Source organism: Hyaena hyaena, unplaced genomic scaffold, assembly GCF_003009895.1.
Source record: "Hyaena hyaena isolate Hyena2069 unplaced genomic scaffold, ASM300989v1 scaffold_299, whole genome shotgun sequence".
Taxonomy (NCBI): domain Eukaryota; kingdom Metazoa; phylum Chordata; class Mammalia; order Carnivora; family Hyaenidae; genus Hyaena; species Hyaena hyaena.
This window is the reverse complement of record NW_024080930.1, coordinates 1724035-1868213: the sequence shown is the minus strand read 5'-3', so window position 1 is coordinate 1868213 and position 144179 is coordinate 1724035. Positions and strand designations below refer to the sequence as shown.

Sequence of the window (144179 nt, the reverse complement as noted above, 5' to 3'; positions counted from 1 at the left end):
TTTCTGTTATCATCAAACTGCATTTTACTTATGCATGAGAAATTCAATGCTTAGGGAGTTGTAGTTACCACTTTTCCAAGGGCCCATAATTAAAAAGTTGCTGGTCCTGGATTCAAAGTCTGGCTTCTGTTACCCCATCCAGAACTCTTACTAATATGTTACTCTCCCTACAAAGTATGAAGTGGCAGGATCTGTTTTGCCTACCAAATATCTATTTTCTCCCTGTTCCTTATTGTAACAGAAACTCAAATTTTAGCTGAGCATGTTGCTCTGCTGTTGCTTTTCTGCTTCACTTGCAGTTAAGTATGAGGATGTGACTAGAAAGTATATAAAACATGCAATAGGTAATATGAAAACAGTATTTCATAGAGCTTCTTCCTCCCTACTCTACCCTTGCTTGATGAAATATAAGTATAATGCCTGGAATTTTAGCAGCCATCTTGGCCTATCAGATGACCTTGAGGATGGATACCAAAGCTGGAGATGGAACAGCATATCCTAATGTTCCCTAAGTACATTATGGAGATGCCATGCCAATTCTCATCAGATCAAGAAATAAACTTTCATCTCCTTGAAACGAGATGAATTTAGTTCTAGCTCTTAGACATATGCATCATGCTATCTTTATAGGGAATTAAATTTGATTCCTCCTGCCGAACAGACTTTTTTTAAACTATATTTTTTAATATAAGTAAGCTTTACACCCAATGTAGGGCCCAAACTCATGACTGAAGATCAAGAGCTGTATGCTCCACCCACTGAATCAGCCAGGTGCACCCCCTTCCACATACTCTCTTGTGTCACTTCTCTAATCTCCTTTCTTTAAAATTTTCCTTTAATTCTAACATGCCTCTAAAGCCTTCCCTCACCACCATTTTGTCTATATAAAATAAGAATTCCAAATAAGTTACCATATATTTATAATTATCTTTTTTTTTTTTTTTTAAGTTTTTCATTATAGAAAATTTCAGGGGCCCCAGAGTGGCTCAGTTGGCGAGTGTCCGACTTCGGCTCAGGTCATGATCTTGCAGCCCAAGGGTTCTGCATTGGCTCTGTGCTGATAGCTGAGTCTAGAGCCTGCTTCAGATTCTGTGTCTCCCTTTCTCTTCGCTTCCCTACCCCTGCTCACACTCTGTCTGTCTGTCTGTCTCTCTCACTCTCTCTCTCAAAAAAGATAAACATTTAAAAAAATTAAAAAGGGGTGCTCGGGTGGCTCAGTCAGTTAAATGTCCAGTTCGTGGTTTTGGCTCAGGTCACGATCTCACGGTTTGTGGGTCTGAGCCCTGCATCGGGCACTGCACTGACAGTGTGGAGCTTGCTTGGGATTCTCTCTTGCTTTCCCTCTCTCTCTGCTCCTCCACCACTCTCTCTCTCAAAATAAATAAATAAAAATTTTAAATGAAAAAGAAAAGAAAATTTCAAACATATACAAACATGGAATAATATAATGAACAATATTTTTACAAAAGTCATTTCCTTATTAGTCATAAGGGTTGATTGGCTTCATAGGCTGAGTTATCTATATAGATAGTGGTGATGGTTGCATAAACTTGTGAATATACTAAAAAAATCACCAAATTATACACTTTATTTTTAAAAAAATTTTTAATGTTTATTTGTTTTTGAGAGAGAGACAGAGACAGAGAGAATGTGAGCAGGGGAGGAGCAGAGAGAGAGAGGGAGACACAGAATCCAATCTGAGCTGTCAGCACATAGCCTGTCATGGGGTTCAGCCTCACGAACCACAAGATCATGACCTGAGCCAAAGTCAGACACTTAACTGACTGAGCCACCCAGACACCCCCCAAATTGTACACTTTAAAATGTTTATAGCATGTGAGTTGTATTTCGTTTAAAAAAAAAAAAAAACTATACATAAATAATTCTGTATGAGTATAGGCATTTTTATAAGATAAAATCCCAGAAGTGGAATTGGTGGGTCAATAGTCAGATGCATTTTAATTTTTAATTTTCATAGATTTTCCTGAAATTTTCTTCTCCTGTTGTACTAGTTTGCACTCCCATTAACATATATTAAGAGAGTTTGTTTCCCCATAGACTTACAACAGACTGTGTTGTCAAACTTTTAGAGTTTTATCAAACTGATAGGTTTAAAAGTGATATCTTGGTGTAGTTTTCATTTGTTGCCCTCCTATCATAAGTGAAGTTGATTGGTTGTATTTGTTTGTTGCCAAATTCCTAGAAAACAAATTTAATTCTATGGAAATGCTTGCTTGTACTGCCATGTTTTGCTATGTAGAATCTAATTCTTACTGCAGCAAAGAGTTTGCTCTGTTTCTAACCCTCTCAATCAACCCCAATTTCAGTTCTACCCTACAGTTAAGTATGTAATTATTCAAATTAGCAATGATTCTCTCTGGCAACAAATTGAACCTCTACAGAAAATGAACAAACTACCATAAAAGGAAAATAGAAGCTGCATTTTTAGCCTGTGAATCTGAGCTTTTGAAAACCAAACAAAAGGCTGCACTCTCTCCAAATTACTGATTACATAGTAATCTCTGAATCCTGACATCTGAAGTTTTTTTCCCCAGGGTTAAACCAATGACTTATACCTCTTTTCTTCTAGCTAGAAAAATAGACCATACAAATACTGTTCATTCCTTCAAAACATTTACATACATAGTTCCTTCCATAACTGAAGATTAATTCTTCTGTGTAATAACTTGGATCACAAATTGTGCTCATTTGGGGGGTAGAAAACAAATTCTGATGAAAATTCTCATGTTGAGAATAATGGCAAGGCTGCCTTCCAATAACATCTAGCTATATCAGTCTTCAGTAGTGATACTTTAGACTCTATAGTATTAAAACAAAAGTTTTTGGTTCCATGCAAATTTTAGAATTGTTCTAGCTCTGCAAAGAATGCTGGTGGTATTTTGATAGGGATTGCATTGAATGTGCAGATTGCTTTGGGTAGTATTGACATTTTAACAATACTTGTTCTGAACAATCCATGAGCATAGAATGTTTGTCCACTTCTTTGTGGAAGAAAGCCACATCTTCACTTTCTTTCATAAGCCTTCCATAATTCTCAGCATACAGATCTTTTACATCTTTGGTTAGGTTTTATTCCTAGGTAGACCCCAAATAGCTACCCCAAAGTAATGTTGAAAAACAAAACGAAATCTGGAGGCATCACAGTCCTGGACTTCAAGCTGTAATACAAAGCTGTAATCATCAAGACAGTATGGTACTGGCACAAAAACAGACACTAAATCAATGGAACAGAAGAGAGAACCCAGAAACGGACTCACAAATGAAGCAGGAAGAATATTCAATGGAAAAAAGACAGTCTTTTCAGTAAATGGTATCGAGAAAACTGAACAACAACATGCAGAAGAATGAAATTGGACCGGTTTCTTATACCATACACACAAATAAACTCAGAATGGATGAAAGACCTAAATGTAAGACAGGAAACCATCAAAATCCTAGAGGAGAAACATGCAGCAACCTCTTTGACCTCAGCCATAGCATCTTCTTATGAGGCATGTCTCTGGAGACAAGGGAAACAAAAGCAGAAATGAACTTTTGAGACCTCATCAAGATATAAAAACTTCTGCAAGGTAAAGGAAATAGTCAACAAAACTAAAAGACAACTGATGGAATGGGAAAAGATATTTGCAAATGACATATCCAATAAAGGGTTAGTATCCAAAATACTTAAAGAACTGACACAACTCAACACAAAAAACAAAATCCAATTGAAAAAATGGGCAGAAGACATGAATGGACATTTTTTCAAAGAAGACATCCAGATGGCTAATAGATACATGAAAAGATGTTCAACATCAGATCATCAGGGAAATGCAAATCAGAACTATTAGATATTGCTTCACATCTGTCAGAATTACTAAAATAAAAAACACCAGAAACAATAAGTGTTTGTGAAGGTGTGGAGAAAAAGAAATCCTCTTGCATTGCTGGTGAGAATGCAAAATGGTGCAGCCACTCTGGAGAGCATGGTGGAGTTTCCTCAAAAAGTTAAGAATAAAACTACACTGTGATCTAGTAATTGCACTTCTAGATATTTCTTCAAAGAATACAAAAACACTAATTCAAAGGGATATACACACCCCAATGTTTACTGCAGCATTATTTACAATAACCAAATTAATGAAGCAAACTAAGTGTCCGTGGACAGATGAATAGATAAAGAAGATGTGGTATATATGCAGTGGAACTTTGCCATTTGCAACAATATAGATGGATTTAGAGAGTATAATGCTAAGCTAAATAAGCCAGTCAGAGAAAGACAAATACTATATAATTTCACTCAAATGTGGAATTTAAGAAACTAAACAAATGAACAAGAGGGATGGAGGGAAAAGAGAGAAACCAAAAAACAGACTCTTAACTATGGAAAGCCAACTGATGATTACTGAAGGGGAGGTGGGTGAAGAGATGGGTGAAATAGGTGCAGGGGATTAAGAGTACACTTATCTTAAGGAGCACAGAGTAATATATGATAATATTGAATCACTATGTTGTACACCTGAAACAAATATAATGCTGTATGCTAATTATACTGGAATTAAAATAGAAAGTTAGCAATTATTATATACCAGGCAGTGTTGTAAGAGCTTTAAATAAGTTAATTAACTGAATTCTCAAAATAACCGTGGGAGGTAGGTACTATTAGTATATTAATTTACAGAAAACAGAACCTGAATAACCGTGAGATTAAGTAATTTGCCAAAAATAATTTCTAATATTTAGGTGCTGCACCGTCAGATACGGTAGGCACAGGGCACTGTGATTATTTTAACTAAAAGTAGTTAAAATTAAGTAAAATTCGGTTTGACTTTTGCATTAGCTTTATTACATTAGTGTACAAAAGCCATATGTGGTTTGTGACTGTCATATTCGACAGTGCATACATATAAAATGATTCCATCATTACAGATGGGACCAGCTTCATGGATGTATAACCTGTGCAACTGCACAGGGTCCCAAGTCTAGAAGGTCTATGTTTGGTTTAATGCTTTGCTGTTGCTGTCTTGCTATTATTAATAATTTTGCAACAAGGGGTCCTGAATTTTCTTATGCACTGTGCCTGGCAAATTATATAATGTGTCCTGATAGCAGAAAGTTGTACTGGATAGCATTGCTATGCATCAAAGAAGCAAAGAAGACAGAATGTAATTGAAATAGAACTTACTAAAGAAGAAGACTTGAACTGTTCAGTGTTGTCAACAGCAAGTTTCTCAGACTGGAATGAAAACACTTTTTCAGCCTCCCCTGTCCCCAGTGTGCCAACCAGATAAAAATCTCCAAATAGGATGTATATTCATATGCAGTCTAGTTGAGTCCTATCCCCTTGGAACTGCCTCTTGAATTGACCAGCATTTTGTCCTTAAAAAAATCTAAATTCAAAATCAGTGAACAAGTGTTCAAGTAGAAATAATTCTTCTATGGGCACAATTATCATTTGAATCCAGTCTTCCCATTGCCTCAACACTCCTAAGTAAAGTGCCAAGATGAAAGGTAAGTCCATGAGCAAATTCATGGCGGACCCATAATCTGCAACAACCAAAACATGCTGACTTTTCTTAACCACACCAAACCTTAATATTTCACCTTCTTATGCCACAAAGTTTTCACAATCTCCCACAAGAGAGGTGGGAATGTTTTATATTTCCCCCTGGTTTAACAAACAAATGCTAAGCCTGGTTTTTCACTTAATAGCATACTAAATAGATTTACACATTATGGTAACACCGCTTTAAGAGAAGCCTGGAGTAACAGAGAGAGCATAGCAGCTCAGATCTTTCTGAGGTGCTTTCCTTGAGTTTTAGGGGCTACAGAATTATCATTTATCAAAGAGAACACAAGAATTTCCAGATGTAAATCATTGGTGAATTTATCTCAATGGTTATTGGGAATTGAGTAATGGAACCCAAACAAGCCATGTGCCTGGGAGGAAAACTTCAGGGCAATAATTACCAAGATTATGAAGAAAACCAAGTGGTAATTATCTCCACTGGTAAAACTAATTAAGTGAGGGAAAAAATACCTTTAGAAAATAAAATTTCAGATGTTTAATATAAAAGCAGTTTTACTACAATTTCAGAATAGCTTCGAGAACATGTAAGTGCAATTTAGAGGATAGTTCTCTCTATAATGGAGTGGTAGAAGTAGCAATAAATGAAGTAAAAAGCCCATTGAAAGCTGTGTGTAATTCATAAGTCCGTCCTTTGTGTTAACTATGCCAGAGGGTGCTCACGTTTAATGTTATATTTGACTCTTTATTACATTGTTTCTCCTTAGGAGTTTCTGTGATTGAATATCATAGCTTTGGGCTGAAGTTAGCCCAGAATATTTTTCCCACCAAAATTATTGAAACGTATGTTTTCATTTTTCAACACAAAGTAAAAAAAGAAGTACTGTACTTTGAAATTATTTTGTACTTTGACAACCAAACTTTCCTGGATGGAGACCCTATATTAATATATTTATCCATTTATTCATTTGTTCATTTGCTCAATTATCAAACCCTTGGATGCCCACCTATTCTTTGCCAGGCATTGACCAAGGACTTAGGGTTATAAAAGAAATAGAATAAGGTCCCTGTCATCAAGTAGTTTACAGTCTGGGAGGAGACATATATCTAAACAAATGAGTGACACTATTATTATGATTTCTGGTTATAAGTACCTACAGGTTTTGGTGGGGCATGAGGGAATGGATGAGTAAGGCGGGGAGGTGGTGGGGTGGAGCAGAGAGTTGGAAGCCTATAGAAAAGGAATTGCTGGAACTTTGATCTTTTGTCCCCTTTTATCATTCTGTTCCCTCTTCCAAAGAGAGCCTTCCTTCACCTCTTCATCAGGCTAAACTTTGCTCAAAACTTTAAAAAATCATGTACACATTTTCCTAAGTGTTATACATGAATGCATTTCAATTTTTTAAAATATTGAAATATGAAAATATATAAATAGTGGAAGTCTTTCTCCACCCTGCTCCCCATTACTCTTCTACTTAGAGGTAGCACTTTTAACACATTGCACGTATGTTTCCAGAACTGTTTCTGTATGTTTATATATACTCACATATATTTATTTTTGCGTATATACATGTATATACATGTATGCATATATATAATTATATATAAAGGGAAAAATAAATATCCTTTTTTTTCACTTAACAATTTGTCATGGGTATTGATGTATTACGGTACTTCTGTATCAAAATCCAAAAGTTGGGATTATCATATTTATTTAGGCAACCTCCTATGGATAGAAATTTAGAATTGTCTCCAAAATCTTTACTGTTATAAATATGGAAATGAGCACCTGCAAAAATTTTTATATACATTTGTGAGTATTTCTGTAGACCATATGCCTAACAGTGGAATAGTTTAAAATCATGATAAATGGGGAAAATTTTTAAATTAAAAACACCTTTAAAGGGGCACCTGGATGGCTCAGTCAGTTAAGCATCCGACTTTAGCTTAGATCATGATCTCATAGTTTGTGAGCTTGAGCCCCGCATCAGGCTCTGTGCTGACAGTTCAGAGCTTGCTTGGGAATCTCTCTCTCTCCCTCTCTCTTTGTCCTCCTCCCCTTCAAAATAAACACATTTTCAAAAAGTAAAATAAAATCATGATAAATGGGGGTGCCTTGGTGGCTCAGTCAGTTGAGCATCTGACTTTTTTTCAAGTTTAGTTATATATTTTAAGAGGTGGGGGAGGGTCAGAGAGAGGGGAGAGAGAGAGAATCCCAAACAGGCTCCACGCTCAACGTGGATCCTGATGCAGCACTTGATCCCCTAACTGCCCTAAGATCACAGCCCACGCTGAAATCAAGTTAGTCACCTAACCGATCGAGCCACCAAGGGGCCCTGAACGTCTGATTCTTGAAGGATTTTAATGGACACATCACCAATGATAAAGAGATGGCAAGCATGTGAAAAAGTGCTCCACATCATATGTCATCAGAGAAACACAAAACGGGTGCCTGGGTGGCTCAGTCCGTTAAACATCCAAGTCTTGATTTCGGTTCAGGTCATGATCTCATAGTTTGTGAGTTCAAGCCTCATGTCAAGCTCTGCACTGACAGCGTGGAACCTGCTTGGAATTCTCTCTCTCCCTCTCTCTCTACCCCTTCCCAGCTCATTCTGTCTCTCTCAAAATAAGCAAACATTTTTAAAATCATTATAAATACAATTATCACATTGTCTTCTAAAACACATGTAGCAATATTTATTCACATGTATCAGCTTGGTAGAAGACTGCTTTTTTCTCAATGCCTTTACCAGTTGAGAATATTATGAATCTTTTTTTTTAAAGAAAAGACTTTTTTAAATTATTTTTTATTTTAGAGAGAGAGAGAGAACAAGCGGGGGACAGGGGCAAAGGGAAAGAGAGAGAATCTTAAGTAGCCTACACACTCAGCAAAGAATCTGATGCAGGGCCCCATCCCACAACCCAGGGATCACGGCCTGAGCCAAAATCAAGAGCTGAAAGCTCAACTGACTGAGCCACCCAGGCACCCCTTTATTTTTTAGAGTAGTTTTAGATTTACAGCAAAATTGAGAGGAAGGTACAGATATTTCCAATATATATCCTACCCTCCATGTGCAGAGCCTCCTCCATTATCAATATCCCCCACCAGAGTGGTACATTTGTCACAACTGATGAACTTACGGCGACACACCATAACCACCCAAAGTCTATAGTTTATACGTGGGTTCACTCTTGTGTTGTACATTGCATGGGTTTGGACAATGCATAATGAATGTATCCATCATTATAGTATCATGCAGAGTACTTCACTGCCCTAAAAGTCCTCATTTTTGCCAATTCATCCCCCTCCATCCTAACCCCTGGCAAACACTGGTCTTTCTATTGTCTCCACAGTTTTTGCATTTTCCCAAATGTTATACAATCGACATAGTTGGAACCTTATAGTATGTAGCCCCTATTGGTGGGCTTCTTTCACTTAGTAATATGCATTGTAGGTTCCCTCCTGTCTTTTCACGGCTCAATAGCTCTTTTCTTTTTTTTTTTTTTTTTTTTTAAAGCCTTGATTTTTTTTTTTTTTTTTATGTTTTTTTTATTTCTAGGAGAGAGAGAGAGAGACAGTGAACAGGGGAGGGTCAGAGAGAGAGGGAGTCACAGACTGAAACAGGCTCCAGGCTCTGAGCTGGCAGTCAGCACAGAGCCCGACGCGGGGCTCGAACCCACGAACCGCGAGATCATGACCTAAGCGAAAGTCGGACGCTTAACCGACTAAGCCACCCAGGCGCCCCTCAATAGCTCTTTTCTTTTTAGCGCTGATAATATTCCCTCGTCTAGGTGTACCTCAGTTTATCCATTTACTCTCTGAAAAGCATCTTGAGAACAGTTATGAATAGAGCTGCTGTCAACATCTGTGTACAAGTTTTTGTGTTGACATAAGTTTTCAGCAACTTTGGGCAAAGACCATGAAGGAAGGGTGATTGCCAGATTGTATGGTGAGAATATGTTTAGTTTTGTAAGAAGCTGCCAAACCGTCTTCCAAAGTGGCTGTGCCAGTTTGCATCCATCCCCCTCCTTCCTTCCACCCCCAGCAGTGAGTGAGAGCTCCTGATGCTCCACAGCCTCACCAGCAATGGGTGTTAGGAGCGTTCAGGACTTGGGCCATTCTGGTAGGTGTGTCATGTTGTTTTAATTTGCAATTTCCTAGTAACACATGATGTGGATCATCTTTTAATATGCTTATTTGTCATCTGTAGATCTTCTGTGAAGAAATATCTGGCAAAATCTTTGGCTCAGTTTTAAACTAGAATTCTGGGGGTACCTGGGTGGTTCAGTCAGTTAAGTGTCTGACTCTTGATTTGGGGTTCAGGTCATGATCTCATGTTTCCTGAAATTATTCCCATGTATGGCTCTGCACTGATGGTGTGGAGTCTGCTTGAGATTCTCTCTCTCCCTCTGTCTCTCTCTGCCCCCCCAGCCCCTGCATGCACTCTCTCTTACTCTCAAAATAAGTAATAAATGAAGAAACAAACATAAAAAAATTTAAACCAGAATTCTGTACACTGAAAAACTATCTTTGAAAGGTAAAGGAGGGAAAAATGACTTTCTCAGACAAATAAAAATTTAAGAGAATTAGTTGCCAGTAGACCTGCCTTGCAAGGAATGTAAAAGATATTTAGAGAGAAAGAAAATAACATAGGTCAGAAACTTGGATCTACAAAAATAAAAAAAGGGGCACCTGGGTGGCTCAATCAGTTAAGCTCTGACTTCAGCTTAGGTCATGGTTTTGTAGTTCATGAGTTTGAGCCCCATGTCAAGCTCTGTGCTGACAGCTCAGAGCCTAGAGCCTGCTTCGGATTTTATCCCTCCCTCTCTCTCTGTTCCTTCCCTGCTTGTGCTGTCTGTCTCTCTCTCAAAAATAAATAAAGATTTAAAAACAATTTTTAGGAGTGCCTGGGTGGCTCAGTCCATTAGACGTCCGACTTTGGCTTACGTCATGATCTCACAGTTTGTGGGTTCGAGCCCCGCATCGGGCTCTGTGCTGACAGCTCAGAGCCTGGAGCCTGCTTCAGATTCTGTGTCCCCCTCTCTCTCTGCCTCTTCCCTGTTCCTGCTCTGTCTCTCTCTGTCTCAAAAATAAACAAAATTTTTTAAAAATTTTTAAAAATTTCTTAAAAACAAAATTAAAGGAATAGGTGAAGGAAAACATATTTCTTATTTTATGAAGGGTGTAAGGTCTATACCTAAACTAATTTTTTTATTTTACTTAATTATTTCTCTGCATGTGGATGTCCCATTGTTCCAGCATCATTTGTTGAAAAGATTATCTTTGCTCCATAGTATTTTCTTCTCTTTGTCACAGATCCTTGATTATATTTATGTGGGCCTATTTCTGGTTCTTTATTCTGTTTCATTTACCTATTTGTCCACTCTTTTGCCAAAACCATATTGTCCTAATTACTGTAAATTTATATTAAGTTTTGAAATCAAGTAGTGTCACTTTTCCAACTTGGTTCTTCAAAATGGTGCTGGCCGAGTTGATAAAATGATAATATATTTAAAGTGTACAACATGATGATATAGTCTACATTGTGGAAGGATTCCCAGTTGATGGTGTTGTTGAGTTTTGCTATGTCCTTACTAATTTTCTGCCTGCTAGATTTGTCCATTTCTGATAAAGGGGTACTGAGGTCTCCAATTATGATTCACGCCAAGTGGATTCATCTATTTCTCCTTGCAGTTCTACCATTTTTTGCCTCATGTAGTTTGATACTCTATTGTCGGGTATATATATGTTAAGGATTGAATGTCCTCTTGGAGAATTGCCCCTTTTGAAATAATTTAGCTCCATTTTTTTGCCGCTAATAACTTTCTTTGCTTTGAATTCTGCCCTGTCTGAAATTAATTTAGCTGTTCCTGCTTTCTTTTCTTTCTTTATTAGCATGGTATATTTTTCTCCATGTGTTTATTTTTAACCTTTATATGTCTTTATATTTAAAGTAGGTTTCTTATAGACAAAAATAGTTAGGTTTTGTTTTTTTCATCCACTCTGACATCTTTATCCTGAAATCGCTGCATTTAGATCACTGATGTTCAAAGTGATTTATTGATGTATCTTGATCAGTATCTACCATATTTGCTACTATTTACATTTATTGCCCTTGTTCTTTGTTCCTATTTCTGTCTTCTACTCTCTTTTCTCCTTTTTGTGTTTTTTTATGTTTATTTATTTATTTGGGGAGTGGGGAAGTGACAGAGAAAGAGGGAGAAAGAGAGAAAGAGAGAGAGAGAGGGAGACAGAAAGAGAGAGAGAATCCCAAGCAGGCTCTATACTCTCAGTCTGGAGTCCCACAGGGGGCTCCATCTCACAAACCATGAGATCTTGACCTGAGCCGAAATCAAGAGTCAGATGATCAACCAACTGGGCCACCTAGGTGCCCCACTGCCCTTAGTAGTTTTAATTCACCTTTTTATTATGACTTCATTTTTCCTCCTTTGTTAGCATATCATTTATATATCTTTTTTTTTAAACTTCTTTTAATGGTTGCCCTAGAGTTTGCACAATACATTTACAACTAATCCAAGCCCACTTTCAAAGAACACTATCTCTTCACAGGTAATGTGAACACCTTATATCCTAAGATAATCCTAATGCCTTTCTCTCATCCCTTATACCATTACTGTCATTTGATTTATATTTAAGCATATAAGCATATGATATCAACACACATTATTGAACACATCACTGTTATTTTGAACAAAGTATCTGTTAGATCAACTAAAATAAGAAAAATAAAAGCTTTTATTTTACCTTTACTTATACCTTCTTTGATGCTCTTTCTTTATATAGATCTGAGTTTCTGACCTATGTTATTTTCCTTTTCTCTAAAGAACTTCTTTTAACATTTTTTGCAAGGCAGGTCTATTAGCAACAAATTCTCTCAATTTTTTGCTTGTCTGAGAAAGTCTTTTTTTCCTCCTTCCCTTTTGAAGGATAATTTTTCAGGGTACAGAATTCTAGGTTGGCATTTTTTTTCCTCTCTCTCTCAACACTTTAAATATTTCACTCCACTGTCATCTTGGCTGAATGGTCTCTGAGGAGATTTTGAATGTAGTTTTTATCTTTCTTTCTTTACAGTAAGGCATTTTTTCCCCTTCTCCACTGGCTTCTCTTTGGATTTTTTTCTTTATCTTTGATTTTCTGAAGTTTAAATATGATATGCCTATGTGTAGTGTTTTTTAGGGCATTTATCCTGCTTCTCTGAGGTTCTCAGATCTGTAGTTTGATGTCTGACATTAATTTGGGGGGAAATTCTTAATCATTATCATTTCTATTTTTTAATTAAGTTTATTTATTTATTTTGAAAGAGAGTGTGCAAGTGGGAGAGGAGCAGAGAGTGTGAGAATCCTGAGTAGGCTCTGCATGGCCAGCACAGAGCGCAGCAGGAAGCTCGAACTCAAGAACCATGAGCTTATGACATGAGCAGAAATCAGATGTTCCACCAACTGAGCTATCCAGGCACCTATCAGTCATTATCATTTCTAATATTCTTTCTGTTTCTTTCTTTTCTTCTCCTTTAATTATTTCAATGAGGCATATATTACATCTTTTATAGCTGTCCCACAGTCCTTCAATATTCTGCTCTGTTTTCTCAGTCTTCATTCTACCAGCTTTTTAGTTTTAGAAGTTTTTATTGATATATCCTCAATCTCAAAGATTCTTCCCTCAGTTGTGTGCAGTCTACTCATAAACTTATCAAAGGTAGTCTTCATTTCTATTACAGTGTTTTTAATCTCTAGCTTTTCTGTTTGGTTCTTTCTTAGGATTTCCATTTCTCTGCTTACAGGGCCAATCTGTTCTTATTTTACCCATTAACTCCCTTAGCATATTCGTCACAGATGTTCTAAATCCCTGATTTGATAATTTCAACATTCCTGCCATGTCTGGTTCTGATGCTTGCTCCATCTCTTCCAACTGTTTTTTGCCTTTTGGTGTACCTTGACTTTTTTTTTTTTTTAAATAGTTGGACATGATGTACCTGGTGAAAGGAACTGCTGTAAATAAGCCTTTAGTAATATAGTGATTAAGCGTAGGGGAGAGGCAGCATCCTATAGTCCTAGGATTAGGTCTCAGTCTTTTATTGAGCATATGTCTCTAGAGTGTGAACTTCACAAGTGTTTCTCAGGATTTTTTTTCTCCCTAGTTAAGTGGGACAAGATGGCTCGGCTGGGCTAGAGTTAGCTATTTCCCTTCCTCCAGGTCAGTTAGGCTCTGATAATACCCCAGCAGAACAGGGATTAGGCTGTGGTTAATTAGTTTCTCCTGAGGGCAGACATTGTTAAGAAGAACAGAATGCAGAATGCTCTGGCATTTCAAACTACTCTTTAGCCCTCCCCTCCCACCTGTCCCCCCTCCCCGCACCTCTTACCAGAAGTATGAGAGAATTTTCCCCCAATATTCACTGTGAGAACCTGGTTGAGGTCCTGGAGGCAAATGACACAAAAGCATGGAGGCTCCCTTATGAATGAGACTCTGGAGATTTCACGTCTCAGATTTGCTCACATTGAGTCCCCAGCAATTCATCAATGACTTTTCAAGTCTTTCTACCCTGGCACTGGTTACCCTGTCAGTTTCTGCTTGTGAGTCCTGGTCTGGTAAGCCAGGACACCCAACATTCTCTAGTCCATCTCTCCAGTCTTGGGGGCAGTGGTTTTCCCTGTGTCTTCTTCTCTTATGGATCCAGGAGGAATTGTTGGTTTTTCAGCATGTTCAGCTTTTCACTTGTTAGGATGCAGTAGCAACCTCCAAGCTCTGTACATGTAGAACTGGAAACCAGAAGTAGACAATTTTCAACAATTTAACATTTGGAAGTCACTGCCCTGACTTCTTGTGGGATTGAACATCTTTCATATATTCCTTTGAATTTAATCTTAAAAGATGACTCAGTGTTCAGCAGAGGGAAAAGCGAGAGCAAAAGCATAGATCTATTAACTGCATGGTGTCAGCATGTTTTAGAGGGACTGGAACTCCAGTCCCTCTAAAATGAGAGGGTGGCTTTAAGAAAAACAAGACCCCGAGAAGTAGATAGGCGGCAGGTGATAGAGGACCTACAATGCCAGTTATTTAGACTTTCTCCTATCCCATTATGGGGAGCCATTGAAAGATTTTAAGCAGGGCGGCAAAAGGCCAAATTCATTTTTAGGAAAAGTAATATTTTAGCTGTAAAAAAAAAAAGTGAAATGAGGTGAAAATGTAGTGAGAAAAAGAGAAGAGCAAACTCAGAGAACTGCGGTGACTCCTGAGGGAGGGCAGTGGTCCTGGGCCCGGAGGTGCGGGAGAGTAAGGGCAGGGAGGAGAGAGGGTAGAAAGACGGGAAGCGTGGCACCGCCGCTGTGCATTGTCTGTGACAATGGGGAAGCAGGAAGCCAGAACACTGACAGTCAGCCTTCCATGGAGAGCAGTGGTACGTGGGAGGCCAGAGTGGCTCAATCAGCTGAGCATTGGACTCTTGAGTTCATTGGACTCTTGAGTTCATTGGACTCTTGAGATATTGGTTGAGGCAGTAACAAATGAATCTGCAAGGAAAGATAAGAGAAAAAAAATTTTTTTAAGTGGATAAAGGAAACAAAAAAGAGGAAGATGAAAATATGAATGGAAAACTGAGCACTTTAAATTATTTTTACATTTCTCTTTACATACATTAGCATTATGCTTTGAAAATAATATATTGAAAATTAGAGCATTAATTCATCTAAGACAGTAGATTCTGAACTACATGTTTTATGCAATCTCAAAGTGATTGCTAACTGCTGCTAATGACTATTGTTACCTTCTCTTAAGAAGAATTTCCCCATGTAGCACTCTCTTAACCTCCTGATGTTATTTAATCAGAAAGGAAATCATTATCCCTATTTTATAGAATGCAATCCTGAGGCATGAATAGGTTACTTGTACCTGTTACCAGTTAGATATTCAAATGTCTTCGCTATTTATTATTAGCCATTGCTGGGTTAATTTTCATGGGAGTTCTGAAATCCCCCAACATTCCAGCTCTCTTTCTTCTGAATCAAGTTTGCCCTCCTCAGAGTTTCTTTCTAGACACAGCACTTATTGCTGCTATTTCTTTAAATGTGCACACACCAATCCTTAGATAAAGAATGATTTATCTTCAAATCAGTGGTACCTTTTTTTAAAAACATGTCTATAAAAACCATCTTTGGTTGAAGTGCTCTGTGTAAAAAGCAGAATGCTTTGCTATTATCATTCTCATAAAACCAGCCATGGAATAAACAAAATATTAACATAGAAGGAATCTTCGTGTCCCCACTCCAAATTCATATGCTAAATTCCGGATGTCCAAGATGATGGTATTAGGAAGTGGGGCCTTTGGGAGGCCCTTAGACTGTGATGAGACACCAAAGAGCTCCCTCACTCCTTCCATCAGGTGAGCATAGAGCCAGAAGGTGCAGGCTGTGAACAAGGAAGAGGGCCTCACTAGAAGGCGACCATGCTGGTGGCTTGAACTTGGATTTTCAGCCTCCAGAACTGTAAAAAATAAATTTTTGTTGTTTATAAGCCACTCCGGTTTTGTGATAGCACCCTGAACAGATTAAAATTAGCACACAAATGAGGCACCTGGGTGGCTTAGTTGGTCGAGCATCAGACTTCAGCCCAGGTCATTATCTTGCAGTTTCTGAGTTCAAGCCTCACATGGGGCTTTCTGCTGTCAGGCAGAGCCTGCTCTGGATCCTCTGACCCCTCTCTCTGCTCCTCCTCTGCTTGCACTCTCTCAAAATTGAATAAACATTTAAAAATAAAATAAAATAGGTACAAAGAAAAAAATCATTCATATTCCCACCACCTAGAACTCACCACTATTTTCATATTGGCATATTTCCCCTCCACATTTAAAAAAGAAAAATTAGTCTATTTTCATACTTACTATAAGAATTCCAGTAACAGAATTGCACACAGATAAAAGTTCAAAAACCACTTCAAATCTGACACCCAGAAATCACCTTTATTAGCTTAAAAAAAAAAGAGAGAGAGAAGATGGAGAGAAACTGAAGGAATTGTTGAGTTCCAAATAAACATTTCTCTAGCACAAGATATATTATTTCCTAAAGGATTCTAAATGCTCTAAAATATTAAAAGGCCATATTCAATATGCTTTGTTTAAAACCACATATTTTGATTATACATACTATTAATGAATCAATGATTCCCTGCTTTAATAGATGAGAACATCAGCATCCTCACACTCCCATCCATCTCTTCGTCCTTCCTTCCATTCAAAATAGTCACCTCCAATTTTATAATCACAAGTTTCATCAATTTTAGCAGGCACAGATAATGTATTAAAAAGTCCTTTGTCTATATGACTGTCATTCTCAAACATGGAAGCAGTTGCTCCCGAAAACTCTGCCCCCACTATCAATTCTTAACCAAAAAACGTCTATACAGCTCTGTGTCAAAGGCTCTAGATTTCCTTCCCCCTACCCCCAACTCTCTAAAAGGACCCAAGAGAAAAACAAGTGAGATGTGAGAAAATGCTTTGAGAACGAACAATGCCAGAATCTTACTTAGCTTGTGGGGAGAGAGAAAGAGGATGTGAACACTGATGCATTAATAATTTTGACTCTCTAACCTTTTAGAACACTGGAATTCTCTGGAATAACAGATGTGAACAGTAGAACTCAGATGATACAACTGACTTCTGAGAATTTATTGAGAAAGCCGGGGCAGGAATTCCAAGGAGAAAATGGTCAAAAGGCAAGGAGTGACGGGAATGGCATCTTTCCCAGTGTTTGGGAGACCGGCAGAGGGGCCGTACCCCCATCTCAGAGGAGCGCAGCCAGTATCTACTCATCTCCCGGCTTCCTACCCATTTAAACAGAAAGCTCAGTATTCAGAACTAAACATCTGGCTTGACAGCAGGGAGCATTCAGTTAATGGTAGTTCAGAGGAATTGCTGTGTTTGCAGTTGTTTCTTCTTGATAAAATAATTGTTGTTTCAAATGGGAAATTAGTATGTAGAATCTGAACGGAATGAAAAAGTGGTGTCTTATCACAGCTTGAGTTAGTAGTATATAAATAGGTTTTGGGAAAGGAAGGTAGAACATTAAAAAGTGAGATCATTATAAATGGTGGATAAACACTGTCTCAAAGAGCAAAAGAGAACAATGACAGGAAAACATGCCATGTGACTGAAGAGGCACAGGTCACACGTCAAACCAATGACTACACATATTTTTAAACCCTATTTCTTGGAAAACACATACACTTAAGAAATGGTATTTGGTAACTGCTTTGCCCAGAAGGAAAGCTCAGTGATTCCTGGAAGGCACAGGAAAGTTGGTAGGAACAGCTATGTGTATGATTTAAAAGTATTTCAAAGGTCTTGTGCCAAGCGTTGAACTATAATTTGTCTGCAATCGACTATTAGTTGAAGAAAAGATAACAGAGTGACTCTTTTTTTTTTTTTTTTTGGCTTTATTTGCAAAGAGCAGTTGAGAGAGGACAGGTGACTAAGTCCTAGAGAAAGGAGGGGAACTGGGGAACCTGAAAAAGAACAGCAAATGAAATTGAATTAAAGAAACAGAGCCTGGGAAAGAGATTTCAGAACATGCTGCGAGACCTGGTTTTCTCTTTCTATGATACCTGGCAGTGGTAAAGACCCTAAGCGGCCTCTATGTAAAACATTCATAGGTCCTATGTTTTAGGCATAGCCAACAGAACAGGACGGATTGACTAAGTGTGGGGTAGCAAGAATTTTAGAACCTGGAAAACCTAGACATATAGCCCGGGGAATAGTATAAACTCTTCCCAGGCCCAGCTGTGGCACTGCTTGCAGGGAGACCCTAATTCTCCTTAGGGTGCTTTATCAAGGCCATATTAGTCCCAGAGAATTCTTTATGTTGTGTCTCCACCTTGGCACATCACAAACAGGATCAGAAAGAAGTCATCAGAAGGTCTTGCTCACTCCAATGGATCTTTTGTTTACACTGCTTGCATTTCTTTGACTTGTGATAAAATTTATGATAGAACAAATCATGGTATGTAGATTTACTTTTTATCATTCTATTCCCAAACTTGACCTCATCAGACTTGGTCCTGAGACCCCTAAAACCTTGTATTTTTAACTTGTGATCATGTAGATTCAAAATACTATCCACTCCTGTTTTCATTTGTTAACAGGACTGTTTTTACCCTATTTTTTCCATGTTTTGTTGGGTTTCTTGAGATTGCCTTTTTTTCCCCTCAGTGCCCAAATTGAAGGAATTATAGGGCTTGGCCTTTAAAAACTGGGACCATTTGTAGCTATTCTCTCTCACTGCAGCTGAAAAGAAAAGCCAATAGCATTTTGCATCATAAAACTATCCTTGCAGAAGTTATTTCCATCAAAAGAATCTTCTTTTTCTTAAAGGGCCAGAAAGTAAATATTTGAGACTTGTGGTCTGTGTTGCAACTACTTTATTTTGCTATTGTAGCATGAAAGGAGCCAAATGAATGGGTATAGTTGTGTTCCAATAAAACTTTACTTACGGCTAGCTCAGAGCCTGGAGTCTGTTTCAGATTCTGTGTCTCCCTCTCTCTCTGACCCTTCTCTGCTCATGCTCTCTCTCTCTCTCTCTCTCTTTCTCAAAAATAAATAAAAAACATCAAAAAACTTTATTTACAGATCAGGAGGTTAGACTGGGCAGTAGTGTGCTGATCCCATTAGCTGCCAACTCTTTTAGACATCTGGACTCCAGAGATTTTTGCTATGGCCTGTGAAAGTAATCTTTAATCCTTGAAAGGTTATAAATTGGTTGTCTTACTTAATAATGTGTTGCCTAGTAATAAATACTTAAGTTGATATCCCTGTTTTCCAAAAGACATAAATACTTGTGAATTTTCTCTGTTGAACAGAAGAGGATTATTGGGTTTCTCTCTTCTCCCTCATGCATGAAGGTAAAAGAAAATGATTATGTTATAGGTTAGGTTCTCTAGAAGCCAATGATGAGGTAGAGCTTTGGGAGCAAGATGTTTCATTAGGATCAATACTTGTTGAAAAGTAGGGAAGGAAACAGTACTGAGCAGAGAGACAAGTAGAACTACTATGCAGGTCCAAAAACTTTGTTCAACATGACATGGAATCCTGGAAGAATAGTACACCAAATGGCCAAGACTATAGCCCTACCTTGCTCAATCACCAGATACAGACTGCCCTAAGAAGAGAAAGGCTTCAGGCAAAGCAGCTCTCTGGAAAAAACGCAAAGCTAGAATCTGTGTGCTGGCTACCCTCCCTACTGCTTAGGCATCAAGTCCTTTCTTGAAGGGGGTCTGGACAGAGAATTCTTTATACTTACCAGAGACAGCTAGTTTTTTTTTTTTTTTTTAATATTTATTTATTTAGCTAATATCTACACCCATAATGGGGCTCAAACTAATGACCCCAAGATTAAGAGTTGCATGTTCCTTTGACTGAACCAGCCAGGCTTTCCAGGTAGTTTTTTTTTTTTTTTTTTATTTAAACAAAAAAGACTTCTGAGAATGTATCTCATATGTTAACACAAGTGATGGAGCAAGAACAGCCATAGAGCCATTGAGCATGTTAGCTTCATCCTTTTGATTATGTTTTCACTCTTTATATGTAGAAATATCCCTTTTCCTGTTTGAGAGAAGAATATAGGACACAAATATCATGATGAAGAAATATCTGGGCTTCTTTTTTTTTTTTTTCTCCTTTATTTCTTCACTAACCTGCCCTAACTAGTTATCATTCACCTTCTGTTCTGTCTTCTTCCATTCTACCTCTACCTTCTGGTTTCTTCATCCTTCATTCACTAACCCTTAAATTCTACCCAAGGTTGTTGAATAGCTTCATATATAAAGCAATACCTAGGGCTTGTAACGGTAGACAATTTCACATACCACATTCAACATTGTTTTATTGTTTTTGAACAGTATGTACAATGCTGCTATGAATATTCATGTACAATTTTTGTGTGAATATATGTTTTCAACAACTGTGGTTATGTATCTATGAATGGAATTGCTGGGTTATATGGTAACTCCATGTTTAGTCCTTTGAAGACCTGCCAAAATGTTTTCTTACGTGGCTGTATCATTTTATATTCCTACCAGCAATGTATGAGGGTTCCAACATCTCCATGTCCTTGTCAATACCTGTTACTGTCCATCTTTTTTCTTATAGTTATCCTAATGGATTTGAAGTATCTCACTGTGGTTTTGATTTGCATTTCCCTATTTACTTGATGAGCATCATTTCATGCCATATTTCTTTTGCTGTATCTTTTTTGAGTTATTTTCTTAGTGGCTGCCCACTAAGACACTCATGGTAGTAAATGATAATTGTGTCTTAACTTGTAACAAGCGAATTTGGATCAATAGCAACTTAATTTCAGGAATAAACAAAAACTTTGCTTCAATATAGCTCCATTCTCTTCCTCCTCTTTTATGTTATTTTGTCTTAGGGATTACATGTTTATGCATTCTAAACATATAAACACAATCTTATAATTATTGCTATATGCAACTGACCTTTAATTCAAATAGGAGAAGGAAAGCATTATAAACACAAATACATGTTTATGATCTTTTATATTCACCTATAGTTAATTTTACTGGTGCTCTTTATTTCTTCAGGTGAATTTAACTTACCGTCTAGTATCCTTTCATTTCAGCTTGGATTCCCTTTAGGACAAGCCTGCTGATGTGATATTTGCTGTTTTGTTCTTCCTTTTTTTTTTAAATTGGGAATTCTGAATTTCTCCTCATTTTTGAAGAACAATTTTGTTGGATATAAAATTCTTGATTGACAGTCTTTTTCTTTCAGCACTTTGAATAGGTCATCTCACTGCCTTCTGGCCTCCATAGTTTCTGATGAGAAGTCTCATTAAATTTTATTGAGTAGCCTTTGTACTTGTGAGTCATTTTTATCTTGCTGCTTTCAGGATTCTCTCTTTATCTTTGGACATTTTCTCTGTAATATGTCTAGATTTGGATCTTTTTGAGTTTATCCTTTGTTTTACATCTTGGATGTGTAGATTAATGATTTTCATCAAATTTGATTACTTTTGGAATATTATTTCCTTATGTTTCTTTTGTTTTTTCCTCTCTGGGACTTTTATAATGCATGTGTTGGTTTGCTTTATGATGTTCTGAAGGTCTCTTAGAGTCTGTTCATTTTAGGTGGTGCCTGGCTGACTCATTTAGAAAAGCATGTGGCTCTTGATCTCTGGGTCGTGAGTTCAAACCTCACATTGGGCATAGAGATTACTTGATAGATAGATAGATAGATAGATAGATAGATAAACTTAAAAAAAAAAAGGAATCTGGACATTTTCCTTCATTCTTTTTTCTTTGTATTCCTCAGACCAGATAATCTCAACTGAATGATTCATTCCTTTCAACTCACTGATTCATTCTTCTGCTAGCTCAAATCTTTTGAATCCCTTGAGCATGACTAATAAAATTTAGTTCATTAAAAAATATTGATATATATTACCATGTTAGCAGTGAATACTAAATTTTTTCATATTGCCCTGAAATATTTACCAAAAAACACGATTATATTTTAGGCCAAAAAAAGAAAATATTGCAATTTAATTTATGTAATTTATATTGGCTACGTTCTCAGATCACAAAATGCAGTAAAAGTTAACCACTTCAAAATTAAAGAATACTCTCCTAAGTAACTTTTGTATCCAAAAAAAATAAAACTAAAATGGAAGTTAAAGATCAATGGAACATTAATGATAATGAGAATACTACACTTAAAACACATGGTAGTGGTTCCTATATTTAGAGGCAAGTTAGTAGGTACAAATGATTTTATCATTAAAAAATTTTAAAGAAACTAAACATCCGTCTCAAATCTAGGAACATAAATGCAAAATAAACTTTAAAAATAGAATTAATAGGGGTATCTCGGTGGTTTAATCAGTTAAACATCCAATTCTTGATTTTGGCTCAGGTCATGATGTCATGTTCATGGTTCAAGCCCCACATCAGGCTCTGTGCTGACAGCACAAAGTATGCTTAAAATTCTCTCTCTCTCTCTCTCAAAATAAATAAATGTAAAACATAGAATTAATAAAAATTATGGGTATTTGTAAATTAAAAAAGAAAAACAATTTATAAATCCCAAAATGTGCTCTTTAGAAATTATATTTTGTGTTTTTGGTCTTTGAGACCAAAGGACTAATAAAATTGGAATATTTTGGTCAGTGGCTCTTTCATAGATTAACTAGGCCGTATAGGGCCTTACATAGGTGACACTCCTATGATTGCTCTCCTTAATGTACTATTGTTTAATATTTAATAGTTTCTACTTGGTAATATTTTTACTTCATTCACACATATGTTGTTTGAATAATCCATACAGCATCGGGATGCCTGTATTTTCAGCCATCCCTAGGCAAGCCATCCCTAGCCATGCCTGTGTTTTTAAGCAATTTTATAGTAGAATGAATTAAATTTTGCCGAGAAAGAATTACTGTTTGACAAAAAAAAAAAATCATAAATATGCTTCTCACTGTAACTGAGATTTCTGGATGTTGGACTCTGCAAGACTAACTGAACACTTGGACAACTTAAACCACAAGAGAATTCAACCAACCAGGGTGCAGTGGACTATAATCACACACTAGAGTAACTGGTGCCTCAGGGAAATTGTTGAAATGAGAAAACCTTTTGACATATTGCTGAGCAGTTTCTGCATTCTTGGTCAGTGGAATTTGTCCTTGACCCTAGAATCTCTTTTCTCTTTGTTCTTGGTGTGGCTACTGTGGTGATTTTACACAATTATTTTGTTGGAAACAAATACCCTGCTATTGTTCTAATGGATATCCTGAACCAAATGTAGATGTGTCTGACTGAAATATTAAATTTTGTTTAGCAATCTAAATTGTGTTAGGTCTTTCTAAAATGATACCACTGCATACTTAGGGGAGGAAATCTTTCTACTAGTTCAAAAATAATTTGTTAAAAATTTTTTTTTTGTTTTAGAGAGAAAGAGTGAGTGGCAGAGAAGGGCAGAGGGAAAGAGAGAGAGAATCTTAAGCAGGTTCCATGTTCAGTGCAGAGCCCGAAACAGGGCTCCATCCCACGACCTTGGGATCATGACCTGAGCTGAAATCAAGAATCAAGATGCTCAACCAACTAAGCCATCCTGATGCCCCCCAAATAATTATTTTTGAAAGATGAGTGCCTTTTTATTCAGTTATTTTCTCACATAAAATCATGAGACTAGAGGGGACACATAGATCTAATTTCTCCCTCTCTGCATACTGAAATACAGTGACGTAAAACTGCCCTGGATTTTCACAGCCTACTGAGTACTGGGTAGTTAATGTCTCCCAGGTGATGCCATTTATAACTGAAAGAGGCTGGGTTTGGAAAGCACTCTGTCAACTACTCACTTACTTTGCATAGGTAATGGAGGCCAAAGGATCTCTGAGGGGGAGGGTGGGGAAATTTCTGCTGAAGAAATTGGTAGTCCCATTGTCAATTTTCTGGAGTAAATATAAGGATGAGCTTGAATTCGGAGAAGAGAGTGCAATGGAATGGTTGATTGACTCTAGGACCAGAATCTAAATTTCCATTTTATATTTTTCTTTCATATGTTACAATTCTCTTTTAATATTTTTGAGCCTTCGGTAAAATTTTAAGTGTTAGAGCCCAGTATTATCTGTGCTGTGGGGGCATAGGAATAGGCTTGTGTACGTAACTGAAACAAAATAGTGTAGGGATGTAAGTTTTCCCCATTCTGCTCTCTCCTGCGAAGTCAGCATGGTGGTAGATGTCAGAAAATTGAATGGACATCCTGGCTGAATAGAGAGTATTTGTCCCAGGCCAGGCAATAGCTGAATGTTGGACACTACTGCCAACATGAGACAGCTCTTCCACCAATATTCCAAAGGGATGAAATTGGTTAGGTGATTAGGCATATTTGGGTTTTTTTTAATGTTTTTTATTTATTTCTGAGAGAGAGAGAGAGAGAAACAGCATGAGCAGGGGAGGGTCAGAGAAAGAGGGAGATACAGAATCTCAAACAGCCTACAGGCTCTGAGCTAGATGTCAGCACAGAGCCCGAGGCAGGGCTTGAACCCACGGACCGCGAGATCATGACCTGAGCCAAAGTCAGTCGCTTAACTGACTGAGCCACTCAGGTGCCCCTGATCAGAAATATTCTGATATTTTATAGATGGCACTATCTGGTTAGGAGATATTTTTGTTAAGTATGTCAGTCACATGGAGTCCTTCATGCCAGCTAAGATAGCTTAGCAATTAAATTGTAGCTTATGGTATGTTATTGTAAGCATAGAAAATTCAGTTGAAGAAATAAATTACCCATGGTTAATAATTAATCATAAAATATTATAAAATATAGGATTATAATCTTCTTAAAAATGTCTAGCATCGAGAAGAATATGATAAGAAAGGAAAATTGAACTTATACCAAAAGAAAACCAGATTCAAAATAAATGCAGCCTGCTTTCCATACGATGTTTTCCCTCTAATCTTTGATAAGATTGGAAGATTGGAAGAACATGTTGACTGTCAAGACATGGAGTCAAAAATATTTATATATTAAGAGCAGATGTTTGGCATTTCTTGGTTTATGGGCAAAAGGAACAAATTCCTCCTGTTTTCTGGGAAAATTCTAGAGCATTCAAGATAATCTTGAATTGATAATCACAGTGTTTTCTGTGATTTTTTTTTTTTTTTTTGGTGCATTAGGATTCCTATTATGGTGGTTAGTAGTCTTCAACCCATGCTGAGGGGATTATTTGCTTACTGTAATAGCACTGCAGGAAACTTAGGTTGATTTACAAAGTACTATAGTTCTTTAAAGGCACAAATATTCAGACCATCTGATTGGAGATGGGTAGTAAAGAGGGAAGCACACACACATATATTTGTTTTCAGCATCAATTTTGTCACAAGAATGATGTAGTTCATTGAAGTGAACGGATTTCTACGTATATATAAAATACTTGCAGTGAATTTAGTCAGGAAAAGACATATATCATATAATTTCACTCACATGTGAAATTTAAGAAAAAAAAAAAGAACAAAGATAAAAAGAGACAAAAAAAATCCCCAGACTCTTAAATACAGAGAACAAACTGATAGTTGCAAGAGAGGAGGTGGGTGGGAAGAATGGGGGAAATAGGTGAAGGGGATTAGAGTACGTTCATCTAGATGACCACTGAGGAATATAAATTGTTGAATCAGGGGCGCCTGGGTGGCTTAGTCGGTTAAGCATCCGACTTTCGCTTAGGTCATGATCTCGTGGTTCGTGGGTTCGAGTCCCGCGTTGGGCTCTGTGCTAACTGCCAGCTCAGAGCCTGGAGCCTGTTTCAGTCTGTGACTCCCTCTCTCTCTGACCCTCCCCTGCTCACGCTGTCTCTCTCTCTCTCTCCTAGAAATAAATAAAACATTAAAAAATAAATAAATTGTTGAATCATTACATTGTACACTTGAAACTAATATAATACTGTATGTTAATTATACTGCATAAAAAATCAGATATGAAAAACAGAGAGTGAGAGAAAAAATAAGAAACTATTATTAGGAAGTGGTACGTGGTTTTAGATTTGAGTTTGCCTGAAAATAGACCTTTCAGACATGCAGATCATAATAGATTATAAGTAAACACCAAAAGATAAAGTTTCTGCTAGTTTTGATATTTGCAGATTCTATTTTGATAGGTAGACTATTGCAGGTTGTTTGGACACAATTATGAATTTTACATGCATCACAACAAATTATATGCATACTTATACTATACAGATGTTTTAGTATATATGCCACTGAAGTGACCATTATATATATATACACATATATTTTAATGACCTAGAACAGGGGTTAGCAAACTATGGCCTGAAGACCAGATTATACCATATCTAATTATTTACATATTATCTACCTCCTTGGAGTTAGTCAGACTACTAAATTTGAGGTCACAGTCCTCAAGACTGCTATCACTTTTGACACCATTGCACGTTAGGAAAATTCCCAAAACCACTTTCAGGTTTGATAATTCACTAGAAGGATTAATAGAACTCACTGAAAGTTGTACTCATGATTATGGATTATTATAGGGAAATGATACAGAATAAAATCAACCAAAGGAAGAGACACACAGAATACAGTTGGCGAAGGTTCCAATGCAAACTTTTTGTTGTCCTCTCCCACAGAGTAATGACCCATTAATCTGTGATAAATGATGTTTGACAGTGTGTATAGATTATTACCAATCAGGGAAGATCACCTGAGCTTTGGTGTCCAGAGTTTTATTGGATATTCATTCCTTAGGAACAATTGACTGATTGCCCACATAGTTTAACTCTGTCTCCAGATCACCTGACACCATGTGACTGAGAGACCTCATTCTAAATTCCACAGTTGGTCTTTTGGTGTAGCCAGCTTGCACTCTCAACAAAGATGCTCCTATTAGTTATGGCATAGTTCACCTAAATGCTAGAAGCATTTTTGTACCTGTAGATCAAAACTATGTTACAAATTTTAAATACAATTAATGTCAGTGTCAGTGTTTAGTCCTAAGACGTTCATGGGCGAATTATATCGGGAAGAAAAAGGATAATATGTAGGGGATCTTCTTGTTAGGGTTGGATTCAAACCTATGAATGTTGTTTTGTTTGTTTTGCACTGAGTGTGGTGACAGAATTTTCATAAAGAGCCAGTGGTAAGGGGGTTACTCTATCATCAATAAACTTTTGCTGAGGGTGTCTTTTCAGCAAGGTAAGTGTTAGGCACACAGTTTTCTAATCTTTCACGAATCTGTTTCAGATCATGAGAGAGAAAAAAGGGGTTAATAGTCTAAAGCACAGATTCATTTGATTCAGGCTAGTTTATTCTAGTCTGTCATGTCAATTATCTCAATTCTAAGCCCTGTAAAGATTTTGAGGGTTTTTTAAATAAAAGTAATGTTTATTTATTTTTGAGAGGGAGAGAGATGGAGCATGAGTGGAGGAGGGGTAGAGAGAGAGGGAGGCACAGAATCTGAACCAGGCTCCAGGCTCTGAGCTGTCAGCACAGAGCCCAACACAGGCTTGATCTCACAGACTGTGAGATCATGACCTAAGCCGAAGTCGGACGCTTAACCAACTTAGCCACCCCAGTGTCCCGATTTTGAGTTTTTCACATATATCATTTAAGTCAAACTAAGCCATAGTCTTTCTCCTAAACTTATTTTTAAATTATAAAGGTAATGGATGGCCATTAAAGAAATGAAAAGTAAAATAAAATAAGAGTCCATTGTTTCATTCATCTTCTGATTTTAGGTTTTAAACATAAAGTTGTATTTCTACTTTTTAAAAAAGATTTTATTTTATTTTACTTTTTTAAAGTAATCTCTACGCCCAGTGTGGGGCTCAACTTACAACCCTGAGATCAGGAGTCACATGCTTTATGTACTGAGCCAGCCAGACCCTCATACTTCTTTACACTCTAGATAGACTGCCTCTTTCCATTCATATATGCTTATTTTTTCATATTATGTTATTATACATTTTAAAAAGACACTACTTAATGGTTATATACTAATCATTGCATGGATTTAGTTTGGTGATTTACTCATTGGGCTTTAGTTTTCTATATTTTCTTAATTAATGTTTGTGTTTCTTTGTTTGATGGGGCAAAGCACCAGAATACTACTCCAAAATCCTTTTTTCAAATTTATACAAACTGATAGGCCATTACAGAACCTTCCTTCTAACAGATGTCAGTTGCTTGTATGATAAAACACATGCAGATTATATATGAATGAAATGTAAAAATCAAGTCATATAAGTTTTTTTATTATAATTTTCTTTACCTTAACAAATACTATGACATATTTAATACTATGTCTCATTTATATATTTAACGGAGTCAAGTTTCCAGAAATTTCACAAGTGAAGGAACATTGTCTAGTAAGGATGAGTGAAGTTTGACTCTGTCAGTATGGTTTGTTTTGAGATGTGCTCACTGGGTTAAAGGATTAGCTCTTTATGATTCTGCAAACTAGAAGGCATAAACTATGGTTTTTAAAAAACATTTAAAATGTTTATTTATTTATTTTGAGAAATAGAAAGAGAACAAGCAGGGGAGGGGCAGAGAGAGGGAGAAAGAGAATCTGAACTAGGTTCAGTGGCATCAGCATTGAGACCGATGTGGGGCTCAATGTCACTGTGAGATCTGAGAACTGTGAAATCATGACCTGACCCCAAATCAAGAGTCAAATGCTGAACCGACTAAGCCACCCAGAAGTCCCTGAGATGTGGTTTGAATTTCAATCTGCCTCCTAGCTGGTTGCCTTGATACCTCCACCATCTCCACTTGATGTTACGATTTTTCTCTATAGGTTCTGTCATGATCTCTCTCTTCCATCCAGAAATATGTGATATTACCCCCCTGCTGCTCAGCCTTACCCTTTCTCTATAATCTCTCAATATTCACAAAGTTTTTGTTTCTGAAGCGACGAATTTCTTTTCTCATAAGAGGCAGAGATGTCTGTTTTTATTTTTTATTTATTTTTTTAAATAGTTTATTCTCTCGTCGGTTTCCATATAACCCCCAGTGCTCATCCCAGCAAGTGCCCTCCTCCATGCCCATCCCCCATTTCCCCTCTCCCCACCCCCCATCCACTCTCAGTTTGTTCTTAGTATTTAAGAGTCTCTTGTGGTTTTTCTCCCTCCCTTCCTTAACTATTTTTCCCTCTTCCCACTCCTATGGTCCCCTGTTAAGTTTCTCCTGTTTCACATATGAATGAAAACATATGGTATCTGTCTTTCTCTGCCTGACTCATTTCACTTAGCATAACACCCTCGAGTTCCATCCACGTTGCTACAAATGGCCAGATTTCTTTCTTTCTCATTGCCATTGTTTAGATAAACCACATCTTCTTGATCCATGCATTAGTTGTTGGACACTTAGGCTCTTTCCATGTTTTGGCTATTGTTGAAAGTGCTGCTATGAACATTGTGGGACATGTACCCCATGCATCAGCACTCCTATATCCCTTGGGTAAATTCCTAGCAGTGCTATTGCTGGTTCATAGGGGAGTTCTATTGTTAATTTTTTGAGGAACCTCTACACTGTTTTCCAGTGGAGCTGTACCAGTTTCCATTCCCACCAACAGTGGAGGAGGGTGCCCATTTCTCCACATCCTCACCAGCATCTAGAGTCTCCTGATTTGTTCATTTTAGCCACTCTGATCAGCATAAGATGGTATCTCCGTGTGGTTTTGATTTATATTTCTCTGATGAGGAGGGATGCTGAGCATCATTTCATGTGTCTGTTGGCCATCTGGATGTCCTCTCTGGATGTCCATTCTGAACAGACAGAAGTGTCTGTTCATGTCTTCTGCTAATTTCTTCACTGGATTGTTTTTCAGGTGTGGATTTTGGTGAGTTCCTTATAGATTTCGGATACTAGCCCTTTATCTGATATGTCTTTTGTAACTCTCTTTTCCCATTCTGTTGATTGCCTATTAGTTTCGTTAATTGTTTCCTTTGCCGTGCAGAAGCTTTTAATCTTGATGAGGTCCCAGTAGTTCATTTTTGCTCTTGATACCCTTGCCTTTGGTGATGTGTCAGGTAAGAAATTTCTGCGGCTGAGGTCAAGGAGGTTGTTTCCTGCTTTTTCCTCTAGGGTTTTGATGGTTTCCTGTTTCACATTCAGGTCCTTCAACCATTTTGAGGTTATTTTTGTATATGGTGTAAGAAAGTGGTCTATTTTATTTTTCTGCATGTTGCTCTCCAGTTCTCCCAGCACCATCTATCAAAGAGGCTGACTTTTTTCCATTGGATACTCTTTCCCCCTTTGTCAAAGATTAATTGGTCATTAATTGTCCATACATTTGTCCAATTCTGGGGTTCTCTATTCTATTCCATTGGTCTATGTGTCTGTTTTTGTGCCAATACCATACTGTCTTGATGATGACAGCTTTGTAGTAGAGGCTAATGTCTAGGATGGTGATGCCTACTGTTTTGGTTTTCTTCTTCACTATTACTTTGGCTATTCGGGGTCTTTTGTGGTTCCATACAAATTTTTGGATAGTTTATTCTAGCTTTGAGAAGAATGCTGGCGCAATTTTGATTGGGATTGTGTTGAAGGTGTAGATTCCTTTGGATAGTATTGATATTTTAACAATATTTATTCTTCCGATCCATGAACATTGAATGTTTTCCCATTTCTTTGTGTCTTCTTCAATTTCCTTCATCAGTTTTCTATAGTTTTCAGCATACATATCTTTTATATCTTAGGTTAGGTTTATTCCTAGGTATTTTATAGTTTTTTGCGCAATTGTGAATGGGATCAGTTTCTTGATTTCTCTTTCTGTTGCTTCATTATTGGTGTATAAAAATGCAACCGATTTCTGTATGTTGATTTTGTATCCTGCAACTTTGCTGAATTCATGGATCAGTTGTAGCAGACTTTTGGTGGAGTCTGTCGGGTTTTCCAGGTAGATTATCATGTTGTCTGCAAAGAGTGAAAGTTTGACTTCATCTTTGCCAATTCTGATGCCTTTAATTTCCTTTTGTTGTCTGATCACTGATGCTAGGACTTCCAGCACTATGTTAAATGACAGTGCTGAGAGTGAACATCCCTGTCGTGTTTCTGATCTCAGGGGGAGAGATTTGTTTTTAATTCCTTGTTGTGCTTCTAATGATAATACATCTTTATTTAGTTTCCTCATCATAGCTTTCCTGTCCTTAGGAATTTGGCATGAGTTTCTGAGGGCTGGACCAGGAGGCAATTGAGTGTGCACCTTACACTGTATCCAGAATTATCCTCTCTCAGACCTTAGGTCTTGTCCATAGAACAAGTATGAACTCTTTCACTCCCTCCTTCTGGTTGAACTCTTTCCTGCCAAGCACAGTGTCTGTGAGAGGCTCAAGGGAGAGTTTTTGTTTCCCAGGGGCTTCAGGGCCTCAAGCCTAGAGGCTGGCTGTCAGCATCTCCCACTGTTCCTTCCGTGATGCCTCACAGTCCTATTATAGTTGCACTCTGGTGAGTCTGTCTACAGGTTATACTGCCTGACATGTTTAGACCTGTCTGAGTTCTCAACTTCATAACTTGAGTTTATGCTCTGGGACCCTCACTCCATTGATTTAGAAATGATAGGACTTGATTATTTTTGTGTTAACATTAATTTAAAAAATTTCACATCACTAAATCTCCATTGACTTTATTTTTCAAATTCATTTGTGTACCAAACTACAATTTAATCATGAAACTATTCTAATACCCTTGTGAAAAAGTGATTAATTTCTTCAGAATCTTGCTTGACAAAGTAGATGTTTTCTGTTCTTATTTTGTGATCACTGATACTTGTGCCCTTTAAGGTGAAAAGTGGGTAACAAAGAAAACAAAGGGAAGGCAAATGGTATTTAAATTTTTTTAATACAGAAATTATATTATTCTTAAAAAATCTTCTTAGAAACTTTTCCTATAGCTTTTAGGTACTATGATAAAATAAAGCATTATATGGCAAAAATTCAGAATGTATTGTAAAAACCACTATTAACAAAATGAGTAATAAAAAGAAGTTAGAAAACTGTTAGGTGAGTAAAAATCTGATGTGAAAGAAATTTCTGTGGCTTTAACTAGATACACCCACAAAATCATTCAGCTTCAACCTTATGCCAAGATGCTAGCTGCGTATCAAGGATGTGAAAATAATAAAGGTGTGGTTTGTGCTTCAGAGGGATATATAATTTAGTGAGGGGACAGGAATATGCCAAGAGGTGTGATAGACATTGTTGGAGACCAAAGTCACATTTCTTTGGCCACCTCTGACATGGGGTATGTTGGGAAGTAACCATGTACATTGATGGCTTCTCAGTATTAGTGTTCACTGAGTTTCTGAGCTTTATAGCCTCAGGGATTTCATTGCAGAACTATTTTACTCTCTCTCTCTCTCTCTCTCTCTTTGTGTGTGTGTATGTGTGTGATTAACATGCCTGTGAAGAACCAAACCAATAAGGAACAGGAGTTGGTGGGTAAATGCCTCTGTCCTTCAAAGGACAATTATAAGGAATATTCTACATGGTTCCTCAGAGGGTTCCCACTGAATCCCACTGGGATTCAGCCCCAATTACTTACAGCTGTAAACTGCTTACTGAATTTCCCTCTTTAGCTGTCTTGTTCTTCCCTCTCTGGCTTCCTGGGAACACCACTCAAATAAACTACTTATACCCAAGTTTCTTGTCACTTTCATCCAAACCAAGGTCTTGTTTTTGCCAGAACCCAATTTTTGCATTATCAACATAAGGTAATAATTTCTGTAGATGATAAACATATAAACAGACATCTCTTGTTCCATAGAGGATGGATCAACGAATTCTTTGAGTAGGAGTTTCTGAGAAAGACTATAGTCAATTGCAGGAGCCAAAAAAAGAGGAGAAATTTGAAACTGAGAGTTGAGAGATAAGCTTCGGGATGCCTGGGTGGCTCAGCTCGTTAAGCTCAGGTCATGATCTCATGGTTCATGGGTTTAAGCTCTGCATTCTAAGAGCTTAGACAGAAACTCAGAGCCTAGAGCCTGTTTCAGATTCTCTGTCTCCCTCTTTCTCTGCCCCTCCCCAACTCGTGCTGTCTTTCTCTCTCTCAAAAATAAATAAAATTTTTTAAAAATTTAAAAAAAGAAAGATAAGGGTCTCCAATTTCTTTAACTTTCATTCAGTATGAGATATCTAGTCCTGGGAAGATACTGGAAGCTAAATTGCATATATCCTGTTATTTGAGTGAGTTATATTTGCCTGAGACCTTATGTCTCAGGAGGAGTCAATAATGAGACAAGTTGGAGCCAATGCCTAGCTCGTCCTTGGACTAAGCAATTCTTAGAACCAAGCCTATGAACATATCTATGCTTTGACCTTTGATACCATCTGTTGATTAGTGAGGATGCTTCAAGGTATGAGAATGTCAAGATCACCAGGCTTGGTCCAGGTTAAAGATAAAAAGACAGCTTGCTTGCAACACTGATTGGTGGCTTTCAACTGTCTTGAAACCAAGCTCCTAGGGGAGTGCGCTAGGTTCCGTGAAAGAGGGGCTATCAAAATATAAAGAAAGGGTCAAACGAAAAAGTTGTGATTCATCAAAGCATTGTAAAAAAAAAGACAAACCAAAAAACTAAACTAAAATAATGAAAGCCTCCCTGCATCAGGCCCATTCCCCAGCAGACGGCAGTGACTTGGCTAAGATATCTAAAGAGCAGGAGATCTGAGCAGGCCTCTACTGGTGTTAATGGGATGAATAATATCCTCCCTCAGCTCCACAACCTAAAACCATGCTGAGAGATGGGCAGAAAGTTTCTGAGGGCAAAAAAGGAGGGAAAAGAACTGTGGCAACTGCCCCATGGACTGTCCCAGTCAAAGAAGGCAATGTGCTGGGAAGGGGGAGAGCTCTGGTTCTCAGACTCAGAGATTATGGATATAGTTAGCCACATCCCTGTCAGTATTTTTACCAGTCATCTAGTAGTTGGCTATTGGGTAACAATGGCATACTTAATGAACCAACAAGATTATGCTGCTTCTTTTAAAAAAGCTCCCCAAAACCAACCAACCAACCAACCAACCAACCAAACAAACAAACAAACCAAAAAAGAATTCTCTCCTTGAGCAATATAATAGACCCTAATGTAGAATGCAGGGACAAACAGTACAAAACTCTAAGTATGAGGCCTCTGTTTTACATAGTAATTCTTAAAATAACTTTTAGATTTCATTTCAACTCTGAGTTCTCATTTTCTCACTTGTGAAATGGAGATAATAATACTTGCTTCCCAAAGGATTGCTGTATAGGAGAAAATGTATGTTGAGCCTCCAGCGTTTAAGTGCCTGACACATGCCAGACATTCAGGAAATTTTAACTATCTCCACTCTCTCTTCTCTCTTTAAAATAGCTATTCTAAGTAAAAATGTTTACTTTCTAAAAAATTCTCAGCCTGAAAGAGGGAGAAAAGAAAGCAAACTTTATTTCTATAGAAACCCAACAGTCAGATTTCGGGTATTTTTTTGGGAGATTAGGAAATGGGTTAGATTGCTGTGATTATTTCCATTCTTACAAGAGTCCCAGAAGACTTATGCCTAATTTGCAAGTTAAGAATTGTAAACTAAAGAAAAAAAAAGAATTATAAACTGTCCTTACTTTGATGACTTTCATGAAATTGAAAAGAAACTAAGTAATAACAAGTATGATTATATAATTTATGGTTCATGAAAAATCCCAAAATTTTTTGAAAATGTACGTGGATAAAAATAATAGTAGTCCTTGTTCTGCCTCTCAGACATAGTATCCAAAGCAGTTACAGGACTGTAACACTTATATTAGTCTTTCACTGTATTTATATGTTACTATATATACATTATTACATATTACTATATTTTACTTTGCTTATATATTTTACTTTCATTATATAACTGCTATACTATATAATTTACTATATATATACTCTAACATTTAGTATAGTATTATATACTATATAATTTACTTCATAATTTGTATATTTTACTCTAATACTATTTTACATTATTTTCCTTTTTTATAGTATTTTAAATATGATTACTGGTAAATGCTTCAATATTTAGGTATACATATATGTGTGTGTGTATATGACATATGCATGTGTGATAATATGTTTGTCTTGAAAATTCAGGATAATTTCACCATAATGTTTTCATGCAGACTATTGTAGCCAACAAAATGAACTCTACAGTTAGTTCTTGCATCTCATTAGCCATGCCATTTAGAACGTTTCTATGATGTCATTGTTTGGAATTCAGAGTTCAATCCAGAAGGTTTTTATCATAGTACCTGTACAACTGTTTGTATTGACTATTAAACTGGTTGTTCTTAATCTTATATTTGGGCTTACTTTGAGCAAAGATGTTATGTGGGATCCTTTTTTAAAAGCTAAGAAATGTTAACAATAAACAATCATTTCCTGAATACCTTTTTTGAGAAGAATGGTGTGCTAGGCTTTGTGAGTAATGTAAAGATGAAATTTCTCCCTGACTTCAGAAGCTCACATCATGGAGAGAGAGAGAGAGATACATTCATTAACTCCCAATATTGAGAGTTACCATGTATGCTGAGAACATACCAATAACTTTACAAACATAGAAGATGGTATATTACGAGTCTATAACAAAGATACAGACTTGTTTTAGATACTGTGGGAAAGGAAAGTCAAATTAAAAAAATTGTTTTAACTTTTACTCAGTATTGAGAGACAGACAGAGCACGAGCGGGGGAGGGGCAGAGAGCTTGGGAGACACAGAATCCCAAGCAGGCTTCAGGCTCTGACCTGTTAACACAGAGACTGATGTGGGGCTCAAACTCATGAACTGTGAGATCATGATCTGAACTGAAGTCGGCTGCTTAACTGACTAAGCCACCCGGATGCCCCAAGGAAAGACAAATTTTGATTAAAGGTAGCTGATAAGGATTTGTTCAGGACGTATTATAGGATATTTGCCATGAAGGATTGACTAGACTTTGATAAGTGAAAACCAAGTAGGAGAAGGACATTCTTGGTAGCAGGGACTATATATGCATGTGTACTCATAGGTAAATGCAGACTCAAAATATACATGTATTTTTGTTTATTGTGTTCCTGTACTACAGAATATTTTTATCCAATGAATCCTAAAAGAATGTCACTATGATGTAATTATCTAAAGGATACTGAGACCATTCAGCCTCTTTAAAAAAAATTTTTTTTATAGTTTATTTATTTTTGAGACAGAGAGAGACAGAACATGAGCAGGGGAGGGGCAGAGAGAGAGAGAGAAAGAGAATCTGAAACAGGCTCCAGGGTCTGAGCCGCCAGCACAGAACCTGATGAGGGGCTAGAACCCACAAAATGCGAGGTCATGACCTGAGCCGAGGTCAGACACTTAACCAACTGATCCAACCAAGTGCCCCCCATTCAGCCTCTTGAACAGCATAAAATCACATGGGAAAAGGTAATTCAAAGATAGCTGGTTGGGCTGTGGTTGGTTTAGGTGGTGAGTTGGGAGGCAGTGAGCTGGATAAAAGGTGGTGGTGTCAGTCTGTGTACAGGTCTCATTAGGTTATAATCGAGGTATCAGCTGGGCTGTGTGCCTTTTTGGAGACAGTAGAGGGGAATCCTTTCCTTGCTCATTTAGGTTGTTGGCAGAATTCAGTTCCTCGTGATTTTAAGACTGATGTTTCCGTTTTCTTGCTGGCAGCTGAAGGCTGTTCCCAGGTTCTAGAGGCCACACACATGCCTTGACTCATGATCCCTTTTCTTTATCTTCAAAACCAGCAAGTCTTCTGCATTTACCTTCTACTTTTAAGGACACATTGATTCCATTGGATCCTCCTGTATAGTCCAGGCTACTCTGTCCATCTTAAGGTCTTAAACTTCAGTGACATCTGCAAAGTCCCTCTTTGCCATGTAAGATGACATATTCTGAGGTTCCAGGGATTAGAATGTGGACATCTTTGGGGGACCGTTATTTGGCCAACCCCACAGTGATTTTTTTTGCTTTTTGTCGTGTTGTATTGATCTTTCATTATGTATAAAGACTTTCAATCACATCACCTAAGGACCATTTTACCCATTGCTCTATTTGGCCACCAGTCTCTTGTCTCTCTCTTCAGCAATGGTGAGCGGATACCATTTCCAGGGGGAAGAGAAATCCATGGTTTGTTGCCTTTGCCAATAACAAAAATATTGGAGAGCCGGGTGGCAAAGCTTTTGCCACTGGCATCTTTCACGTGAACCAGGGTGTCTCTCTCTGTTGGTGATCACACCAATTCTTCCCAGGTTAGCATCTCCAGTCACCATACACAGATTACCGGTACCAAACTTGATGAAATCAGTAATCTTTCCAGTCTCCAAATCAATCTGAATGGTGTTATTCACCTCTATGAGGGGATCGGGATAGCAGATGGTGCCAGCACCATGGGTCACCAGATGAGGGTTTCCTTTTGTTCCCACAAAGATCTTTCTCACTTTGCACAATTTATACTTGGCCTCTTCAGGTGTGATCCAATGAAGAGCAAACTGACCCTTGATGTCATAGATTAGGTAGAAATTCTCCCCAGTCTTATCAATGCTGATGACATCCATAAAACCAGCAGGGTAGGTTATATCGATTCGGACCTTGCCATTAGTCTTAACCAAACGTTGCATACAGATCTTTTTTTTTTTTTTTAATGTTTTATTTATATCCAAGAGAGAGAGATACAGCATGAACAGGACAGGGTCAGAGAGAGAAGGAGACACAGAATCTGAAATAGGCTCCAGGCTCTGAGCTAGCCATCAGCACAGAGCCCAGTGTGGGGCTTGAACCCATGAACTGTGAGATCATGACCTGAGTCAAAGTCAGACGCCCAACCAACTGAGCCACCTCATACAGATCTTCTTTACTTCATCTCCTACTAGGGCATACTTAAGTTTGTTCCTCAGGAAAATGATGAGAAGAAACATCCTCTCAACTTATGGGGACCAGTAGATGGACAAGGGGCAAACACACCAGTCAACTTATGCAGCATCCAATGCTTTGGAGCTTCTACCTGCTTCAGATGCTTCTTGGGACTATGAGCCATGGCTGCATTAGGCACCAAAAGAGCAACCCCGTAGTGCTTTTATTCTCCTCGGGTACATCCTGGAAATGTAGCTGGTGGCAAAACACATATGCTTCTGTGTGGGTGTTGTGGGTATCAGTAGCAGCAGTGACAACAGCAAATCATGAGACAGAATCCACTGTGAGAGATGATGACTTTCAATTTTAACTCATTGATGAACCCAGGGTCCAATGGGTCTTTTGAGTTAAGAAACGTAAATTTCTAACGACAATTTTTCAACGTCTACCAGCTATATGCTAGACAGTGTAGAAAACGTGGAATTCAGCCTACAACTCCTATCCAACAGATTCTCAAATTTAATGTGTCAGACTGAGGGAAAAGCAGCATGATAATGGTGTGAGGCATAGCCTAAGGGGTAAAAAACAACTTAGGGAGGGGTGAGACATTGCCACAGGTTAATAAAATGTTATCTTGGGTCCTTTGGACAACTCTATCAATTATCTATGTTCTAGGCCTTTTAGGAAGTTTAGGAACAGACCCTGCATTTTTGTTTCATTCACTGCTTTATTCTCAACATCTAAAACATTGTTACCACTTTGTAGGTGCTCAACATATACTTGTTGAATGACTATTGTGAAAACTCAGATCAGAGAGGGGAGGTGATAAAGGTCAAAAAGCTGGTTTATGGCAGAGATGGATCTAGAAACGAGCTTGGATTCTTCATTCTTCTATCAAATTCAGGAGGCAGCTTCTGGAAAATGAAACAGTGCAACAAATGAAGTCTCCTGAATGCTGACTCTCTTATCTTCCACATAGTATTTCTTCTTCCTATATAAAATACCATTAACCAAATCTCAGTTTAATGTCTGAAATGTGAGTCAAGAGAATTGAGTTCTATTCCTAGTTCCTCTATTCACTCCCTTTGTCACCGAGGCAAATTACTTAACCTGTCCAAACTTAGTTTCTTCTTCTGTCATGGAAGAGCCAGGCTTCCTTTCATTGCTCATGTCCTAGGAGTCTAAATTTCATGAAAGCTAATCAACAAGCTCACTCACAAATCATATGTCTGAACATCCTTCTATCAGTGTTCCTGGAGTGTGGTCAGCACATCACCTCTATCAGAATCACCCCAGTCCTTTAAATATGCTGATTTTGCAATTGTTAAAGAGAATAGTTGCTGATTTGGAGGGATTCCCATTAGGCCATGCTTCCCAAGTCTTTCACTTCTATAGTTATGGTACACATAAAAGGTGACAATGTTGGGACTCCTGGCTGGCTGAATCCGAGGAGCATGCGATTCTTGATCTTGGGGTTGTGAGTTCAAGCCCCACAACGGGGGTAGAGATTACTTAAATAAATAAAAACTAAAAAAAAGTGGTAATATTTATGTGGTGTACTGGGGTAAGAAAGCTTAGAGCGTCTCCTTGCCAATGCACATGTCACTGAGAAGCTGCCAGAAGTATCACTAAGTGAGAAAAACAAGTTACAGAAAAATATGTACTATATATGATCCATTTTCAAGATAATGCCAAAACTCTGTATATGTAACATGTCTACATGAATATGTATTATATGTTTGTATATGATCATGTGTTATATTATGTGCATGTAGATACACAATGTTATAAGAATATTGAAAGGATCACAGGGGAAGAGAGAACACAAAGAATAAAGAGAAAAAAAAGTGTAAACACCAGTATGTATGCTATGAATCCATTTATGCATCTATGTAAAATAATGTATTTGTATATGAAGACATTTAAGAAATTAAAAATGCAGATCCAGGGCCCTTACCTTACATCCATTAGAGCAGAATTTAAAAGATAGGAAATATGAAGAGGTGGGTGTCTGCATCATTAACAAGTATTCCAAGTGATTCTGTAATAGTCAAGTCTGTAAATCTTTGCATTACATGCTAATATCATTAGCTGTAAATACAGTGTATTTGGAAATTTCCATCCTGCAGTGCAGGCTCAGCTGATGCTCACTGTCTTGGACCATAGTAGATGCATAATAAATATCTGCTGAGTTTTTGAGTCATTTGGAGGATAGGTGGAAGGAGTGAGGGCCACAGTGATGAGACAAGCAGATCATCTGGGTAAGGTCAAGCTCAGGAGATGAAGCAAAAAGCATACAAGAACAAATGGACTGGGCCCTCTTGCCATTTTCAGACATTCAACCTATATTTGTTAGGCACTGTGTATATGTAAGACACTTTTCTCTATCTCACATAATTCCTAAATAATCCTCTCCAGATCAGAGATGAAGTGAGTTAGCAGTACTATCAGAATTGGAATTTGAACCCAACGTATTTTGAGCATTAAGCTAATGAACCAGACACATGGCAGCTGCTGAGGATAGGGTGGTGATCTCAATAGGTAGCTTTTTCAGATCTAGAATCATGTCGCTCTACCGTGATCATTTCTGCCTCTTGGCACTTATTAGTTGACCCTGCTATTCAGCTGCCTAGAAGCAGCTTCTTTGTCCCATATTTCAACTTAGAGCTTGTCAAATAAAGATTATAGTAAATGTGGTTTTTGTCCATTATCTCTAGCTAGTGTTTTCACAGTGGGGAGGAAGTATCATTTCCCAGGTGACTTTGCATAGTGCAAGGTCCCCTCACCCCTCTAAAAAGACTAATTTTAGTTTTTTCCAATTCTTAGGCATCTACCAAGTGAGAATAATTCTGGCTCTTCGCCGCCTCATCTGCTAAGTGCTTTTCTGGTAGAGCAGAAAGATGAAAGTGGGGAAAAAGATGCTCTCTCATGGAGTTCAGGGGTAGGGTAACAAATGATACAAAAAATTCTTCACACGTACCCATTTTTCAGTGATCTCATCCCTGGCGTTGGGGACCATTATGAAAAAAAAATCAAAGGTGTATATTTAGCGCCCAAATGCCTTAAGGTAAAAAAAAAAAAAAGCATCCTTTGTCATCCATTAACTTGAGGACCTTGATTTCTGAACTCGTGTCACCCTCACCCCCCCCCCCCCCCCCCCCCCCCCCCCCGTGATTTCCGGAGAAGTAGCCATTATGCAGATTCCGGAGAATGGGAGCAGGGCCTGGACCAAGCCTGGTACTGAACCTTTCCTGCCTCTCAAAGCACCGCGGAGCCAGTCCGCGTCGGTAACGCGAGACTGGTCTCCGTGATTTGTCGGTAACCTAGCGTCTAGGGACCGGAAGACGGGAAGCTGCGATTCCCAGGTGGGGTCGAGTTGGGTGTGTGGGCAGATTTCATTAGCGAGGGCAGGCCCCCACGGGACGTTATCTTTGGAAACAGGTGCGGAGCTCCTACTGCCGCCCGCCCCTCTGCAGTCCTGTGCCGGAAGCGTGGTTAACTAGCCGCTCCCTCCAGGTGCGCAGCCTGCATTCCGGGCTGCCTTCCCAACCTGGGGAAATACTGTCAGTGTCTTTCTTGTTCACGAAGTACCACCTCTTTCCCAAGTCACGTTCGATCACGGGAAGCCGATTTTAAATCGATAATAATATAATTAGGTCCAGCCAGACCCGTTCCTCGTCACGACGCAGAATCTCAGTCAGGCCCACGGCACGTAGGGCCGGTCACCCCAGCCCTCCGCTCCCGACTCCCTCCGCCCCTAGTCCCTACTCGGTCGTAGCCAAAGCCTGGAACGCTGGATCCCGGCCCGCAAGAACAGGACCGCGAACGCGAGCGGCGCCGCCGGCCGGGAGCCCGTGGCACCGGGCATGCTCAGTGGCGCGGCCGGCTGGGTGGCCCCGAGAGCTGCACCCGGATCTGCTCGGCGGCGGCGGCGGCGGCGGCGGCGGCGACGTGAGCGCGCAGGGGGGCGGCGGCCTCGCTTCGTCTCTCTCTCTGCGCCTGGGTCCGGTGGGTGACGCCAAGCGCGAAGAGAGATGTCGGATTTCGACAGTAACCCGTTTGCGGACCCGGATCTCAACAACCCTTTCAAGGTGAGCGTGGGCCCCAGCAGTCTCCCGCCGCCGCGACGCGTCGTTGTTTGTGAAAACGACAAGTTCTTTCGCGCCCGCCGAGCCTGCCCCTCGGCTCCCCTCAGCCGCCTAGTTTGGGGTTCAGGGCCGCCGCAACCCGTTTGGGGGTCGCGCCCAGACCCTTGCACCCCTCGTTTGGGGGGTTAGAGTGGAACGTCTTGAGCTCGTTCTCCCGCCGCCCCTTCGGCCCGTTCCCGACTGGCGAGGGTCTTGTCCTGATCCGGGAGTGGGCCCGCGCGTCGGGAGGGTTCCTGGATCGTCTCTGGGGAGCGAGGAGACAGGAGCTCAGGGCAGGTGGAGTTGTCACTTGACAGGCGAGTGTGGCCGTCCGGGCCCGGGCAGGGACAGGGGCCGGGAGACGGCGGAAGGGGAGAGTCCTCGGGTGGGGTTGTCACGGGGACCCGCGGTGGCGGCGAGGAGCTGCGTGGGGCGATGGCAGGGGCGTAGAGGAAAGGTGAGGGCACAGAGTACGCTGCAATTAAAAAAAAAAAAAAAGGTTGTGTTTTTATTTTTTAAACTTGTGTTGCACCCACGTACCACCAGCGGCGCTGCCATTCCCTCTTTTCCCCATTTGGTCGAGGTTAAGGGTACTGATAAGAAAGCAGGAGTTAAAAATAAACAAACACACCTGGAAAACAATAGTGCACGTGGACGACCATCTTCCTACCTAACTGCTGTTAGAAAGGTGAACGACGGGATGTTTTCCAAGCTCCTAGTGCGTCACCGGTTCCCGGGGCTGTGCGAGGATTGCATTTCTTACACGAGCTTCTTTCTTTCTTGGAGTCAACCGTATCAGCCCCAGCTTTGGAAGAGCTTGGCACAGAAACGGGCAAATGAAGGAGGCTAAATGTTTATGATGTGTGCTTAAAGTAATGCAACATCTGAGTAAACACCTGTTTAAAAAATATTCAGATTTTCTTAATGAACTCAACTGCTTACATATTTAATTTGTTTCCAACTGTTGGTCGAAGTTCATTAATTTTTCCTGGATATGTGCAATAGTAACTTCAATTTGTAGTCACACAGAACGAAAGAGTAACTTGAATTTGTGGTCACGTAAGTATCGCTTCTGGCGTGAGTTTACATTTCAGTATTTCTGGTTGTATCTCTTATTAAGAATCCTGGAAGGGGGTGGAGCATGCGACCCTATCTCAGGATTGTGAGTTTGATCTTCATCTTCGGTGTAGAGATTACTTAACCATAAAAATCTTTAAAAAAAGAAAAGTCATATTAGAACATTCTATGCCACTGGCCTGAACTTTCAAGCTTTCATAGCTAATCTGGTTGCCATTTAAGGAGAGCCCACCCCCTCAATTTAGAATTTGGTATTACATCAGTCCATGTTGTGGAAAAATCATATTATTCTTTAATCATAGACATTCAGAACAGACATTTTATAAAGTGCCAAATAGGTTATTTTAAAATATTTTGGAAGGTATAACATTAAGAACCTGTTATCTTTTCCTAATTCAGATATTCATTGATGCTATATATTCAGCATCTGACAGTTTGGTTGTATTCTATTTGGTTATTCCATTTCATGGCTCATTTTATGTAACTGGTTCTCTTGTTAGGGAAAGACATTGTTTTCTGTTTAGCCTAGTCTACTCTTTGGTGACATCTGATGTTGCCATGACACTTTGCTTTTCTGCCATCCGTTACATTGTTGTAGTAGTTCTAAACCCAAAAGTAGTTTTCAGTACTCATTGTGGAATAAAATTATAAACCTTTTTTGTTCCTTATAATTGGATGCACTCACAGGACAATGATTATTCATCCATAAAATGCTTAAAGGAATGATAATTTAGGCCTAAAGAAGACTTGGTTATGACCTTACCCTGTTTTGGTGACTGTCGTAGCACTGTGTATCTCTGACCCTTTATCTTTTCTTTTGTGTCCAGCTGCTTTTCTTCTTCTTCTTTTTTTTTTTTTATGTTTATTTAGTTATTTTTGTGAGCTAGGTAGCAGGGGAGGGGCAGAGAGGGAAACAATCCCAAGTAGGCTCCCCATGCCATGAACACAGAGCCTGATGCAGGGCTCAAATTCACAAACTGTGAGATTATGACCTAAGCAGAAACCGATTGTCAGACGAGACGCTCCTGTCCTTCTTAAGGTAAAGCTTTACCCTCTGTAGCTTACTCTTTCTTCTTTTGGTTTACTTTTATGTAAGTGTGATTTTTCAAATAGCTTTTCTGGTTCTTTCTACTTTCATATAAAAGTTCTGGATTTATCATTTTGTTAACTTAAGATCGTCTTTCTTTTCAGATCTTTTCTAATTTCCAATATTTCAGTAATCAAAAATTTCATATTTTCAAAATACACGTTTCACATTTGGGAACCATCCTAATTTCTTCTTGGTTAAAAAGCTATTTGATTTCTATTGCTTTCTCGATTCTTCAGCATTTCTTTTACTTCACTTTTATGTTAGAAGCACTTACCAGCATCTTCATCTGAACTGTCATGAAAATAATTTGAGGATAATCTCCTTAGATATTGTAACTGTAATGGCTTACAGGATTTTATTAGCTATTGTAAAATTATTTTCTGGATTCAGTTTATTATTTGAATTTATTATATGAGCTCCTACTTGATTCTGGTGGTTGTGATGGTTTCAGTGAAAGAATTCGTGGAATTCGAGTAGTTTTTATTGTGCATCAAGAAACTTGGAGTAACTGGAAATATGTAGTAATCTGAAAAACAGAATATTACATGGATGTTCCTGAGTATCCATCTGCACTTGAGTTGTTATAATGTGGCTTTAAAGGTATAGAGGAAAAATATTTTTCACATAGTCAACATTTATTGTTTTATGTCTCTTCCTCTGTTCAGTTACTCATTTATTCCATAGGTACTGAAGAAATCTATATCCTTAAGGCTATTAGTCTAACATGTAGACAAACATGCTTCAAAAGTAAAATAAAGTAAAACAGTCACCAGAGATCAATAATTTAATAGGTTCTTAGAAGTCAGTGTAAGCGTATAAGTACCAGAATGAGTACAGTTTATTCAAAGGAAAGAAAAATTAATAAGTGGTAAGACCTTCATATCTTTTAATATGCTTTAGTATATTAATATGCTAATTGACTGGAAAATTCGTCTTGGAAATCAAATTTTATATAACTGAAAAAGGAGAACTTTGAAAGCTGGAAAAGGAAAATCTACAGCAGTTTATCCAGATCTCCTTCTATGGATGAAAAAAAGCCCAGAGATAGGATATTTCACTTTTGGCAATCATTCTACTTTCTTCTTTATTAAAAACTCTGATTGTCATCATTGACTTGAACATTGTCTTATACCCAGGTGTAGGTGGTGTAGAATTGGCACTAGAATTTAATTCTTACTCCTAGTCCATTGCTTATGGCACTCTATTTGCTCATTGATTGCATTTCTGACACCAAATTCTTGTTTTGTATTTGGAATTTGGGCTTGAGGCTCATATAGAGACAGAAGGTCGGGTTTAAAGGTTTCTGCTCAAGAGTTTAAAACAACCCAGCATTTGATTCTGGCTTTGTCACTAACTAGCTGTGACACCTTGGAAAATTATATGCCCTCTTTATTCCTCTGTTTACTGTTATCTAAAGTAGGATAATAGGGTCTTCTCCATAGGGTTGTTAATAGGATTAGATGAACATATATGTAGTATGTAGTAAGTGCTCAATGCATGGTGGCTTTAATTAGGTAACTATTAATAAGTAGTATTAATAGTAATTCAAGAAATTGCATTTAATGACTGTTAACCATATTCTTAGCTTAGTAATTTAGTGAAGTTGACATACAATGTTCCATTAGATTCAGGTGTACAACATATGATTCCACAAGGCTGTATGTTATACTATGCTCACCACAAGCGTAGCTACCATCTGTTACCATACAACACTATTATAGTATGATTGTGTTTACATTCCCTATGCTGTACCTCCTGAAGACTTACTTCATAAAAGTTCATGTTCCTTTACACTCCTTGAGGCTTTTAGTAGTGTAGGCAGATCACAGTTGAGGAGTCCTGGCCCAACATAAGTGGTTGCTCTGGGTCACTCTGCTGGACTAGACCCAGTAGTCTGAATTCTAGTGCTTTGTCACTGCAAAGGCTTCCTCCCTAAGAAAAGAACTCCATTCTTTTGGGCCTCAAAAATTCTACTCTTTAACAATAATCTCTTAAAAATGGGCTACAAGTCATCATTCCTTATGATATTTAAGTATAGTAATTCTGTTAGTTCTAAGAGTTTAGAACAAGTTGAAAATTGAAAACTTCATTGTTAAAAAGCGACCCGTAATTCAAGGATCCTATCTATTTTGTTTTCATTTATAGTTAGTTGATGTCCCTCCTCCCTTATCCATTTAAAATTTATGACTAGGTACTGGATAGCACCAGGAAAGAATTGTGAGGATTTTTCTGTGATAGTCTCACATTGCTGGCTTTATTTTAACAGCTTTAATCTGGGACATACTAATAGTATTTATGGTCTATGGTATTTTGTGGTGATGCCAACTGCATAACTTTGTACTTGGTTTTCCTCAAGTTTGTATTTTTAAAAAGCATGTATTGAGCTGCTGATTATATTTCATCAAATTAAGATGCATCATTATTTACCATTGTCTCAGTTGCCTATTGCTGTATAACAAATAATCCCAAAATTTAGTGGCTTAAAACACTTATTTGCTCACCAGTCTGTTATTTGAGCTAGAGTTAGCAGGCAGTTTGTTTTTGAATGTTATTGCCTGGTATCACTTATGTCTCCTTACTTAACTGGGGCTTTCTGTGAGGGAAGCAATTGGTTGTTTTTTTTGGTGGCCTTTTTATTAGGAATAGCGGGGCTTTTTCCATAGTGGGAGTAGTGTTCTAAGAGGGCAAGCTGAAGGCTTCTTGAGTCCTTTTTCTTCTGCTACATTGTGTTAGTTACACAAGAAACGAAGCCAGACCAGATTAAATAAGGAATGGGAAGGATTACATTTACTCCTTGGTGGGAGGAGGTATGTCCCTCTTGATACAGACCTAGGGACTAAAAAGATACACCCAGCATAAAATGATGAGACTAATACAGGATAACCACAGTAGGCACTCCCATTCAAGTATGGGAGAAGTGGAAGACATCTAGCAGTTGCTGGTCTGTGGCAAGTCTAAAATCCAGCCAGGCTTATTTGTCAGGGCCCCCTAATTTGAATAGGGCCCACTTTTGCTACCTAGAAGTCTTTGCCTAATCTGTTGTTTTCTTCTGCTTTTGGTTCCAGTCTTTGATAAGTCCTTTTTCTGTAAGAAATGTTTGCAGCTGAGTAGCATTTTCAGTTTGCTTCTTATCCACTGAAAGTTGGGAACCCAGAAGCCTCTTTTTGTTTTGAAATATCTCTGTTCCTTTTACTCCAGTCTGGTCCAAATCTCTGTCTCTCTCTTTTTTTTCTTTCTCTCTCTTTTCTCTCTCTCTCTTTTTTTTTTTTTTACCAAGATTTAATGTACATTTATTCTTAACATTTGGAACATATGTATAAATTTTCCATACTGAATAAATGATATTCATTAAGCCAAAAAAAGGAATTTACATTAACGTTTAGCTACATTGTTTGAAATACAAATATGCAGATTTTATCACTGAAAAAATCTCAGTTGTGTTTCTTCATCAGGAACTTCCACTGAACCTAGAACCTTTTCACACCTCAATTAGAAAGAAAACAAAACAAAAACTCAGAAAAAAAGTAAACTAGAAGTTGACTGGCTGCGGAGACAGCAAGGACTTTTTACAGAGACCTGTACAGCATGGCACGAAGAAGGGTGATGTCTGGCAAGAGATTAAATAGCTGTGTCTTGCTGTGCCGGTCACCAACTTGTTAACTCATCATGCTATAAAAGAGTAGCTGAGAGGGGGATCAAACTGTGGGATCCAAAGGTATGTGCAGTGTACAACGTCGTGTGTGTGTGTGCATATGTATATATATGTATATACACACACACAGGTGGCAGTGCAGCCACTACGACTAAAGGTTAAAACCAGTTCTAAGAGGTGATCTGACTAAAGGTTAAAACCAATTCTAAGAGGTGGTCACAGGGTTATTTGTAAATTAAGGAGGAGCGAAAGAAGACAGGGTGTTGTAAGTTCACACATGATACTTTGGGCGAAAAGCCTTCTTTTTTTCCTCCTCAGCGTTTAACTAAAAACATTTTTAAAATATACAGCTTGCTGCTGACATAGCATTTTCTCTTGTTTTCATGTGAGACATGATTATTACAGTATAAACGTTTAGAGTATCAGGTGTATAGTATAGTACATGAAAGGGTTTACACTCTACTGCACAGGCCTCACCAGTGAACAGGGTCTGTCCACAACTGTGAACTTCTCTGCTCCAGGCGGCTGGTCCAAATCTCTTTAACACTTTGTTGTTAATTTCACCAGGATTCGCACTATCCCTTAAAACACCGCTATAATTCATTTTGAGACCATCTTCTTTACATCTACTGTCAGGGTACTCTGGATCAGTACTATTAAGATACTTAGAAAGCATTTTGTCTAGTTTGAGCATCTCCTATGGCTACTGAAATCTCTCAGGCGAATACAATGGGAGGCTGTTAGTATGGGTAGAGTACCTGTTATAAATGCTTCATGGCAAAACTAGTATTTGAACATAATTTTATTTTGGTCCCAAGACTTAAAGCATTTTAAAATCTTAATTTTTTGTTATTATAGAGAGTGAGAGAAGCTTAAGTAGAGGAGGGGGCAGAGGGAGAGAATCTTTTTAAAAAAAATTTTTTTTATGTCTTTATTTTATTTTGAGAGACAGAGACAGAGAGCGAGCAGGGGAGGGGCAGAGAGAGAGGGAGGTACAGAATCCGAAGCAGGCTCCAGGCTCTGAGCTAGCTGTAAGCACAGAGCCTGACGAGGGAGGGGTTCATACCCATGAACTATGAGATCATGACCTGAGCCGAAGTCGGACGCCTAACCGACTAAGGCACCCAGACACCCCTGGAGAGTCTTAACTGGGCTCTAAGCTAAGTGCAGGGCTTTATCCCACCACCTTTGGATCATGGCCTGAGCTGAAATCGGGAGTCAGGTGCTCAACTGACTGAGCCACCCAGTGCCCTGATCCCATGACTTCAACAATAATCGTAATTGAGATGGTAATGGTGAAAATTTTGAAAGTAAAGTGCTTTTTTGCTGATATTACCAAAAAAATTTTTTTTGGAGTAAAACTAATATTCAGTAGTGCCGAAATGCGAGCCCAGGAAATTTGTAAGCTATTTTTTAGAAGATATTTTCTTAACATGAATCCCCAGAGTGATTAGTGATAAGTTCCTAAAAATGAATCTGCAATATTCTCTTCCTTTCCAACCCACAGGTATTTGTCTTCAATTCCAAGTGATTATTATTAAAAAAAAATTTTTTTTTAAAGTGTTTTATCTGTTTTTGAGAGAAAGAGAGATAGAGACAGCATGAGCAGGGGAGGGTCAGAGAGAGAGGGAGACACAGAATCCGAAGCAGGCTCCAGGCTCTGAGCTGACAGCACAGAGCCCGACGTGGGGCTCGAACTCACAAGTTGTAAGATTATGACCTGAGCCGAAGTCGGACGCCCAACCGACTGAGCCACCCAGGCACCCCGCAAGTGATTATTTAAAGAGTGGTTTGAACCAAACAGGGTGTGCCTAAAGAGAAGTCACAATGGTCTTGGGTCTGGAATCAAATCCTAGGAGGAAAACTCTTTAAGTTTAAATTAATCAGTGTGTTTAGTCTACAAAAGGCAAAAGGAAAGTGTGAGATACTCAGATAGTTACTTAGTGGAGTGAATAAATCTGTTTTTGCTTAAGAAAAAAAAGTTTAAGGTTAATTGCCAGAATTTACATCAAGGTAGATTTTTGTCCTAACATGAAGATTTTAAAAATCTGTTAGAATAGCCTGACAGTGCTCTTTTGGTATGGAGTTCCCTTCAAGCAGAATTTGGATGTTGTATCAGAGATACTAAAGTAGAGATTTTGGTGTTGGAAGTTTTTTCTACTTTGAAACTCTGTAATTGTTAGATTTTTGTACCTGTATGGACCATTTTGTGATTAATAACTTCTCTCCTATTGTAATATATTAGATGCTGGGATTGAGTCTGATCATCTTAACCAGATAGGAAACTTTGAAGTTTAGGAGGCTGCTGTGCTCTGAGCCTCAAGCTCTGTTCAGGGAGCAGTCCTAAGTGCTTGCTTACATATACATGATCATGTCCTCTGTTGTGTGACTGTTACAGTGCTGTCCTCACTTGACTAATTTTAATTGAAGCTACCTGGCCCAAGGAGAGCTATTCTCTGAGATGATCAGGAGCAGATAAGATGGCTTGATGCAAAATTTTGCTCCAACAGGAACAGTGATAGTTCATGATAGGAACATGCACAGAGAAAAAGTCATGTAGTCATGGTGGCATAACCCTGGAAAGACATGGGGAAAAAGCCAAATTATCTTAAAAATGTTTTTCTAAGTTTATTCATTTATTGAGAGAAAGAGAGACAGAATCCCAAGCAAGCTCTGCAGCAGCAGCACTGAGCCCAATGCAGGGCTTGAACTCATGAACCATGAGATCATGATCTGAGCTGAAATCAAGAGTCAGATGCTTAACCCACTGAGCCACACATGCGTCCCAAATGCCAAATTACCTTAATCACAAAGCACTAGAGTAGTAATTATCTGACTAAAGCTTCTGACGGTCATTTTCTATAATTCCTGTTTTTTAATACAGCTGCTCTTGAGCTATAAGAGCTGTAGCTACATTTTGAAGAATTTCAGTCTCTGAAATTTGGCATCCTTTTTTCTGTATGTATGTTTAAAATATCCTTTCCTCCTCCAGCATTTGAGATGACTTGAGTCTTTTTTCTTTCAACCAGAATTGCCAAAAGATAATTGGGAAGTAACATTCTCTTGGCAAAACCATGATAGAATTAAGCCTGTATTTAGATCAAGTACACATCTAAATGAAAGAGTACAGGTCTACGTGATTGAATTAAACCTGTATCTAGTTTTTGGCGATAGAGTAATGAAAATCCAAACACAAGGAGATGTTGTTAAATCACAAGGGAGAAAATTTTCCAACTTCAGATAGGTGAGGGAAATAAAAGATGATGTGTGGAAGTTGGTTGGATTTGACTTTGTACCAGATTCTTAACACTTTTATTCTGTTTCATTTTCATTTGTTCCTACTGAGACAGCCTGTACTGTCTTGTAGCTTTTGTCTTCACATTGCAGACAAGTGTTGGAGCCCCCTTGCAAGTGTAAGAACTGCCACGGAAGCCCTTGGTAAACCTATATGAAAGGAGCAATCCAGTAATCTCTCCGGCATATGGCTTTGGGTGCTTTGAAGAATTAGTAAATGCTACTTCATCATTTAATGGCAATTCGGGTATTTAGGGACCGTTTGACTATTATGAATAATGCTTCTGTAAACATTTATGTACAAGTTTTTGTTTGAACACTTGTTTTCAATTATTTTTTTAAATTTTTTTATTTCTGAGAAAGAGAGAGACAGAGACAGAGTGAGCAGGGGAGGGTCAGAGAGAGAGGGAGACACAGAATCTGAAACAGGCTCCAGGCTCTGAGCTAGCTGTCAGCACGAGCCCGATGCGGGGTCCGAACCCATGAACCGCAAGATCATGACCTGAGCTGAAGTCGGACGCTCAGCTGACTGAGCCACCCAGGCGCCCCTGTTTTCAGTTCTTTTGAGTATATACCAAGAGTGGAATTGCTGGGTCATTTGGTAATTAGGTGCAATCATTTGAGGAATTGCTAGACTGTTTTCGAAATTGACTGCTCCATTTTACATTTGAAACAGTAACATATGAGGGTTTTGTTTTATCTCCATTCTTGTCAACTCTTGTTATTATCTATTTATGATTCTCGCCATCCTAGTGGGTTTGGAGGATCTTAGTGTGGTTTTGATTTGCATTCCTCTGATGGCTGTATATGTCAAGCATATTTTTATGTGCTTTTGGGCCATTTGTGTATCTTTGGAGAAATACTTATTCAGATCCTTTGCCTACTTTTGAATTGGATTGTCTTTTTTATTATTGTAAGAGATTTTTATATTTTCTAGATAGAAGTCTTATCCAAGTACGATTGACCCTGGAAGAACACATGTTTGAGTTACGTGGGTTCACTTACACATGCAGATTCAATAAATATAGTATGCTACTGTAAATGTTTTCTTGTTATGATTTCCGCAGTAACATTTTCTTTAGCTTATTTTAGGAATATAGTATGTAATACATAGAATGCACAAAATGTGTGTCACTTGACCATTACCAGTATGCCTTCTGGTCAACAGTAGGCTATTAGTTTTTGGGGTATCAAAAGTTAAGTACTGATTTTTCTGTTGCCCCTGGTAGTGGTGTTGGGGGGGGGGTCAGTCCCCCTAACCCCCTGTGTTGTTGGTGGTCAACCGTATATGATTTATAAATACTTTATCATTTTTGTCATTTGTCTTTTTATTTTCTTGTTAATGTTCTTCAAAGCACACAAGTTATAAATTTTTATTAAGTCCAAATTATCTTTATTTTCTGTCTTGTGTTTTGATATTGTATCTCAGAATCCTTTGCGAAATCTCAGGTAATGAAGATTTGTCTGTATGTTTTCTTCTAAGAGTTTCATAGTTTTAACTTTTAAATTTAGGTTTGTGATTCATTTTGATTTAATTTTTGTATATAGTGTGAAGTAAGGTTGAACTCCTTACTTTTGAGTGTGGATATCCATTTCTTCCAATACCATTTGTTGAACAGGCTGTTCTTTTCCCATGGAATGATCTTGGCTCCCTCTTCAAATTTCTCTGTATTTTTTCTTAATCTTTGTTCTTGCAAAAGAGATATATTGTATCTAAAAAGCCCTTCTATTTAATGCAAAATGGCTCCCAAGCTGAGTGTCTCTAGAGTATGTATATTAGCATGCCTAGCTTCCAAAATTGCCACAGCTACTATTGCAGTTGCTTGTGTCTGTGCTTGCATCAGTACATGTTTATAAAAAAGTGTAATAATGGGTTTTATACTTGTTTTTAGAATGCAGTTATGAACACATAAATGTATTTGATAAAGTGCATTTTGACTTGGTGAGATCAAACTGGAAAGAAAGGATTTGGTATAGTTACTGATAATTTTGACTTGATAATAGAAGGAAAAAATCAGATATTTGAATGCAAGTGATTTAGTATATGTAGCTATTAAAAGTTTGTGCTTCACAAACACAGTCAAAATCATGCATATTGTGGAGACTGTGTATACAAAATACTGGAAGTTTCCACTTTCTCAAAGAGATAGAAGCAGTGGCAGAGTTGTATACAAGCTATTGGTAGCCATTTTACCTAGGGGAATCTTCCAGTGGTGATTAGAATGCTCAGGTGATGATTTGCAATACGTATAGAAAGTGGTGAGAAATGCAAATGGGAGAAAAAGAGTGTCCGGAATATTGGCCAGTGATGGTGTTTTAGTGCAATTTTACCACCATTCAGCCATTTTCCTGAAGGTGTTGATGCTTGTTTTAGGTTGATTTAGATGGTCTTGTGGTTTTATTTATGGCCTAGCATGCTTAATTTTTGTCATCTCAAATAGTCATAAATTTTAGTGAATTGCTTACGAGTCATTGGCAGATTGTAAAAATGCAAATTAATGTATTCCCCAGGGTTAAAAGAAATGTATCACCTATTTTTTCTATTTGATTAAACATTTTTTTTAAATCGAAAAGTTTGTATTTGAGTCTCAGGGGAACTTAATCACCATTTATCAAGGAGCTCATAAGAAAATGTTCTGTGAACTATATATATTACAGACAGGCATTTCTGTGCTCTTAGCCTGCTGGTAGGGAGGTTAGAGGAAGGAGTAAATGAAATTTACAGAGGTTTGTCTTTAATTGTAGAGGGGAGTAGGTAATAAGGTGGCTCTGGAGTCAGGCTATCTAGGTTTGCTTCTCTACCTCCTACTTGAGTGATCTTAGGCAAATTACTGAGTTTTTCTGCCATCACCATTTGTTGTTGTTTTATATTTCTTAAAGGAATTTTTCTTTTGAATCAAGGCAAAGATGGGAAGCTCTTAAAATAACAGATAAAGGAAATGATGGTGCAAGATTATCTTTGGTTACAACATGTGATTATTTTTCTTTATTTTATCCCTAAATTGCCTATATTTTCTCAGACTCTAATTTTTATTAACTGTTAAAGTTTTATTGTTAACAGAAATAGTAACAAAAACAAAACATACAAATTACTGGTTGTCTTAAAACCAGTGCTGTTTAGAAGCTGTTTAGAAGCTACAACCAGTGCTGTTTAGATCACAACTTGAACTGAGGGTAATAAGGAAAGCTCATTGTATTTTTATGATTTAAGTTTTGTTTAAATGTTGGAAAGTTGTGCACTTGGTTGTTTAATATTGAAAATTTTTGGAAAAGACATCTGGTATTTAAAAAAAATACATTAGAGTCTAATAGTTTTTTAACCTATGATGATTACTTTTCAGAGTCATGGGAAGCTAGCAGGAGATGAATCCTTGAATGCCCGGTGTCACAATTGGAACTCTGAACATCCTCTCCACAGCCCCCTCTCCCTGCCCCCCCACCCCCCCTCCCCCCGCTGGGAAATTGTTGTACAGAATTTCTAGATTTGGTGGTGCTTTTTGATTTTAAGTACTGGCCTGGGGTGTTTAACCACCAAGTTGACAAAGAGGAAGATATTTCACCAGATTGTGTTTCACAAGAAAGTGTTCTATGAAAGATACATTTACTCTCAGATGGAACAACTACATTTAAAAGTTGACTACTTAAAGGGCACCTGGGTTGCTCATTCAGCTAAGTGTCCGACTTCGGCTTAGGTCATGATCTCACGGCTGGTGAGTTCGAGCCCTGGGTGGGACTCTGTGCTGACAGCTCAGAGCCTGGAACCCTCTTTGGATTCTGTGTCTCCCTCTCTTTCTGCTCCTCCCTGGCTAATGATCTGCCTCTCCTTCAAAAAATAAACATTAAATGTTGACTGCTTAAAACATGACAAAAAAAACTAAGGCCTTATAGTTCTTCGGTTGTCATGTTTAGTGGTAATTGCTCTAGTAATTTTTGTATTTAATATGTTAAAGCAGACTGATCGAAAACCCGTTAATCTTGGTGGAGAACTACTGTGTATGATAAAACAAACTTCTGTGCAAAAATCTGTTGACAGTTGGGTGAAAATGGAGGGATATTCATGTGGCAAGACCCTGCTGTTCTCTGCTCCCTAGGATATCAATTCAGTGACTTATTTATTAGGGGTCAAAGGTGATTGAACTTGCAGGTCAGTTGACAGACACAGGAGCAATTATTTTCCTGTTCTTCAGGATTGCCCTTTTTCATTTTTTATCTCTAGGCTTAAGTGCATTAATGTTGGGGAACATAGCTCTGTTAGCGATACAGTTTCTCAAATGTCAGAAGAAATTTTGGTAATAAACTTGGGTGTCCTTGTGGTCCCTGATACCTATTACCCCTCCCCCATTGCCCCTTACTTCTTTCCTAGTGAGTATTTCTCTCTAATGCGGTGGTATTTAGATTTTGAAGACTTAGATATTTATAGCTGGTGGAATACTACATTGGATTATCTTTTTAAAAAGGAACTTTGATTGGGCGTCTGTCTGGGTAGTTCAGTTGTTTAGCATCCGTTTGGCTCAGGTCATGGTCTCACAACTCCTGAGATTGAGCCCTGCTCTGACAGCTCACAGAGCCTGGAGCCTGCTTCAGGTTCTGTGTCAGCTTCTTTTTCTGATCTCCCCTGCTTCTGTTCTCTCTCTCTCTCTCTCAAAAATAAACAAACATTAAAAAAACACAACAGCTTTGAGATGTATAGTAATACATATACTACAGTTTACTGACAGTGTGTAATTTAGTGACTTTTAGTATATTTGTGGTTGGGCAGTCATCACTATCAATTTTAGACACTTCTCATCACCCCAAAAAGAAACCCTGTTGGCTGTCATTCCTTATTTAGCACTCAGTCCCCATTTCCTCCCAACTCTTCTAGCCATAGGCAGCCACTAATACGCTTTCTGGGCATTTTGGAATTATACAGTATGTAGTCTTTGATGATTGACAGCTTTCACATAGCATAACGTATTCAAGGTTCATACTGTAGCATGTATCAGGACTTCATGTCGTTGTATTAAAATAACAATTTTAATGTGTAGATATACATTTCAATTCTGTATCAGTTGATAAAATGGGCTATTTCCAATTTTTGACTGATGGTGCTATGAATATTTGTTTACAGATTTTTGTGTGGACATATACCTTCATTTCCTTGGATATATACCTAGAAGCGGAACTGTTAGGTCATTTATTAACTTTGACAGTGGCCATACCAAATTCCCACCGACAGATTAGTTTTTTTCTACCCTTGCCAATATTTATGTGTCTTCTAGTTTGTAGCTGTTCTAGTAGATGTGAAGTGGTATCTCATTAAATCTGCTTGGGTGTGATTGCTTCTGTTGTTTTAATATACTGAGTACTGATTTGGGTTCACAAAATTAGTTTGGGAGTTGCTTTTAAGGTTGAGTAAGACTTGAGGCGCCTTGGGTGACTTATTCGGTTAAGCGTTGAATTTTGGCTCAGGTCATGATCTCACAGTTTGTGAGTTTGAGCCTGGCATTGGGCTCTGCTGACAGCTTGGAGCCTGGAGCCTGCTTTGGATTCTGTGTCTTTTCCTCTCTCTGCCTCTCCTCTACTTGTGCTCTGTCTCCCCCTCTCTCTCAAAAATGAGTATAAAAAAATTAAAAAAGTTTAAGACTGTCATAACTTGTAATGAAAATGAGAAACAGTTTTTAAAAGTCATGATTTATTGAATAATTTCTAGTGATTATTAAGCACTTATTTTGATCTCTTATAAAAGGTTTGCTAAATACATTTTGTTTTAGAGTTTTGCTCAGATTTTTAATGGCTTCTTACAGTTCCTTTTCTTTTTTAAAAATAATTGGGGCATTTAGAAACTAGTAATTCTCCAGGTAAGTGAAATTCTCAGTATTTATTAAAATCATGTAATTATAGTAGCTCTGAGACATATAAAGTAGGAAAAAAAATTTAACTCTATGAAGGTAGGGCCTCTCATAGCCTCTAGCTTGGGACTTGTTTAATCAAGTTTCCTAGTCTAGTGTATAATATTGATTGGATTAAGCAGAGCTATTGAGTATTTTAATTAAGTTTTGCTGGAGCAATGCCATGTTTAATTCAGTCTGGAGATACTGTTTTAAACATGAATTTGTGTTCTTTATTACATTTTTCTTCTAAAAATTCGATCTTTGGGGTCAGATTTGAATTTAAATCTAACCATGTCACTTATTAGCTATCTGACTTTGGGCAAATGACATTAAAGATATGTGAGCCAGTATTCTCAGCAGTGACAGAAAGGATATAGAATTTAAGTCATAGGGTTGTTCTGAGGATTATGTGACATAATTAAAGAGTGTATTATTGTGCTAAAATAGATGAATTCTTTCTTGCCTTGAATTTGTCTTTGTTTTAGCCTACTTCAGTTTCTCATAGGCATGCCTGATAGAATTAAAAATATGCATTTTCTTTTACATGTTCTTAATATTCAAGTTATTGTCTTCTATATCATGTAAAAAGGTAGGAGATAAGCAAAAACGTATAGTAGAAGTCTGCTGCTGTGTTATATCAAAACATTAGACTGGGAAGCTTTCTGATCAAGTCTCTTGTCATCTTTTGCAATTTTGAAAAACAGAAGAAGTTTATTTACCTTTAAGTCTCAGTTTATTTTCCCTTTCGCTAACACAATTCAATTTGCCCAAATGTATGAAAGTGAAGTTATAAGCCTGTGTTGAATAAACTGTAATGTTTCAATCAGACCTGTCTAGTAGAAATAAAAGTTGTGCCACATTGTAATTTAAAATTACCTAGGGGTACCTTGGTGGCTGATTTGGTTAAGCCATATGACTCTTGATTTCAGCTCGGGTCAGGATCAATTGGTTCGTGAGATAGAGCCCCCACATGGGGTTCTGTGCCGAAAGCATGCAGCTTGCTTGGAATTCTGTGTCTCCCCCTCTCTCTCTCCCTGCTCATGCTCTCTCTCAAAATAAGTAAATAAACTTAAAATGGGGAAAAAAACCCCCACCAGGTGAAACTAATTTTAATATTTTACCCCTTATATACAAAATATCTTTTTAATACAAATTACCACAAAAGTTATTCATGAACTATATGTTGTTTTGTTGTAAATCTTTGAAGTCAGAAACATGCTGTGTTTTACACTTCCAGCATCTTTTAATTTGGACTAGTAAACATTTCAAGAACCATGTATACTTGGAATCAATGTTCATACTTAAAAAACTCTCTTACAACAGATTGTATTTAAATATAGTTAATGGCAGTATACTGTTTTAATGGAACACAAAATGACAATACTGATTCTGTCTGTTTCCACTTTAAATCACAGAGATGGGCTCAGGTTACCTCAGGTGATAGGGCTTTATTTTAAGAATTGTTGAGGGAGGAAAGTTAGCCAAACACAGTGAGTCTTTGCAATTGTAATGAAACAGTCTCTGGGAGCTAAAAATGTGTTTCCTCCAATTGTCCCCCCTGCTCTTTGCCTCCTACCTGGGTGAAGATTAGGGGACTGATCTCTACTAACTTCTTTTTTCTCTTGTGCTTCTCTCCTTCTTTTTTCTCCCTCTTGTGCTTTTCTCATTCTCTCTTTTTTCCTTCCCCCTGAGGTCTTTCTGAGGATCTTCTCAACAATGAAAACTCCTGTAACACCAAGTCATTCTTCACCAACCAGAATAGCAGTAACTCTGTTGGCCCTCTCTTTGCTTTGGTGACACATTGGCAACCTTGGTAATTGCCTTTCCCCGCATACTTTGTACCTGCTGCTCCCTTTTCTGGTCATCTTCTCATTAGCTTCTGTTTGTTTTTCTACCATGACTAGTGTCAGCCTCTTCTGCTGCTAGTAATTACCAGTCATAATATCTCCTATTCAAGCAGCTCAGGAAATAGGATATAATTGATTAGTCATGTCCAATATAGAATTGTTTCTGTTGGGGTCACCCAGGCTTCTTCATGTCTAATTCTAAAAGTTGGCATAGAGGCCAATTCCTCATCCTGTAACATGTAGTGAAGATAACAGAGTCACACGACACAAAGGTTGGGCAAAGAATGTCTGGTTGTTTTCCTTACAAGGTAGCTGTGGGTGTTTTTTGGCCTATTCATTGTATATGATGTGCTATACATTCTTAATATTTCCGTTAATCATAAACAGAAAGCTGGTTTCTTCCTTGTTGGTGGTAATTATAATAATCTAAGCTATCAGTTATTATTTTCCATGTACAGGAACAGTATTAAGCATTTTATATGTAGTAGTTCATGAGCTATAGGGTATGTTTTACTGATGAAGGAATTGAGTCACATTGAAATATGAATTGCCTTGTTGAAAGTTTATAGCTTTTCATTAGCACAACTCGGATTTGAATACAGGCAGTCAGCTTTCCAGATGGTAAGGACTTAAAAACTATAGCCTAACATTTCAGAGCTGCAGCTGACTAGGATAGTCATCTATCAGAAATTTCGCCTATTTTACAGATAAGATAATGGCAGTTTAGGTGTCTTGCATAAGTTTACAGAGTCTAGTCATTGCCAGGAACTTAGTTTCTGATTCCTAGACTAGTACTCTCTTACAGAAGAAGTACTTAAAATACATGAGAGTTTGAACATTAATCTTGAAACTCAAACTTGTTAAGTTTATGTATCCATATTAAGTGGATATATAATATATGGTTATACACAATCATCCATGTAGGCTATTTTCTTATTAGACTATTTAGCTTGAGAATTGTACAGAGAAGAGAAGAGTAAGCAGGATACTGAGGTTCATTCGCAAGAATCTAGCTGAAGGTGAAAGAAAGTACTTTCTGCCAAATTAGAATCTTCCTGAGAGATTGTGTGTGGAGTGATGGCAAACTGCCCAATTTAATGCATGGTGGATGAAATAATTTGAAATATAATGAAGGTGTACACTACCCTAGAGGATTTGGTAAAGAAACCTGAATTAAAGATATAAAAAAGTTAATTATGTTAGTTGTGAAATCTTAGTTATTCTCTTGGAAAAACATTTTTATAATGTATCTTAGGTTTTAATGACATATAACTATGAAGTTATAGAAAGGTTTAGTAGAATAGCCTTGGCTTAACTAAATAAATACGTAACTTTAATATTTATGGATAGTCAGATCCAAATAGGATATTTAAGTTCTAAAGAATGTCCACACTTTTTGAGAGTTAATAAAATACAGAAGACTAGTATATTCTTTTAAGTCAGTAAAATGAGACTATCTCAGATTGTTTTCCTTGCTAAAAATGCAAATTCTCAGGCAACGTCTCATATATCAAGGTACATTTTTGAATGGGGTTGAGTAATCTGGGTTTTATTAAGCCCTTCAGGTGATTTCAGTGTGTGCTGAGTTTGACAACCACTGTGGTAGAGGCAAGCAAGTTAGCACTTGAAACAGTTTCATTTTGTTGTGTTGAAAAACAAGCACATTTTCCTGCCAAAGGTTTTGAATCATTAATAAACAATCAACTCAACCGGTGTCTTTTTTTTTTTTTATAAAGTTGAGGCTGTGGTAAATTTTGTTTTTAGTATATCTATTGGAAAGAGTGTATATACAGGCAGTGGAAAGTCGGGGATTCATATTTTGTTTCCGATCTACCCTCATTATCCTTCAGGAAGTTTTTTTGACCCTTTTCAAAGTCATAGCTTCTTTCTCTGAGAAAAAAAATAATACCATCCATCAGGGTGGATCATAAGAAGGATTGGAAGTAGTGTAAGTGCTAGACATTTAGAGGCTTTAAAAGATTATTGATTATTACACCTTCAGCTTTGTGGGTTTTTTTTTTTTCTAGTTTAGAGGCTGCAGTTTCCTTAACATTATCTACATTTATTAAAACTAATTTGAAAGGTTAATTAGGTAAGAATTCAGAGGTAGCAGTTCTTTATCTTCCTAAATCTTGGCAAATCTGGTACATGAGCGGCTGCTTTGTCATCTAATACTACGTTAAGGAGAAATTCCAGACAAACTGAAATGAACTCAGTTAACTTGACACAATGATTTTGTTAAAATGCCAGTTAACTCAGCCTGGATTAAAGTCTTCTAGAATGTAGAAGGACACCAAGTACATTTTCGTTATTGTAGTTAAAAGTAGAAAATTGGAAGAATGATTGATTTCATTCTGTGTCACTTTGGAGCTAAGTTATACCTTATGCAGGATTTGTGCACTTTAAGGCATTTGATAATTGGCTATGTGTATTTAGAAAATGAAAGTTGGGACTTTCTGACTCTACATTTTACTTCCCCTGTTTTTTTTTTTTTTTAAATTATGTAATATTTTTCTGGTTCCAAAGTAAAAACTGTATAACGAGATACATTGAGCAAAGTCTGGCATCCAAGCCTATCCTCTCTTATCACTGTTTTCTTCATCTGCCCATAGGTAATTATTCATGTTAGTAGTGTTTGGCTTCTTTATCTTATTAAAAAATTTTATTGACTGGGGCACCTGGGTGGTTCAGTCAGTTGAAGGTCTGACTTTGGCTTAGGTCATGATTTCCCTATTCGTGTGTTTGAGCTCCACATCAGGCTGACTGCTGTCAGCACAGAGGCTGCTTTGGAACCTCTGTCTCCCTCTCTGCTCCTCCCCTATTTGCATTCTCTCTCTCAAAAATAAAAATAAACATTAAAAAATTTATTTACTTATTTTTTATTTTAAAAAAAGTTTAAGTAATCTCCAGCCACCCAACATGGTTTTCATACTCACAACACTGAGATCAAGAGTTACATGCTCTTCTCACTGAGCCAGCCAGTTGTCCTGGTTTTTTCATCTTGTTAAAAATTTAAGTAAACACATACACATTAATTTTTTTCTTTAAATAAGAGGTAACATCTTAGTTATACAGGTTAATTTTTTTCTTTGAAAAAGAGTAACATTTTAGTTATATTGTTTTGCACTGTTTCATTCATTCCGTAGTAGTGTATAGATTTCCTTATACCATTATACAACTGTGTAATACTTAATTGCATAGTTCTTTATCATGTCCACCTAGCATAGTTACTCAACTCTCTTCTATTGATAGACATTTAGGTTGCTTCTAGTCTTTTGCTATTACAAATAGTATTTTGCCCTTTGGAATAAATTCCTAGAAGTGAGATCATGGGTCAGAGTATAAATGTAGATGTAATTTTGCTAGCTATTGCCAACTGTCTTTCCATTAGAGGTTGTAACAATTTCTGTACCCATTAGTAATATATGAGAATTCTTATTTCCCTACATCTTTGTCATTAGAGTATGTCAGACTTGTAGATTTTTGCTACTCTGATAGGTGGGAAATGAATACGTCAGGGTAGTTTTAATATTTTTTCTTAAGGGTGAGATCAAACATCTTTTCACTTAAATTTTTGACTCAGCTTCATATTTGTGCACATTTTTTCCCAGGAAGTGTTTCTTGGTTATTACTCTTGCTTCTATCCTAAAGAATTGCTCTTTAGATTTTTTTCTCTTTGGTGGGGTGATAATAACTCAAACAGTATTTATTACCAGGCATGTATGATTAAATAAAAAAATCTGTTTACGGTTTTTTTTTTTTTTTTTGTATGAAAGAAGTGACAGTCTAATTTGGGAAAAGTTAGTTATATGAAGATCATCATGATTCGGTAAAATAAATGTTGATGGAAATGAATACCAAGCTCTGAGGAAGCATTAAGCCTATGTTATACTGACTTGGGTATCAGGGATTTTGTTAGCATGTGAAGTGTTCTTTCGATTGAGTCTTTAAGAAAGAGGAGATTGGCAGGTTGATGCAACCTTGAAGAGTATTCCAGTCACAGGAAGCAATGCCAAGGAAGAGTATGGTGTGGAGGACTCCTAGGTCACCTGGTTTTGTGGGGTAGGGATGAGGGGAATGGCATCAAGACTGCATCTTCATCATCAGGATTTGCTAAGTCTCCACTTGTTGACCCTAAACACATTTTATAAAATTTTTTTTTTTTACTTTTTTAAGTACTCCCTGCACCCAACCTGGGGCTCAGACTCAGAACACTGAGATCAAAAATTGCATGCTGCACTGACTGAAACAACCAGGCAGCCCCCTAAACCCAGTTCTAAATTAAGATAACCATAGCAGTGCCAACTTGAAAAATTTGATTAAAATATTCATGTTTCCTTTTTAAAAATTTTCTCTCTGAGGCACATACTCTTTCTGTATAATCTTTCTGCTCCTCACATTTTTGAGTAAACTTGAGTAAACCCTGGGAAGTAGAGTGATTTCATCCCTTCCTTCATTTTTTATTGTTAAGTGAGCATAAAGTTTTAACTTTTTATCTGTGCCATACTTTCAATTTCTCCTTACCATTTGCTTTGTGCCAAGTTCAAGGCTCCTTTGCAATATGTTGTTTGATTTGGTGGGGAGTGAAGGATCTGGCAAGAGGAAGGTCCTTCAGAGAGAATTGAGTCTGGAAAGGTAGGTCAGAACTAGGCTAGATGGTCAGAAGTCTTTTATCTCATTTTGAGGAATTTGTATTTTGTCTTGGTGGAGAGCCTCTAAAGAATCTGAAATGGGTTAGGAATAGAGGAGGGGAATGACATGATAAGTTTTTCATTTTTGAGAGGTAATTTTGATGACTATCTTGAGAAAAGATGGACTGGAGAAAGTACATCATAGAGGAGAGAGCAACGGTTCCCCAGCCAGCAGCAGTAGCATCACCTGGGAACTTGTTAGAAATATAGATACCCAGGGACGCCTGGGTGGCTTAGTTGGTTAAGCGTCCGAGTTTCGCTTAGGTCATGATCTTGCGGTTCGTGGGTTCGAGCCCCGTGTCAGGCTCTGTGCTGGCTGCCAGCTCAGAGCCTGGAGCCTGTTTCAGTCTGTGACTCCCTCTCTCTCTGACCCTCCCCTGCTCATGCTGTCTCTCTCTCTCCTAGAAATGAATAAAACATTAAAAAAAAAAAAAACAGAAATATAGATACCCAGGCCCCTTCCTAGAACTCTAGAGGTGGGTTGCAGCAATCTGTTTTGATTCTGATGCATGCCAAAGTTTGGAATTAGGGATGTAAAGGTCAATGAGGCTGTATTACGGTTTGCAAATGCTTTTCACATTAATTATGTCATTGGTTTTTGTTGATGTGTGTTATGTTTGTTTCTTAAATTCACAAGAGAAGTAGATTAACCAAGATTTTGGGACTTACTTATTTGGGAGTCTAATATGAAAAGACTTGAAAAGTTGGGTTAGTGTGGTAATGTATTATACTTGGAAAAGGAGAAACATGACAAAGTAAACTATAGTCAAGAGAAAATATTGGAGCAGAATAAAACAAGTAAATGGTGCCTAATCTTTACATTTATTTCTTTTTGAGAGACCGAGCACAAGTTGGGGAAGGAGACACAGAATCCAAAGTAGGCTCCAGGCTCTGAGCTGCAAGCACGGAGCCTGATGCAGGGCTCGAACTCAAAAACCATGAGGTCATGACCTGAGCCAAAGTTGGTCATGTAACCGACTGAACCACCCAGGTACCCCAAATGTGCCTAATCTTGAATGTTGCCCGTACATGGCATTGACTTGTAGTGTGGTATTTCTATCTGCAGTAGGGAAAACTGATATAAAATACTGTAAGAAAAAATAAAAAGGGGGGGGAGAACTGTGGAACCCAAAGGAAAGGATGGTGTGTTTGCCCCAGATGTGCCAAGGTGCTCTTGTACAGTCACTTCCACAGAGCTATTTTCATTCTTTATATAACCGCCAGCACCTGATTTGCATCTAACCCAGTTTTTTCACTGAGAGTGTGAGGGCTGAGGGTATAAATTTCAACCTTGTTGGAATGGGACTGAGTAAATGTGATAATCTTTTTATTTTCCTGTTAGTTTTGCTGGGTGACCAGAAATACAGATGGAGCAAATGCTTTGTAAATATCAAAATTGTGCCTTAAAGGATCAGTAATCTTTAATTCTCCTTTGAATTTTATTCCAGGACCCATCAGTTACACAAGTGACAAGAAATGTTCCACCAGGACTTGATGAATATAATCCATTCTCGGATTCTAGAACAGTAAGACTGTCTTAATTGGACTACTTTTAAATGTTAAAATTGAAATTAAGTAGGAATTATGTTTCAATTATGATGTCTAGTTGATTGGTTACACTTGTATAAAATAAGCTGTTAGTGTTTTTTTTTTATAATTTAGAAAGTTAAAAATTTTTCTGAATAGGAAGAAATATCAGTAATGGTCCTAGTTTCTCTGGTAGATGGTAGAATTATCTGGAACTTGACCTGGCTTACGAACATGCTCTTCTCAAAATTTAGTCTTGATTTATGTAGGGATATGAAAAAAAATCCTTAATAAACAAGGGTTCTCTACCCTGGATGCATGTAAGAAGCACCCGGAGAGGTTTATTACACTTTTCATTAGGGCCCTACACTCTCACAGGCCACTGTGTTTTTTGTTGTAGCTGTTGGGGTGATTTTATTCTAACCAGCTTTGAGAACTGTTAAGGTAGGTTTTGTTGAGAATTCTTCCCCACAATTTCTCTGGCAGATAATTTGTTTTCTTTATTTTGAGTCTTCAGTTTAATTCTCACACTCAAGAGGTCTCTTGTTTTAAATACCATTGGCTTTTGAAATGTGAGTCCTCCAGTTGAAGATACTGAAGTTCTTCAGCTGTATGCTTGGATTTACATATCACTATAATGATTTTCACTTCATCATCTCTTCCTGATGTGTGTTTCCAGTCTGCAAAATAATTCCAGAAGATATTGTAGGTTTTACTTAGAAATATATTCAAGATTGGGGTGCTTGGGTGGCTCAGTTTGTTAAGCGTCCAACTTTGGTTCAGTTCATGATCTCACAATCTGAGTTCGAGCCCTGTGTACTGAGCCCTTTGCTGACAGCTCATAACCTGCTTTGGATTCTGTGTCTCCCTTTCTCTCTGCCCCTCCCCTGCTTGTGTTCTGTCTCTCTCTCAAAAACGAATAAACATTGAAAAATTAAAAAAAAATATTCAAGATGTATTATATTAACAGTTTAGTTCTAGGAAGAACTTTGTACAAAGTAAAAGCATTAAAGTAAGAATGAACTTCCATGTTTCACCTCAAAGCTCTCATTTAACAGACATTGCTTATGTGTAGCAACTGCAGTCAAGCTCAGGATTACAAAAGTGTTCCCTGGGCAAGTAAATTTCAGTTTGAACCATTTGAGATAGCCAATCAGTTGACCATTTTGACATGTAAAAATCGCGATTTAAAATGATTCAACCCTATAGTAAATTAGTGCTGTGAATGGATGTATGAGAGTGCATTTGGTTGTAGTTGAAAGGGAGAAAAACACGAGTTGTTATATTTTATTCCACTATATGTAGTCTTTTTTTTTTTTTAAATTTCTGAGAGAGAGAGAATGACAGCATGAGCAGGGGAAGGTCAGAGAGAGGGAGACACAGAATCTCGAACAGGCTCCAGGCCCTGAGCTGTCAGCACAGAGCCCGACGCAGGGCTTGAACCCACGAACTGCGAGATCATGACCTGAGCCTAAGTTGGACGCTTAACCAGCTGAGCCACCCAGGCGCCCCCAATATGTAGTCTTTTTAATAAGATTTCTATGGGGTGGAGATGGGAACAAGACTTGTTAAAATATGCTGGTAACGAATGAAAAGAGGTTTTCATTCAATTTTGAAGATTGTGCTAGCGAGAAGTATATTAAGCTTTTTAAAAGTTGCAGCTTCAGATTATTCATATCGGTGGTATTAGTACTATTTACCAAGTTGTCTACTTTTGCCATATGCTTGACCTTTATTCCTTAATTCTTATAACATTCAAAATGGCTATTTTAAATTTCAATTTTACTGATTAGGAATGTGAGATGCAGGTCATCCAGATAGTGGCAGAATGGGTTTAACCAACTTACCTGTTTTTTGTAAAGCATTTGCCTTTTCCATTTTGCTGGTTCTTTCCTGAGAGATAGATGCTTAAGCATAGAAGGTACAGTACTGATCTCTGAAAAATTTCTCACCTAATTGGAATTTAAAACAATGACAACAAAGAAAATCTATCCAGGAAAAATAAAACACAAAAGTATAAATTATAGTTTGAAGTGTAGAGTTTTTATAGTAAAGGAAAGGTTTTCTTAGAATAGTCTTAGTTATAGCTAGGCAGTACTGCCTATTTAAAGTACAAGCCTGTTTAAAATGAAACACTTCTCAGGGTTACCTGGGTGGCTCAGTGGGTTGAACATCTGACTCTTGATTTAGGCTCAAATCATGAGCCCAGGGTTGTGGGATCAGCCCTGTGTTGGGCTCACTGCTGGGCCTGGAGCCTGCTTGAGATTCTTTCCCACCCTCTCTCCCTCTGTCTCCCTCCCTTCCTCTCCCATACTTGTGCTTTCTCTCTATCAAAAAAAAAAAAGAAAAGAAAAAAAAGAAAAGAAATACTTCTTATGGTAACTAACTAGAATTTATTTATTTTTTTAATGTTTGTTTATTTTTGAGAGAGCGAGAGAGCGAGAGCGTGAGTAGGGAAGGAGTAGAGAGAGAGGGAGACACAGCATTCGAAACAGGCTCCAGGCTCTGAGCTGTCAGCACAGAGCCCAACACGGGGCTCGAACTCTGAAACTGTGACATCATGACCTGAAGCTGAAGTTGAGTGGATGCTTAACCAACTGAGCCACCCAGGTACCCCTCTTTTTTTTTTTTTTTTTTTAAATACTATGCCCAATGTTGACTTGAACTCCTTATGGCCCTGACAGGCAGCCATACACCCCTGTCATGCCTACATTTTTGACCATAAGGAAGATAATTGGTTTATGTAAGAACTCCCTTTAAGGTAATTCTGGACAGTAGGTAGAGACTCATAACCTTGGATTCTAAACTAGGCCCTGCCACTGATAAGTTGGTGGCTTTAGGCAGCCACTTAACTTGTTTGGACATTTTTCTTTTTAATGTGTAACAATGGAAGTAGATGGGAAGACTTTCTCTTTTGAAAATGGTTGAAACTTTTAGCTCAGGAATTGACTAAATAAAATTGTACATAGTAGTTTACCTATCTTTAATAATGAAAATGCGTCTTCTATAGTGTAATAATTGTATTTTCTCTTGCTCTGTGTTTCTTTTTATATCTTTTCCTTTTTCCTTTGCTTCTCATTGTCTTACCTTTCTTGGAGCTCATTATCTGTCACTTACCAATCTTCTTTGTTTCTTTGCTCATTTAATGATAATTATTGCTTTGTATCCTAAGTGTCATTGGCTAGAAATACCTGCATCCTTTTTGGCTCAAAGAGCTTCTTTTCCTATTGCTAATTCTTTGCCACATCCTGTCACTTATATCTCCAGGGGATAGTACCAGTCTCTTTTCATTCCTACTAAACTGTCCTAATTCAAGTACTCATGTGAAATAATACAGTGGCCTATCTACTTACGTGTCTCCAGTTTCTCTCCTCTCAGCTTAAATTCCACATTCAGTCATTATAATCATTTCCTTGCCTTCCCTTCTCTCACTTTACTTTGACATAATCTGTTGGCTAAAACTCAAGTGTTGGTTAAATACAATTATGTCTACTACTTTCTGCCCCTACCTTAGCAGCTAAATATGACTGGAGAAAGCAGTCTTTCCATATTCTCTTTTGCCATCCTTTTTTTTTTAAAGTTATTTTTGAGAAAGGGAGGCAGAGAGAGGGAAAGAGAGAATCCCAACCAGGCTTTGCGCTGACAGAATCATCTTGATTGGGGCTTGAACTCCTGAATCATGAGATCATGACCTGAGCTGAAATATGGAGTCAGACAGTTAGCCAACTGAGCCACCCAGGCTCCCCAAGAGTACAAACTTATAATAACAGTAAATAAGCCACAGAGATCTAATGTACAGTCTATCACAGACAATACAGTATAGTACAGATAATCATATTGTATTGTAAGTATGGTATTTGATGCATATTGCTACAATGGCAACCATATTACTATATATATATCTAATCAAAGCAACATGGCTATATACCTTAAACTTACAAAATGTTTTATGTGAAATTTACCCAACTAAAAAAAGAAAGTACTTCCATTTCTGGTAACACAGCAGACCACACACAACCAAGAGACCCCTAATACCTAATAACTAAAAATCTTGGATTGAATTTTATTTAAATAAAATGTTAAATACATAACTGAGCTCACAGGATTCCTGGAGAAAGGCAGAAAGCAAGAAAAACTCCAAATCCAAACAATGCCATTCACAAAATCACTGGGATTTAATAAGCTAGAAACAAATCTTGTCTCCTCCATAAAGCCAGCACTCTCTGAAAAGGATTTCTAAAAATAGAAATCTTCCCTGATAATTTATTTTTTCCTGCATTTCTTCTTTTTTCCTTTTTGACAATAATTTATTGTCAAATTGATTTCCGTACAACACCCAGTGCTCATCCCAACAAGTGCCCTCTTCCATGCCCATCACCCCCTTTCCTCTCTTGCACACCCCCATTAGCCCTCAGTTTGTTCTCAGCATTCAAGAGTCTCTCATGCTTTGCGTCCCTCTCTCTCCTCAACTATTTTTTCTCCTTCCCCTCCCCCATGGTCCTCTGTTAAGTTTCTCCTGTTCCACTTATAAGTAAAAACATATGGTATCTGCCCTTCTCTGCCTGACTTCTATCACTCAACATAACAGCCTCAAGTTCCATCCACGTTTCTACAAATGGCCAGATTTCGTTCTTCTCATTGCCATGTAGTATTTCATTGTATAGATAAACCACATCTTCTTGATCCATTCATCAGTTGTTGGACGTTTAGGCTCTATCCATGATTTGGCTATTGTTGAAAGTGCTGCTCTGAACATTGTGGTATATGTGCCCCATGCATTAGCTCTCATGCATCCTGATAAGGGCTTTATAAAATGCTTTTTTCCTCAGTAATATGTTTATCAGTTTTTTTTATTGATTTGTATATAATGAAATGTATTAACCAATTGATGGTTATATATATTACTAGATTTTCCTTTTTAATCTTGGTGAAATATTTAATATCATCAAACTTCTAAATATTTACTAGATATATTACCTTTTCATTATGCTTTATCTCCCGTCATCCCTTTCAAATATTTAGAATACCTTTCTTCAACCCAAGATCCAATAGTTGTCTATATTCTGTGTACTGTACTATGTTCTGGTGTCTTTATAGTTAAAAACGAAAAATCCGTTTGGGATTTATTCTGGTGAGATACAGAGAACTGGTATTTTCCCCCTCACACATTTAAACAATTGTCTCAGCATAATTTTGATGACTTTTTTCTACTCCCATTGTTTTGAAATGCTATCTTGGGTTGTATGCTGTCATCGTATAAATACTGGAATTCCAAATTTTGATATTTCAAACTTCATGTTTTTCTATTTTTGGGAACTACGTCACTGTCTTTGCAGTTCTTGATTACTAGTGAGTTTGAACCATTGATTGTTTTATTGACTATCCCGGTTTCCTTCTTTGTGTTGCCTGTTCAATTCTTTTGCTCATTTTTCTTTTAGTAGTTTGTAGTGCTGTCAATTTGTAGCAATTCTTCATGTACTCTGAGTAGCACTATTTATGCATTGTAACCAGTTTTCCCTAGTCTGTGATTTGAGGGTATCCCCTGCTTTCCAAAACTTTGTTATACCACTTTACTTTTACAAAAGACCTACATTAGTACCTGAAATTGCTAATGTAAAGAAATCTGATTTTCTTCTATTTTGTGGGAAAAGCTATCACTGTACAAATGGAGGTTTTTTGAAGTGGTGTAAAGTTAACTTTCAGAAAGTGGGGATACCTGTAGTTGAATTTGTCCATCTTTATTGTTTTTGTGTTTTTTTAATCTTAACAAGTTCTTAGTGAGCATTTACTGTGATCCAAGCACTGTTTTAGGAACTTGACATTCACCGTAGGCACAATACACAGAGATTTCTAGAGCTTACATTTGAGCAGCTCTTATGTACCCTAGGTTCAAAAAAATACTTATTTTTTTCCCTAAAAGTGTGTAAGTTTTGCTTTTTCACTTTTTTAGGTCATCCACCTGGAATTTATTTTTGTATAGTGTGAAGTAGGAAATCTACGTTATTCCATGTAGATAGGCAGTTTTCCTAGCATCATTTACTGACTAATACTTTGTTTCCCACTTTCTTATAGGATCACATCTGTTGGATATCAAGTTTCTGCATTGTGGATTTATTTCTGTGTCCTTTCTATTAATTGTTATATTCTGTGTCTTTGGCATCTGTACCACCCTCTTAATTACTATATTCTTATAATAAGTCGTGATATCATAGATCTGCCCTGTTCTTCCTCAAAAAATTCTTTGACTTATTTTTAGCCCTTGGCTTTTTCATGTGAATTTTAGAATCAGCTGTATAGTCCAGTTATTTCTTTGGTTGTGCTTCGCTTCCTTTTCAGGACTGCTACTTGTTGTGTCAAGGTAAAATTCTGGTACATTGGTGTGTCTTCTGGCTTTAATAGTTGTGATATTTGCACTTTGCAGCTGCTTGCTTGCATGCTTTATCATCTTCTCTTTTCTCTCTGTCTTCCTTTTCCTGTGTCCACTTAAAAGAGTACTTTAAAAATACATCTTTAACTTTAAAAAAGTATTTTTGGGAGGGGAACAAATAAGTGTATAAAGCAAAAGATGCAAGTCCCTCTTAAAGCAGTTTGCTGAGTTTCCAGATATTTTTCTGGTTATGTACAAATTTGTGTTTATAAAAGTAAAAAAATGATCATATGCATTTTATAGTTCACTTTATTTCATTTAATATTTAAAAAGCAGTCTTCTGTATCTCTAACTCATTCCTTTTGATGGTTAGTATAAATATGGTATGTTTATACAGTAATTTAACTAAGTTCCTTTTGATGAACTTGTAAATATCTATTCGCTTTTTGATCTTTGTAGCTATTTTTAAATACTGCTAGTCCCCATCGGCAAAGCAGAGTTTGTATGGTTTATTTTCCATGTCCCTAATGCCTCCCCTCTTACTCTTTTCAAAAGGTATTAGTGAAGTTGTATCAAAAGCTCTCCTATTGACTTTCCAAAAAGTCATTTTATTTTTTTCATCATAAATGTACTCTTTAATCTCCATCACTGATTTCACCTATCCCCACCACTCACCTCCCCTCTAATGACCACTCTGTGTGGTTAAGAGTGTGTTTCTTGATTTGTCTTTCTCTAGTTTTTTCCTTTGCTCATTTGTTTCTTAAATTACACATAGGAGTCAAATCATATGGTATTTGTCTTTCTGTGACTTATTTCACTCAGCATTATATTCTAACTCTATCCATGTTGTTGCAAATGGCAAAATTTGATTCTTTTTTATGGCTGAGTAATATTCCATTTTATATACACATACCACATCTTTTATCCATTCACCTAACGATAAACGCTTGAGCTGCTTCCATAATTTGCCTATTGTAAATAATGCTGCTGTAAACATAGGCTTGCATATATTCCTTTGAATTAGTCTTTTGGTATTTTTGGGTAAATACCCATTAGTGAGATTCCTGGATTGTAGGTTAGCTTTATTTTTAATTTTTTGAGTTACTTCTATATAGTTTTCCACAATGGCTGTACACGTATGTATTCGTACCAGCAATGGAAGAGGGTTCCTTTTTGGGGTGCCTGGGTGGCGTGGTTGGTTAAGCGTCCTACTTTGGCTCAGGTCATGATCTCATGGTTTTTGTGTTCGAGCCCTTTTTTGGGCTCTGTGCTGACAGCTCAGAGCCTGGAGCCTGCTTCAGATTCTGTGTCTTCCTCTCTCTCTCTGACCCTCCCCTGCTCATGCTGTCTCTCTCTCTCTCTCTCTCCCCCTCTCTCTCTCTCCCCCTCTCTCTCTCTCTCTCTCTCAGAAATAAATAGAACATTAAAAAAAATAATAAAGGGTTCCTTTTTCTCCACATTCTTTCCAAGACTTGTTTTTTATGTTTTTGAATTTAGCCTTTCTGATCTGTGTGAAGCAATACCTTATTGTAGCTTCAATTTGCATTTCCCTGATGAATTAGTTGTTGTGTCTTTTGGCTATCTGGGTGTCTTTTTTGTAGAAATGTCTGTTGATGTCTTCTGTCCATTTTTAAGTTGGATTGTTTGTGGGTTTTTTGTGTTGAGTTGTGTAAGTTAGTTACATATTTTGGCTAACTCTTTATTAGGTGTCTTGTTTGCAGATACCTTATCCCGTTACATAGGTTGCTTTTTAATTTTGTTGATTCCTTTGCTCTGCAGAAGCTTTTTATTTTGATGTAGTCCCAGTAGTTTTTTCTTTTTCTTTTTTTTTCTTTTGCTTTTATTTGTGTTGCCTCAGGAGATCTATCTAGAAAAATGTTGCTGCAGCAAATATTAGAGTAATTACTACTTGTGCCCTCTTCTAGTATTCTTTTGATTTCAGGTCTCAGTCCATTTTGAGTTTTGTGTATGGTGAAAGAAAGTAGTCCAGTTTCATTCTTTTGCATGTGGCTGTCTAGGTTTCCCAACATAATTTGTTGAAGAGACTGTCTTTTTATATTCATTCCTCCTTTGTTAGAGGCTAATTGACAAAATATTTGTGGGTTTATTTCTGGATTTTCTGTTTATTCTGTTGATCTGTTTGTATGCCAGTACTGTACTGTTTTAATGACTGCCATTTTGTAATACAACTTGAAATCTGGGACTGTGATAACTCCAGTTTTGTTTTTCATTTCAAGATGGCTTTGGCTATTTAAGGTCTTTATAGTTCCATACAGATTTTAGGATTGTTTGAGTTCTGTGAAAAATGCTGTTGGTATTTTGATAAGGAATGCATTGAATGTGTAGATTGCTTTGGGTAGTTAAAACATTTTAACAATGTTTGTTCCCCTAGTCCTTGAGCATGGAATATCTTTCCGTTTCTTTGTGTTGTCTTCACTTTCTTTCATCAGTATTTTATAGTTTTTAGACTCAGGTCTTTTGCCTCTTTGAGTAAGTTTATTACTAGGTATCTTATTATTTTGGTGCATTGTAAATGAGATTGTTTTCTTAATTTCTCTTTTTGCTACTTTATTATTACAGTATAGAAATGCAACAGATTTCAGTATGTTGATATTTGTATTCTGCAACATGACTGAATTCATTGATATGTTATAGTAGTTTTTTGGTGGAGTCATTAGGGTTTTCTATATAGGGTATCCTGTCTTCTGCAAAAAGTGAAAGCTTTACTTTTTCCTTACCAGTTGGATACTTTTTATTTCTTTTTGTTGTCTGATTGCTGTGGCTAGGACTTTGCATTCTGTGGTGAATAAAAGTGATGAGAATAGACATCAGTGTCTTGTTCCCTCTAGACCTGCCTTGTTGAGGGCTTTTATCATGAATTTATATTGTATTTTGTCAAATCCTTTTTCTGCATCTATTGAAATGATCATTTTTTAATTGATGTGATGTATCATATAGATTGATTTTTGAATATTGAGCTACTCTTGCATCTTGGGAATAATCCCAGTTGATCATGGTGTATATATATAGCTTTTAAAGTACATTGTTGGATTTAATTTGCTAAAATTTTGTTGAGGATTTTTGCATCTGTATTTATAGAGATACTGGCTTGTAGTTATCTTTTTTAGTGTGTCTTTATCTGGTTTTGGTATCAGGAATACTGCCCTTATAGAATGAATTTTGAAGTTCTCTTTTATTTTTTCAAATAGTTTGAGAAGAATCATATTAACTCTTCTTTAAATGTTGGGTAGATGGGGCACCTGGGTGGCTCAGTCGCTTAAGCATCGGACTTCAGCTCAGGTCATGATCTCACGGGTTTGTGGGTTCAAGCGCTGTGTCAGGCTCTGTGCTGAAAGCTTAGAGCCTGGAGCTGTTTCAGGTTCTGTGTCTCCTTCCCTCTTTGCCCCTCCCCTGCTCACATTCTGTCTCACTCTGTCTCTCAAAAATAAATAAATGTAAAAAGATAAAAAAAAATAAATGGGTAGAATTCATCTGTGAAATCATCTGGTTCTGGACTTTGGTTTCTGGGAATTTTTTTGATTACTGATTCAATTTAATTGCTGGTGATTGATCTGTTCAAATTTTCTTTTTTTAAAGTTAATTTTGTGTGTGTGGGAAAGTGTGTGAAGGTACAAGTCGGGGGAGGGACAGAGAGGGAGGCAGGAGAGAATCCCCCCAAGCAGTCTCCCGCTGTCAGTGAAAGCCCCATGTGGGGCTCATTCTCATAAACTGTGAGATCATGACCTGAGCTGAAATCAATAGTTAGTTGCTTAACTGAGCCACCCAGGTACCATGGTCGCTTTACATTTTCTATTTCTTGCTGCTTTACCTTCGGTAGGTTATATGTTTTAGGAATTTATGCATTTCTTCTAAGTTGTCAAATTTGTTGGCATGTAGGTTTTCATAATATTCTGTCATGATTGTATTTCTGTGGTGTTTGTTGTTCTTTCTCCTCTTCATTAATAATTCATTTATCAATTTGTTTATCTTTTCAGATGACCATCTCCTGGATTCATTGATCTTTTCTTTTTTTCAAGTTTCTGTATCATTTATTTCTAGTGTAATCTTTATTATTTCCTTCCTTTTGCATGATTGGGTTTTTTTCTTTTTTTCCTGGCTCCTTAGGTATAAGGATAGGTTGTTTATTTGAGACTCTTTTTGCTTCTTCAGGTATGCCAGTGTTAATATAAATTTGCTCCTTAGAACCACTTTTGTGTCATCCCAAAGACTTTAGGCCTTTGTATTTTCGTTTTCTTTAGTTTCCATGTATTTTTTGAATCTGGGTAGATCTGTTCATAGCATGTTATTTAACCACCATGTTTTTGTGCTCTTTCCAGATTTTTTCTTGTGACTAATTTCTAGTTTAATAGTGTGGTCAGAAAAGATGAGGCATGGTATGACTTTGATTTTGTTTGAATTTGTTGAGTTGTTTGTGGGCTAATATGTGATCTTTTCTTGAAAATGTTCCATGTGCACTTGAAAAGAATGTGTATTCTGCTGTTTTAGGATGGAATGTTCTGAGTATGTCTGTTAAATCCATTTAGTCCAGTGTGTCATTCAAAGCCACTATTTCCTTCTTGATTTTCTGTGTGGATGACCTGTCCATTGATGCAGGTGGGGTGCTGAGGTCCCCTACTATTACCATGTTGTATTGCTATTAAGTGTTTCCTCATGTTGATTGTTAATTGTTTTATCGGGTGCTTTCATGTTGGGTGTGTAAATATTTATCATTGTTATATTTTCTTGTTGGATTGTCTCTTTCATTATTACATAGTGTCCTTCTTTGTCTCTTGTTGCAGTCTTTGTTTTAAAGTCTCTTTTGGGGCGCCTGAGTGGCTCAGTTAAGTGTCCGACTTTGGCTTAGGTCTTGATCTTGTGGTTCGTGGGTTCGAGCCCCGCGTCGGGCTCTGTGCTGACAGCCAGCTTGGAGCATGGAACCTGTTTCAGATTCCGTGTCTCCCTCTCTCTCTGACCCTCCCCTGCTCACATTGTCTCTCTCTCTCTCTCAGAAATAAATAAAACATTAAAAAAAAAAAAGTCTCTTTTGTCTGATAGAAGTATTTCTACCCTGGCTTTCTTTTGGCCTCCATTTGCATAGTAAATATTTCTCTATTCCCTTTCTGCAGGTGTCTTTTGGTCTAAAATGATTCTCTTGTAGGCACCATATAGATGGATATTGTTTTTATATCCACTCTGTCACCCTGTTTATGGCTTTAGATTAGAGTATTTAGTCCATTTACATTCAAAGTAATTATTGGTAGGTCTTAATTGCCGTTTTAAAATTTGTTTTCTGGTTGTTCCTGTAGATTTTTGAAATTCTTGGTGTCTTTCATGGTTTGTTGCCTTTTTTTTAGTGATATGGTTGGATACCTTTCTCTTTATTCTTGAATGTTTATTACAGGATTGTGATTTGTCATTACCATCATGGTTGTATATAACATCTTCTGCATGTAGCAGTCTGTATTAAGTTGATCATTGTGTAAGTTTAAATCTATTCTTTATTCCTCTCCCTCCCACCTTTCAGGTATAATGTGTCATATTTTACATCGTTTTATTTTATGAATCTTTTGACTGATTTTTATAGAATTATTTATTTTTACAGCTTTTGTGCTTTTTACTTTTCATACTCTCATTTAGGGTCTTTCCTTTTCACTCCAAAAGTCCTCTTTAAAATTTCTTGTAGGTCTGGTTTAGTAGTCTTTTTGTCTGAGAAACTCTTTTCTTTTTAAGTAGGCTTCACACCCAACATGGAGCCTAATGCATGGCTTGAACTCATTACCCTGAGATCAAGACCTGAGCAGAGATCAGGAGTCCGATGCTTAACTGACTTCTCTACCAGGTACCCTTGTCAGACAAACTCTTTATATCTGTTTTGATTCTGAATGATAGCCTTTCTGGATAAAGTATTCTTGGCTGCACATTTTTTCCTTTCAGCACTTTGAATATATCAGGCAGCTTCCTTCTGGCCTGCAAAAATTGCTGCTGAAAAATTTCCTTAAAGCCTTATGGGCTTTCCCTGTACTATCTTTACTCTGGCTGCTTTAAAGTTTTTATCTTTATCCCTACTTTTTGCCATTTTAGTTATTATGTGTCTACATCTTTGGGTTGAAATTTTTTTTTATTGTGTCTCCTGGATTTGAACATGTTTACTTCCCCAGATTAGGAAGTTTTCAGTTCTTATTTCTTCAGATACATTTTCTGCCCTCTTATCTCTCTCTTCTTCTGAGATCCCTGTAATGTGGATGTTATTAGCCTTGATGGAGTTGCTGAGTTCCCTAATACTGTGCTCAGTTAACATAATTTTCTTTCCTCTCCTTTGCTCAGCTTGATTACTTTATATTACTCTATCTTCCAGGTCATTAATTAATTCATCTCATTCATCTGGCGTACTATTTATTCTATCAAGTATATTTTTAATTTCATTTATTGTATTCTTTAAAAAAATTTTGAAATGTTTGTTTATTTTTGAGAGAGAGCGACACAGAGCACAAGTGGGGGAAGGGCAGAGAGTGAGGGAAACACAGAATCCAAAGCAGTCTCCAGCCTTTGAGCTGTCAGCACAGAGCCTGACACAGGGCTCAAACCCATGGACCATGAGATCATGACCTGAGGTGAGACCAGTGCATAACTGACTGAGCCACTCAGGTGCCCCTCGTCATTTATTGTATTCTTGATCTCAGGTTCTTTTTCGTGTCTGCTTAAGGATCTCACTGATATCCTCCACTCTTTTCTCCAATCCAATGAGTATCTTTATGATCATTACTTTAAATTCTCTATCAGGCATATTACTTACATCCATTTTGCTTTGATCTCTTGCTGTGATTTGGTCCTGTTCTTTCATGTAGGAGATATTTCTCTGTCTTCTCATTTGTTTGACTTTCTGTGGCTGTTTCTGTGTGTTAGGGAAGTCAGCTACTTCTCTTGTTCTTAGTGATAACAGCCTTATGAAAAAAAGATCCTGTAGTGCCCTATAGTACAGTGTCCTCAGTTTCCTAGAGTCTGGTGCTTCATTCAGGGCATGTTTGCTCTGTGTGTTGTATGTGCTCTGCAGTTGAATTTTGGTCTCTTTTTCCTTCAGTCTACTTGTTTGCTGATGTTACCTTTACTTATTGTGTGTAGCAAGGTGTGCAGTGGTCTTCTTGTGAAATGATACTGCCTGCCGGAAAAGAGGTCCTGCAAAACAGGCAGGTTAGAAGATGTGGTATTAGCAGAGTTTGCACCATACCTCTGCAGCAGGGGCCTTGTAGCACCAGGACTCAGGAGCATGACTGGGAAGGGCTGATCTGCTGGAGCATGTGTGGCGGGGCTTGGTGTAACCAAGTTAAGTAGCATTAGTCTGCCCAGTGCTGGTTTCCACAGATGGCCATTGTTTATGCTGGGGGCAGGGGAGGAAAATGGCACCTGCCAGCTCCTTTGTTCCTGCACGGGTCTCCCCATGATCCATGTCTCTCGAAGCCACGCTCTGAGATGAGCAAATCATTTTCTCCCTTATCTGCCCCTGGGATTTTTCAAACTGCTGATTCTATAGCAGCATTTGTATGGGCTATTTTCGTGCTTTCTTAGGGTGGGGTCTCTGTTTCCTAATGCCTAGAGCTCAGCCTGCCGATTTTTAAAATTCTAGGGTTTAAATTCTGTTGGTTTTAAGAACTAATGAAATGTCAAAGGCAAGTATTATGAAGATTTGTCCTCCCTGTTGGCAGTCTTCCTAGTGTGAAAGTTAGTTTTCTGCTCTTTTCTGTGCCACCGGCTCCTTCTCCACTGTGGCTGGCTACCATCCCTTTTGCTCCCAGGCTGCAGATTCACCCTTTATACCTTCTTTGATGTGTGATCTCTTCCCTGCCTTTAGTTGTGGAGTTTGTTCTGCCAGTCCTCGGGTGGTTTCCTGAGTGATTTCCACTGATAGTGTGATGTGGTTGTATCTGTGGGAGGAGCCAAGCTTTGGGTCCTCTTACTCTGCGATCTTCCCAGCCAACCTTTCCTATTTACTTTTTAGGGCCCTGGTAAATAACTTTCTTTGGTGGAAAAAGTTAACAGTTAACCTTGGTGTAAATTCTTCTGTTTAGTCCTATCTGTATTTTACTAAAAAGAAATACTTAAACATTTTTTTGTTATGTGTTTTTATATGTGGTATCCTGGAAGGGAGAGTGTGGTTTAGCGGAAGAGGGTCGTAGTCAGATTGAAGAACTGAGGAATGAGTGAATTTGAGAAAATGGGGGATGGAGAGCTTAAGTAGTACTTTACCACACACTAGAGGAGGAAGTGAGGAGTTCTTGGCATTTTGATTTTTGTTGGTGTTATGCCTTTTGATAGACATTAAGGTTGTATCTCTGTCTTATATAATTTGTCCTTTTCTTAATGTTGCTAGCCTCCACCAGGCACTGTGAAAATGCCTAATGTACCTAGTACACAACCAGCAATAATGAAACCAACAGAGGAACATCCAGCCTATACACAGATTGCAAAGGTTAGTTCATGTTACAAGTGTAAGTTTGTATTGGAAATTACAGTATCAGTAACCTCTTCAGAGCAAAACAATTCTTTATATGTTGTCTTATTTAATTTTTAACTTTCTTTTCAATATGGGTGAGCTAGTAACATTTGCTTTATTCTGTTACTAGCAGTTATTGAATTCATAGATCTTCTCGATGTACAATTTGTTTAGAGAAGGTTTTACTGCCTTTGGTTTTACCCTTTAATGCATAATACTATTATAGTACCAATGATACTACAACTGGAAGTATGATGTTGGAAGAAAGTTACCAAGGCTAAGCAAAGAACAGTGATTAGAAGTAGCAGGTGGCAAAAATATGAGAATAAAGGAGATGAATAGGATACCTGTTTTTACATAAAAGCAGATGGAGTTACAAGCCAGAATTTCTCAATCATATCCTCCTTTCGCCTCACTGTCTTCTAAAATAGATGTTATATATATTCTTGCATTGGAAACCTTATGTACCATTTAAACCAATTCTTAAGAGGCAATTCAGTTGTCATTTTTCTGTTTTTTTTTTTTTCCAGTTGTTCCCTTTGCTCTTCATTCTCATTTAGGCACAGAGGTCACCTTAATTTTATTTTCCCAATTACTTAGGACTCTGACTAATCTTACTGAGAGAATTTTGTCCTGTTCTAATGTGTCCTACATTCTCACTGATGAGAAGACCCAAAATGAGCCAAATATCTTAATAATAGTTTCTGAAGCTATAACCTTGAGTGAATCACCATATTTTGGAAGAGGATTTGAATTAAGTTTCTGACGTTGTACAGTTGTACTCTTGATCTTGGGGTCATGATTTTAAGCCCAACGTTGGGTGTAGATATTACTAAAAAAAAAAAAAATGAACATAAAATTTTCTGAGTTGTAGAGGTAAAGACAGTAGGTAGCATAGCAATGTCATAATTCTGAAAACCTATTTATGCATTGATTTTTTTTATTATTACTATTTTTTTTTAAGGAACATGCCTTGGCCCAAGCTGAACTTCTTAAGCGCCAAGAAGAACTAGAAAGAAAAGCAGCAGAATTAGATCGTCGAGAACGAGAAATGCAAAATCTCAGTCAACATGGTAGTATCCAAAGAAGTTTGAAATAAAAATAACTTCAAATAATGCTTATGCTAGCTCTAAGTCCTTTGGTTTGTAGATAAGGCCATGCCCTATTTTCTTGTTCTAGCAAGATCACACAGCAGATTTCCAACTCATTACTTTGTAGCCCTCTGATACTGGCTGATTTACATAGTCTTTTGATTAAAACAGTTTTAGCCTTATCATACAGGAAGTGAATGTGAATATGATAATTTTGGTTGTTGGCCAGGAGCCAGATTCTGCACTTGGGCCCTCATTGAGTCTATTGAAGTTTTATGAGTACATGCAAGTGTGCCCTAAATTTGATTCTTAACTTTTTGTTTAGTCAGCCCAGTTTCAAATTATCTGCCCCAGTCCTAACAACTATAACATATCTGTCAAATTGTGTTTAAAAAACGTCTGCTGTGGGGCTCTGATGGTTAAATGTCCATCTTCGGCTCAAGTCATGATCTCATGGTTTGTGGGTTTGAGCCCTGCGTTGGGCTTTGTGCTGACAGCGCAGAGCCTGGAGGCTGATTTGAATTCTCTGTCTCCTTCTCTCTCTGCCCCTCCCTGCTCACGCTGTTTCTCAAAAATAAATAAATTAAAAAAAAAAAAAATTTCTGGCGTGACTCTGGAAAGCATTAGGGTTATCAGTGATGCCAAAGGAATGAGTGATGAATTGATCATTTGCTGTGAAATCTAGACTTTGACTATCAAAAGCCTTTTCAAGGGAGTATCTTAGAGAAAGATAGGAGCGTCTGGCTAAGACGGGTTGAAGAGCTAGACAAATCATTGGTTTTATGTCTAGGATAGTGATAGAATAACTGGGTTAGGTCAACAACAATATATATATATATATATATATATCATTAGGAAGAACGACTTCTTCCTTATCTTAGAATGTGTAACCCTAGGTCATATGGTATATGCTTTCACTCATATGTGGAATTTAAGAAGCAAAATCCATAATTATAAGGGAAAAAAAGAGAGGAAAACCAAGGAATAGACTAATTAGTGGAGAACAAACTGATGATTATCAGAGGGGAGGTAGATGAGGAGATGAGTTGGGTAAGTGATGGGGGATTAAGCAGTACACTTGTGATGAACACCAGGTGTTGTTTGGTAGTGTTAAACCACTTAATAGTACACCTGAAACTAATATTACACTTTATGTTAACTCAAAAATTTAAAAACCAAAACAAAATATAATGGTCTTTGAATATAAACAACAAAAATTTGTAAGCCTAGGACCTTGTGAGAACACATTCATCCCTGGCCATTTTGTTGATGGCAACATTAGAGACCATGTCTATAAAAGAAAAAACAAAAGATTTATTCGCAATCAGTGTATCTGAAATACCTGTAATAAAATATGTCCTTTGTCCTTAGTGTTGACTAATATAAGTTATTTCTATGAGAGCTATTTTAGGAAAGAGAGTAATAAAGAATGGGAAATTAAGAGTTAGACTTGACAGTATGTTACACATGTAAGTACTTATGTATTAGTTCATTTAATTATTAGTGTAATTCCCTGAAGGGTGGTATAGTTGTTATTCTATTTTTATTTCTATTCTTTAATTTATGAAGAAACTTAAGATTTTATAGGTGTAGAAAGTCTTTAGGATTTTCAGGTGCCTAAGGCCCCCTAGCCAGTAGCTTTTGGTTCCTAGTTCTTAAATTACTACTCTCTGCTGCTCTCAAATAGTATGAGACTTGTATGAGAAATGTATACGAAATTGGAAAAAAATTATGAGCATTGCAGACAAGTTGGGAAGAATGAGGCATAGGTCATTGTTTTTATCCACTGTAAAATTTTCTTAGTCTGTATAAAGTATATAAAATCGAATATTCAAAAACTATGGTATATAATATCTAAAATGAGAATTGGCCTTTAGGTGCTATTTTTTACCTTCTGTTTTTAATGTTTTGACTTCTTGCTTTAATTTTGTTTTTTTATTCCTCCCACCACTTCCTAAGCCCTATTTTCAGTTTCATTTCTTTATATAGACACATTTTCCCTCATAATAGCTTGAAAATTGTTTTTCCTCTAGGTTTTTGAAGGTGATATATAATTCCTGAGCTTCCTTTTCTTGACTCTTTCATGTTTTCTGCTAGTTTCATGGTTTTTGTACATGTATGTTTTGAATATTATTTTTTCAGACTTTGACATTTCCAGATTTGATTCTTTGGCAGTAATTCATCTTGTGTTTCTTCATGAAGTTATAGTAGAAACGTCAGATTCAGAAGTTGGTCTTCCTTCTCCACATGGGCTAGGAATTATATTCAAAGACTTAAGATCCTGAGAAGGAAATTGTAGATTTTTAAAAACTGCATGGCCTTCACATGAGAGCCAGACTCTTGGGATGCTGAAATAAGTCTCTTTTTAGGGTAGTGTCACAGTGTATGTCTTCGTGCTCTTTTTTTGTTTCTTGTGTCAAATGTACATAAATGGTTCTGGCTAAATGCTGTATGACACTGGGAAAAAGTTTTACCATCTAATGTTTTCTAAAGTGGTACTTTTTTTTTTTAAAGAAGATTTTATTTTTAAGTAATCTCTACACCTAATACTGGGCTTGAACCCACAACCCTAGATCAAGAGTCTCGTGCTCTACTGACTGAGCCAGCCTGGTGCTCTGGGAAAATTTTTAAAAATGGAAAGCTTGGCTTTCAAAGTTGTACAAACAGAGGAATGTAGAGATGTAGTATTAGACTTACAAAACATTTGTTAAAAGAACAGATAATGTTCTTTATTATGAAACTAAAATTAAGAGTCACACAAACTTGTCCTAATGTAAATTTTTATTTTTAATTTGCAGGCAGAAAAAATAATTGGCCACCTCTTCCTGGCAATTTTCCTGTGGGACCTTGTTTTTATCAGGATTTTTCTGTAGACATTCCTGTAGAATTCCAGAAGACAGTAAAGATTATGTACTACTTATGGATGTGTGAGTATAACATAATTATATACTTGTTCAACAGAGTTTATATTTTATTGTCACAAACCACCCTTTTTGGAATTCGTATATTAAGGATAGTATTATAAATAGGTCTTTTTGTATAGCTCTTAATTTTCAGAGTGGAACATCTTTAGGTACCTCAAAATTATACTTTATGTGACAATCTAAGCTAAAGAGAACTGGTATTCTTTTGAGGAAAGGATTTTCTGTCACATGTATAGTATTTTTGAGATAAAAGGAATAGGTGCAAAAATCTGTCTAGATAATAATTGTTTTAGAAAATTATGTATACTATTTTTATACAAACGAAGGCTATTTAAAAATTTCTTTTAAAGCATTAGGACTATTTTTAAAAAGGCTTTAAAATATTTTAATATTATAATTTTTCTTAGGGCTTTGAGCACAGTTTACATGTTATTTTCAAATGGTGATAAATACTATTATTGGAAGTACCTAGTTAATGTAGGATGTTTTACCGAATAGAACATTAGGACATACATTTTGGGCTGTGATGCTTGCATTATTTTGAGTATAACTACAACTTATGGAATACTAAAATAAAATGTCAAGCTGTTAACAATTTGTTCTGTGTACACAGAATTCCCACTTACTCCCTGTTTCCCTTTTATTTCAAACATTAGTTTAAGCCCCATTTAATGTTATTATGTTAATAGGACATGTATAGCTGTCATGAATTCTTACCTGCATAACTGTTGGGTTAATGGATAATTTGTAGTGTACATTCTTGATGGAAGAAATTTACGTGTTACTATATTATTATGCAGTCTTTTCTTCCTCCCCTAAATAAATGACACCATTTTCCTGCAAATCTTTAGGAGCATTCTTCACATAGGTGAAGTTGCTTTAGAATGTGAATAGCAGTTTCTTATGGGTGCTATATTCTTAACTCTGTTTCTCTTTGAGATTTTGTTGTTCTAGTATCTTTTGCTAAATCCCCAGTGTCTGCAGTACTATATACTTTTAATACTAAAGGTTTTGGTTTTATATGTATACATGTGAACAGATCATGGATTTTATTTAATATATAATATATACATATATTTAATAACTACTTTTTAGTGGCAGAAATTGGTTTGTCTTATTAATTGTCTTATGAGGTTTTTAGAAATAATACAGTATTTCTTAATCCTGTGAAGTTGACAGATCTCTTAACTATATTTAAAGAGGGCTCAATATCTGAAGAAGTATTACCTAGAATACTTAGTACCAGCTTAGTAATCTTTTTAAATTTCATAGAATGGAGACAGTTTTAATAAGCTGTTTTCAAGAATAGTCAACCTGTTAATGATTTCAGAATTGACTAGTGATTTCACACTGTAGTAATAATTATAATGAAAGAGAACATTTATTGAGGATTTATTTGTGCCAGGCACACTGCAAATCACTTTATGTACATGATGTTATTAACTCCTAACTATATACTATGAAGCAGATACTGTATTATCTAGTTTTATGGATAAGGAAACCAAAGCTTAGAGAATTTGAGTAACTTGTTCAGATTACACAGCAGTTAGGGTTGCAGTTGGATAGCTTGATTCTAGAGTCCAGAATCTAGAATTCAGCATTATGCCACCTACAAAGTACCAAAATGAAAGGAAATTTACATTTTAAACCCAAATAAGATGAAGATATACTTTCAAAGGTACCTTTCTTGAAACAATTTTACTATATAAAGGTATTGAAGCAATTAGAATGATCACATGAAATGAATCTTAACCTCTTTGAGTATATTCTTGGATTAAAAAAACAGAAAACAAGTTTTTTGTTTTTTTATTTTTTTAAATTTATTCATTTATTTTTGAGAGAGACAAACATGGTGTGAGTGGGGGAGGGCAGAGAGAGAGGGTGACAGAGAATCCTAAGTGGGTTCCATGCTTGTAAGCACAGAGCCTGATGTGGGGCTCGAACTCAGAAAAAACTAAGGGATCATGACCTGAGCCAAACCAAGAGTCAGATGCTTAACCAACTGAGCCACCCAGGTGCCCCATTAAGCCTCTTAAAATTCAGTTAGTGAAGATAATTATTCTGTTTAAAAGCTGTTTATGTTAGGTGCCTATGTTGTAATGCAGAACTTAACAAGAAGCTTATTGTTGGGGCACCTGGGTGGCTCAGTTGGTTGAGTGTCTAACTTCGGCTCAGGTCATGATCTCCTGATTCACAAGTTTGAGTCCTTTGTCTGTGCTGACAGTTTAGGGCCTGGAGCCTGCTTCATATTCTGGGTCTCCCTCTCTTTGCCCCTCCCTGTTCATGCTCTGTCTCTTTCTCTCAAAAATAAACAAACGTTAAAAAAAAAAGTATATTGTAGTGATAGTTGCAAATTTAGTCCACCAGTAACAGATTTGTGCTTTATCAAGCACATGGAAATTCTATACGAAGTAGGATCATTCAACTTGCAAATCATGTAAACAAAATGCCCTAAAAGTTTCTTGAAATGTTACATGTACCCCTGGACTCTACCAAGTAGATTGGAATAGGTTTGAAATTAGGAATATACAATCATATATTTCTCATTGCCTTGCCTTCCTTTATATCTTGATCACTGTATAAGTGGACTGATTGTTTAATAAATAGTGGTGGACATTTAACTTTACTTTGGGTTACAAATAAATGATTTATTTATCATGGTTTTTGGTTACTATGAAAATACTCAAAAAATTTTAATAGCTTGCATAAAATTAAATTAATATTTTATCTATATTTGGAAGACCTTGAACTTTAAGAGGAGATAAAACTTTAAAAATTATTTCTCTTAATATTGAAATTTAAATTACACTGTTGTGAATATTTAAAACTTCTTAGGCAATTCGATTCTATTTAATGTTAAAAATAATAATTTTCTGTTTCATGGTCTTTTAAAATCTGTTTTTAAACCATTGACAGAACAGCTTTTATTTTGAGCCAGAAGATCTTGAGTAAATTTATTAGCAAGCTAGCTTTCATGAGTTAGAAATCCTAATGGTAATAAAGTGATTTTGGAATAGTTTTCTCTGTATAATAGAATGGAGTGGAGGTTTTTTCTTTTTTTTTTGAGAGAGAGAGAATGTGAGTGAGGGAGGGACAGAAAGAGAGAGGGAGAGAGAGCATCCCAACTAGGCTTCACATTCCTTGCAGAACCCGATGTGGAGCTTGATCCCATGAACCATGAGATCATGACCTGAGCCAGAATCAACAGTTGAATGCTTAAATGACTGAGCCACCCAGGCATCCCTGGAATGGAGTTTTATTTATTTATTTAGTGTTTAAAAAACATTTTAAAACTTTTATTTAATGTTTATTTTTGAAATGTTTACTTATTTTTGAGAGAGAGAGACACACAGAGTGTGAGCAGGGGAGGGGTAGTGAGAGAGAGGGAGACACAGAATCTGAAGCAGGTTCCAGACTCTGAGCTGTCAGCACAGAGCCTGATGTGGGGCTTGAACCCATAGACTGTGAGATCATGACCTGAGCTGAAGTCGGATGCCCAACTGAGTCACCCAGGTGCCCCTAAAAAACATTTTTTAATGTTTCTTTTTGAGAGAGAGAGCCTGAGCAAGCAATGCACATGTGTGGGGGGGAGAGCCAGAGAGAAAGGAGGATAAGAGAACCTCAAGCAGACTCCGCACTGTTAGTGCAGAGCCCAAAGCAGGTTTGGATCTCTCGAACCCATGAGATCATGACCTGAGCAGAAATCAAGAGTTGGCCGCATACCCGACTAAGCCACCTAAGCGCCCCTGGAATGGAGTTTTACATGTGAGCGAGCTCCTATTTATCTACAGATGAAAAGTGGAAACATAGAGGTTGATTAGTTCAATACTGTATCTCTGTAACCCAAGTGTCTTTACTCTTCTACTGGCCTTCTTACTGTAGAGTTTATATATTTATCTACTTGTTAAAGCAAATTCAGAGGGATCCTAGAATGTGTGTTTAAAAAATTCTTTTTAAATGTTTTTTATTTATTTCTGAGAGAGAGAGAGACAGAGAGACACATTGTGAGCAGTGGAGGGTCAGAGAGAGAGGGAGACACAGAATCTGAAACAGGCTTCAGGCTCTGAGCTAGCTGTCAGCACAGAGCCCGACGCGGGGCTTGAACCCACGAACTGTGAGATCATGATCTAAGCCGAAGTCAGATGCTTAACTGACTGAGCCACTCAGGTGCCCCTAGAATGTGTGTTTTTATCTTGTTTTATTAATACAGGCTTTAAAAAAAGGTTTAAAAGATTTTAAAGTTTTTATTGTAAGTTGAGATTTTTGTATTTAGATTTACTAGATCATTTATTTTGTAAATTTTTAAAACTTTTTAACTTACTTTTGAGAGACAGAGAGAGAGCATGAATGCGGGAGGAGCAGAGAGAGAGGGAGATACAGAATCTGAAGTTGGCTCCAGGCTCTGAGCTGTCAGCACAGAGCCTGTTGTGGGGCTCAAAACTGCGGACTGCGAGATCATGACCTCAGCTGAAGTCGGACGCTTAACCGACTCAGCCACCCAGGAACCCTTATTTATTTATTTTTTAGTGTTTGTTTATTTTAAGAGAGTCTGAGAGAGCGTGAGTAGAGGAGGGGTGAAGAGAGGGATAATCCCAAGCAGCTACCATAGGGTTCAGTGTACAAAGAGCGTGAGGCACGGTGCTCCAGCTTACAAACTGTGAGATCATGACCTGAGCCAAAATCAAGAGTCAGATGCTTAATTGACTGAGCTACCCAGTGGCCCTTCTTTTATTTTTAATCCAAGTAGTAGTCTGTTGGCATATTTTTGTTGTATTGATAGTTTCATTGAACATTATTTTCACTTTTGAAAAAATTTTATTTCCTTTAATGAAGCCTGTGAATAAACTTTTTAAATCCTTTTAGAAAGTTATTAATTATAATGGGTAAATGTAGTTCTTTAGAATCAAAGCATAGTTACATGATTCTCAGATTTTTTGGTTTAAGTCTGTCAGGAAATGTAATTTTTAACAACATGCATGAAGAGTTTTCCATTAACTGTGTTGAGTAAAATAAACGTCTTACCCAGCAGCTCAAATGCATTATAGTATAGCCTAAAAAATTTTTTTAATCCTCTACCAAGACATTTTTACCCCAGCACTTTAAAAAATGAATAATTCTATAAAGATGGATAATCCTGAGAGATTTACTGTATAGTCCCTGATATTGCTACTGTATTAGTATTTTTAATTCAGTGATTCTAATTAATTTTATTGCTTGAAAAGGTTATAATGAGATTGCACAGGGCATCTGTCTAGTTTTCAGTCTAGTGTCTACTCTGGGAGGAGTCTGTAGCTCCACTCTGTAAAAACGTCGTTCTTAGTGTAGTAGCATTTTTCTCCTCCTGTGGATCAGGAGACACAGCACATGGTTCCTTCTCAAGAAAGAATCCCATAAGGCAGTGCTTTTCTTGTAATTGCCTGTTAGGAGAGGACCAGAAGAGCTATTAGGACTCTCTTTCCTGTGTACACTGTTTGAAATAAAATGTGTAAGAAACAGCAATGGTTTGAAAAATACTAAATGGAAACATGGGGTAGAAAGCAATTTGCTCTTGGAAGAATTTTTTCATTTACAATTTTTGTTGAATTCATAAATTGAATGTAAACATTTCTATTTTGTTTTTTGATTCCACAGTCCACGCTGTAACACTGTTTCTAAATATCTTCGGATGCTTGGCTTGGTTTTGTGTTGATCCTACAAGAGGGGTTGATTTTGGATTGAGTATCCTGTGGTTCTTGCTTTTTACTCCTTGTTCATTTGTCTGTTGGTACAGACCACTTTACGGAGCTTTCAGGTAAAATGTGTGTATTTTAAAATATACTCTTTAAAACTTGTGAAGTAAATATTTGTAATTAACCTTACGTATTTTGGGAAGGGATATTGACACATTTTCATTAAAATTTATATTACTATATAACATACATTCAGATAAGTTCATATATAACATGCCTGTGTAATTATTAGGTTTTGTAAGTCACAAAATCCCATTCTTTTCTCCCACTTGAGTAAAAGATCAATCATGAAAATAAATGAAGGATAAATAAGAATAGTCTTATATCTCAACATGTGTATAATATTTTATACCATATAACACACTTTCAGGAAAATTTTGCTCTATATTTCCCCTTCAAAAAAAATCCACAAGTGGTGATTTACAGTCTAATTCTTTAACGAATGTATATAAGGTCTGTATACATGTGATATTTAAAGTAAGTCACGTTGACCTACTGAGGTGAAGTTTTCCCAAGCAAGGTAATTATTTTTTCTGTTTAAATTCATTTTCAGTTTTTCAAAAGGCAGCCATGTTTGAAAACTATTAAGATTATAAGATTAAGTATAATATTTTGCATGATATATTTTAATTAATGGTTAGGATTAATGTTTTCAAAATGCTTGTTCTGTGAGGTATTAATAGATGTTGCTGAAAAAGGGACTCATTAGCTTAAGTTTGGTAAAAACTGGAAAATTAAAGTATATTCATTTTGAATTTCTTAGATTCTTTTAAGAGCCTAGTGTGGTTTATGATTTGACCATGAAACCATTATTTTTTTTTACGGAACACCTTGTTGAACTATTGCTTTAAGAAATAAACATTGGGAAGTTCTGATTTAGAGAATAGTTCTGTATGAGTCCATATAGTCAGTCATTTATCAACTTACTTCGGGTAAATTTGTTTGTAAGTAAGGAATCTTTCTCAGCTCTTAGGAATGAGGGGCAGCATTATTAGGAAATAGGTATGTATTGTGCAGAAGTTATATTGGGGGAAATTGGAGGGCCACATTCAATGCTTTTTCTTTTCTTTTTCTTTTTTTTGCCATTTCAACATAGAATTTTTTTGATTAACCAGAGTATGTATTCCTTCTGCATGGAATTAGAAACCCAGATATATAAACAGATGAAAAAATAAAGCCCCAGAAGGAAAAGGAAGAAGATGAGGGAATTAGGAGAGAAAAGCGATTGTGCAACAGAAAACTAAAATGGTTAAAAATGGAATGAAAGGAAGAAAATAGATGGAAGGCAGAAAAGGAGGAAAGAATCTTCTTGGATATATCGGAGTATGGGAGGCTGATTTATCAAGAAATGGAGAGGTGCGCTTCTGGATGTGGGTTGGAGAGGGAAAAAAAGAAACTATTGACTCTTTCTGTGAGACAGGAAGAGAGTTACTGCTCCTCTCTTCCTTGTTACATAAGCCTGGCTCACAAGGTTTTTTAGTTTTTTGACATCTGGCTTTGGCTTCTGCCTGCCTTCTGCCTCACATTACTAAGGTATTGGTAATGTTGTTGGTGGGTAGGAATGAGGTTGTCTTTAAGACTTTAAAAGTGATATGAGACTAATGACTTTGGGTTTTAAACCTTCTATGATTAATGTAGCCAAAGCAAACTACTAAAAGCTAGCTTTCTGCCTTTTATTACTTGAAGTCATTTGGTTCATTTTCTTTGCTTTCTTGGCTAGTTGAAATAAAAATGCTGTGTGGAACATTTTTACATCTACCATTATTAATCTGTAGGCTAAATTCTGAGCTGCATTTCAGTCCTTGAGAGTTTATTCCAAATATGTTAAATATCTAGGTTTTATGTTCAGAGCAGAACTGAGAGGACTAATATTTAATGGGGAAAGTTGAAATTAAAGTATTTTAAATCATTAGTGTACCTTCTCAGGATGTGACTTTGGCATTTTTTTCATCCACATTGCCAAGTGTTTCTGAGCCAAATTCTTCCTTGAGTTTTAGTAGTTTGTTAAAGCTGTGTTGATGAGAGATCTTTCCTTTTTTCTTTTTTTTGAAATTTTTGATGTTTTTTAAAAAAATTTATTTCTGAGAGAGAGAGAGAGAAAAAGAGAGAGTGAGAGGAGGGAAGGGTCAGAGAAGAGAGGGAGATACAGAATCTGAAGCAGGCTCCAGGCTCTGAGCTAGCTGTCAGCACAGAGCCCGACGCGGAGCTTGAACCCATGAACCGTGAGATCATGACCTGAGCCGAAGTTGGACGCTTAACTGACTGAGCTATCCAGGTGCCCAGAGAGATCTTTCCTTCAAATATGAAAATCTCAAACCCAGATACATTAGATATGGTTATTGATAATTAAATATAGGGCTTTAAATAGACTTTACTTATTCACGTAAGTGCTTTGAGGTCAGTTTTGACAGGGATTATTGCCTTTGCGAAAGGGCAGAGTCAGTACACAAGTGTTTCATATTTTGTTTCAAGACTGATGATTAAAAAATGAAAACAAGCATCTGAGCAAAGAGTATGGGCATGTTATCTCTGGAAGAGAGAAGGGAGGGAGGACAGCATCCTTTCAGAACGTTCATAGTGTTAAAATTATGTCATAATGTTACTCTTCTGTAAGTGTACAGTGGAGTTTTTCAGAAGCTACGTGATGTGATATTGCAGTCAGTTTGAATGCAGAAACAGCAAGAGAATGCAGCTATCTTTAATTAAGCCACATACGAAACAGGTTTGCAAAAATACAAAGTAATGCTTTATTTTCGGTGATAGGAATATTTTCCATACCAAAAAAAACTTAAAAATGAATTAAATCTTTTATTTCTCCAATTTAGTTCCTAATTTTGTAAATCAATCACTATTACCAGCAAAATCAAAAGTTCCTGGTGATCCTCGACAAAAAAAGAGGTCTTGATACCAAAAGCTTGAGAATTGCTGTTCTTCTTTATTTATTTATTTACTTACTTATTTTACTTACTTACTTACTTACTTACTTACTTTACTTACTTACCTACCTACCTACCTAGGCTCCACACCCAAAGTGGGCTCAAGCTCAAGACCCTGAGATCAAGAATCACATGCTTTACTGACTGATCCACCTAGGAGCCTGGAGAATTGCTGTTCTAACCCTTTTATCCTTAGGGAACACTATAGAAAAGGATACTCTGCTTCTAAAGGCTCTGCTAAGCTTTTTAGCTTCTGTATGTGGCACATGTTTTATGAGAGAAGTTAGGTGCATGTTTGGGCCAATTTTATGCTTTTCACTTGTCATCACTTGTTACATTGTATCTTTAGTTTTGTATCTCTGGTTCTGTGAGACTGCAGAAATTTTGTTGGTTTGCCTGTTCCCTGGCAGTGGGCCTCTGTGCAGGCTGTGTCTGGATATTCAGCTTCTGGCTCTGCATTCAAAGAAAATGTGGCTGTTAAAATGTCCCTTCACATCTCTGTAATTCTCTTAGGTCTCCAGAATCATGGTCTCTCTATTCCTGGATGCTTCAGCAGTTCTTTAATGGTTTTAAATGGTGGTTGTTGTTCATTTGTTTGTATTCTAATCGTTCTTGGTAGGGATATGGTTGACCCTAGCTATTTTGTCACATTCAGAAGCTTAAAAAGAAAATTTGTAATTACTATAAACCCTATAAATGTTGTTTGCATTGTTTAAAGTTCTCTTACAATGGTAGCAGAACTGTTATGTTTTAATTTTGAAGATAATTTTGAAAATAATAATTTTGGCATCTTCTTGTCTATTTAATACCAAAGAATATGTGAAACTTAAAATGTAAGACATAATAATGAAACTTTTATGAATTGTGAACCCATTGCTCAATTTAAGAAAGAGAAGATTATCAGTACTGCTGAAACTCTGGCATGATCCCATTTCCCTTTTACCATAAGTAATCAAACTTAAGATAATTTTGCTTATTTCTCTACTTATAATTGTTTTTTTACTATAAATATACATATTCTCAAACCACCTTTTTAAGCTTGTAGAGAATACTTCTTTCAAGTAATTTAAAGTTTTATCTAAGTGATAAATTTTTATATTGAAGTTATATATACAATAAAAAAATAACCATTAAGGGATTTTTTTTTGGTAAACTAAGTAAAGCTACCTGCTTGCTCCCAGTAGTTCTTGCTCTTGACTTATATTTTTGACAATTGTCTCCATATTTAAAAGTAGTAATCATGGGGGCACCTAGGTTGCTCAGTTGGTTAAGCAGCTCAGGTCATGATCTCAGTCTTTACAAGTTCGAGCCCTGCATCAGGCTCTGTGCTAACTGCTTAGAGCCTGGAGCTTGCTTCGGATTTTGTGTCTGCCTCTCTTTCCCTTTCCCTTGCTCGCTCTCTCTCTCACAATTAATAATAAAACACTAAAAAATAATCATATACTACCATTTCTTGATATTTACAGCTTTATTGATTTATCTTTTCCATACTGTAAAATTCACCCATTCAGTGGTTCAATTCAGTGATTTTTGAGTAAGTTTATAGAATTGTGCAACTATCAACACAATCATTTTTAAAACTTTTTTCGTCTCGTGGCTTTCATTTGTAATCAATCCCCATTCCCCCTCCTTAGCTCCAGGCAACCGCTGATCTGTTGTCTATCTCTGACATTTCCTTTCCATATTTCATGGAAATGGAATCAGAATATATAGCCATATACTCTATTCTTTTATTTTGAATAGTGCTTTTCTGAGGTTCATCCAGCTTGCAAAATGTATAAGTAATTTTTTTCTTTTTGAGTACTGAATGGAATTCCATTGTATGGCTATACCAAAATTTATCCATTCGTGGACATTTGGCCTCTTTTCAATGTTTAACTTTATGAATAATGTTAAGAACATTAGTGATAAGTCTTTGTGTGGACATGTTTTCATTTTTCTTAGGTTGATTGAGATGGCATCAGTGAGTTGTAGCTTTTCCTTACCATAGTTAAGTTTTTAAGAAACTGCTAAACCTTCTTCCAAAGTGGTTGTACCATTTTACATTTTGGGGGTTCTAGTTTCTCTATATCTTCATTAACACTTTATGTTATCTGTTTTTTTATTATAGCCATTCTAGTAGGCATATAATAGTATTGTGGTTTTAAAAAAATGTTTATTTATTTAAAGAGAGAGCGCATTAGTGGGGTGGGGGCAGAGAGAGGGAGAAAGAGAATCCTAAGCAGTCTCCATACTGTTAACACAGGGCCAAACACAGGGTTGATCCCATAAACCGTGAGATCTTGACCTGAGCTGAAATCAAGAGCAAGGTGCTTCATTGACTAAACTACCCAGGCACTCCACTATTGTTATTTTAATTTGGATATTCCTAGTTACTAATGTTGTTGGCCACCTTTTTATTCATTTACTAACTGTGTTTGTCTTTGGTGAAATGTCTGTTTAAGCTCATTGCCTTGACTATTAAGTTTCAGCAGTTTGTTTTATAAATTCTGTTCTAAGAGTTACAGATACAAGACCTTGATATGATTTGCAGATATCTTAAAGTCTGTGGCTTTTTAGTGGTACATTGGGAATCACAAAAACTTTCCATTTTAATGTAGTTTCACTTTTCTGTTTTGATGTTAGTGTCCTATCTAAGAACTCTTGGCATAATCCAAGGTTATAGAGATTTTCACTATTTTCTTCCAGAAGATTATTGTTTTTTATCTGTTACACGATCTATTTTGAGCTAATTTTTTATTGTGTGGACTAAGGATTTAAATTCATCTTTTTGCATGTTGATATCCAAATATCAGCACTATTTGTTAAAGCTACTATCTGTACTAAGAGCTTTTGCACTTTTGTTGGAACTGCCTCATTGTATTGTTTGGCAGTTTATAAAAATCCATTGACTGTAAAATTAAAGATTTATTTTTGGACTAAGACCCACAGTTCATTGGGTCAGAACTATCTTTAGTATCCCATTCTTTTTTTTTTTTTTTTTTTAATTTTTAAAAAAAATACTTACTTTTGAGAGAGACAGAGACAGAGTGTGAGTCAGGGAGGAGTAGAGAGAGGGAGGGAGGGAGACAGAGAGACAGAATCTGAAGCAGGCTCCAGGCCCCAAGCTGTCAGTACAAAGCCTGACATGGGGCTCGAACTCCTAAGCCATGAGATCATGACCTGAGTTGAAGTCACACTCTTAAACGACTGAGCCACTCATATGCCCCCAATACCCATTCTTGATTAACATTGCCTTATGATGTTAGTCCTTCAATTTTTTTCCCCAGAATTATTTTGGTTATGTAAGATTCTTCTTATTACTTCATCTGAATGTTGTAATCATTTTAACCATTTTTGTAAAAGATGAATATGCCTCTTGGGATTATGATAGAGATTGAGTTAAATTTGTATGCCACTTTGGAGAGAATTGATATCTTAACAATTTGGAGTTTTGTGGGCACCTGAGTGCCTCATTCATTTAAGTATCCAACTCTGCCTCAGGTCACAATCTCCTGGTTTGTGAGTTCAAGCCCTACATTGGGCTCTCTGCTGTTAGCACAGACCCCACTTTGGATCCTATGTCCTCTCCCCTACGTTGCCTGTCCCCCCTCAAAAATGAATAAACATTAAAAAATATTGAGTTTTATAATTCATGAATATGGGATATTTCTCCATTTATTTAGATACTTTTAATTTCTTTCAGCATTATTCTTCAGTTTTAATTATCCAAATGTTGTACTTATTTTGTTCAATTTATTCCTAACTCCTTTATTTTTTTAAAATGTCATTTTAAGTGGAATTATTTTGTTAATGTTTTTTTTTTTTTTGGTTGTCACAAGTAGTTGGAAGTACAGTGGGCTTTTGTACATTGATCTTGTATCCTTCTACCTTGCTAAACTCCTTCATCAAGTCTAGTAGTTGGTGTAGGAGTGTTTGCATGCATGCACAAACACAGGCATGCTCAGATTCCTTGAGATTTTCTGTGTATGTAGGATTATGTCATTTGCAAATAAAAACTTTTGTATTTTTCTTTATAAACTTGTAATCTATAAGCAGTCTACCTTTCTTTTCTTCCTTTTGATTGTACTTCTAGTAAAATTGTAATAAAAGTAGAAAGAGTGACATCTTTGCTTTGTTCCCCCTTTTTAGGGAGAAACATTGATCATCAAGTATGATGTTAGCTCCAGAGTTTTTGTAGTTGTCTTTATTGGTTTGAAGAACCTCTTCTTTATTTCTAGTTTATTGAGAGTTTTCAGTCATGAATGGTATTTTCCCAGATGCTTTTTCTGTGTCTGCTTTTCTGTGTTATGTGGTTTTTTCCTTTATTCTGTTAATACGGTGAGTTACATTGATAGATTTTTAGATATTAAACCAACCTTGCATTTGCAGGATAAATCCCATTAGTCCTGTGAGTCTGTTCTGACAGCTGTGGTGAAGGTGTGGATTTTCATGCCTTAACTTCCCCTGGTTGAAATGTCATTCCAGGAGAGTTTAGGGAAGAGAGCAGTTCCAGATGAGAATGCTACAGACTCATGCTGGTCTTAACCAAAGTTCAGTAGTTTTTTTGAATAAAATTGTTTCTCAGTTTTATATGTCAGGGCATTGAAATAGTTGTTTTTTAAAAAACTTTATTTTTTGAGGAGAGGTTTTGTTGACTTTGTTATTTTGTCATGCTACAAGTGAATTTACATTTTTTGATTGAGTTTTATGTGTCCTACACTCATTTCCTGCTATGCATGATGATACTTCAACTTTCCATAGCTTGTGTGCCCCCGCCTTACACCTACCCCCGCACACCCTTTCTCTCCACAGTCCTGCCATTCGTTATATGTAAGATAATTTTAGGCAGGTTAATATTTGAAGCTCCTTGTTTACTACTACGTAAATATGTTTATAACTGGAATTTTTTTTTTAAAACTACCATTATGCAGTAATTAGTTGCCTTGTTTTGGTCTCTTTTTACACACACACACACACACACACACACACACACACACACCCCTTTACCTACCCTTTTGCTGAATCTTTGCGTACTCCCTGACATAACTGAAAAACCATGATTAAATATGCCGGTGATCTGTTTTTTTAATCTAGAGACTTAGATCCTTAAATTCTGGGAAAAGTTACCACATTGTTTCTTTGATTATTTCTTTCCTTTCCTTTTTTTGTGTGTGTGTGTGTGTGTGTGTGTGTGTGTGTGTGTGTGTGTTCTTTTTAATAAAATACTTTGTTAATCAGATATTGGAACTCTGGAGGAAAATTAATGTTCTTTTCTTTTTTCTTGTGTTTTCATTTTTTTGTTTTATTCTGCTTTCTAGAAAATTTCCTAAACTCGTTTCTAAGAATCAGGATGACATTAATCTTCTGAATACCAACACAAAGACAGTCGAGTATTGCTTTCAATTTGAAGGAAATATAATTTCTGACCTAGAATTCTATACTCAAACTATCAAATTGTCAGATAAGATGATCGAATGAATTTCACAAAGCATACCTTTCCTATATCATTTCTCAGGATTCTACTAGATTAGAGGAGTGCTGCCAAAATGAGAAGGTAAACCATGAAAAAGGAAAACATGGGGTCCATAAACCAGGACTTCTGCTACAAGAGAAAGGTCCAGTTTATTTCCAGGGTAATGTTGAAGAGAGGTCTCAAGATGACAAGTTGGTGAGCATCCTAGAGCTTTATCAGTTTGATTTGAACAGATCAGAAGATTTTAAGAGAAGCATTTTCAAGAAGATAAGATTGATAGACTTAATGAATTTGAAAGATACTTATGTGTATATATATATTTGTATACATAATGAATATATAAAGATAGTTGCTAACTAAGGAAATTTAGAATGATTGCACAGAGTAGGAGAGTTAGGTATAGTATACTTCTTGTTTCAGCTATGACTAACATTTACATAGTTACAAAAAGGGAGCCGTTCTACTGACAGACCAAATTTATAGCTATATTTTGAAGATAGGGGAAACTGAGTATCTATGTGCAAGGTGACGCTAGAAGAATTTAAAGGAAAGTGAAATCCTTACGTCTAGAATAGTAACTTGCTTTTTAATGTTTAATGTTCTCAAAAAATTGAGAAAGTAGTAACACAAGCCTACCACTCAAGGTTATGGAGATAAGTATCCAAATAATCAGAATTAAAAATGATTACATCTGAAAAATGGCAATGGCTGGTGGAAGGATTGTGGGGGCGATGGAAGATAATTTATTTTTTGACACAATTGTCTAGAGCTATTTGACTCTTTGAACTATTACACGTATAACCTCAAATTATAAAAAAAATAAAACTTTAAAAAACATGTACTATGAAGTGAATTGAAAGTTCTTTGAGTGTGAGCAGGACTTTTCAGTAGCCTTCATAAAGCAGGACGATAGAGCCAGACTGTTCCATTTGTGTGCTGCCTGTGTTGGTGGATGTTTTTTCTCTTATGGTGGTTTATTTTCCTCACAAACAAATGTTTCAGAGTGATGTTTTTACTCTCCCACATGAGATTAACCTGGCTTTTGTTATCAGAGTTGTGTGAAAAGGAGACCGGGTACTCTGTTAATAATTCAGATTAGGAATGTTCACTTCATTTCTGTTTTCAGTATGAATGTGTTCCTCTGGTTCTGATGTCTTGGTTTTGGAATCCTGTGGTTTGGTTTCTCTAGAAAGTGTCAATTCTTCTGCATTGGTTATAGAAGGGCATTTGCCTTTTGGGAATGGGAGCAAGAATCTGAGATCCCATTGCTTCTTATATAGACTTTCAGCCAGTCTTCATGTTTTGCTTGCATGTTACTTTGCAGAGATAGCTTGTATTTTTAATTTTTGAGGTTTACTACGGTTCAAGCTGTTTTACACAGTTTGTTTCTTAACTTTCTCTGTTGACTTGGATTTCAGTTTTGTCTGTTAAATCAGTTACTACTTGCTCATGTCCTTTCCAGTTTACACAATTTTTTTACCATCATCTTTGTTTTTTGTCCATGTGATTTTATATATAAAGTTTTTTAAAAGTACCCAAGAACAAAATTATTTACTGTCATTTTAGTGGTACTTTGGGAGAAAGTAGAGGTAAACTTGTAGGTTTAACTGGAGATCCAGGTATACTTTATTTTTAATTTTTTACTAATAGATTTTATTTTTTAGAGCAACTTTAAGTTTACAGTCAATTTGGGAGTATGGTACAGAGAATTCCCATATAACTCTTGTTCTCTCATGTGCATAGCTCCCTTTTACCTGTATCACCACTAGAGTGGTACATTTGTTAAAATTTTGGACCTACATTGACACATGATTATCACTCAAAGACTATATTTTATATTAGGGTTCACTCTTGATGTTGCACATTCTAGAAATTTGAACAAATAGAATGACATGTATCCACCATTATAGTTTTATAGAGAGTGGTTTGTCTGCCATAAAAATTCTGTGTGTTTGGCCTTTCATTCCTCCCTCTCCATGAACCCCTGGCAACTGTTGATCTTTTTATTATCTCAGTGGTTTTGCCTTCTCCAGAAAATTCTGTTGTTGGAGTCACATAGTATGTAGCCTTTTCACATGTGCTTCATTTACTTAGAGGAAACTTAAATGCACTTTTTTATATCTTTGCATGGCTTGATAACTCATTTCTTTTTAATGATGAGTTAAGATTCCTTTTTTTGGAGGGGTACCTGAATGGCTTAGTTGGTTGAGTGTCAGTCTCTCCATTTTGGCTTTGGTCATGATCTCATGGTTCGTGAGCTAGAGCCCTGCATTGGGCGTGGCACTATCAGCATGGGGCCTGCTTGGGATTCTCACTCTTGTCTCTAACCTTCCCCTTGCTTACAAGCACATGTACTCTCTCTCTAAATAAATAAACTTAAAAAATATAAAAGACTCCTTTGTCTGGATGTACACAGTTTATTGATTCAGCTACTGAAGCACATCTTAATTGCTTCCAAGGTTTTGCAGTTATAAATAAAACTGCCGTCAACATCTGTGTGCAGCTTTTGTGTGGACATAAATTTTCAACTCCAAGTATGAAATCAATGGAAAAAGTTGGTAATAAGTCACTTCTGGACCATATTGACCCTTCTGTCCATGAACATGGAATATATATTATTTCCTTGATTTATTGGAGTTTTCTATTTTTCCTCCTATAGATCTTATACATGTGTTGTTGAATTTATACTTACATATTTCATTTGTTTGGGTGGTGTTGTAAATGGTATTGTGTGTGTGTGTGTGTGTTTTTAATGTTTTGTTTATTTTTGGGAGAGATATAGAGACAGTGTGAGCAGGGGAGGGTCAGAGAGAGAGGGAGACACAGAATCTGAAACAAGCTCAACCACATGGGGGCTCAACCCCTTGAACTGTGAGCTCATGACCTGAGCCGAAATCGGACGCCCAACTGACTGAGACACCCAGGCATCCCAATGGTATTGTGTTTTTAATTTCAAATTCCACTTATTCATTGCTGCTATGTAGTGGTGCAGTTGATTTTGTATGTTAACATCGTGTCCTGCAACTTTGCATTAATTGATGATAAATCCAAGGAAGTTTTGTTGATTCTTCCATATTTTCTATATAGACAGTCTGCAAACTAAGATGGTTTAATTCCTTCTTTCTGAGTGTGTATACTTTTTGTTTGTTTTTCTTGTCCTAGTGCATAAACTTGGACTTCCAGTTTGATTTTGACAGGCTGTGGTGAGAGTTTTCTTGCCGCCTTTCTCATTTTAGAGGGAAAGCTTTCCAGTTTCCCTTCGTGAGGTATGATGTTACCTGTAGGTTTTTGTAGATAATATCTATCAAGTTAATGAGAGTCTCCCTCCAATCCTGGTTTACTGAGAATTTATATCTTGAAGATTTTGGATTTTGGATGTTGGATTTTGTCGAATGCTTTTTCTCAATCTATTGATTCCCAGAGTCTACAATATGCATTTAAAATTAATCTATATTCACTTTTTAAAAAAAATGTTTATTTTTGAGAGAGAGGGGGAGGGAGGGAGGGAGAGAACGAGGAGAGGGGCAGAGAGAGATGGATACAGAGGATCTGAAGTGGGCTCTGTGCTGAGATCCAGAGAGCCAATGAGGTGCCTGAACTCATGAACCGTGAGATCATGACCTAAGCCAAAGTTGGATGCCTAACAGACTGAGCCACCAAGGCACGCCCATATCCACTTTCAAATAATAATGTAACACTTCTTGGGTAGTGTGAGTACCTTGTAATATCAAAATAAACCTAATCCTCCCTCCTTGCCTTTTTATCATTGCTGTCATTCTTGACATTTATACAGAAGCGTATACATACACAAAGATAAGCATTTTTCCTTTATTTACTAGTTCTTTGATGCCCTTCCTTTCATGTGTATTTGTTTTTCTGACCTATATTTTGGATCTTTTTGTCTCACTCACTTTTGAGGAATAATTTTGTGAAATTCAGAATTCCAGGTTGGTGGCTTTTTTACTCTGAACACTGAATATTTTACTGAACTATTCTACTTGTTTGCATGATTTCTTAGGAGATATTGGTTGTAATTATTATCTTTGCTTCTCTTGTAGCTAAGGTGTTCTTTTCCTTGGCTTTTTTCAGAACATTTTCTTTATCTTTGTTTTTTTTTTTTTTTTGTGGTTTGAATATGATTCACCTAGATATACTCCTGTTTGGTGTTCTCTGAGCTTCTTGGATCTGTTATTTGTCAAGGAGCATTAATTTGGAGGAAATTCTCAGTCTTAATTATTTCTAATATTCTGGTCCTTTCTCTTCCTCTGGCATTCCTATTCCCCATCACCTATTTCGTCCATCCCTCTATCTGCCTTCCCTCTGGTAACTTTGTTCCTTATAGTTACCAGCCTGTTTCTTTCTTTTTTTTTTTTTTTCAAATAGTTTATTGTCAAATTAGTTTCCACATAACACTCAGTGCTCATCCCCACAAGTGCCCTCCTCCATGCCCATCCTCCCTCCCCCCCCCCCCACATCCATCAGTCCTCAGTTTTTGTCAGCATTCAAGAGTCTCTCATGGTTTGCCTCTCTCCCTTTCCCCCACCCTTTCCGCCCTTCTTCTCCCCCTTGTTCCTCCGTCAAGTTCCTCCTAATCCTCCTATACGTGCAAATATATGATATTTGTCCTTCTCTGCCTGACTTATTTCGCTCAGCATAACCCCCTCAAGGTCCATCCATGTTGCTACACATGGCCAGATTTCATTGTTGCTCATTGCCATGGAGTATTCCATGGTATAGATAAACCACATCCTCTTGATCCATTCATCTGTTGATGGACACTTAGGCTCTTTCCATGTTTTAGCTATTGTTGAGAGTGCTGCTATGAACATTGGGGTACACGTGCTCCTATGCCTCAGCATTTGTTACCAGCCTGTTTCTTGATTTGCCGCCCCCTCCCCCTGCTTTGTTTTGTTTCTTAAATTCCACATATGAGTAAAATCATCATGGTATTTGTCTTTCTCTGACTGACTTCACTTACATTATACTAACTGGCTCCTTACATGTTGTTGCACATGGCAAGATTTCATTCTTCTTTGATGGCTGATTAAATTAATATTTCAATATAAATATATACCACATCTTCCTTAGCCATTCATCAGTTAATGGTCAGTTGGGCTGTTTCCATGGTTTGGCTATTATAGATAAGGCTACTATAACCATTGGGGTGCATATATCCCTTTGAATTAGTGTTTTGGTGGTATTTGGGTAAATACCTAGTAGTTGCTGGGTCATAGGGTAGTTCTATTTTTAACTTTATGAGGAACCTTCATACTGTTTTCCAAAGTGACTGCAACAGTTTGCATTCCCATCAGCAGTGTAATAGGATTCCCCTTTTTCTGCATCCTCACCAGCATCTGTTGGAGCCTATAAATGGAAGTGAATTCTTCCATGTTGATGGCTCCTAGGGGTTCAGTACTCACTCAAACCAACTTTCAGCCTTCAGTAGTTCATTATAAGCTTTTTTGAGTTCTTCCCTGATTATATATCATTCACCATCAGTTCTGTGTAAAGAAGTCCTAAGTTTCTGTCTCTCCTTGAGTTAGATTTCTAGTTTCTTGGTTGCCTTTTGGTAAGTTGTAGTATAGCTTTGATTTTGCACATTATCCAGCTTTTGTTTTATTCTTAAGGTTGAAATCATTGCTTTTTCCAGTTTTCTATATCCTAAGCCTTTCCCACTACATTTTGGTTTTAATTTGAGAGCGACAGTACCTTCTTAGACTTGAGACTTAATCTTTTGGTGTTAAAACTTATTTAAATAAAGGGGCACCTGGGTGGCTTAGTCGGTTAAGCGTCCGACTTTCACTTAGGTCATGATCTCGCGATTCGTGGGTTTGAGCCCCGCGTCGGGCTCTGTGCTGACTGCCAGCTCAGAGCCTGGAGCCTGTTTCAGTCTGTGACTCCCACTCTTTCTGACCCTCCCCTGCTCACGCTGTCTCTCTCTCTGTCTCTCTCCTAGAAATAAATAAAATATTTAAAAAAAAAGCTTATTTAAATAAAATTTTAAAAGAATAATTTAAACAGCTTTTGTTTCACTATCTGTAAATTTTTCTCTTAACACTTTATTGTTCTTTCAGTAAGTTAGTATTTTCAAGGCAAATTGGTTGTGAAGATATCCTATTCTGCTGTTTGACATATTTGCACTTTGCAGTAAATCAGTACAGTAGGCCCTTGAATAATGCCCTGACACCCTGCACAGTTGAGTCTATGTTGGGGTACCTGGGTGGCTCACTCGGTTAGGCGTCTGACTTTGGCTCAGGTCAGGTCTCACGGTTCATGGGTTCGAGCCCCGCATCAGGCTTTGTGCTGACAGCTCAGAGCCTGGAGCCTGTTTGAGATTCTGTGTCTCCCTCTCTCTCTGCTCCTTCACTACTTGCCCTCTGTGTCTCAAAAATAAATTATAAAAAAAAAATTAAAAAAAAAGAAAGCCTATGTATAACTTTTGACTTTGCAGAACTTAAGTACTAATAGCTACTGTTGACTAGAAGCCTTACTGATAACGTAAACATTCAGTTAACACTTACTTTGTATGTTACATGTTTTATATACTGTATTCTTACAACGAAGTAAGCGAGAAAAGAGAAACTTATTAAGAAAATCACAAGGAAAGTACATTTACTGTATTGATTGATACCATAGGTACAAGGTGAATCATCTATCGCTTATCTGTATCAATATTATATGACACAAAACACTCTAGATGTTATATGTATAACTAACACTAGACATCAAAAATGAAAAGATATGAAAAAAATTCATATTTATTTATAGGTATAATGATTCATGCACTAATAATGAAGAAGCAGCAGTATAGTTTCTTTTTGATAGCCCAGTCTCTGCACTAATGAACTTGTAAAACTTTTATGACATACTACAGATATACTCACAATAATGTATTAGAAATATTATTTTTAGTTTTATTTTGAGAGAGAAAGTGCGTGCAAGTGGGGAAGGGGATGAAGGAGATAATCACAAGCAGGCTCCACACTCCTAGCATGGAGCCCTATGTGGAGCTTGAACTCACCAACCATGAGATCATGACCTGAGCTGAAATCAGGAGTTGTTGGCTTAACTGACTGACCAACCCAGGTGCCCCTGGAAATACTACAGTAAAAAAAAACCAAAAAACATTTACCTCTAATGATAGGGTGATAAGCAATTTCCCCAATTACAAGGGAGGCATAATATACAGTGATAAAATAATTTTTTGAAAGCAAAGTTATAAAAAACAGTAAGAAAACCAACATGTTAGTAATGTTACATATCAGTCACCTTACGATGATAAAAATAGGCTGTCTGCTCCCATACAAGTCTTGCACATGATGCTTTACATGATGACTGCTCAGGCCAAGATGATGACACAAAAGGTCTCCTACAGTTCTAGCCATAGAGTTACTTGATTTCTACATGAAGACACTCACACACACAACAGGTAAGTTGATGAACTGTATGGCATGATGGTTGTTTATAATCACTTGTTAAATGGAAGTAGATCATCATAAAGGTCTTTATCCTTGTCATCGTGGTCTTGTTGTCTCAGGGGTGGCCGAGGTAGAAGGAGAGGCAGGCACACTTAGTGTAACTTTATGGAAATACATTTTCCAGTCTGTCTTATTTTGCTTTTTCATTTTTCTAAAGATGTTTCTATTATGGTACCGATCCTTCTTCCACTGTTTGCTTTGGTTTTTAGTGCCTTTGTTCTAGAAGGGTCCATATGATAAGAGAAGTCAAAAGCAGTCTTAAATAATCAGAACCCTTCTGTCACATTTCCAATGTTAGTATGTTTTCTCATGCTGCTGCTTCTCTGTCTTCTTCCTCATCATCAGCATTGATTTGGAAGCACTCATCTCCTGTTAATTCCTCTGGTGTGGTATCTGTCAACTCTTAAATTTCTCCAGGATCCATAATCCATGTTTTGAAATCATTCCCCTCCCTCCCTGCCTCCCTATTTTACCTTTCTTTCTTTCTTTCTTTCTTTCTTTCTTTCTTTCTTTCTTTCTTTCTTTCTTTCTTTCTTTCTTTCTTTCTTTCTTTCCTTCCTTCCTTCCTTCCTTCCTTCCTTCCTTCCTTCCTTCCTTCCTTCCTTCCTTCCTNCTTTCTTTCTTTCTTTCTTTCTTTCTTTCTTTCCTTCCTTCCTTCCTTCCTTCCTTCCTTCCTTCCTTCCTTCCTTCCTTCCTTCCTTCCTTCCTCTCTCTTTCTTTCTCTCTTTTTCTCTCTTTCTCTCTTTTCCTTTCTTTCCTCCTTCCCTCCCTTCCTCGCTTCCTCCCTTCCTTCTCCTCTTTCTTCCTCCCCTCCCTTCCCCCTCCCCTCCCCCCTTCCCTCTCCTCCCCTCCATCCTTGTCCTTCCCTCCATCCTTCGTGCCATTATCACAGTCTCTTGCATGATTTCCTTGATTGGCTCTGTCATAAGTCCTGAGAAGTCATGTCCAACATCTACACAGTCTTCTCCAGCAGGAATTTGTTGTTTCAAGCCTGATAGCTCTCATGGTATTTTCTGTACAACAGTGGCACCTTCAGCAGTGTAAATCTTGCAGACTTTATTGATGATCTATCATCTGTCTTTTGGGGCTTTTCTGCATTGCATCAATAATACTTTGATAGAGTACTATGTATAATCAGCCTTTAAGGTCCTTATGATTCCCTGATCTAGAGGCTGAATTAGTGACATTGTATTTGGGGGCAAATAGACCACCTCAGCGCCTTTGGTGTTTAGGTCATAGGAATCTGGGTGCCCAGGGATGTTGTCCAATATCAGAGGAACTTTAATAGGCAGTCCCTTCTGGCAAGGTACGTACTTCAGGGACAAAACATCACTAAAATCAATTCAGAAAAAGGGTTGTCCAGGCCTTCTTGGTGTATAGTCAAAGGACTGGTGGTTGGTGTTTATCTTGTCCCTTCAAGGATTGGAGGTTAGAAGCTTAAAAGATAAGGGCAGTCCTGATTATAAAACTGACTATATTTGCACAAAACAGTTGAGTTAGCCTGTCCCTTCCTGCCTTAAATCCTGGTGCTCACTTCTCTTCCTTACTAATAAATGACCTTTGTGGCTTTTTTTTTTTTTTAACTTGATTGGGGGCACTTTCATCTGCCTTAAACACTCATTTGGGCAAATATCTTTTGTCAATGATTTTCTTTTTTTTTTTTTTTTTTAATATTTTTATTTATTTCTAGGACTAGGAGAGAGAGACAGCGTGAGCAGGGGAGGGTCAGAGAGAGAGGGAGTTACAGACTCTGAAATAGGCTCCAGGCTCTGAGCTGGCAGTCAGCACAGAGCCCGACGCGGGGCTCGAACCCACGAACCGCGAGATCATGACCTGAGCGAAAGTCGGACGCTTAACCGACTAAGCCACCTGGGCGCCCCTTGTCAATGATTTTCTTAATGATATCTGCGAACTCCTCTGCTGTCTCTTCATTGGCAGAAGCTACTTTCTCCTGTTATCTTGACATTTTTTAAGCCAAACCTTTTTCTAAAATTATCAAACCATCCTTTTCTACCATTTAATTCTCCAGCTTTAGATCTTTTACTTTCCTTTTGCTTTAAGCTTTCACGTAATGACTACACTTCTTCTTGAATGATAACTGGAGTCAGTAGATAAGCTTTTATTATAGCAATCTTGGCTCCCTCATAAATGCTGCATTTCCATTACAAGATTAAAAGGTATTTTGCAGCAAAAAATTCTTCGTGAATTTCCTTTTATTGGAATGGTCCATGTACTGGATTCATTTATCCTGAAGTGGTGGGCAGTTGTAGCTGCAGACCTCAGCCTATGGTACATATCGGGCTATTCAACTTTTTCCTGTAATGCTGTGACTTTTCTCTGTTCTTGGGAGCGCTTCCAGCATCACTAGAGGAAGTTTGTGTGGGTTCCCTGGTATTATTCAGGGTTTACTCTAATGTATTAAACATGATGAAAAATAAGCAAAAACTGTGAGAGATCACTTTTTACTGTGCTCTGCAATTTACTAGAGAGGAACTGCTTACACAGGAATATTAATGTCACATGGTGTTTTAAGCAGATACTGGCAATAATTGAGTTCACCACAACAGCTGCAGGAGGTGGCTATGAAATTAGTATGGTAGTTCTGAATGTATTACATTTTTATGCATTTATGATCTAATACTGCATCATTATATCTCTTTATGTGTCTCTTGACTGTGAATGGTACCATGTACAAAATGTACAAAATGTTTATATACATAACTATAACTTAAAATTTTTTTTAATGTTTAGTTATTTATGAGACAGAGAGAGAGAGAGAATGGGGTCGCAGAGAGAGAGAGGGGGACACATGATCCAAAGCAGACTCTGTGCTGACAGCAGCAAGCCCATTGTGGGGCTTAAACCCACGAATCGAACTGTGAGATCACAACCTGAGCCGAAGTCAGTCGCTTAACCAACTGAGCCACCCAGGTGCCCCGAGATAATTTTTATAATTTATATATTTTTATGGTTGTGAATGATAAAATAGACAAGTATCTGTATATAGTTGTTACAATAGTGACATAACTTTTTCTTTGATATTTCTAGACTCCTTGTTTTCAAATTGTGTCAAATCTTAAGAAAAAAATTCCAAAAGGTTTCTTGAAAAAAATGCGTGTATAAGTAGACCTATGCAGTTCCAACCTACCTTGTTCAAGGTCCAAATGTCCTTTCAAGTGTACTTTTGTTATATACCAGCTGAGGTGGAGAAGGTGGTATTAGCTGCAGAGTTTTAAAATCCCTTGCATTTTACAATAGTTGAGGTTTTTTGTAAATATGGAAATAATTTAAGGTAGATGAGACAAAGGTTTCTAAAATATCTTTTGATCAGTTCTAGATTCTTTGTTCTTTTAGCTGGTTATTTTGCATGCATCTGATATTAACAGAAAGTACAAATAGCCTGAGTAGCATTTTTCCTTGAATGGCAAAAACAGGTAAGAAACATTTATATTTGGTGTAATTAAGAGTAGTAGTAGGTGTAGGGGTGCCTGGGTGGCTCAGTTGGTTGAGCATCCAACTGTTGATTTCAGCTTAGGTTATTAATCCAGGGCCGTGGAATCAAGCTCCTCATTGGGTTCTGTGCTGAGCATGGAGCCTGCTTGAGATTCTCTCTCTCTATCCCTCTGCCCCTATACCTCACTTGTGCTATCTCTCAAAATAAATAAACACTTAAACAATTTTTTTTAAGTTTGTTTACTTTGAGAGAGTGAAAGAGCATGAGCAGAGGAGGGCAGACAGAGAGGGTGGGGGGGAGAGAGAATCCCAAGCAGGCTCTGTGTTATCAGTACACGGCCCAATGGAGAGCTCGATCTCACAAACCATGAGATCATGACCTGAGCCAAAATTGGACTTGTAACTATTTGAGCCAGCCAGGTGTCCCTCAGAATAAATAAACATTTAAAAAAAAAATTGTTTAATGGTTGAGTACTGGCTGATTTTAGCTGCTTATGCTTTCTAAATTGAATGGCAACTCAGATGAGAGATTTCATTTGTTAGGAAAGTTTTTGTTTAATCAAGTAAAAGTTTTAGTAAATTTAGCAAATTTCAGTCCTTATGTTCTGATTTGCTACAAAATAGTGTTTTGTCCTTTGTGTTCTCCTTGACTGTTTTTAAAAAAAGAGAGTATTTTAGAGAACTGAAACTATTAAAAATGAAAATATGTAATCTTGCCTTATATAGAAAACACTATGGTGAGCATTTGAAGTTAATTTAATTTAGACAGTAGCATCCTGTTGATTGATAATTGGCTTTCTAGGGCAAAATGGAATTGAAATAATAGCTTAGAGATAGACAGATATGTCTCAGCATTTCTGTTATCAGCTCTGTATTTGGATTACTTAACCTCTCTAAATCTGTTTATTCATCAGTAAAAGGGAGTCCTATTAAAAAAAATTTTTTTAACTGTTTATTTTTGAGAGAGAGCATGAGCTGAGGAGGGGCAGAAAGGGGAGAGAGGGACAGAATCTGAAACAGGCTCCAGGCTCTGAGCTGTCCGTACAGAGCCTGATGTGGGACTCGAACCCACAAACTGTGAGAACATGACATGAGCTGAAGTCAGACGCCTGACTGACTGAGCCACCCAGGTGACCCAAAAGGGAGTCAGTATTGTTGCCTACGTCACAGTGGGTATTGTAAACATTAAATGGATAATTTATGTGTTTACTGTGGTCACTGACACATAATTGTCAATCAATATTAGCTATTATTACAAAATAAAGACTCAAATAAGTGTAAAGGATATAGACTTTGAACTCAGGTTAACTCAGGTTAAACGTTGGACTCTTGATTTTGGTTTGGGTCATGATTTTGTGGTTTATGAAATCCAGCCCTGTGTTGGGCTCTATTCTGAGACAGTGCAGCGCCTGCTTCGTTTTCTTTTTATCCCTCTCTCTCTCTCTATCCCTTCACTGCACGTGCTCTCTGTCTCTGTCTCTCACACCTACACGCACGCACACACACTCTTTCTAAAAATAAATCAGTAAAAAAAGTTTTATTCCATGTGAACTTTTCATTCTCTTCTGCTTTTGGCAGAGCATAGACAGGAGGAAGACAGAGTGTAGGGATGTAGTGTCTCTTTCATCCCAGTGTTATGCTTTTTCATTTAGACTAATCTAGTGAGTGGTTTTTTAATGGTTTTTATGTCACAGACTCCATTATGAATATAAAAATTCCCAGTTCTTTTTTTTTTTTAATACATATATGTAAAATTTCATATGCAGTTTGGGTTTGTGCTGTTTCCTTTTGAGCTTATCTGTGGACCACCTGTTCATAGAGAAAGAATTGATTTCAGCACAGAATTATTAGAGGAAAAGTGGGCTTAGTTTAGAGAGTGTTGCATCCCAAAGTAACAGTAATTAAGACAAGGAAAGTAGATGTACTTTGTAGATTCTGTTTTACTCTAATGTCATGACATCAGCAGGAATCTCATATGTTACTTTTTTCTCTTAGTAGTAATGAAGTTACCCAGCATGTCCCAGAAATGCTCAAAATCTTATCAGAGGCCAGATATCACTTGTGTAAGCACAATATTCTGTGAACAAAACAATTTTAGTGCAGTTTTGTACTAGTGTAGTAGAGGTACCAACAAGTAACATTATTGATTACTTAGAATGTGCCTCTGTATTCCCTGTTAAGCCCTTTACATTCATTTCATCCATTTAAAAGTACATTCCATCTTTATTCCCATTTTGTAAATAGAAAATCTCAGACTTAGGCTTTGATTTTCTTGAAACTATACAACTTTGGGAGATTCTGGATTGAAGCCTAAGTCTGTCGCTAAAGCTACATGCTCTTAATTATTATGCCAAGTTACTGAAGGTAAAACATTTGGTATTTTAGTTAGGTTGTGCTGCCTTATCATGGTTAAATGTAAAATTTCCGTTAGCTGTTTTGAAATAATGATATATCTTGTCTGCTCTGCCTCCCCAAACTAGTTAATATCTCTGATAACTGATATGTAATATGAAAAAACTTTATAAGATTATATAAATGTTTTCTAAAAATTTATAATTTTCTTATAATTTATAAGATTATATAAATGTTTTCTGAAAATATAAAAATTTTGGGGAGAATCTTTTTATTAAAAGATGTGTTGTAACTTGGCAGTATATTATTTTAAGACATTAAACCAAAACCAACTAGTTTATTTGAGATTCAGTTTCCCAATAGATTTTAATCTGGAAGAGCTCAGATGGCAAGTAGTTGAAAGCTTTTATGTATGTATGTATGTATGTATTTATTTATTTATTTATTCTGATGAAATAGATTATGTAGATGCATTTATTATGAAGAAATACATACCATAAATACCTTATGGTAAACTGAGGCAAATTACAATTTCAAACCAATTAGCTTAAATCAGTTAATAGTGGTTTTCTAACTAACTATACTTGTGCTCTATCTTTTTTGGCTTAAACTGACTATATACAAGCTTTGTTATTTAAACATTTTGTTTCATAACCTTTTCATATATACCAGACCCACCCCTTTTGGTTCTGGGTACCAACAGAAGTCCTTCTGCACCCCTGATGTTGTTTTCCCTCATGGGCTTTTTCTGATTTTGGCTCAAGTACAGCCCTCTATCTGGGTGTCTTGTGGCACTTTCAGATTTCTTTAGCCTTAGCAGGCTTTTCACTCAAACATCTCAAATGAACTTGATATTCATGTGATGATTGTATTGTTCAAGTTTGTTAATTTACACTTAGAATTTTCTACTATTTGGTATATAGGAAGTTATTTATACCTAAAATACTTTTTAACATTGTGATTAGCTCACTTTTTTGTGTCTAAGTTTTTAATAATTTTTAGGCGTTTGGCAGGGAATATAACCCCATACTGTAAAATTCTTTTCACAGTAGAGTCAGATTCACATGCTCGTATCTCATTTTGATATAAAGACCTATATTGTCAGTGACTGCTTGTATAGTTAAAAAGGAGGCATCATTTTTAAAATTTGAATTGGACTAACCTTGCATTTGTAATAATTTGAATAGATTATACAGAGAAAGCACTTTTGTGCGTTTTTGGAGGTAAGAGTTCAGATAGATAAGTGCTGGTACATGGAGTTTGTATCTCAGAGAAATTTGAAGTGTTTTAAAATAATCGTTTGCATGGTAGGTGAAGAGTGAAATGAAATTTACTGTCGTCTTGTCCAGAAACAGAAAAGTTGGTTCATCATATAAAGCAAACAAGATATATTGAGAAAGACACTTAGCCTGTTTAAAGAGTAAAAGTAGAGAAAATGGGTTTGAGAGCCTTTAAGATTTCTATTTGGTCAATTTAGTGTGCTAACTGTATATTTATGTGTGCTAACTATATGTATAAAAGACAAAGATGAACCAATTTTAACATTCCTCTGTTTGTATTTGAAAGTGATATTTTAGAAATATTTGCTTATTAGTAGAATTTCTTTTGCAGGACTTTAAAATATATTCTGTATATTATATATATAGAATATATATATATATATATTCCTCTTAACTAGAGGTTATTATTAGATAGTTTCAGCTTGTAGGATATATTTTAGGTAACTGAAATTGCTGTTGTGAAGCCTTTAGACATTATATAGGAAGCCCTTATTCAGAGTATATAGTCCATGTGTAATTTTAACCATTTTGATAATATGATTTCTTGGTACACAGATAATGAAGTATATATAATATACTTATATATTACATATATATATATACATATATAATAAATGTTTTAAAGATGTTTAAAAATGTTTAAAATATTTAAAAAACCATGAAGGGGTGCCTGGGTGGCTCAGTCGGTTAAGTGTCTGACTTCGGCTCAGGTCATGATCTCACGGTTTGTGGGTTCGAGCTCTGCATCGGGCTCTGTGCTGAAAGCTTAGAGGCTGGAGCCTGCTTCAGATTTTGTGTCTCCTCTCTCTGCCCCTCCCCCATTTGTGCTCTGTCTCTCAAAAAAAAAAAAAAAAGTTAAAAAAAAGTAATATTTGTTTACCTGGTATTAGCCTGGAGAAATGAGGCATACATGGGATTTCTATTTGGCGTTAATAAAAATAGCATTTTTCCTTTTTCTTTTTCCTTGTTTTTCTTCCAAGATTTTATTTAAATTCATGTTAGTTAACATATAGTGTAGTATTGGTTTCAAGAGTAGAATTTAGTGATTCATCACTTACATGTAATACCCAGTGCTCTTCCCAACAAGTGCCCTCCTTAATGTCCATCTCCCCTTTAGCCTATCCCCCCTCCCCAAAACCCCTCCAGCAACCTTCATTTTGTTCTCTATAGTTAAAAGTCTCCTATGGTTTGCCTTCTTCTCTGTTTTTGTTGTATTTTTCCTTCCCTTCCCCTATGTTCATCTGTTTTGTTTCTTAAATTCCACCGATGAGTGAAATCATAAAGAGTTTGTCTTTCTCTGACTTACTTCGCTTGGGCTAATATACTCTAGTTCCATCCACATTGTTTCAAATGGCAAGATATCATTTTTTTTAACGGCTGAATAACATTCCAGTATGTGTGTATGTTTTTCTTTATCCATTTTCTTCATCCATTCATCAGTCAGTGGACACTTGGGCTCTTTCCATAATTTGGCTATTGTTGATAGTGCTTCTGTAAACATTGGGGTGGATATCCCCCTTTGAATCAGTGCTTTTGTATCCTTTGGAAAAATACGTAGTAGTGCAAATGATGGGTCAGAGTGTGGTTCTATTTTTAACTTTTTTGAGGAACCTCCATACTGTTTTCCAGAGTGGATGCCCCAGTTTGCATTCCCACCAACAGTATAATAGGGTTCCCCTTTCTCTGCATCCTCTCCAACATCTTTTGTTTCCTGTGTTGTTAATTTTAGCCATTTGACAGGTGTGAGGTGGTAATCTTGTGGTTTTGATTTGTATTTCTCTGATGAGTGATGTTGAACATTTTTTCATATATCTGTTAGCCATCTGGATGTCTTCTTTAGAGAAATGTCTGTTCATGTCTTCTGCCCATTTTTAAACTATTATTTATTTTTGAAAGAGTGAGTTCGATAAGCTCTTTTTAGATTTTGGATGCTAGCCCTCATCCAATGTCATTTGCAAGTATCTTCTCCCATTCCGAAGGTTGCCTTTTAGTTTTATTGTTTCCTTTGCTGTGCAGAAACTTTTTATCTTTTTTTTTTCCAGTACTCCTTTACTTTCCCTTCTTTATAACTGTATCTTGTACCTTTTTAAAAATTAATTTTTAAATTTACATCCAAGCTTGTTAGCATATAGTGCAACAGTGATTTCAGGAGCATATAGTGCAACAATGATTCCTTAATGCCTCTTACCCATTTAACCTATCCCCCTTCCCACAACCCCTCCAAACAACTCTCTGTTTGTTCTCTATATTTAAGAGTGTCTGATGTTTTGGCCCCCTCCCTGTTTTTATATTATTTTTGCTTCCCTTCCTTTAGGTTTATCCATTTAGTATCTTAAATTCCTCATATGAGTGAAGTCATATGATACTTGTCTTTCTCTAGTTTCGCTTAGCATAGTACCCTCTAGTTCCATCCACGTTGTTGCAAATGGCAAGATTTCATTCTTTTTGATTGCTGAGTTATACTCCATTGGACATGTACAGCACATCTTTTTTATCTGTTCATCTCTCTATAGACATTTGGGCTCTTTCCATACTTTGGGTATTGTTGATAGCGCTGGTATAAACATTGAGGTAGGTGCATGTGCTCCTTCGAAACAGCACACCTGTATCCCTTGGATAAATACCTTGTAGTATAATTGGCTGGGTTGTCGGGTAGTTGTTTTTAATTTTTGAGGAACCTTCATACTATTTTCCAGAGTGATTGCACCAGTTTGCATTCCCACCAGCAGTGCAAAAGTGATCCTCTTTCTCTGTATCCTCACCAACATCTGTTGTTGCCTGAGTTGTTAATGTTACCCATTCTGATAGGTGTGGAGTGGTATTTGATTGTGATTTTGATTTGTATTTCCCTGAAGATGAGTGATGTTGAGCATTTTTTCATGTCGGTTGGCCGTCTGGATGTCTTCTTTGAAGAAGTGTCTATTCATGTCTTTTGCCTATTTCTTCACTGGATTTGTTTTTTGGGTGTTGAGTGTGATAAGTTCTTTATAGATTTTGGATACTGACCCTTTATCTGATATGTCATTTGCAAATAACTTCTCTCATTCTGTCAGTTGCTTTTTAGTTTTGCTGATTGTGTCCTTCGCTGTGCAGAAGCTTCTTATTTTGATGAGGTCTCAATAATTCATTTTTGCCTTTCTTTCCCTGGACTCTTGAGACATGTTGAGTAAGAAGTTGGTGTGGCTGAGGTCAAAGAGGTTTTTTTGCCTTCTTTCTTCTTGAGGATTTTGATGGCTTCCTGTCTTATGTTTAGGTCTTTCATCTATTTTGAGTTTATTTTTGTGTATGGTGTAAGAAAGTTGCCCAAGTTCATTTTTCTGCATGTCACTGTCCAGTTTTCCCAGCATCATTTGTTGAAGAGACTGTCTTTATTTCATTGGATATTCTTTTCTGCTTTGTCACAGATAAGTTGGCCATACATTTGTGGTTCCTTTCTGGGTTCTCTATTCTGTTCCTTTGATCTCTGTGTCTGTATTGTGCCAGTACCATACTGTCTTGATCATTATAATTTTGTAATATAGCTTGAAGTTCAGAATTGTGATGCTTCCCACTTTGCTTTTCTTTTTCAACATTACTTTGGCTATTCAGGGGCGCCTGGGTGGCTTAGTCGGTTGAGCGTCCGACTTTCGCTTAGGTCATGATCTCGCGGTTCGTGGGTTCGAGCCCCGCGTCGGGCTCTGTGCTGACTGCCAGCTCAGAGCCTGGAGCCTGTTTCAGTCTGTGACTTCCTCTCTCTCTGACCCTCTCCTGCTCACGCTGTCTCTCTCTCTCTCTCCTAGAAATAAATAAAACATTTAAAAAAAAATTACTTTGGCTATTCAGAGTCTTCCAATATCTTAAAATTTTAGAATTGTTCTAGCTCTGTGAAAAATGGTAGTGTTATTTTGATAGAGATTTCAAAAATAGCTTTTTTTAAAGTTTGCAGAGGGAGGGAGGGGGGGAAAGAGAGAGAGAGAGAGAGAGAGAGAGAGAGAACATGTGCACACAAGCAGGGGAGGGCCAGAGAGGGAGGGAGAGAGAATCCCAAGCAGGCTCCATGCTGTCCGTGCAGAGCTTCTGACAGGGGGCTTATTCTCACAAACTGTGAGATACCAAGAGTCAGATGCCTAACTGACTGAGCCACCCAGATGCCCCCAAAATAGCATTTTTATGTTGTGAACTTGTCGGTTGTGAGGCTTATTTGTTTTTTGTTGGCTAAGTTTTCTAAGTTTTATAGTTATGAAGTAATACCAACCTTGGTAATATATTACTGATAGAATTACTGTGAAAGGTGGAACCATTTGATTTAGATCATTGTTGATAAACTTCTAAAATCTGCTTTTTTTGTGCTTTGGAGAAATGATTGATTCTAGAACAGGGAAAATACAACATGAGCAGACAAAAGTGTTTAAGCAAACAGATTCTGAAAGGCTAAAGCTGGAACAATTTTAGCAACAAAATGATAGTGTTTAATTTTAACCTAAAGAATAAAATAATATCCATGAGTCCATACTGATATAAACAAATAGAGCTGAAAGGACGGATATTTCTTAACAGAATTTGTAATATGGATTAATATGGATTCTACTCTACTCTCTCTAAGGGGTAGAGCTTAATTGTCCTCTATTTGAATGGGGAGTTGACTTAGTGACTCATCTTAAAAGCTGAGTACCTATTTGCCAGACAGAAAAGAGGACTGTATTGGGCTTTTTAGACACAATATAAATAAAAGCATTGAGATAGCAAGCTATGTTTCTCCACTTTATTTTATGAAGAGATAGATATGCCGGGTTACATTATTTGGACTTCATCCTATAGTCGGTGGTTCAAACATTGGAAGATATAAGCATCACCTAGGATGCTTTCCTATAAAGACAGTTTTACAATATGACATGGAGGTGGATCTTGAAATAAGATACTGAGAAACAATCTAGGTTAAAGAAGAGACAGAAGTAGAAGTGCGTAATATTATAGAAACCAAGGGCAAAGTGTTTAAGAAAGATCTTTAGGTCAGATGCCATTAAAAAAACAGAGGCTTGAGAAAGTTGGTCGGAAATTCATAGGTTGGTCATGACCTTGAAGTACCTCTGGAGGAATACGTGAGGAGAGGCCATGTTTCAGTGGATTCAGAAGGGAATTTGGTAAGGGGGTCTGTAGAGAAAATCAAGACTTATTATTGGTGAGAATTAGGGAGGTCAAGGAGGTGGAAGTTTAGCAGGGAAGACCAGGCTAAAGGAGGGCTATTTGAAGATGAAAACTGTGTGTTTATATACTGTAAAGATCCTGGATGAAAAAGTGAGGACAAGTTAGGGAAGAAGATAAGTATCTACTGACATAGAGTGATCCAGAAGAAGTAGAATGATGGACTAAATATTTTTATGGAAGTGTTAATTTCAAAATGAGTGATCCTGCCTCCTCACAGATAAGCAATAAGGGCGGTTGGTGGCATATATAAACTTGGAAAGTCATTGTATGGAGCAGGAAGTTGAGGCTTATTTCTGTGCTTCTGGTTTTGTCTCTGATGAAACAAAATTTTATGCTGGTACTGAGTAAGTTGAAATGTTAAGGTCCTTGAAATAATGTGTTTAGGGATTGGAATGGTCACTGTGATAAAAAGAAAATGGAGTAAATTTGCAACAGTTGAGAATCTTACCCAACAAATCAAATACAATAATACTTTAAAAGGATAGCATATCATGATCAAGTGGGTGGAGGGTTTCCAGGTATTCATGTTTCGTTAATGTTACAAAATTAATTAGCATAATTTACCATATTATGAATTAAAATAGAAATCATAAGCTTATCTTAATTGATGTAGAAGAAGCATGTGACAAAATTCAATACTCAGTTACTCATGATAAAAACATTCAATAAACTTAGATTAAAAGAGAACTTTCTCAACCTGATAAAGGGCATCTATGAAAAATTGTTAACAGATAACACCGTCTTTAGTATCTTTCTACCTAAGGTCAAGAACAGGATAAAGATGTTCATTCTCAACACTTCCATAAAGCATTGCGGTGGAAATTCTGGCCAGTATAAACAGGCAAGAAAAAGAAAGAAAGGGCATCTAGATTAGGAAGGAAGAAGTAAAACAATCAATGTGCAGATTACCTGTTCATCTCTATAGAAAATCTAAGAGGAAAAGTATACCTTGTTAATAGTTTGGAAGGTTTGATGTTACTGTGATATGGATCTGTAGATGCCATGCAGTTCTGATAAAAATCCCAGCAAGTTGTCTTTATGGAATTGAACAAGGTGATTCTGAAAGGTATATAGAAATGTAAAAGCCTAGACTGACCAAAACAAGTTGGAAAAAGGGCAAGAAATTCAGAGAGCTAACATCATTTAATTTGAAGAGTTAATGGAAAACTGCCATAATCATAATACTGTGATACCAACCTAAAGGAAGGCAGGTAGGACAGTAGGACTGAAGTGTCCAGAAATAAACCCACCCATATATAGATTGCTGATTTTTTAAAAAAAGATACAATGATGATGTAGTGCTGAAATGATAGTCTTTTAAAGAAATGGTGTATAAATAAGAAAAACACTTTAATCCATACCTCATTCCATATTTTAAAAAATGAATTCAAAAGGGAACTTAGGCTTAAATGCAATACTGAAAGTATAAAACTTTCAGAGAAAAACAGGAAAAGAAAACCTTGTGTTCTTGGCTTTGTTAAAGATTTCTTAGATAAAACAATAAAAATCAAGATCCACAAATTCATAAATCAGAGTCCATAAAGAGACAAAACTTCTGCTCTTTAAAAACAACCTACAAAAAATAAAATGAAAACCACCTACAAAGAATTAAAAGACAAGGCAGAGAAGGAGAAAATCCTGCCAAACATTTATCTGATAAGTAAATGGTATATCCAAACTCATAAAACCCAACAGTAAGAGGAAAAAGCAATTAAAACCTTGGAAAAAGATTTGAACAGTTCACCACAGAAGATAAATGGATGGCAAAAAGCAGATAAAAAAAGTGCTCAACAACATTAGCTATTAGGAAAATGCAAATTAAAACTAAATGAGATAGCATCATATACTTACAAGAATGGCTAAAATTTAAACGATTGACCTTACCAAGTGTTGCTAAGATGTGGAAGAACTGGAATACTTCGAGAGTGCCACTGTGATTGTAAAATGGAATAACCCCTCTGGAAAACAGTTTGGCAGTTCCTTAAAAAGTAAAACATGTACTATTTAGGTGATCTACCCGTTCTACTTTTAGGTACTCATCCAGGAGAAAAGGAAATTTATGTTCATGTGAAGATTTATAATATTTATACATGAGTATTCATAGAAGCTTAATTTGTCATAGTAAAAAAACTAGAAATAACGTAAAAGTCAATCAGTAGATGAATGAATCAACAGACTGGTCTATCTGTACAGTGGACTACTACTCAGTGAAAAGGAATGAACTCGATACATGCAACAACACAAATGAATCTCAAAATAATTGAGCTAGGTAAAAGAAAGTAGACAAAAAAAGTATATACTGTATGATCCCATTTATATGAAATTCTAAAATATGAACTCTGTAGTGATAGTAGGCAGTGGGTGAAATGAAGACGAAGGGATTATCCAGGTGCACAAGGAGTCTTTTGGGAAATGCTCATTATTTTGTTGAAGTAGATTTGTGGGTATATACATATGTCAGACCTTATCAGAATGTTTATTTAAAATAGTTGCTGTTTATTGTATATTAATTATAACTGATTGAAACTAATAATTTTAAAGAAAACAGGGTTTTTTTTTTCCATGATGTTTGTGATACAGTTGAAAATTGAAAGGACAGAAAATGAGGATGCACTTCCCATGTCCTTGAGTATTGGAAGAAGGGTTCACATAGATAATTATGATAGCCTTAAGGGGTTGCCAGTGGTATTTTTAAAAATATTTTTATTAATGTTTATATATCTTTCTTCATGTGAATATAAAAGTACTAAGAAGAATGACATTTTCCTTTTCTTTCTCTTCCCCCCACTTTTTTTTTTCTTTCAAAGGAGTGACAGTTCATTCAGATTCTTTGTATTCTTCTTCGTCTATATTTGTCAGTTTGCTGTTCATGTACTCCAAGCTGCAGGATTTCATAATTGGGGTAACTGGTAAGTCATTTACTTTAATAACTCTAGTTTTAATCTGTTTAAGTAACCTTTACATAATTGGTGGTTTCCTAAAAATAGTTAACACAGAAAAGCCAGGTTGTCAAAAGTAAAAAATAGTAAAACAATGCAATTTAAAAAATGTCTAAGGCATAACCTTTGGACAGACCATTCTATTTGAAAATTAGGTTGCCATCTTTTTTTTCCTCCCAAGAAATAGACTTTTTTTAAAAAAAGTTTATTTATTTGGAGACTGAGCAGGGGAAGGGCAGTGAGAGAAGGAGGGAGAACTCCAAGTAGGCTCCACACTGTTAGTGCCGAGTCTGATGTGGGGCTCAAACCCGCAGACTGTTAGATCATGACCTGAGCTAAAACCAAGAGCTTGATGCTTAAGCTTATGAGCCACTCAGACACCCATACGTTGCCATTTTTAAAAACATATTGTATGTAGTTTAAAGGAAATGTTATATAACAGGCATTAAAAGGAAGAGTCAAAAAACTGAGGAGTGGTTAGAGCTGGGCCAAGGATTGTGGAAGGGAGAGGAAAGAACTTATAGGATTTAAAGGAAAAGATTAGCTATTATGTGTAAAGCACTATTTTAGGTATGCAAACACATGTTATCATACAAACACATGCCTGTGAACACTTGTCTTTGAAAAATGGTTTCACTGCAATGCTCACTCTGGGAGACCCTCAGAAACTAAAACTATTTGGACTCAAGCTAGGAGATAACATCAGATTTGTATCTCTGTTCATACACTTTGGAACAAATATTCCTTGAATGAAAAAGTGGGTGGAAGAGTACACATCTCTAAAATCATCCCTCCCTCTCTTCTATTATAATTGAGTTGCATACAGTTGAATTCTTATAAAGAACAGCATATACAAGGCAACTTTGCTGCACTGTACACATAACCTAACATCACCATGTAGCTAGAGTGTATTGAGGACTTAAATTCAGTGCGCTACTACTGAATTAGAATAGAGACTGACAATCAGACAAATAGCAGTAGCTTTGTGGGTCTTCTAATGGGCATGTATGCATGCAGAGAATTTATATAGATACCTTAAATCAGTTCTTAAAAAACATAGCATTCATTATCATTTCTAATAGTGTGTTTAGTCTTTGGCATATGAGGGAAAGAAAATGCTCTTAAATGTTTAAGAAATAAACTGTTTATGTTAACAGCACAAGTTTTTTTTATTATGAAATTGAAATAATTTCTTTTTTTCAGCACAAATTTAGAAGAAAGTGTTAAAATTGAGCATAACAGAATGTGTAGTGGCTAACTAGCACAGGAGACTGGTAGCAAGGGGACATACAGAGTGACCTGTTTTAAGATCAACCTCATGTGATTCAGCAGTTTTTTAAAAATTTTAACTGTTTATTTTGAGATAATTGCAGATTCACACAGGTATAGAAATAAAACTCTATACCCAGTTTTCCCCAAGGATAACATCTTGCAAAGCCATGGTATAATTTCAAAACCAGGATCTTGACAGTGATAAGTAGAGATAACATTTCCATCACCAGAGTATCCCTCATGTTACCCTTTTATACCACATTGATTTCCCTCTTGCCCTCATCCCCTTAGTAACCCTAGCAATCACGAATCTGTTGTTCATTTCTGTTATTTTTTCATTTTAGGAATGTTACATAAATGGGAGCACTTAGGTGGCTCAGTTAGTTTAGGTGCCTGACTCTTGATATCAGCTTACGTCTCGATCTCGAGTTTGTGAGTTCAAGCCCTGCATTGGGTTTCATGCTAGGCATGAAGCCTACTTAAACAAACAGACAAGCAAGCAAACAAACGTTATATAAATGCAATCATAGGATATGTAACTTCTGTCTTTTTGTACTCATCATTGTTCTCTGGAGATTCATCTTGGTCATTGTGTGTATCAATAGCAGTAGTTCATTCTTTTTCATTCCTCAGTAAAATGGTGGTTGTACCAGTTTGTTTATCCATTCACCAGTTGAAGGACTCAACTTTTCTCATTTAAGGCTATTATAAATAAAACCTCTATAAACATTTGTGAACAGGTTTTATGTGAACATGTTTTCATTTCTCTGGTAAATATCCAACAATATAATTGTTGGTTCATATGGAATTTCCATGTTTAGTGATTTTTTAAGAAAGTAACAAACTGTTTTTCAGGATGACTGTACCATTTTACATTGCCCCCAACAGTGTATGAGTTACTCACCTTCCATATTCTAGCCAGCATTTGGTGTTGTCATTTTTAAAAATTTTAGCTGTTAGGATAGATGGATAATGATATCTCACTGAGGTTTTAAGTTGTATTTCTCCAGTGACTTGGAGGTGTTGAACATCTTTTCCTGTGATTTTTTGCCTCTTTATATCCTCTTGGTGAAACATCTTTTCATGTCTTTTGCCCATTTTCTAACTGAATTTTTTTTTCTGTTGAGCTCTGAAAGTTCTTCATATATTCTGCATGCTAATCATTGGTTGGATATATGGTTTGCAAATATTTTCTTCCATAACAAAGGGGAACTTAAAATGACCTTCAAGTAACAATGAATGCCTGTACTTAAAAAGTCAAATCTGGTGGTACACACTGTGCTCTGGTGTTGCTATTAGATTTGAATTCATACTATGGTCTACAGCCATACCATCCTGAACGTGTCCGATCTCGTCTGAATTCATACATGCCATATATTAGCTATATGACTGAGAAATTTACTGAATATCTCTGACTCAGTTGTTTATGTGTATAATAGGGATTTAAAACAGAATCAGTCTTTGGGGTGCCTGGGTGGCTCAGTCAGTTAAGTATCTGACTTTAACTTAGGTCATGATATTATATTTCGTGAGTTCAAGCCCTGAGTTGGGCTCTGTTCTGACAGCTCAGAGCCTGGAGCCTGCTTTGGATTCTGTGTCTCCCTCTCTCTCTGCTTCTCCCACACTCATGCTCTGTCTCTCAAAAATAAATAAACGTTAAAAAAAATTTAATGCTTTTTTAATAAATAGCATCTAAGGGATTGTTGTGAGAATTAAATGAGTTAACATGAAGAATTTGAGTATTGTGTGGCTAATAAGTGCTGGATATGTGTTGGTCCTTATTTTTTAAAAAGCATGCATTATTTGTCTAATTACACTTTTTTTTTTTTTTAAATTACTTCTTAGTGGTTGGATTTCATCCCTTACTGGTCTCAACCAAAGTATTCCTGTTGGAATTATGATGATCATCATAGCAGCACTTTTCACAGCATCAGCGGTCATCTCGCTAGTTATGTTTAAAAAGGTAAGTGACATTTTACATCTGTAAATTTTTGTAGTTACTCTTGTGTGCCAGTTCTCATTTTACTATTTTGCTTTTTGTTTTTAATGTTTATTTGATTTTGAGAGAGAGAGAGAGAAAGAGAGAAAGACAGTGAGTAAGTGAACTGGGGAGGGGCAGAGAGGGAGACACGATCCGAAGCAGTGTCTCAGCTCTAGCTGTCAGCACAGAGCTCCACGCAGGACTTGAGTGCACAAACCGTGAGATCATGACCTAAGCTGAAGTTGGATGCTTAACGACTGAGCCACCAGGCACCTCTCCCATTTTGTTCTTATTAATTCAGTATAATGTCAAGCCATTTTATTGTTCTTCTTGTTACAAGTGTGCTCTCTGAGAACTACTTTTTACAATTAGAAATTATGCATAGTTAAATTTCCTCATAATTTTAACTTCCTGTAAAAAGGGGATAATATTTTAAAATCCTGTTAACTCAAGGCTTCTTTCATGAAAAGTCAGCCTCATTTAAAAAATTTGGAATTGGGGTACCTGGATGACTCAGTTGGTTACACATCTGACTTCAGTTCAGGTCATGATCTTGTGGGTTCAAATGTTGTGTCAGGCTCTATGCTGACAGCTAATTCAGAGCCTGGAGTCTGGTTGGGATTCTTTGTCTCCCTCTCTCTCTCACACCTGCTTGTGCTCTCTCTTCGTCTCTCAAAATTGAATAAACAGCAAAAAATCCTTTTTTAAAAAATTTTTTAATGTTTTATTTATTTCTGAGAGAGAGAGAGACAGACAGACAGACAGTGTGAGTAGGGGAGGGTCAGAGAGAGAGGAAGACACAGAATCTGAAACAGGCTCCAGGCTCTGAGCTAGCTGTCAGCACAGAGTCCGATGTGGGGCTCGAACCCACGAACCATGAGATCATGACCTGCCGAAGTCGGATGCTTAACCGACTGAGCCACCCAGGCGCCCCCAAAAAAAATCTTTTTAAATTTGAAATTAAATACATATTCTAATTCTGAAAAAAAAAATTATGTTTTATATATGTTTGAGAGAGAGACACAGAGTGTGAGTGCAGGAGAGACAGAGAGAGAGGGAGACACAGAATCCCAAGCAGGTTATAGGCTCTGAGATGTTAGCACAGAGCTGGAGGCAGGGCTCAAACTCAGGAACCATGAGATCGTGACCTGAGCCGAAGTCGGATGCATAACCGACTGAGCCACCCAATTGCCCCTCTAATTTCTTTTTTTGAATATAAAACATACTTGCCTAATTGATAAATAGAAATAAAAAGTGTGGAATGTGCATTTTGTTTGTATTTGAAATTCAAAGACATGAAATTAGGAATATAAAGTAAGCTGATGATGGGTTTGGGCTGGGTTATAGCATGAATTTTATTTTTAGTGACTGCCCAATTATCTGAGTTACACTTCTTTCTATAAAATTCCCATGACTGTTTTCATGGCCTTAAAAAAAATCATTACATAAAGAAATCAAAGTTTTTATATGCGTATATAAGGTTTTATTGTCTTATATATTTTTGATATTCTATGTGTGTCCAAACATGTAGATTGTACATGATATAGAGACCCTGGGAATAATACCTATGTTTTAATATGATAAAGAACTTTTTTTTGGGGGGGTCTCACTTTAAGATTATTCCTCAGAACAGATTTTTCCTAATTTTTTACTGTCTGGTATCTTGAGAATATGTACAAGGAAGACAGAAATAACTGTAACTTATATTTAAGAACACTTCACGCTCTCAGGGCACAATCTTGCATTCACGGTTTGGAGCCCTACGTTGGGCTCTGTGCTGACAGCTCAGAGCCAGGAGCCTGCTTTGGATTCTGTGTCTCCCTCTGTCCCTGCCTCTCCCCTACTCGTGCTCTGTCTCTCTCTGTTTCTCAAAAATAATAATAATAATAAGATAAAAAATGTTAAAAGAAACACTTTGCACTTTGTAAATTTGCCTTTTATCCTCCTCAAAACTCTGAAGACTAGGCTGTGTTCTTTCTGTCCATATTTGCTACTCATTTTCTCTATTAAAAGCTTTTACTTCTTTTCGGAATTATACATACATACTATCGAAACTCAGCTTTCCAAAGTTACTAAATTGTGTATCCTTTTGGCAGTTATCTTTTTCCTTGAACTCTGCAGCTCTCTATATTACAGGTGGCCCTTCTTCCTCAGCCTGTGTTTGTGTTCTGATTCTCCTGTCTTTGAGCTATTCTTTCTCCTTCATTCCTTTGTCCAGCTCCTAAGTACATGTCTTCTTAAATGCAATCAGCTCTCTGCTCTTTGTGCTATATAATCATTGTCCTTGTAAATTTCAGTCTCTCCCATTTTAGGGGTCCTTTCTCTTGTCTATTCTGGGTGACATAGAATCTTGGATTTAGAAGACACAATACTGTGCATAAAAATTTAGTTTCTTCCTCAGGTGACTCTTTAGATCTCCTATTGATTGGTATCATCATGTCATAGTCAATGCATTATAAACTCATCGGTTTCTTCTCAGAACTAGCTCTTCTTCCAGAAGCTCTGATTCATATTCAAGAAAAATTTAAGACCACATATTATATGATTTCATTTACATGAAGTGTCCAAAATAGACAAATCTATAATTTGGCAAATCTATAGAGATGGAAAGTAGGTTTGTGGTTGCCTGTGGCTAGGGGTAGGGTGGAGAAGGATTGCTGATAGTTATGAAAGTTCTTGTTAGCTTGATGAAAATTTCTAAAATTAGATTTATAGATGATTTATTCACAACACTATAAGTACTAAAAACCATTACTTTCTACCCTTTAAAAGGGTGAATTGTGTATTCAAATTTTATCTCAGTAAAGCTGTTTTTTAAAAAAGAACATTTATTAAGTACCTACTATAAATTGGGTGATGCTAAGTATTTTCTCCTATGATTCCATTTAAATTTATGTCAACACTTTGAGTGCTTTTGTCAATGCTTTCATTACTTTTATAGTCACAATCCTAGATACTTTCTTAGTATCTCTTTTATCTTTTTCTTCCTTTTCATTCTAAGCTTCAGCTAGCCCAGAAATGTTTTGCAGGTCGCCACACCCTCACTTCCCCCAACTTCCTTCAGTCCATTTTGTGTGTAGTTACTATGTTAATCTAAAAAACAAACAAACAAACAAACCCAGCACTCTGAAGAATTTTGAAGTGGACTTGGATTGGGGAATGGGATTTTGGTGGTTGTGGGAAGTACGGCTAGTAGTGACCTTTTACCACTCCTGGATCCACACTTTCTTCTCTAGTCGAGCTGTATTTCTGAGTTTCTTTATATATATGACATACGTTCCTTTGTCACCGTTTTTGTTCATTCTATGCTATTTAACCTCCTGGGTTTCTTACTCTTCTCTGCCAGTTGAAGACCTACTACTTTCCTTCAAGATCTAGCTCAAATATTCATGCCTTTTTCACAGAATCTTTCTCATTACTCATATTTTAAGGATTGTGTTGTTCTTAAGTTTCTTGGGAACTTACTGTAGGTGTTACTCACTATGGCATCTGGGTACAAGCCACTTTACATACCTTATAATGCTCATATTCTGGTACCCAGCTTTTTAAAATTCCCCCAGGGTGAATATGGCTTCTAGCCTTGGAATTAAATGAGAGGAGGAAGAGCTTTGGAACCATACAACTCGGTGAAATTCTGGTGCCTTGACTTAAAGCTATGTGAGCTGAGGCAGGCTTCTCTAACTGTTCCATTTCCGTGTCATCACCTGTACTCTAAGCTCCTCAGGAGCAGAGCCCTAGTCTCTGTGCTTTCAGGTTTTATTGATCACATCTGAAACAGTGACTGTCAGTGATTGATATGTGGTAGGCACTCAGAGTATTTGTTGAATGAAGGAAGGAATGGGAATAATAACTACTTCCATAAGGTTGGGGTGAGGATTAAGTGAAACAGTGAACATAAGCTGCCCAGCACAGGGATTCCTCAACTAAAATAACAACTTTTTCTGGTCTTCTTGACTCCTTTATCAGTTTATATGCAGGGTGGTGTGGTTTAGCGTCTACTTTTGTTTAGTAGGTGCCTGTATCAATCAGTGTTCTGTCAGAGAAGCAGAAAAGAATGAAGAGATTGATTGAAAGGAATTTGCTTATGTGGTTGTGGAAGCTGGCTGTGTTAGTCTGAAATCCATAGGGCAGGCAGACTGGAAGGGTTGGAAAGTCTCAAGCAGAACCTGAAGCTCCAGTCCCAGGTGGGATTTCTTCTTTCTCCGAGAAACCTCAGTTCTTTTCTTAAGGCCTTTCAACTGATTAGATCAGTCCTACCAGATAACTCAGAACATTCTCCTTCTGTTAAAGACCTCTGATTAATAATCACATGCCCAAAATGCCTTCACAGCAACATCTAGATGAGGGTTTTATTAATAACTGAAGACTAGCCTAGCCGGAAAACCTGACCGTCACAACAGGCCTTTGGACATTTCCTTGATTATTCCATATGTATCATTGCAGGTGCTTTATAAAACTAGAAATGTAGTAAGTTTAAAACACAGGAAATACTATAAAGGGCTTTGGGGTATGTTGCAGGTTCATTTCATTGATTAAACAACCATTCTTTGATCATGTGTTATGTGCCAAGTGCTGTACTTTGTATGAGCTCAAGGAGCTCACGTTTTGGTGTGGAGGATAAGCAAGTGAGTGGGTATCACAATCCAGTGATTTAGTGGCTATTTTGGGGGCAAGTCCAGGGATCACAGAGGAGAGATATCTAAGTTTTGGAGATCTTTTGAAGTAGTGGGGTCTTTTAAAGTATTTCCTTGGCTGAAATATGATGAGCAAGAGTTATCTAAGTAAAAGATTAGGGAGAAGGGAGAGCCTAAGTAGGTAGCAGGGATACCATTTTCATATATAGTTGCAAGAAATAGCATGGCATAGTCAGGGGACTAAAAGTAGCTCAGAATGGATGGGATATTAACTTGGTACATGAATTGGGCAGGAAGAAATGTGGGGTGTTGTTGTTGGAGGACAGGAAAAGATGAGACTACACACATTAAGTTTGTTATATTTTGCAGGGTCTTGTAAACTAGGAAAACTTGATAAGTTTGGATCTTTTCCACAGAGTGGTGGTGAGCCATAGAAGTGTTTTAAAGAGAAAAGTAACAGGATTGATGAAATTGAGCTTTAGAAAGACTATTCTCAAATAGACTTGACGTTTGTAGGGGTGGGGATATGGTACTTGGAGAAATGAAGATGGGGAGACAAGATAGGAAGCCAGATAGTAATGGTGGCAGAACTACGGAAGCAGCAGTGTGAAGTAATGGTACTCAAGGGAATATGAGCAGGTAGTGACTGATTGGACCTGGCCCCAGAAGTGGAGGATGAGTGAAGGCTCAAGAACGACACACAGGTTTTTAGATGGTGGGTCATTCAGGAAGAGTGTACGGGAAGAACAGATAGATGGGCATCGGGGTGCCTGGCTGGCTCAGTCTGTGGAACATGTCATTTTTAATCTCAATGTTGTGAGTTCAAACCCCACATTGGGTATGGCTCCCACTTAAAATAAATAAAAATACATTATACAAAAAGATATATGGGCATCAAGTGGTTTTCAGCTTTAAATCCAGAGAATTTTAAATGATGGGGCATCAAAGTATAAATACATGGTAGGCTTTTGAATGTATAAATTGGATGCAAAGGAAAGAGCTCTAGGCTGGGTTTCTAGACTTGGAAAGTATTGACTTCTTGATGCAAATGAATCCTAGAAAGTGGGTATGGAGTAGGACGAGAGAACACTACCAACACTTAGAAATCTGCCGAAGAAAGAATGTGGAGGGAATTTTAGCCATTGGTCATGGTGGGGTGTGTGGCGCAGATGATTAATATGGTCGGAGTGTGGAGGTAGTGTTTATTCTACAGCTGCTGTTTAACTGACTTGCTGTGTGTAGTTCTCTTAAGTCTTTGACCTGCAGCTTTTTCCCCAGGAACACTTAAAGTTCTTTAAGATGCAGTGCGTTAAAGGAAAAGTTGTAGAGTTGTGCTTATTGTATGTCAGGCGTTGAAAAGAAATATGACTGCTTCCCAAATAAATGTATTAATATGGGAAATGTGCAGGATACTCTTCTTTGGTTGACTTTTTTTTTTTTTTTAACCTCATGGTTAAAGAAGTTATGTTTACTCTTTTTATATGTGTCCACTGTCAGTCGATGCAATACAAGTTCCTAAACGTCTCTGAATCTCATAGTCTTGTGAAATAGGAATTTAGATGAGATGATTTTCTGAATCATTTTATGAGGTACAATAAATGGAGATAATAAAAGCTGAACTATAATTTGAACTCAGATATACTTAACAGTAGCAAGGGTCTCTCTTACTTTGGATAGAAGTTGAGATCCAATAAAAACACTTGATTTTGGGGGCACCTAGGTAGCTCAGGCAGTTAAACATCCAAATCATTAAGTTCTGGTCATGGTCTCATGGTTTGTAGGTTCAAGTCCCACATAGGGCTCTGTGCTTACGGTGCAGCGCCTGCTTGATATTCTCTCTCTTCTCTTTCTCTGCCTCTCACCCCCTTGTGCTTTCTCACTTTCTCTCTCAAAGTAAAAAACAAAACAAAACGCTTGATTTTTTAATTTTCTTTTTCACCCTTGCTCAAAACTGGCTGTTTCCTTTGTGTGTTTGTAACCATAGTTGCTAACCACTAGGGGTCAGGCTCTTCATAAACAGTTAATGCCCTCCAAAAGTTGTCGATGCCCACCATTTGACTCTAGAATCACTGCATTTTATTATGCTATTCCGTGTTTCCAGCCCCAGCTAAACATGCTCTGTGGTGTATTTTTATTTCAATTATAATGAATACAGTTTTGAGAATTTGGTTCGCATTCTGAAGTCTTATATAATTGGAGTAGGTAATCATTGCTGTATAAAGTGCCCACTGTGAGTGTCATGGTATCTGTGTTTCCTTGTAGTGTCATTTTATAATTGAAATTTGAAAAAAATGAAATGCAAGAATATCTGTCATTTCAAAGATAAGGGAATACTTCAGTTCTTAACTTGCAGAGATTTCTTTAATTTTCTCTTAGGTTGTTTCTTTTTAAAGGTCTTTTTTCTATAGTAAACAAATAGAATTGAGTAATTATTTTGGACTCAGGGAGAGGGATTTTCAGTGGGTCAAATAATGAATAAATGAGTCACAGGAGACTGCATATCAGGGGAATCCAAAATTTTCTACCTTTTAATTGATAAAAGAACTAGAATGGCTTAGTATGGAAGAGATAAATAGATGCTACATAATTTGTATCCCTTTTGGGACCTAGTTATGAATGACTATTTTTCCCATAAAATTTAAGAAACTGCTCATGGGTGTTTGTGTTCACATTAATAAACTAATTACTAACAGTGATGTTTTTAGCATTTCAAAAGAATTTTAGAGTAAATTTCACTTAAAAAAAACCAGATTTTCCTAAACGCTTGAATTTTTAAAAAACCTGCCACCATATCTATTCTGAAAATACTTCTCTGTGAGAGTATACAATTTGGGTATATAATCCAAAGTGGAGATGATGATATAATATAATAATAATAATAATAATAATTGGTGTTATCCAATTATATTTGAGTAATAATGATCTTAGGTTAAAGATGATGATTTCACTTTTTTTGAAAACATTATTGTTCACCCCTCCTTTTTTTCTTCTTTGTTTTTTCTGCTTTATTTGGATCTAGGACAGAACAGAATGCTGATAATTTAATGTACTTTTTTTTTTAATAGTCACATTTAGGTATACTTCTTTTGCCCATTTCTCTTTTTTTCTGAATCATCCAACACTAATTTTTCCTGATGAGAAATCCATTTCAGTTGGTTGACATGGCCTGTTTTCTTTCTTTCTTTCCTTTCTCTTTTCTTTTCTTTTCTTTCCTTTTTTCTCCTCTCCTCTCCTCCCCTCTCCTCCCCTCTCCCCTCTCCCCTCTCCCCTCTCCTCTCCTCCCCTCTCCCCTCTCCCCTCTCCCCTCTCCCCTCTCCCCTCTCCCCTTTCCTTTCCTCATCCTCTCTCTTTTTTTGAGAATGAGCATGTGCAAGTAGGGAGGGTTAGAGAGAGAATCTTAAGTAGACTCCACATTTAGCACCAAGCCAGAGGTGGGGCTCAATCTCATGACTGTGAGATTATGACACGAACTGAAATCAAGAGTCAGATGCTTAACCAACTAAGCCACCCAGTAATATTTGTTAAATAATATGTTGGGGACATTAAAATTTATTCTGCTCTCAGTAATTTTTATATTTTTGTTAACTGAATTAGAGTTGACAGATAGTACTATATTGGTTTTAGATGTACAACATAGTGATTTGACATTTATAAATTACATGAAATATTTTCCACATCTGTCACCATACAAGGCTACACAATATTATTGAATATATTCCATGTACTGTAATTTACATCTCTGTGACTTATTTATTTTGTACCTGGAACTTTGTACCTCTTAATCCCCTTCCCCTATTTTGCCCGTCTCTCCACTTCTGTATTCCCACCCCCAGCAGTTAGTTTTTTTTGATTGTTGTTTGCTCATTTGTTTTTTAGAGTTTGCAAAAACATGAAATCATACAGTATTTGTCTTCCTCTGACTTACTTCATTTAGCATAATACCTTGTAGGTCCATCTATTATATTATTGCAAATGGCAAGATGTTATTCCTTTTTTTTTTTTTGTTTTGTTTTTTGGCTGAGTAATACTGCATTGTGTGTGTGTGTGTGTGTGTGTGTGTGTGTGTGTGTGTGTATGTGTATGACATCTTTATCCCTTCGTGTTTCAGCAGATCCTCAAATTTGTTCTATATTTTGGCTAATGTAAATAATGCTGCAAGAAAAATAGGCATGTATATTCTTTTCAAATTAGTATTTTTTTCTCCTTGGTAAATACCCAGAGGTGGGATGACTCTATCCTATGGTACTTCTGTTTTTGCTTTTTTGAAAAACCTCCATACTGTTTTTGCATAGTTGCTACACCAATTTACATACCCACAAGCAGTGCAGGAAGGTTCCCCTTTCCTCACATTTTTTGCCAACGCTTGTTTTCTCTTGCCTTTTTGATGATAGATTTTGACTGGTGTGAGGTGATCTCTCATGGTGGTTTGGATTTCCATTTCTCTGATGATTAACTGATGTTGAGCATCTGTTCACGTGGCTTTTGGCCATCTTTATGCTGCCTTTGGGAAAAGGTCTTTTCAGGTTCTTCTGCCCATTTTTTAATGGGATTTTTTTTTTTTTTTTGGTGTTGAGTTGTATTGGTTCTTTATGTATTTTTGGATATTAATCCCTTATCTTATATATAATTTGCAGATTTGTTCTCCCATTCAGTAGGTTTCCTTCACTGGGAAAAAGCTTTTTAGTTGGATGTAGTCCTAATTGTTTGTTTTTGCATTTGTTGCACTTGCTTGAGGGGACATACCCAAAATATATTGCTAAGGCTAATGTCCAAGAGTTTACTTCCTGTGTTTTCTTTCAGAAGTTTATGCCTTCAGATTATGTGTTTAATCCATTTTGAATTTAGTTTTGTATATGGTATAAGAAAGTGGTCCAGTTTCATTTTTTTCCAGGTAGCTGTTCAGTCTTCCAACACCATCAAAGAGACTGTTTTTTCCCCAGCGTAAATTCTTGCCTCCTTTGTCACAGATTAATTAACCATGTAAACGTGCGATTATGTGGGGGCTTTGTATGGTGTTCCATTATTCTGTGTTTCTTTTTGTGCCAGTACCATACTGTTTTGATTACCAATAGTTTTGTAGCATAGTTTGAAATCTGGAGGTCTGATAGTTGTGATGGTTTTTTCTTTTTCAAGATTGCTTTGGTATTTGGGGTCTTTTGTAGTTTTGTATAAATTTTAGGATTATTTTAGTTCTGTGAAAAATACTATTGGTATTGAATCTATAGATTGCTTTGGATAGTTTGAACATTTTAATAATATTCTTTGAATCATGAACGTGGTATATCTTTCCATTTGTATCAGTTTACTTATCGTTGTCTTATAGTTTTCACTAGATGAGTCTTTCACCTCTTCGGTTAAATTTATTTGTAGGTATTTTTTTTTCTTTTTTGATATAACTATAATATTGTTTTCTTAATTTCTCTTCTAGTTTGTTATTAGTGTATAGAAGTGCAACAGATTTCTGTGTATTTATTTTCTATCTTGCAACTTTACTGAATTGATTTAATCTAACAGGTTTTTTTTGGTGGAATCTTTAGGGTTTTCTAAATATATTTTATTATGTTATCTACAAATAGTGATAGTTACTTCCTCCTTAATTATGTGGATGCCTTTTTTTTCCTTGCCTGATTTTTGTGGCTAAGACTTGGAGTACTGTGTTGGATAAAAAAGACAAGAGTGGACATCCTTGTCTCATACCTCATCTTAGAGGAAAAGCTTTCAGCTTTTCACCACTAAGTACGATGTTAGCTGTGTAAATGTCATATATGGCCTTTATTATGTTGACTGTATCTACTTTCTGCATATCCACTTTCTTGAGAGTTTTTGTCATGAATGGATGTTGAATTTTGTGAAGTGATTTCTCTGCATCTGTTGGTAATCGTGTGATTTTTATCTTCATTTTGCTAATCTGGTATATTGATTGATTTGCAGATCCTGAACAATCTCTCATCTCTAGAATAAATTTCACTTGATCATGGTGAATGATCTTTTTAATATATTATTCAATTTGGTTTGCTAATTTTGTTTTTAGGATTTTTGCATCTGTGTTCATCAGCATTATTGGCCTGTAATTTCCTTTTTTTTTGTAGTATCTTTGGTTCTGGTATCAGAGTAATGCTGGCCTCATAGAATGAATTTGAAAGCATTTTTTCTCTTCAAGTTTTGGATTAGTTTGAGAAGAATAGGCATTAGCTCTTCTTTAAGTGTTTGCTAGAATTCACTTATAAAGTCATCTGGTCCTCAACTTTTGTTTATTGGGAGTTGTTAAAAAAAAGAATCATTGATTCAGTTTCATTACTAGTAATCCATCTGATCAGATTTTCTGTTTCTTCCTGATTTAGTCTTGGATGATTGTCTGTTTTTAGGAATTTATCCATTTCATTTAGATTGTCCAGTTTGTTGGCATATAATTTTTCATAGTAGTCTCTTGTAATCCTTTGTATTTCTGTGGTATTGATTGTAATTTGTCCTCTTATTTCTGATTTTATTTATTTGAACCTCTTTTTTGTTTGATAGTTCTGGTAAAGGTTTATCATTTTTTTCTTTGCAAAGAACCAGTTCTTAGTTTCGTTAATTTTTTTGGTCTATTTCCAGTCTGATACGTTTTATTTTCTTTATTATTTCTACTAACGTTGGGCCTGAGTTTTTAGTGCCTTTAGGTGTAAGGTTAGATTGAGATTTTTCTTGTTTCCTTGAGGTAGGCTTTTCTTAGATCTTCTTTTGCTTTGTCTCAAAGATGTTGAACTGTTGGGTATCCATTTTCATTTGTGTGAAAGTATTTTTTAAAATTTCTTCTTGTTTTGTTTGTTGACCCATTTGTTGGTTGGTAGCATACTGTTTAGCCTTCATGTATTTGTGTGTGTGTTCCCAGTTTTTTTCTTGTAATTGATTTATAGTTTAATATCATTGTGGATCAGAAAAGATACTTGATAGAATTTCAGATGTATTGAAGCTTATTTTATGACCTAATATGTGATCTGTCCTGGAGAATGTTCTATGTTTGCTCAAAGAATGTGTGTTCTGCTATTTTTGGATGAAGTGTTCTGTGTATATATCTATTAAGCACATCTAGCCTAATGTGTCCTTCAAAGCCACAGCTTTCTTGATTGATTTTCTGCCTGAATGATCTATTGATGTAAGTGGCATGTTAAAGTTCCTTTTTAAAATAGCCTATGAACATAATTGCAAACTAAGCAATTTACTTTGTAACATAGGTACAGTCTGTTAGATTAGTATTATACCTCTTTGGTAACTTTTTTTAATAGGACAGTTTTGAGCTTTGTTTAATCCCTAACAAATTAAGAAAAAAATAATTATTTAGTGGCTTCTACTATAAGTTACTTTGTCTTATTTTTTTAATTAAAAAATTTTTTTTAATTTAATTTTTTAAAGTAAGCTTTACACCCACTGTGGGACTTGAATTCATGATCCCAAGATCAAAAGTTGCATGCTTTAATGACTAAGCCAGCCATATACCCCAGCAAGTCACTGTATCTTATAGGTGATATAATAATGAATGGAAATTAGCTCTTTCCCTCAAGGAACCAAAAGCACATGGGGTATAAGACATGTAGATAAACCCTACAAAAGAAAAGGCACACTATATGTCCCTAAAAGATGTACAGAGTATTGGAGGTGCTCACAACAGGGAGAGCCACAGCTGCATGCATCAAGCAGAAAGAGGACAGTGGTATTTGAGATAGCCCGCAAAGGAGGAACAGGATTTCAATAGTGTGAAACTAGAGTATTAATTCAAGAGATGACAGAAGGGCTATCTGACCCAGATCTATGGGCAATTCACAGATGGTTTATAGGAAATGTTTAATTGATAACATTAGGCTAAGAGATCTATAAGTTTTTCTAAAAAACTCAAAACAATAAAAATTTCAAGAATTTGTTTTTTCTCAGGTTTTAAAAAGTTATTTTTATGTAACAGGCGTCTTACATTAATAAGAGCATCATTTCTTGAAATCATTTTCTGTAAGCTTTATATATGTTTGGATTATTTTGTTTAAGTAAAGTACCATGGGTCTTTAATTTCCATAGCATATAATTTTTTTGTGTCATATACCACCACAGTATACACTAACATATTTTTGAAGATAGAAAGAAGCAAGATACCCTTCTGGAGTTGCATCTTGGCTGTGACTCTTCTCCAGATACTTAAAAATCAATTTTAATTTTTACTAGAGTGACACATTTACATAATTCTCATTTGATCCTTAGGAAAAATGTGAGAGACAGATAGGACAAGTACTCTTGTTTCATGGGAAGTAAACTTGAGGTTTTGAGTGGTAACCAGCCAGGCAGAAAGTAGTGGAATCAGTAGATAGCAAATCTGTTCTTTCTGTGCTACTCCTAGAGCTAAATATTTAGATTAATGAAATCCTCATAACTAGAAGAGATAGAAAGTATTTAGGTTGTTTTTTCAAATTGTAGTATTTTGCCTTAAAGCTTTGTCCCTGATGTCATGAGGAATATGAGCTATCAATAGATAACACGATGAAACATAGCAGGAAATTGAGGAGTTTTTTGAGATGGTAATTAGCCTGTCATGTTGTTAGAGCACTGATAAAAAGAATCCTCCTTTTCCCATGAATATAATGGATTTCATACAGTATTTGACCATTATGCACTGAATACATATGTGTAGTCTCTTCCCTCTAGGTGGCTGTCTGAGTCTATATTGATTTGGACTACTGAGAAATGTGTGCTGTTCGTACCTTTACTTTGCCTTCCTGCTCTTTGGGGGCTGTGCATGACATAATTAAATATATATAATTAAATAATTAAATATGAAGCCCATGAATATGTAACATCAGGCACTCAATTTAAAACAAATTTGGAAAAGGAAATAACAAAGCACGTTAGAGCAAACATTTGTTGATTATATGCCCATAAACTTAGGGGGAAAGGAGAAGAGACTGACAAGTGAATCTGTGATTATATTGTACTATGACAGTTGTGTAGTAAGTAGACAAAGTTTATTAGATTCCTATAATAAACTAAATTTTCTTGGTCCTAATTATATGTGTTCATTGTTTTTACGATACTTTTCCTGAATATAGCTGTAGTAATTTATCTGTATCTTTAATGTTCCATAGAAAAATTGGAATAAAAATAATTGCTTATGATTCTGAAAATTCCCAACCTGAAGAACTGGTGTTGAAAATGTTGATTTTTGAAATTACAACAGGAAGTGATCATGTAATAGAATGATGTTTCACAGATTGTGAATGTGAAGATTAATTTTTCAGATCCCTTGATGTTCAGAAGTAGGGATCAGCAATTTTGTTTGGAACCATTTTTGTGTGTCATGATAGTCAATTTGAATAATGCATAAAGATTATCCCTGGAGAAAAATGAATATAAAGGAGATAAAATATAATGTTCACTTAACCAACATGTGAAGAAGTAATTTTCTCATCATTTTCTCAAAGTATTAAAGGAATTAAATTATGATAGTGACATATACTAGAAGAAAACAATTTTAGAGTTTACCTAAAGTGTACTTGTCAGTGCTCTCATTTTCTTCCTGACTCTCCTACACTTTGTTCCACTATAAAATGGCATTTGGTTTCATCACCATGTCAGAAGAACTCCGGGCTGTCTGGGTATTTTTATCTTCCATCCTGAGCAGCTCTTCATTCCTTAACATGGCTTTCTTCCCTTGGCATCTGTGGAAAAAGTCCCTGGTTTTTCCTATTCCTTTCTTAATTATTCCTTGTTGTTGTGGGTACCTCTTAAATATTGGTATCTTAACAGACTTTGATATTTGACTTTCTGTTTTACTCCATGGACCATTTCATTTATGTCAGAGTTGCAGCTACTATTTATGTGTCATTGCTTTTCAAGTACTTGTCTCTGGCCTATTCCTCTCTTGAGCTCCAAACCAAATCTTCACCTGCCTGCTGCCTGCTGTAGTAGATATGAATGTTTAGAACTTAGTATCTCCTTTCCCCTCTAAACCAACCTATCATACCTATTCTCTGTCTTGTTGAAACAACTTCCCAGTATCCACGTTGATTTAAAAGTCTTTGACACGTTCTACTTTTTATTCTGTATTTACTCCACAAGTATCAGTTCTTATTCAGGACTGGGAAAACGACTGATGTGGGTGAATGGTCTCTATCCCCCAAACGTGCTTCGATTGCATTCTGGGTAGGCTTAATTTAGATCTCATCAAAATATGGTATAATTACAGGTTCCCTTTCTGTCTCTTTCTCCCTCCCCCTAAGTTTGTAGGCATGTAATAAATAAATATTCTAATTTGCTTTTTTCCTTTCTCAGATTTACATAAATTGGCTGATGTTATGTATTGTTGCACTTCCTAGTTTATACATCTCATAATGTATGTTAATAGAATGTTTTTGAATCTTGCTCTAGAAAATAAGTCGCAGAGATTTAAGTGATAAATCATTATGGGCAGATAGTTCCCAGATGTTTTTCCTTTCCCCAAATTTCCTAAAAGTAAATCCTTCAGGACTTGACCATACACAAAAAGCAAAATGGTACACAGAGTGAAAGAGGATAGCAAAAGTATCTTTAAAGACATAAGTAGTGCTTGGTATATTAAATGATGAAATAGTAAACATTTGATTATAATAGGGTTAGTGGTGTATATGTAGACAGCATGGAAGTAGATAAGGCATTATTTTCTTCGAATTGCCTAAGGTAGTAAGTTAATGTATTTATGTCTGAATGTCTCTTGTTATGTTTAAACCATTCTTTGTAGTATCTTGAAAAGTAAGTACAGCAGAAAACATAGCTTTTTGCATTTGGTTAATAAGTTTTAAAAATTATTTTTGGTTTGGCATAAGCATAACTCTCTCTTCTGCATTGGGGATAAAGTGGAACACTCTGTTAGGAAAATATTTAAATACAGGGGCTCCTGGGTGACTTAGTCGGTTAAGCGTCCGACTTTCGCTTAGGTCATGATCTCGCGATTCGTGGGTTCGAGCCCCGCGTCGGGCTCTGTGCTGACTGCCAGCTCAGAGCCTGGAGCCTGTTTCAGAGTCCGTATCTCCCTCTCTCTCTGACCCTCCCCTGCTCACGCTGTCTCTCTCTCTCCTAGAAATAAAATAAAAATATTTTAAAAAAAAAAGGAAAATATTTAAATACAATATCGTATGTCATTGTGGTGGCTAATGTTCTTGACCTTAGGAATCATGGCTAGAATCTAGTCCTTTTTCTCTGAGTAATGTCAAGATTAATTGAAGGGTTGCTGAAAATGAGTGTGCAGATTACCACTTAACCTTGTCCCACTTTTTTGTGCCTCTGTAGGTACATGGACTATACCGCACAACAGGTGCTAGTTTTGAGAAGGCCCAACAAGAATTTGCAACAGGTGTGATGTCCAACAAAACTGTCCAGACTGCAGCTGCAAATGCAGCTTCAAGTGCAGCAACTAGTGCGGCTCAGAATGCTTTCAAGGGTAACCAGATATAGCGAACCCTCCAACAATACACTGGTACCTTCTGACTGTACTTTTTCTCCAGTTACTGTATTCTATAAATATTTTTATGTTCAAAACACAGTACACCCAGCATGTATATTTCCTGTTCACTTGTGCATGGGCTAAAACCAGAACACTTCCTTACCTTATTTACCTAGCAATTTCTTAATATTTTGGTGCCCCTTGCAGAAAAAAAAAAATCACATGCTAAATAAATATTCTCCATATTTTTTGGGGGATGAATGTTCAGCAAATTATTTCAGTGGTGACACACTGAAATTAATATGGTACTTATGATTAAAAATGCATTTAGTACTAGCTGCAGTCATTCTTTCAAAAATCTTAGGCTTAAGGATTACATATTGGAGCATTAAAGCAATGCTTCATTCCATTTTCCCCATTTATATTCAAAGAAATAGGCCATCAGGGACTTAGGGATTTTAAAATTGGCTTGCTTTTTAGCAGTTTTAGTTACCAGTGAAGAGCCTGTGTGCATTTCGTAGTAGATAATGTAAATTTTATCTTTTTCTTTTTGTTTTATTTTTATAGAGTAGTTGATATTTTCATACCAATCTCTGATCTTGCATGGACACCACATTTCTTAAAAGAATTAGTATTTTGGCTTTTGCACTGCTTTTGGTTATAGGATTACAGAGTTGGTGGTAGAATCAAAGAAGAGATTTTCTGCAATAGTTTCTTTTAAATAAAAATTTATTGGGATGCAATATGAGAACATAATATGCAGTGCATTATCCAAAAGAGGGTAGGTAATCAATGGAATAGAATGTAGTGATGATAATACCGTTGTTTTTTTTGTTTTGTTTTTTTAATTTTCAGTATTCGTATCATAGTAGAATATTACTGTATGGAAACTTTGGTATATTCTTGTGGCTACTCATTTTAATTGAACTGAAATTGTGTTTGGCAGCTTTTTTTGGGGGAGTGTGTGTGTGTAATTTTTAACAGAGGTATTAAAGACTAGACTAATTCCTTGTCCAGAAAGAATATACAGTATTTCAGGGATTTTTCTTTTAGCTTCTCATCTGTAGTGGGATTAAAAAGAAAAAGATGCTTTTGTTTCACATGTACTTGAATCCCTAATGCACCTCAGTCTTTGAACTTTTAACACAGACTGAATACATTGAAGTTTTTCAGCAATAGAAAAAATAAAACATATAACTTGAACCAAGCAAGAAAATACAGCTACAGTTAAATGCATTAATTATGACTGTGACCATGTTGAAATTGTTACTATGCAGCCTAGGAGTTCATTCTTAGAGTATACTTGGTTTGAAACTTTGAATCATATTTAATACTGATTAAATGACGCAAAGACCTTTGAAAGTCATTATACTGTGTTTTGGAAGTCCTTAGCTAATTTAAGATTGCAGAATAATCAGTAGTGATTTATTCAACTTGATATTAAGTAAGGATGGTCTATTGGGTTAAATTATTTGAGACTGCAAATAATTTTTTTTTTTAAATAAGAATCAGATGGGTATAAATGGTTAAATCACTTGCATTCTTTTCCCCAAATCTGGAGGTAAATGAATTTTCATACTGAGGGTGGGATGATGAATTCTCACTATTTATAAGGGAAGCTTTGCGTGATAGAGGTAACATGGATCCATCTAGATGGTGTTTACATTTTATTTATTTGGGATTTATTCAAGTAATATGCTTGGAAGATATTTCTGTTATTCTGATTAAAATAGGATTCAGAAAATGAATTTAAAGTTGTTTTTATGAATGTTTCTGATTACTAATAATATCCCTACTTTGTCAAACAAATAAGCCAGTTCAAGTTCTTCAGATTCTGTAATATTACTGAAAATCTATTTTATCACAGTGTGCTTTACTGAGTGTGTATTTTACAGACATCCAAAACATTAACCACAAAATACAACAGGAGCTCTTATGCTCGTCATTAATTTACATCTCAAGTCCATTTCTTTTTTTCTTTTAACTACAAATGAATATAGAGACTTGAAAAATACTGACATACTTTCCTTCAAGAATAGGAATTATCTCTCTTTTGTAGAAATCCCCAAAGGTAGCATTGTTAAATACCATGTAACTAAAACTAACAGTACCTTTTTTGTGTGTGGATGGGGAGAATGTTCAAGATCCAGTTATTTGGGTTAATAGAAGCTTATGAGAGAAAATTGTTTTCTAAAAACATAAATGTGGATTAAAATGATGGCAATACTAACAGTTTGGTAAGGCATAGGGGCTTTAAATTCTTATTTTCTCTATTCTCCTAACAATAGTTGGTAAATGGTCACATTTTCCAGCAAAAGATTGGCATTTGTTAATGTTTTATATTTAATACTAATGTGACCCACCCGGTATCACAGTCATGAAATGGTTTTCCTGTTGTAAGCATCCATGTCATTTTTCAGTTTGCAATATTAATTTGTGGCTATTTTACTTCAAACTAAAATTTGAACACTGGAAAATCATTGCTCAGTGATTTGTAATTTGGGACTTGGATTATTTATCTAGGGGTGTTTGTATATTTTGTCAATGAGTAATATTGCGCTGCCATCATGATGAGTGTCATGGTTCTATATAAATGCCCTCCATCTGTCCCTCTAATGTTGCATGTTTTCAGTGGTTTGGAAGTTTTGTATATTTATTGTATTAACACAGAGTGTCATAAAATAAAATGCTGTTTACTGGATGTTAGTTTGTCTAATTTTAAACACTATATTAGCATTTCAGAGGTAGAGATTATGCTGTCAGTTTAATGTATATAGACATTTCACATTTGATTTTTAAGAAATCTCTGTATAATTCTAACATGTGCTGAAAAAATAAATAACAAAAGACTTCGTTAAAAACTCTCAGTAACATAAAATGACAATTTTTCTGTTGCATTAGAACTGTTAGGTGGTGGAACATGAACTTCACTCACATTTTGATCACTTTAAGGTCAAAATACACATACTATCTAGAAGTTAGTGAGATTCAAAATGGAAGCCCTGCTTTGTGGCTCAGGTTTTTCCTTGTGGGTTAAAATGGATGCTTCTGTACTGGTATTGTATTGATTAGATTGAACTTGTGTTCTGTTTCCTAACCTACCTACCTTTGTTTTGTGTGCTGATGAAAGTATCTGTTTGTGTATTGTTGGATTTTTCACTTGGTAATCTAAGGAGGATGTAAAAATCTAAAATGTTCATGGTGAATCTTACTCTGAGAAATACATGTTAAAATAGGAACAGCATTTTTAATATTCTGGGTATTACCTAAAAAGTGAGTTTGGATTTTTCATTGGATATGTTGTCTTCTGTAAATCATGTTGAGATAATATATGGTTCACGTTTTAGAGGAGATTTATGTTAAATTGAGTGTATTTTCTGTAATTTATTTGTACTAGGATAATGCTTTTACAGTTACTGCTATATCTTTTTCTGAAAATGCTGACATAATAACATTTAATTTTATATCTTTATTGTTAAAAATCTGTTTAGACTGTTTATATATAGAGTTTGTTACAGTTTTGCACATATTCTCCCCTGTTAGAATTACCACGGCTGTCAGACACCATTGCAATGTATCTCCTTCCGTTTTTCCTGTAAGGAATATGTTGAGAGGGGTTTTTTGATTCCATGTAATTAAAAACTTTTCAAGTTAAATAAAAGTGGTTAATGTAAAAATAATTGATGGTTAAATATAAAAAAAGCCTTACTTTGATAGATTTTCAAGTACCACAGTAAAAATTTATGTAGAGTAGAATAATATATTTTAAAACATTAGAGTTGTTTTAAATACTTGCTTATTAGCTAAGAATTTATACCTCAGTGGTTAAATATTAGGGAAGTGAAGTATTTCCACTAGAACTTGAAGATCTATTTTACCAAACCGTACGCTTTTTGTATTGATGGGTGTTCTAAAACCTCATTTTAGGGCTTTGTCACAGTGTATAGAGAACTAGAAAGAAATCTATAGAAATTTGCTAAGCCGGATGTTGCTGCTAATCTACAATAGATAAATAGATATATTCAATTTAAAAGTTTTAGGAAAATAGGGAAAGACTCTTCTCTAGTGTTCTTATTACCCTTCCTGTGGGATTCATAT

At 36.7% G+C, this 144179-nt stretch overlaps 1 protein-coding gene, 1 long non-coding RNA gene and 1 pseudogene across 2 annotated transcripts; 1 reads left to right on the top strand and 2 right to left on the bottom strand.

The window, feature by feature from the left end:
• Positions 1 to 37089: 37089 nt before the first annotated feature.
• Positions 37090 to 38087, bottom strand: LOC120242025 (annotated as a pseudogene).
• A 496-nt stretch (positions 38088 to 38583) lies between these two features.
• Positions 38584 to 41705, bottom strand: LOC120242006. Its single transcript, XR_005531001.1, has 3 exons — positions 41454 to 41705; positions 40884 to 40905; positions 38584 to 38817 (listed from the first exon to the last, which is right to left on the bottom strand). It is a non-coding gene; the product is annotated as an uncharacterized LOC120242006 (long non-coding RNA).
• Positions 41706 to 41839: 134 nt separating this feature from the next.
• Positions 41840 to 143761, top strand: SCAMP1 (secretory carrier membrane protein 1). Its single transcript, XM_039247438.1, has 9 exons — positions 41840 to 41994; positions 65003 to 65080; positions 79814 to 79912; positions 80901 to 81009; positions 83826 to 83954; positions 89583 to 89742; positions 120626 to 120727; positions 123875 to 123992; positions 139928 to 143761. The coding sequence occupies exons 1-9, from the start codon at positions 41938 to 41940 to the stop codon at positions 140090 to 140092; spliced, it is 1017 nt and encodes a 338-aa protein (XP_039103369.1). The 5' UTR covers positions 41840 to 41937; the 3' UTR covers positions 140093 to 143761.
• The last annotated feature ends 418 nt before the right edge of the window (positions 143762 to 144179 follow it).

Coding starts and splice junctions, on each gene's coding strand:
- SCAMP1 (XM_039247438.1), top strand. CDS start 41,938: ATGTCGGATTTCGACAGTAACCCGTTTGCGGACCCGGATCTCAACAAC. Junction 81,010..83,825: donor GCAAAATCTCAGTCAACATG/GTAGTATCCAAA, acceptor TTTAATTTGCAG/GCAGAAAAAATAATTGGCCA. Junction 89,743..120,625: donor CCACTTTACGGAGCTTTCAG/GTAAAATGTGTG, acceptor TTTCTTTCAAAG/GAGTGACAGTTCATTCAGAT.